The following is a 144,179-nucleotide window of genomic DNA, read 5'->3' on the forward strand; positions in this document are numbered from 1 at the left end:
GTGACGTGTAAGGTATAGCCAGGAAAGTACGAGACTTCTAGCTGTGAGAGTTGGTACCAAACCTAACAAGGAAACTCACATTCAAAATTTCCCAAAAAGCACAGGACAAGTCCATTTTTTTATGACTTATACATGTGTCAATTCATCTCAATACATCCTTGAATTCGTGTACCAAATGCTTGTCCCTTTCCAAGCATAGATTCACTGGCTTCTTTTTCCAAAACTTTCCAGCTAATCACATGTAGGCATAACATAACCTTTAAGTATTTCCAACATACATGTGACCCTTTTCATTCCATACATCCACTGTCACCATTCCCAACATCTCATAATGTTCTTTATCACCTAAAAATCTGGCTTAAAATTCCAACAACTCACAAACACAAAATGATATATGGCATAACTTTAACATATTCACATGATTTTAAAAGAAATCCATGGCCTGCATTCTAGATCCACTAAGATAGAATCAAAGTCAATTTTTACTAGAGTCCTTGCTGTATTTCTGATTCTTTGATTCCATGTCCCTTGATGCAATATCCTCACATCTCTTCATATCAAACCACCTTTTTTTTAAACAAAAACTTTGAAGGTTTATTGACACCACGAATTTTCAAACGTGGTAGGTAGGAAAGTAAATGAGATTTTATCAAATTTTTACTTATCTGAAGGCGGGGGAAGCTGATTTCATTCGATTTTCTTTTGAAAAATTATTTTCCATGCTTCGCTGCAGATGGCGCACAGCTGGCGCGTAGCTGAATGTGTGATTTTGAAGAGAGCATATCAATGAGAAGTATTAACTCTGCTCTTTAATTCAAGCCCCAACATGCCATTGACAATCGCTGATAGCGTGAAATCACTCTCTTTGGTCGAACACGCCTCTGTCCCTCGTTTTTTTTCTGCAGACCCTTCTCTGATAAGCGCCGCTTGCCAATCTCTGGTTTTTCTCCTCTTTCCCGCGAGGAAGTGGGCCCCCACACCACCTTTTGCAGCTAAAAACGCGCGTTTCCCATTTTTAATTTTCTCACTGCGCCTACCATTCCACGCATATCTTTTTCAAGTAATAACCATTTCAAAAAAAATCAACCTTCTCACACTATAGCCTTGCTAAGGTTTCCCACACCACATCAAGGTAAGCTTCATTCGGTATCCTTATTACATATACGACCTTGCCATCTAAAGCATACGATCAAGACCACAACCATTATGTACCATAAAGTCCTCTGTCTCAGTGTTAGTATCAATTCAACCATGATAGGCACGGCTTATGAGCATTTCACCATCTCATGGAATCAATAAAGCAGTCAAACCCACAAGCATAATCCAGTCCTATCAAGGCACAAGGTGTCTGCTAGCTCCAAAATTCTCCATAAGTATAAAAAAAATCCTCCACAATTCACACCACACTGTCAGAGGCTTCGAGACCTGGCTCAGCCTCAGCTCATCTTATTGAACCTTATCTACAATATGAACATATATACTCAGGCATCATATAATGACTCATCATGGCACTTAACCCCATGCATCTGGATTTGTATTTGATGGTGTCACATGCATGGTTTCACGCCATAGACGTGCCATGGAACGACAACGCGCTGTAGCGAGAGTAGGGCACGACCTAGGCAGCACCACAACCTACAGGTGCAAGGTTACCTTGACAAGTTAGATTTTGAAATCACAAAACTAGCACATTTTGATATCGTGCTAGGGAATGTAGTAAGGAAGAAGCTAATTATTGACTTCAATACACATGTATACTAGTTTGAGCGTGAAGGGAAGTGTTTACTCATCAGGCGTGAATGCTTCTTGACCAGAAGTTGGTTAACGTGACTAAGCTATTCAAACTAGAATGTAAATCTATTTATTTTTGCTATTTACTTAATTTAGATAAAAGTAGCTCTCGAGGTGGGTGAGATAGCCACAAGGATTCCAATTTTGCTACTTATGATCTAGCTAAACGAGCTCGTTCAGAATTTCACGATGTTTTTTAAATTGAACTTCCTCTTTGTTTGCCTCCACGTACAAATTTGGAGCACAGAATCGAGTTGACATAACTCAGAGAATAGAGCACACTATTGCATAGAGTTTGAAGAAAGAAAATAAGATAAAGAAGGTGATTGATGAGTATCCTTATAAGGGTTCGATATGCCCTAGTTTCTCACCATTTGCTTCTCCTATTTTGCTTGTAAAGAAAAAACATTGTACATTTTGTATGTGTGTATATTACAGGGCATTGAATAAGCTTATTATCAAGAAGCATAGGTATCCAATGCCAAGAATCGACGATCTCTTAAAAGCCTTACATGGTGCCATTATATTTAGCAAGATAGATCTAAAAAATAGCTTCCATCAAATAAGGGTAAAAGATGAGGATGTATATAAAACAGCTTTTTAGGACCCGGTTTGGTCACTCTACGAGTATCTGGTGATTCCATTTGGGCTAGCGAATGCTCTTGCTTGTTTTATGATGCTCATGGATGATGTTCTTAGGCCATTTTTGGGACAGGTGTGTTGTGGATTTCATAGATGATCTTTTGGTGTACAATAAATCTCTTTTGGAACATGAGTATCATCTTCGTACAGTTTTCCAAGCCTTAAGAGATAATTCTTTGTATGCTAAAGTAGATAAAACAATACTTTGTTTGATCAAATAGAATATTTTGGTCATATTATTTTGGTTGATGATGGAGTGAGTATGGATCCTAAGAAAGTTGCGGTCATTTTAGCATGGCCAGTACATGAAAATGTCACCACTTTATGATCTTTTTAGGTCTTTATGGATTCTATGGACAATTCATAGAGGCTTACTCCTGATGGAGTTTTGTCTTCTTCCCAAAGAGCACCATGCCAAGGAGAACAAGCTAGAGGTATAAATACCTTTTTATTGTACTTCTATGCACATGAGTCATGAGAGTTTTCATAGCCATCATGTTAGACTGAGATTTTTAAAATATAAAGTACAAGAATACTTTTGACACAAGAAAGTTGCCTACTTGGATGGTTTAATACCATTGAAGGATGGCTAAAAAATAGTGCGAATTGAAGTGTGATGAATCAAGCTTAACCCTCTCTTTTTATTTGAGCATATCAGCGGATTAGTATGCGTCTTTGTTTTGTTAATCAAGTGAAAAAAATTATCGTGTATATTGCAAGTAGTGCAGTTAAAGACCTAAACAATCTGACCTTATCTCAGTATTTTTTTCCAGGCCTAGATGACGTGGATAGGGTTCATACTACTGGGTGGGGACACTATGCTTTTAACTTTTTCCACGTAGAAGATAAGTTTGTTTTTTCTAGTGCCCTTTCAGGATAGGACCTTATTAAGATCAAAGCTTTGCATGACCTTTTGCATCGAGTCGAAACTAGTTTGCAACCATGTTTAAAGGCACACCATGTTCATTACATACCTGTCAGGGTTTTGCTTAAAGTTGCCAAATGCATCAATAAACAAACGATGGTAACTAAGCCAAATAAATCTGGCCTTTGATGCATTGGCTTGTAAAAAATATGCTTGGAAGAAGACACCTGTTATAAAGTACATGGATTATTTGGCTAAACTCTTGGAATTAGAAATCATGTTTTTATAGATGAGGTTGTAGTGATGTTTGTGGCCATCAAGTTTCATGCGTGTGAAAGCATATCACTCAATTTTGGTAGTCAAACCTTGAATTTTGTAGTTTTATTTTCTCTTGTCACTCAATCTCACACCTAATACAAAATATTGCATAGAAATCCTTAGAATCCTCCATATGAAAACAAATGTTTTGATCCAAATCATCATGAGTCAAGCTACCATGGAAATGCTTGAGCTTCATTGCATCTCAATCTCTCCTTCTTACGTTTTTGTGTTGCATGAGAAGTCTCAACCTCTTCTGTGTTTGCCTCCACTTGAGCACGAGTTCTTTTACCCACAAGAACATTTGCCTCAACTTGTTTGGTGCCTCTTGAAGCTACCTCCTCAATCGGTATGGCCCAAGACATTAGCTCATGGCATAGGAGATGGATTGGCCTTCAAGAGCTTTGGACAAAATTGCAATGCACATGGCCATGTTCTTCGCATTGTGAAAACACTCCACTTGGGCTACCCCCTTCTCTAGGTTGGGTATTTATGGGCCGTTGTTGCTACACAATAATTGAACTTAAAGGTTAGCAAACTCATTAATCAAATGATCCACTGGAGGAGCAACAATTTATGTAGGAGCTGGTTCCGAAGATGATGGAGGAGCAACAATTTATGTAGGAGCTGGTTTTGAAGATGATCGAGGGAGCCAACCACATCTTTGTCTCTTTCTCCTTGACAATCTGAATTGTATCTTGAAGAGTGGCTGGCCTTTAGCCTCAAACCTTACTTTGTAACAACACGAGGTCCAAAGCTCAATAAAGCCATTAAGGTTCACAAAGGTAATCTCAGGCCTAGGAGCGACAGGTTGGGCCATTGCTTGTTGACCTTGAGCCAATGCTCGCTCAAAACAGGAATATTTGCAATTAAACTTTGCCACACTCCTGCACATATTCTGTAGAGGAGCCTTTAGAAAAATTTGAATTTCCACCCCACAACTCTGTAGGGCTCTTAACGGGCCTAAATCTCATATAGAAAGACAACAAAATGGTTGAAGGAAGCAAGCCGAAGTAGAGGAGAGACTTAGCAGCCAACAATGATCCAATACTTTAGCAAAATGATGAATCAATTAAATGGCAAAGGCATGTTCTTATAAGCAACATAAATAGCCAAGTCGGCCAGTAGACAAAATGCACGACTGGTGGAAAACACCTATGACTAGGGAAAAGTACCTAAAAATGTGGGAAAAATAACCACGACTGAGTAAAATACACTAGATAAATATATTGAGTAAATGGTGCAATAAATGGGATAAATGCTAGAGATGAACACAGTTTAACACCTCCTCTTAGCTCTAGCACGGTGGATTGACTCCCATACGGGTCAACAGCTGATCAATTGAATCTCAAGGAAGAGGTTTAGTGAAGAGGTCAGCTAGGTTGTCCTCCTGAGAGGGAAAATACTCCAAAGAAATGATGCCGTCTGACTAGCTCACAAACAAGGTGAAAATGTACCTTGGTCTTGCCATGAAAAGATGAAGATTGAGCCAATGCCAAGACACTCTGGCTATCTATAAGAATGCAAATAGAGGAGTCCAAAAGAACATCAAGATTACTCAGCATCTGTAAGAATGCTGAGTAATCTGGCTATCTATAAGAATGCAAACAGAGGAGTCCAAAAGAACATCAAGATTACTCAGCATCTACATCAACCATAACAGATCACAACAAGTATCCAAATAGGCCCGGTACTCAACCTTAGTAGAAGAATTTGAGACTGTATTCTGCTTCTTGGATCTCCAGGAAATGAGGCCACAACCTGAAGTGAAGTAATAACTAGAAGTAGACTGCCTGATATCTTGGTCACTTGCCCAATCATCACAATATCCAATAAGCTAATAAGCTCAGTGTCTCCTCTAAAAGAGAGACCATAGTCCAAGGTACAAGATAAGTATCAAAGAACCCTGAGAGCGGGCTACCAATGAGAATGTCAAGGAGTGGAAGAGAACTGATTGAGAATGTCAAGGAGTGGAAGAGAACTGATTGAGAATGTCAAGGAGTGGAAGAGAACTGATTGAGCTACCAATGAGAATGTCAAGGAGTGGAAGAGAACTGATTGAGAACACTGACACTATAAGACATGTTAGGCCTGGTATAAGTAAATAAGAGAACCCACAAGCCTCCAGTACAGCGTACTATCCTTAGAGATGGGAGTAGAAACTTCTCGAGAAAACTTGGAGCTAGGATCCATCGGTCAAGAAAGAGGGTGGCACTCTATCATCCCAAATGTCTCCCAAGAGCTCCTATAGATATATGTACTTGCTAAGAAAAACTCCATCAGGATTCTGATGATATACCTCCATACCAAGAAAGTAGTGAAGAAGTCCTAAATAAGTCATCTGAAAAGTGAGGGCTAAATCTAACTGGAGATGTTTAATCTTGGCAAGATGAGATCTAGTGGTCTCAATAAATCATCAACATATAAAACGATCGAACATATCAAAGCATCCTGAGCAAAGATATAGAGATTGTTGTCTCTACAAAGCATCTTTGGAAAGCCAAGGGAAAGAATGAATCAATCTTATCATACCATGCCTTGGGTGCCTATTTCAAACCATAAAGGGCTTTGTGCAATCTGTACATCTTACCCTTGTGTCTATGAACCTAAAAACTTGGAGGCTATTCAACATAGACCTCCTCATACAAGCCACCAATTAAGAAAGGTAGACTTAACATCCATCTGATAAACTGGCCAGTGAGGGTGAGTAGAGAGAGCAAAAACTATCTGGATAGTAGTGTATCTGGTTGGGGTAAAAGTTTCCTTATAGTTAATACCCTCAATATGAGAATACCCATTTGCAACCAATCTCTGGCTTTGAGCTTGTCTAGAGAACCATCGGCATGAAACTTGGTTTTAAAGACCCACTTAACCCCAATGTCCTATCTATGCAAAGGCTAGTCCACAATAAGCTCCCATGTACCATTCCTTTAAATGGAATCAATCTTGGCCTCCATGGCTACCTGCCACTTACGAAGAGCAAGAGCCTCTTTAGCTATAGTAGGCTCATACGATTGCTCCACTTTACTCATCAAGGTGACGAGGTGAGGTTACATGAATGACGAAGCTACTATAATCTCTGTGCCTGCGTCAAAAGGTGCCATCGAGGAGTCAGCAAGAGTAAATTTGATGCAGAATGCAGAGCCTCTTTAGCTATAGTAGGCTCATATGATTGCTCCACTTTACTCATCAAAGCGAGGTTACATGAATGATAAAGCTACTATAATCTCTATTATCGTGTCAAATGGTGCTATACCGAGGAGTCAACAAGAGTAAATTTGATGCAGAATGCAAGGCAACCCACCAATGGGCAAAACCAAGAGCAAAGAAGGCAAGCAAGGGAGTTCCACTGCTACAATTGCGGTGGGCACAACATGTACAATTTCCCATACCCCAAGAGAGCCTAGGGGGACTATTATCCACCAAGAAGGCCTCGGCAACAAACTACCCCTCCTTAGCCTAGACCCCCACCACATCCGCTTGCACCAATACCATAGTAGCCTGTGCAAATACCATGCCAAGCACCAGCACATCATCCTCCCACCCAAGTTCCACCACGAGGAGGTGAGAGGATGGTTAACATGATTGGTTTGGAGAAGGTTTTAGGAGTAAAGGAGGATCCAAAGACTCTATTAGAGGTGCCATGCCAGTGAAGAGAACCAAAATTCAAGAGACCGAAGATATGGGCTCAGACGAGCCAGAGGAGAAGCGAAAAGGAAGAAGAGCAAAGTAAGATGGAAAAGCAAACACTAGCAAACCAAGAAAACATCATCGCTTGCAAACTCACCATCGAGGAATTTCTTTTAGGTAAGGGTCACCGACCTTACGATCTAATTTTTTATGTGGGGAATCAAGGGCCAAAACTTACATGGATGCAATTCTTACATCCGGCGCCTAAGGTGGAGAGGCAGTGGTCTAAAATGGTTAGCACTCAAAAAAGGTTACCTAGAGCACTAAACTTGATTAGAGCAGACCCGCACTGAGATGTAGTACCACTGGTAGAAGCACAAATTAAGGGGCAAAAAGTTTCAAAAGTATATGTAGATGGGGGTGCACAAATGTGCATTATGAGTGAGAAGCTAATGCACAAATTGGGATTAGAGGTGAGTGGACTGTCTTTGTACAAGGCAAGGCTAGCAAACAATACCTCAGTGAAGTGTGTGGGAGTACTCAAAGGGGGTGAGAGTGACTGTTTGTGGGATTGAAGCAGTAGTGGACATGTATGTTACACCATCCAAGGGGGAGGGCTATCCGTTAATTCTGGGGAGACCTTGGCTAATAGCAATGAAGGCAGACCAATGTTGGGAGCTTGGGAATCTAGTGTTAAAGCCAAACCATGAGGAAGGAGGAGGAAGGAAGACCACCACATGACATGAAAGTTGGTAGACAGGCAGATCTCAAGGATGAGACCGCAGTAGATGAGTTTAGTTCTAGTGAGAGTGCCTCGTCAGGGAGCAAGATGAGTAGTGAGAGTGAAGAGAGTTTGTTAGAAGTGATGGGTCTAGTCCCTAAAAGCCTATTTCTCCTAGGTGAGAGGAGGAGACTACCATGCTCGAGGTGGATGAAGCAAATCTAGAAGGGATGCTAGCCAAGAGTCTTTTCGCGTAGAAGAGAGGGAATTGAATATTAGCATGCTGAGGAAGCATCATAATTTGTTCATCAATTACACACACATCACGGGGGTATCTATAATTAAGCACCACATTGATTTGAAGGAGGAAGCAAAGCCGGTAGCACAAAAACTTAGGATATTGGGAGTAGTACATAGAGAAGCACTATTGGGAGAAGTGAAGAGATTGTTGCGTGCAGGGTTTATCTATCCAATAGAATATTCAGAATGGGTCTCAGTACTGGTAGTCACTTAAAAGAAAAATTAGAAGTGGCAGATTTGTGTTGAATATGAACCTTTGAATTTAGCTACTAAGCAGGATCACTTTTTGCTTCTATTTCAAGATGAGATTCTGAATGAGGAGGCATGTCATGAATTGTATACTATTTGTGATGGTTATTTTCAAATAATAATTGCACAAGAGGATCATAGAAGACCACTTTCATCACCCCATGGGGATGTTTTGCATACAAAGTAATGCCATGTGGTCTCACTAATGCTCTAGCCACCTTCTAGCGGTTTATGATGAATTATGTCTTTCAGCCTTATTTTGGCTCTTCTATTCGAGTCTTCATTGATGAAATATTTGTGCATTTATAGCTCAAGAATTCTACATCTGGCTAAAGTTGAGGAAGGCCTCAATAGACTTCATCAATTGGGCAGGCAGCTTAACCCTGACAAGTGTCACATTGTAGAAGAAAAGTTGGTTCTTCTGGGCCATGCCATTACAAAGGAAGGCATCGATGTACAAAAAGTTCAAGCTCTTGTAGCCCTCCCTTCACCGTCAACCACAAGAGAGTTGGTGTCTTTCATACAGAAGGTCAAGTACATGAGTAGGTTCATACATCTCCTCTCACAAGTATTATTTCCATTACAACACATTAGAGTGTTTTTACATGGGGAGAAGAGGATGAAATGCACTTCCAAGAGGTAAAAAATGTTCTCAATTCTTTTCCCACCATTCCACTGCGGCCTAGATGGGATCACACATTTTATGTTAATCCTAGTGTTGGGGTAGATACACTAGGAGTTGTGCTTATGCAAAAAGATCCCCATACCTCATTTATGAGGCCAGTGTATCTTGTTAGCCAGGTAATGACTCGAGAATGACTCTTGTTGCTGAGAAAGGGTACACATCCATAAAATAAATGGTCTTAGCCTTAATGTTTGCTTTGAAGAAGTTTCGCCCCTATCTCTTGCCCAAGCAGTTCGTGTGGTGATCAATGAGGAGCCAACTTTCCCTTATGTAATGCAGCACAGACACTTTTGCCAGGATAGCAAAGTGGTTTTATTGTTAAAGATAGCACTAGGGCATGCTTGGCTGATGTCATCACCCATAGGTGTCATGAGAAAAAGCTCACTCCAAAGCCAAAAGAGCCTCCCTTAATCATTCCACAGGCAAATTTAGAGGATGCTTGCACTCTTCATTTTCATGGAGCTTTTAGGAGGAAAACAGGTCAAGCTAATGGTGGTGTCGTAATTCATGATCCTCAAGGGGATGTCTTTCTCAAGCAAGGAGAGAAGTTCTGGAGGGGATAAAATTCAACAACGAAGTAGAGTATGCCATTCTTGTCATGGGTCTCAAATTATGCTTGGATCATGGGGTAAAAAGGTTGAATGTTAAAGGGGATGCACTACTGTTAAACAAATTCAAAGCACTTGGGCATGCAAAAATTCTAATTTAAACAATTGGCTAAGGTAGGTGAGGAAGCTCATGTAGGAATTTGATGTCATACAAGTCACTCATGTGGTCAAGGATAGCAAGGAGGTAGATGCACTAGCCAATGACATGCTAGAGACACCATTTTTGGGAGCTGTCAAATTTCAAGAACCCTTATTCTAAGGGTAGGACGACCTTCAGGAGATCATACAGTTTTTGGAGCTAGGGGAAAGCCCAACTCACATGACAAGGAAGCAAAAACGGTGGCTGGGAATGCGATCAGGTATAGGCTCATTAATGGTGAATTATATTGCAAGGGTAAAGGATTTGATTTTAACAAGGGTACCAAGTTCCAGGGAAATTAAGTCTATTTTAAGGAGTTGTCATGATGGGATATGCGGTGGCCATTTTACTCGAGAGGCAACTAGCTAGAAAATTCTTCAAGTGGGCTTCAATTGGCTCAGCCTTCACAAAGACACTTAGCACTGGTGCAAAACATGCAAGGAATGTCAAACAGGAGGCTTTCTTATGAGCCTCAAACACCCATTAGTTTTTTTGGCCCGTTTGAGAAGTGGGGCGTGGATGCAATAGGTCCTCTCCCTAGGACTAGTTCTGGCAAGGAGTACATCATCGTTGGGGTAGACTACATGACAAGATGGGCCGAAGGCGACGAGCACATCAAGAATCACAGCTCATGACGTAAGTATGTTCATTTTTAAATTCATTTGCTATAGGTTTGGAAATTCGTTGGAGATAATTTCAAACAAGGGACCGGGTTTCCGCTTCGATCTTGTGATGGACTGATGCAAAGGCTAAAAATTAAGCACAGGCACTCCACCCCATGCTACCCTCAATGTAATGGGCTAGTGGAAAAGATTAATGGAATGATTTGCAAAATCATCACTAAGTAGGCAAAAAACAAACCAAAGGAGTGGGACAAACATCTTTTAGTAGCAGCTTTGTGGGCTTATAGGACCACCTTCAAGACATTAAAAAATTTCACACCTTTCCACTTGGTATATGGCCAGGAGGCTCTCCTACCCATTGAAGTAGATCTATCAAGTCTCAGATTGAGTGTAAACAATGGTTTGGGATTAAAGACAAAGTTTTCAAGGAGGTTGCTTGATCTGGAATGATTGGCAATGGATAGAGAAGAAGCAATCACTCACTACATGAAACAAGCAGAGAAGCGGAGGCTAAAGTTCAATCAAGGTCTAGCAGACAAGGATCTAGAAAAAGGTTCATTGGTAAACCATGAAATTGAAACATGTGCATTCATGCACAAAGACACTATGAGTGGGAGTGTGGATCTCAGAGCACTTAACCATTAACTTATTTAATCACTTAATTGAACACATCATCACAAGTTTAATATAAAAAATTTAGAATGTCCAAAACCTTTTAACTTGGCACCAGCATGTGCCTCAAGATAATCTAAGACCATCAACACCATACTTGTAACCAAAACTCGGACCAAAACACTTCAAGTGCACATACAAAGTATCATAACAAAAAGGCAAAAGTTGGACAACACACTGAGCCGGAACGGCCGACCCCCGTAGGTAACTTCTTTATTACTCATCAGAAGCTATTAGAAGAAACCCAAGGTGAGGGTTCTTTCAGCACCACATTTTTCATGATTCCTGTGTGAAGCTTTCCATAAAGCTTGTAAGAAACATAATATAAGCCCTCTTCACAAACCTAAAGAGTCTCAATTTTCAGCCATCAATTCAAACCAGATGTGCCTTGTAAATCAATCCATGAAGCTTGAAGATGGCCTCAAACACAATGCCAAATCAGTCCTAGAAACAGTCCCAAATCTTCTCCACAATAGTTCAGTGCTGTGTATAGCCAACTCTAAGGACAAGAAAGAGACACAAAAGCTGTTGTATGGCATGTATATGGATGACGATCATGTTGAGATATCGAGCTCATCTAGTGAGGCGGTGGACACTGATGACCCGCCTGGGGGATAGGCCCCACACTTACACCACTAGCATGGTTGGTGAGATCATGGGTGATATGCGGCAAGTGGGATGACAGGCTATGTGACAGCCATCCTAGAGACTGGCATAGTTATAGCGCCAGCTCATTTAGTTGGGTTCACACTATAGAGAACCCTAGTATGTATTTGGCTGAGTACCTTTTCATATTGTGTGTACTCTTATCTTTATATATGGTGTGTTGAGTGTGAAGAAGAAGAGGATTTTCAGCCTCTCACCTTGTGTGTTCTCTTTTAGGGTTTTGTGAGTGTGTGTGTGCTTGCAAGAGCTCAAGCTCTCTTCTCCCCTGCATCTTTTCATGGTTTCAGAGCTTGGTTCATGCTAAGGGCTGAGCTGCTTTGCAAGTAAGAGAAGCACAGGAAGCGATACAAGGGTACGAGCTTCATCTACTCTTCCCTATTTGTGTTGGCAACTACACCCTTGTCGGGAGCTCTACGGGAGGCACCGACAAACGATCTCTGATTGAGGAGCTTTTTTGGGCGCGTTAGGACCTCCGTATTTCAGAAAGCAAGCGATTTCGAGCACTGTGGGTAAGTCATCGATTCTATGCAGAACTCTGTTTTAAGAACTGCAAGAAGACAGATTGGCTATGTAGACATTGTGTGTGCTGCAAGGAGGCCAACAGTTGCCATTGGGTGTATGTATGCACATTGAGGTCACTGGTTGTGACATTTGAGTATAGTACAGTACCGCTACAGAAAATACAGCAATTTGTGCAGGACAAACCAGAGTGCTGTTTCTGGTAAATTTGTGTGTCTGGCAAGATGTCAAATGATGGCATAAACCAGATTGTTGCTGAGAAGCTTGACAAGAACAACTTCCATGCTTGGAGGTTCAGGTTCACAAATATCCTGATGGAAAAGGGTTACTGGGACTACATAGAAGGTTAGCATGAAGAGGCACCGGAGATACCGGAGGTCAATCCGACAGCTACAGATGTGAAAGAGTTCAAAGATTAGAACCAAGGAGCCATAAAAGTTATATATTGGCTCTCTATCAGTATATAGGACACCATGATTGGGCACATACAGGATGCCAAGTCCCCCAAGGAGGCGTGGGACACCTTGGTAAAACTCTCTGAAACGAATACCAAGGCACGAAAGATACAGTTGAAGAATGAACTTCATACTGTGGAGAAAAAGAGTTTGTCTGTGAATGACTATGCATTGAAGATCAGGGTATTGTAGAATCCCTTGCATCTATTGGTGTTTCAGTATAGATGATGATAAGGTGGAAGTCTGTCTACGTGGTCTCGGGCCACAATACAAGGCGTTCAAGACGTCTATTCAGACTCGGGAAAACATTCCCAATTTCACAGATTTGGTGTCTATGTTAATTATAGAAGAGAAGAGCTTGAGTGAAGACCAACAGTCTTCACAAAACAAAAACAGTTCAGAGCAACAGGCCTTCTACACAAGTTCAAGAAGAGGACGAGGTAGAGGAGGCTGTGGACGCAGCCAAGGAGGTGGCCGAACAGGTAATCAGAATTATGGCTAGCAACAACAACAACAACAGTCCCAGAATTCACAACAACAACAACACGCAGGTGGAAGAGGCCAATTCAGAGGCAGGGGGAGTCAAAGAGGTCGTGGAAATTGGCAAAGGCAATATAGTGATACACGTGGATGCTTTTATTGTGGTAAGCCTGGACATGTACAGGCAGATTGTCATAAGAAGCAGGCTGACATGCAAAATGGGATTTGTATGTTTTGAGGGGTTAAGGGTGTGAGCTGATGACGGACACAAAGGAGAGGAAGTCTGAGTTGGTTTAGTCAGTTTGGTCAGAACAGTTAGATTTGAGTCAGTAGGGTGTCAACAGAGAGCAGCTTGTAGGAAACTGCGCACCACCCACGAACAACAACCACAAGGCACATCCAACTTGAGGTCAGGGGCTCTCTCTCCCACTCCTATCCCATGTGTCCACTCACACCAAATGTGTGTTGGAGGGATGAGAGAGCCCTAAGGGTATTTTTCCCCTTTATACGTAGTGAGTAACACCATTTTTATACATATGGGATAAAGCGCGCCACATGTTAACCGAGGAGGAAACGGTCCACCAACACCCCCTATCGTCCGACACGGCTCCCACGTAGAATTCAGACAGAGGCTGCAGTACACGAGGATGATTTGGCTTAGAGGCATGATGGCTTAGCTCAAAGGTCATGGGCGGCAATAGGCTTGGGCTCGGAGGCACGATCGGCTTGGCTCTCTGAGGCATGAATAGGCTTGGATTGGCCATACCTTGCAGCATGTACACACGGAGGGAGTACAAGAGAGGACACACATAGGCGAAAGTGGAAACCGGGCTCTGATACCATGTAGGAAATTGCACACCACCCACGAACAATAACCACAAAGGCACGACCAACCTAAGGCCGGGGGCTCTCTCTCCCACTCCTATCCCATGTGTCCACTCACACCAAAGGTGTTGGAGGGATGAGAGAGCCTTAAGGGTATTTTTCCCCTTTATATGTAGTGAGCAACACCATTTCCATACGTATGGGATAAAGCGCACCAAAGGTGTGTTGGAGGGATGAGAGAGCCTTAAGGGTATTTTTTCCCTTTATATGTAGTGAGCAACACCATTTTCATACATATGGGATAAAGCGCACCACATGTTAGCCGAGGAGGAAATGATCTGTCAACACAAGTGACTAGTTCAGAGAGGTTTTGAGGGTAAGAACTAGAGGATAGTTGATGTTGGAGGAAGGTTGGAGAGCCTTGAGGGCATTTACTTGACTGGGGACAAGAGGAAGATTTTTGAGTCAGATTTTAGTCTGTTTCTATCAGCTGAGTCTGATTCAAGTGTCAGAGCAGAAGGTCAGCAGAGGGTCAAACAAGTGTCAGTGTGGAAGGTCGATAGAGGGTCAGCAAGTATTCAGGAAGATGCTGGGGTTGTGGATTTTAGGTTAGCTAATGCTGGAGGATAATAGAGAATCTTGGAGGACTCATATTGGATTGGGGTCAGTATCAGCATTCTAATTTGGTTTACAGCAGTCAGCTGGGGAGGATTCAGGTTAGCAGACTGTTAGAGGAGGTTAGGTGGGCTATACAGGTGGTGGTTGGAAGATTAGAGGTGTTAAAGGTCAGTTTTGACTTGGGAGGATAGTTGGGCAGTTAGGGGTGTGAATAGGTGTCCAAAGGTGCGGCTGAAGGATTGAGGACCAGAGCAGAGTTAATTGGTGCCATTCGAGCTGGGATTTTAGTGTCCCTCAATTCTGGTCCCTTTACATTTGCTTCTTGTGTGTCTGTTGGTGGTGTTATAGAGGCCATCATCCACAGCTACCTCACAATGTCCTCGGGCTAGGCTAGTGTAAATACTCATCCAAAGGTAGTAACTTCAACTCCTTAATCCCATGGTGCGTCTTTCATAAACAATGATGAGCACACATGTAAAATATACAATACATGGCGGCTTTCAAGTGAATTCTGATCATTCCAATGCATGTGGCTCAAAGGAGGTGAAAATAATACAATGTCGGCATCGACACTATAGAGGTGTTTACCGAGGGTTAACGTACCCCCTTCCTGATGTAGCTTTTGTCCTCAAAATATGTCGATGAAGATACGTTGAGGTTGTATGCTAGATGTGTATTGGTGTTGGAAATGTCAGAGGTCTCGTAAGATATATAAGACAACATGGTAGAACCAGTAAAGTGCTATAGTGAAAAATAATTGAACTTTAATTACAATGCAAATACCTCATCAAGTAGTGAGGAATTTTTGTTGTAATTGGTCAATTCTTCCTAGTTAAGACAAGCGTAATATTCAAGTTGGTCCAAATTCTATCTAAACCAAAACTAAGCAAAGAATATGCCTTGGGTTATGACCCTAGTCTCTACACACTATCACTTTTGTGAAACCATCTCTAGCTATCATCTAACATCATAAATGAAACTGCTAAGTGATGTATTTACAAGCTTTTTGCCTTCTTATTCTTTTTTTTTAATAATAATAATTCTAAGATAAAAAATTAAGAGTAGGGCACCACCTTGTAGAGATCCAAGCAATGGCTTAGAGACCTCCTTTAAGAGTATTTAAGAACCGCTAAGTATCTTGCACAGATCCAAGCAATGGCCCAGAGACCTCCTTTAAGAGTATCTAAGAACCGCTAAGTACCTTGACAATGATAGTTTTTTTAGCCCTTTATTGGTACATTTTTAACCATAAGGTCCCATCCCATGAAGATCAAGGCTATGGTCCCAAGACTCTGTCCTCACTAAGAGCCAAAAGTCCTACCAAGAGTGATGGTTGTCTTCTTGGGTCCTTTTTACCTTTTTTTATTTTTCATTTTTTTGGTTTTTTTGTTTGCTATTTTTTGTTTTTTGTTTTTTGGTTTTTTTAAATACTACTTCCACTTTTACAATTCACTTAGAGGCTTTACTCTAACTAAAGAGGGCACACTAAGGAAGGTGAAGTACCTACCATATTTCTTTGTCGATCTAAGTAAAGATTGAACTAGGACCAAATCCTTAATGGTTATCCAAGTGATAGCTAGAAGAAAGATAGACAAGTCACACATAACGATACAAGAAAGCACTCAAACAAACATTGAATGAAAAATATATATAAAAGATTGAAATTGAAAACAACAGCAACATTTGAGGATGGGTTTATAATACATCTGGTTAGTTGTATGGTTGGGAAGTCAGTCTTGTAGAATTGTCTTGGACATGTCATCTCTAGCTCTCTTTTACTTCATTTTATGTCACTTTTTATCCATATATTTAATAGATAATTTTAGGAGATTTTTTCATATTTCTTAGGCTATTTTAGGCATTTTATCAATTGTGGACATTTGTCCTCCAATCCTACAGGTCGACTAGCTCTAGAGATTTGTATATAAGCATGGCCATTGTTCATTCATAATTTATTCAATACTTATTAGTTTCTGACTTAAGCGTAGGATTTTTCTTGGCTGTCTACTCTCTCTTGTTTGATCTCTACTTGCTTCTGCTTCATATCCACATATTCTCACATGGTATCAAAGATCTTGTGCTTCCACAAATCAACTAGAAGAGTTTTCAGCTTGTATTTTTGTTTTCTCCTCTACTCCCTTGGTGGCTATGCTTTGGAGATTTACTTCGAGCACAAATCAACATTTTTTTTTGCACTGATTCGAGGCTGGTTTTTGCCTCCTGGAGAGCACTTCTTTGTTGCATTTTTCCTGCAATAGTACCTTGCTACATTTTTTTTTCTCAGTCCTCCTTCTTCTTCCCTAATTTTGTATTTTGTCCTACTACAGACTAGTGGTAGCACCATGCACTTGCTCCATTAGCCTCTCCCTCCCTTACTTCATCGTGCATCGGGTGGACTCACATCTTCACCTGTGTGCCTTGATCTCCGGTAAGAGTACAACTCTACATCTTTCTTTCACATCACCTAGTGTCTAGGGAGGAGTGGATATCCCGCGGGTACCTACTTGTAGCCTTTTCACTGTAAATTGAAGGGGAGGATTCCATGGCTTCTACACCAACTATCATCTCTTCATCCATTCCTTAATTTTCCATCTTAGATGGAAGTAATTATCTTGATTAGGCACTACATATGAAGACTCTCCTTCGATATCATCAACTATGGGGTATTGTTTCTATTTTTAATGCCTCTCTTGATGCTATTTCTCCTCAAGATACGATTGATGCTTGGGTTGACAAAGATGCAAGGGCTCATGCCTTTATCTTCTTCAACATAAAACCCTCTATATTGCTCATCAATTTGCTGACAATGATGAGGAAACTCGAGAAGAATTGTGGGATACTATCTAGATCAGGTATTGCTGTGAGAACTTTTCTCAGAAGGTAGCCTTGGAGAATCAACTCTCCAACCTGAAGATTATCGATGCTGTAACACCATGGATTCTGTTAGAGAGTTCATAACCATTCAGAAGTATTAGTCTCTTTGGGGAGGAAAGCTACCAACGAGGACTTTGTCAATCGACTCCTCGCCAAATTACTCGAGACGTTCTTTGCTTTTTGTGATACTATATTAGTTCTTCCTTTTACTCATGATCGGCTAAGGGAAAAAGAAAATGGCAGTCCAAGATTTCCACAAGCAATAAAGGTGACCACAAACTTGCCAACAATCATGCTTAGCTTACTTGTCATTATTGTGGTCTCAAAGGTCACATTTAGCCTCATTGTTGCAAAGAAGAAGAGAGAAGGTGGTTGTGATAAGAAACCCCCCAATCAAACCTCTTCATCCACCAACCAAACTCAAAAATCCTCTTCCACACCAAGGCGACTGTCTTCATCGATATTGAGGAGCTTCTCTTTGACTCTCTTGTTCCTTCTATCTCATGTCTTACGGATTGGGTGGTTGATAGTGGGTGTACGACTCATATGACTCTTGATAGGACCATTCTTCACATGACATTCGTCCAGCTCTTCCACGGTGTCCATTGGTGATGCTTCCAACTTGGAGGCCTCTTCAGTTGTGGGTAATGTGCGACTTAACTCTTCCCCAGGCCAGTCTTCACCATTCAGGATGTGCTTCATGTTCCCAAGCTCTCCAGCAATCTCCTCTCAGTTTTTGGATTGAGGAGAAAGGATTTGGTGTCTCCTTCAACAATTCCATCCTCAAGATCATCAACACCAACACCTTGCATATTGTTGCCACAGGTATCCAAGAAGATGGTCTTTATCGGTTGAAGGACTTTGGATGCTCTTTGACTAAGTTCCAATATTTATCGATATTAAGGAGCTTCCCTTTGACTCTCTTATTCCTTCCACCTTACATCTTACGGATTGGGTGGTTGATAGTGGGTGTACTCACATGACTCCTAATAGGACTATTCTTCGTGACATTTGTCCCAACTCTTTGATAGTGTCCATTGTGTGATGCTTCCAACTTGGAGGCCTCTTTGGTTGGTAATGTGAGACTGAACTCATCCCTGGGCCATCCTTCTACCATTCAGGTTATGCTTCATGTTCCCAAGCTCTCTAGCAATCTCCTCTCAGTTTTTCAGACTGCGGAAAAAGGATATGATGTCCACTTTGATAGTTCTATCCTTGAGATCATCGACACCAACACCTTGCAAACTGTTGCCACACAGGTATCCGCGAAGGCGGTCTTTATCAGTTTAAGGACTTTGGTGGCTCTTTGAAGGAGTATCAATCTCATCTGCCTACAACTTCTTCATAGCTATCATGCCTACAACTTCTTCATAGCTATCATGCCTTGGTAGCTCATGTGGATACAGATTTGTGGCATGCTCACTACAAGCATCTGAATTATATTTCTCTGCAGAGCTGCTTGCTGCTGCTATCTTCTCAGTAGATGGTCGAGGGTCTTCCACCATTGAAACCCTCCCACTTCACTTGTGTGATTTGTCTTCATGGAAAGCAACACTAAGATGCCTTTCCTCATCACAAGGCTACTCAATCATTAGGCTTCTCATATTCTAGAGCTCATTCATATGGACGTGTGCAGCCTCATGTGGACTACTACCCAAGGAGGAGCGAGGTACTTTATGCTTATTATTAATGATTACTCACGAAAATTTTGGGTATATCTCTTGGTAGAAAAACCTCAAGCGTTCTCCCGCTTCTAAGAGTGGGTGATTTTGGTCGAGACTGTGACCACATAGAAGGTTCTACAAGTTTACTTTGACAATGGAAGAGAATTCATATCCAAAGCCTTCCATAATTTTTTCTCACAAGGTATAAGTCATCAATTTTCTACACCTCACACTTCTCAGTAGAATGTTGTGGTTCAATGCAAAAAAAGGACTGTTCTCAGGAGATGGCCCATACCTTGCTTTTTTATTTTGATCTTCCTTCCTCTTTCTAGGGAGGAGATGTGAGCACTGCTTACATCATCAATCGTTTTCCTATCTCATATGATTCTAGAGGAGGCTTTTACTAGAGAGAAACCTTTTGTCTCTCATTTCAGGGTTTTTGATTGTGATGCCTATGCTCATATCCATGTTTCTAACAGTTCCAAATTTTATCCCAAGTCCAAGAAGTGTAAATTCCTTAGATATAGCTCTCATTCTAAAGCTTACAGATTATGGGATTTGGAGTTGCAGTTCTTGGTGATTTCTTGAGATGCTCACTTTGTTGAACCCTCGGATGATTCTTGCTCTCATCCCAACCTTACCATCGAGGTCCCTTCTCCTTCCTTGGCCATCCCAACTCCACCATCAACTTATGTACCCCCTACCTCTCCACCCCCAGTTCCTCCTTCCCTGGCTTCTCCTCCTCCTAATGCTGCTTCTGTGCAGCAACAGAGGATTTCCCCCAAGATTGCACGATATTTGGAAACCATTATTCATGATTCTCATCTCTCTGGTATGGAACTTCATCAGCTTGCTGATTCTTTAGCAGAATCTTTGACACGTGCACGTCGATTACAACAGCTTCTTCATTCTTGTAACCTCGCCTTGATGAGTACAATGATATAGTGATATGAGCCTACTTTAACTAAAGAGTATCTTGCCCTTCCTGAGTGGTGGGCAGCCATGGAGAGGCAGAGATTAATTCCATTGAGAGGAATTATACATTGGAGCTTGTGGATCGGCCTCTGCATCGATAGGATATTGGTGTAAAGTGGGTCTTTAAGACCAAGTTTCATGCTAATGGATCTTTGGACAAACTTGGTCTTTAAGACCAAGTTTCATGCTAATGGATCTTTGAACAAACACAAAGCCACATTGGTTGTGAGGGGCACTCTCAGATTGAGGGTCTGGAGATTATGAAGAAACTTTTGCTTCTATAGCCAAATACACCACCATCCGGATAGTTCTTGCTCTTGCTACTCATGAGCACTGGCCGGTTTACCAAATGGATGTCAAATCTACCTTTCTTAATGTTGACTTACATGAGGAGGTTTATGTTGAACAACCTCAAGTCTTTTAGGTTCTCGGACATGAGGGTAAGGTGTACAGATTACACAAAGCCCTTTATGGTTTGAAATAGGCACTCAAGGCATGGTATGAGAAGATTGATGCTTTCTTTCTTTCCCTTGGATTCTAAAAGTTGCGCATAGTAATCTCTATGTATTTTCTCTGTTTTATTGTATTTTATGTTGATGATTTATTGATCATTGGTTCACATCTTGCCAAGATTGAACAACCCCGGTTAGATTTATCTCTCACCTTTGAGATGACTAATTTAGGACTACTCCACTACTTTCTTGGGATGGAGGTCTATCAATCTTCTAATGGACTGTGTCTTAGCTAGTACAGATATTTGCAGCAGCTCCTAGAGACATTTGGAATGATTGAGTGCCGTCCAATTTCTTGTTTGATGGATCCTACCTCCAAGCTCTCCCATAATGATCCCTCCCCCCTCTTCGACGAAATTACATAGTACCATAGGCTTGTTAGTTCTCTTATTTATTTGACTTACACCAAGCCTGACATTTCTTACAGTGTTAGTGTTCTCAATCAGTTTTCTTTCGCTCCTCAACATAGCAAGCTGCTTTAAGGGTTCTTCGATACTTATCCAGTACCTTGGACTATGGTCTCTCTTTTAAAGGAGGCACTAGGCTTGTTAGATACTCTAATGCTAATTGGGCAAGTGATCAAGTGATCAGGATACTTGACGATCCACTTCTAGTTATTGCTTTACTCTTGGTTCCGATCTTATTTCCTAGAGATCCAAGAAGCAAAATACAATTTCATTATCTTCTACTGAGGCTAAGTACTGTGCTTCTGGATACCTGCTGCTATGAGTTGTTATGGTTGTTTCAAATGTTTAACATATTGATGTACTCTCGGATTCCCCGAACCGTATTCTTATGGACAATACTGCCCAAGCATTGGCTTGAACTTCATCCTTCCATGGTTGGACCAAGCATATTGAGGTCCACTTTCACTTCCTCGTGAGATGTTCGCCAACGACATCATTACACTAGAGTATTGTCTTCTCAAGACAACGTTGCTAATATCTTCACCAAACCTCTTCCTCGAGATACTATTGATGAGCTCCCTACTTATATGGGGGTCGAACCCTCGTGTTGGAGTTGAGAGGAGGTGTTGGATATGTCATCTCCAGATCTCTTTAACTTCATTTTATGCCACTTTTTATCATATATTTATTTGATATTTTAAAGGATTTTTTCCATATTTCTTAGGTTATTTTAAGTATTTTTATCAGTCATGGACATTTGTCCTACAGGCCGACTAGTGCTACACATATGTATATAAGTATGGACATTATTTATTCATAATTTATTCAATACTTTTCAATTTCTCTCTTGGATCTCTCTTGGTTGTCTATACTCTCTCTTGTTTGATCTCTACTTGCTTCCACTTCATATTCACATTGAGCGGGCACCTCTCTATGATCTCGGAATGTGAAGCTCGTGCTAGTAGATTCTTGGAATCTCGTCTAACCTTGAGGAATAATAGCAACAGTTGGGGCTTGGTCCTTCGTGTAGCTAGGCATCACCACATATGTGGGATCAGTAGGGCTTATTGATGGTGTCTCCATCTCACTCAAGGTAGGGCCTCACACATTGCTTGTCCCAACTTGTGTCATGGGAAGTCCCATGGGCATGGTAATTCCTTGTCTAAGCCTCTCTTACTCTACAATAGCCTGAATATATTCCACGACCATCCGAAGTTGTTCTTCCTCATCTGTGGAAGTAGAGATAGTTTGCTTAATTTCCTCCCAGCTAACGGCATAACTAAGGTTCATACCTAGGTTCGTCAAGGTTTCTTGGGTTGCATCAAATTCTTAGATATTGGTTTGCAGTAATGTGTTAGAGAATCTTACATCTAAATCCACCTTGGATATGAATTCATGTGGTTTGGCACTCTCTACGCTATCAAACAGCTCAGCAATTAGTGAAGCTTGACTGGCTTGCCTAATTGGTGCAGTTTGGGCAGCTAATTGCCATTGGGGCTCAACCTAAGGTCTCTTCCTCTTTTGCTTCAGCTTGGATTAGGGCTTATAATTCTTGTACCTCCTCTTCGGTCCTACCATCTAGTAGTAAGGTTTAAGAGCAGGGTTTTGGTCTATAGGCATTGGGTTGTCAGTCAAGATTGGTCCCATGTGGACAGGGATTTCCACATGCATGGGGATCCTATGTAAAGTGACACTAGGTATAGCCTTGGAGTCCCTCATACCCAAATTGATATACTGCTTGGTTAGGTGCAAAGGTTGCAGTTAAAGCTTGCACCTCCTCTTCGGTCCTACCATCTGGTAGTAGGGTTTGAGCAGGGTTTTGGTCTATAGGCATTGGGTTGTCGGTCAAGATTGGTCCCATGTGGATAGGGATTTCCACATGCATGGGGCTCCTATGTAAAGTGACACTAGGTATAGCCTTGGAGTCCCTCATCCCCAAATTGATATACTGCCTGGTTAGGTGCAAAGGTTGCAGTTAAAGATGAATCCTTGTAGTAATTGGTTATGCAGCAGCTTATCGAGCTAGTGGTGGGTCTAGCGTTCATTGTTACTGAATCTCATTCCTAACGAGGGTCTTGAGATAAAGGTGGGTTGATAAGATCGATGCGGTTTCCTGTAAATCTATCTCTAAAAGGTGCCCAGATCGCAACTGCATATCATTGCACACTGTTTTAAAGGTGGGTTGATAAGGTCGATGTGGTTTCCTGTAAATCTGTCTCTTTTAAGGCTAGGGAGATGTTTCAATTAGTTTTCTTTTTTTTAGATTTTTAATTAATTAAATTTATTTATTTATTTAATTTTTCCAAACTATGTTTAAAATAGATTTTAAGTACTACCGGGCATTATCGCGAAAAGAAATAATGCACTTTTTTTCTTGCCAGACAAAGGTGTTTTCCTATAGTGGTGGGTCCCTAAACTATGGGAAATTGTAAATTTTTTGGGTCTTGTATAGATTGCACTAAAATGACAGCCTAAAACCTATACTAGGCAAGTTTGTGCACGCACTTTTCTAAAATTTTCTATCTATATATTGTTACCATATTATAGTAGTGATGTGTGTGAACACACTTAGGACCGCCGGGGCACTTTTTCCCTCACTAGGAGGTTTTTTCCCCCGTGCATTGTATATACGCCCATTATCTTCTAGGGCTTGTAATCTTTCATTTTTGGCACTCATAATACACTACTGTGTTGTGCTCAAACTTCCTCATCTTCTTGAAGTTGTGTGTGCATTCCTGCAACCCTAATTCCAACAATTGGTATCAGAGCAGGCTTCCTCCTCCCGGGCAGCATCACCGGCACCTGCCGCTTCATCTCCTCCGATTGCGACGAGGTTTCACGAGCGTTTCAGAATTTTGATCTGAAGTCATTTCGCCCTCCGTTTTTGCATTCCAAGTACTGCGCAGGCAAAATCGTCCTACTGTGCAGATTTTCTGTCAAGATTAAAATCTGCAGGACAGGTGCCCATTCGTCTGTTTTGGGCTGTGCTACATAGCACAGGTTGATTTTATACAGGTTTACCTCTTACAGACAGCATTTACATCTAGTAGTACAGTCATTGGCCATGGCTGACAACAATGATGTATTCCGCATGTTGGCTGCTGAGGATAAGTTGGATGGCACCAACTATCCATTGTGGGCATATATGATGCGACATGTATTGGTAGCAAAGGGGTTATGGAACATTGTGCAGGGTATTGATGCACGTCCTATTGTGGCTGGGAATGCTGCAAATACATCAGAAACAGGTACTGTTGATGATGGTGCAGGCACAAGTGCTGTAGCAGCTGTTCGAGAACCACCACTTTCAGCAGAGCAGATTCGTTGGGATGGTAGAGATGCGCAGGCTCATGCCTTGATTGCGCTGTCTGTCAAACGTACCATTATCCCACATATTCGCTCCTGCAGGACTTCTAAGGATGCTTGGGATGTACTTGCCACATTGTATCAGGCAAGAAATGAGGCTCGTGTTGCTTACCTCCGAAAACAGTTGGAGAGTGAGCATATGAACGAAGGTGATTCTATGGATAGCTTTTTGACAAAGATCAAGGATTTCAAAGAGCAGCTCATTTCTGCAGATGAAATCCTGTCAGACAGTTCACTTGTGCAGACTGTTTTGAATGGTCTACCAGATTCTTATCAGGGTTTTGCTTCCACTCTTCGCTTGATGATGAAAGGCAATCCCAATGCCTTATCATTTGAGGAGTTAGTTTCTGTTTTGCTGCAAGAAGACCAGTCAAGGCAAAACAGGAATATTATGCGTGTCGCAGATCAAGCTTTCGTTGCTAGTCAGAGAAGCGGGAAAGGTAAAGCTGGCTTTTCTTCTAGTAAGCAGAAATCTGCAAATGCTGCGCAACCAAAGAAGGAAGACAAAGATGAGAAGAAGGGTGACAAACAGAAGACATTTTGCAAGTACTGTAAGGGAAATGATCATGTCATCAAAGCTTGTCCTAAGCTGGCTGCGAAAGAGGCTAAGAAGAAAGAGGCTGGTATGGCTGTTTTACAGATGCCTCTCCTTCTAACAATGAATCTGCTAATGTTGTGCTAGATACAGAATGGGCATTCAATGCGCAGTGCAGTTATGACCCATCTTTGCATGACACATGTATGTCTGCAGTAGATTCAGATGTATGGTACTTTGACAGTGGTGCCACTAAGCATATCACCTCGCAGCGCAGTTTATTCACTTTCCTTGAGTCTGCTCCCACAGGGAATACTGTCACTTGTGCCAATAACTCCTCTTATCCCGTTGAAGGAGTTGGACAGATTGTGCTGAATGTTGCAAATGGCAACACCTTTACACTTTTTGATGCATTGTATGTGCCAGGGATCAAAAATAATCTGCTGTCAGTTTCCGCATTTGCCAAAACAGGTTTGGTTGTAAAATTTGTGGATGACAGATGTACTGTTCATGATCTCTCTTGTGGTGACATCATTGTAGCATCTGGTTCACTATGTCGAGGGCTGTATAAGCTCAATATGGATGGCAAATGTGTAGAGGATTCAGCATGTGCTATTATGGATACGCAGGCTATTTCAGATGCAAAACTGTGGCATGCACGTTTTGGTCATCTGAATTTTGCAAGTTTGCTGCGCCTGCAGAAATCTGAAATGGTGTCTTCTTTGCCTAAGCTTGAGGCACCTGTCAAGCATGTTTGTGAGGGCTGCATATTGGGTAAAATGCAGCGTGCTTCCTTTCCCAAAGATGGATCAGTGAGAGCTGAACGCAGATTGCAGCTTGTTCACAGTGATGTTTGTGGTCCCATGCAAACTCCATCATTTGGAAACTACCTTTACTTCGTGACTTTCATTGATGATTTTACCAGGCATGCATGGGTATATCCTTTGAAAGCAAAGTCCGAAGTGTTTTTGTGCTTCAAACAGTTTTTGGTTATGGCTGAAAATGTGTCAGAAAGTAAGATGGGCACCCTCCGTTCAGATCGAGGGGGGGAGTATATGTCTTCAGAATTTAATGCATTTCTGGCTGAGCGTGGGATAAAACACCAATGTACAGTGCCGTATACACCACAGCAAAATGGTGTGGCTGAGAGAAAAAACAGGTCTCTCATGGAAATGGCAAGATGTATGGTTAAGAGTCAAAGTCTACCACATGGTTTTTGGCTTGAGGCTGTCATGTGTGCCACTTATGTACTAAACAGGTGTCCCACCAAAGCATTACAGGTTGTCACTCCATATGAGGCTTGGCATAGCCGCAAGCCATCTGTTGGCCATTTACGTGTTTTTGGTTGCCTGGCATATGCATTAGTGCCTGTGCAACATCGCAGAAAATTGGATGACAAAGCTGTCAAATGTATTTTTGTTGGATATAGTGCTGAGAGCAAAGGCTATCGTTTGTATCATCCACAGACAAAGCGCATTTTGGTTAGCCGTGATGTTGTATTTGTGGAAGATGCAGTTCAGCCCTTGGTTTCATGTACTAAGGAGACAAATATCAGCTCACGTGATGTCTATGATACATTGTTGCCTCTTTTCAGTGGTGCACAGTCAAGTGCAATACCTCATGAGGCAGTTTTTCAGCCTATGCAGGTTTTAAATGATGGCACAGATCAGCCTATATCTGATGCAGATGTGCATGATGCACTTGAGGATGAGAGACAAGAGATTGAGGGCTCTAGGAATATGCCTAGATGGCTGGTGCAGACTTTGCGTGACAGCAAGTTGGATGCCCCTTTGTCTAGTCGCACTCGTTCTGGCTCTCATGGTGCCTCTTATGCGTCAGATTGTTATGCATTGGCTGTTTCTAGTATGTGCGATGAAAGTGAGCCTGTTTCATTTGATGAGGCACAAAGTTCAGAAAATTGGATGGCTGCTATGCAAGCAGAATACGATGCTATTATGAAGAATGGTACATGGTCTTTATGTGACTTGCCCCCTGGCAAGAAGGCCATTGGCACTAAGTGGGTATACAAATTGAAGCGTAAGCCTGATGGCACAGTGGATCGCCATAAGGCTAGGCTTGTTGCAAAAGGTTATGCTCAAGAGAAGGGCATTGATTTTGATGAAACTTTTGCTCCCACATGTCGTATGACCACTGTTCGTAGCATCTGTGCATTAGCAGCTCATAATGGTTGGAATGTACATCAGCTGGACATAAAGACTGCGTTCTTAAATGGAGATTTGCATGAGGAGGTGTATGTATCGCAGCCTCGTGGTTTTGTTCAAAGAGGGCAGGAAAACAAAGTGTGCAGGTTAAAAAAGGCTTTATATGGTTTAAAGCAAGCTCCACGAGCTTGGTATGAAAAAATACATGCATATTTGACTGCACATGGGTTTCAGAATAGTCCAACAGAAAGCACTTTGTATGTTAAACGTGTGGATGGTGTACATCTAATCATTGCTCTCTATGTCGATGACATGCTGCTCACAGGACCAAATGAGAGTCATATTGCTGATTTTAAGGCTGATTTGAATGCCTCTTTTGAGATGTCAGATTTGGGGCATTTGCATCATTATTTGGGGATACAATTTAAGCAGTGTGATGGAGGTATTGCTTTGTGTCAGACAAAGTATATTGAAACATTGTTGCGGAGATTTGGCCTTGAAGACTGCAAGCCTATTGCTACTCCAATGGAGACAGGTTTGAAGTTGAGTCTTCATGATGCTGGAGATCACTTTGATGTCACACTCTATCAGACAGCTGTTGGTTGCCTCATTTATGTATGCATTACGAGGCCAGACATTCAGTTTGCAGTCTCACAGGTGAGCAGATTTATGCATAGCCCAGGCATTAAGCATTGGCAGGCAGTGAAGCGTATCTTTCGCTATTTGAGTGGTACTCGGCATCTTGGGTTGTTTTATCCCAAGGGGGGATCATTGCCGCCAGATTTACATGCTTTTTCAGATTCTGACTGGGCTGGTTGTTATGACACACGCGTGTCCACGAGTGGTTTTTGCTTCATGCTTGGAAGCTCATGCATATCATGGTTGAGCAAGAAGCAGCCTACTGTGGCCACTTCTAGTTGTGAAGCTGAGTACAGGGCAGCTTTCACAACTACGGTTGAGTGTGTGTGGCTCAGACGCCTTATGGCTGATTTGGGTGTTGGGCAGCCATCTGCCACCACCATCTTCACTGACAGTCAGAGCGCATTGGCAGTTGCGCGGAACCCAGTGTTCCATGCTCGTACGAAGCACATTGAGGTGCACTACCATTATGTCAGGGAGAGGCTCTCTGCAGGAGAGATCAGTTTGGCTTATGTGCCAACACAGGATAACCTTGCAGACCTTTTCACAAAGGCTCTGCCTCGTGAGAAGTTCGAAGCTTTTCGCAAAGCTTTGGGCTTACTCCCTTTTGTGGATTCGTCCACATAGCTAGACACTTCCCTATACATGAGTGCTAGCTCTTGTTCACCGCATCACTCCAGGGGGGATTTGTTACCATATTATAGTAGTGATGTGTGTGAACACACTTAGGACCGCCGGGGCACTTTTTCCCTCACTAGGAGGTTTTTTCCCCCGTGCATTGTATATACGCCCATTATCTTCTAGGGCTTGTAATCTTTCATTTTTGACACTCATAATACACTACTGTGTTGTGCTCAAACTTCCTCATCTTCTTGAAGTTGTGTGTGCATTCCTGCAACCCTAATTCCAACATATATATATATATATATATATTTGTTGAGATTCAAGCTCGATGTCAGCTTGTGCCAGTTGCACTATGTGCTGGCATGTTAGGTAGTAACATGTGTGAGACATAAATGACCGCGTCTAGCTGGTCATAGCGTGTGGACATTAGCTAGGGTTAGTAGTGTGTGGACACAACACATAGTGTGTGTTCTAGATTATGGATTATGGCTTTATGCATTGTGTGAGAAGGGAGATGGCTTCCCTCTATGGTTAGGGTTTGCATAATACATTAGGGTTTGCTCCTATGTGTGTCTCCTCTCCCTCTACCTGTTTTTCATCATGGTATCAGAGCCTGGTGCTCTCTATTAGGGTTTATGAGAGTGAGAGAAGAGGGAGAAGAAGCTGTGAAGAAAAGCTGTGAAGCTTGCCATTGGTGCTGTGAAGCTTGGAGCACACCGATTTTCATCAAATCTAAACGCTTGGCCTACCGACGGGTAAGGACTACTAAACATCCTTGAGTGGATTGCAGGTGATTCAAGCACAAACAAGGCAAATCAGTGTTGCCCAAAGCAAAAGAAAATTCTGGTTTTTGCAAGCTTTCCATTGGAGCTTGAAAGTAGTGATGTATTGTGCAAATGGATGTAATCTGGCAAAGGAACATGTATGTGACAAGGATTAATGTATTGGCAACTCATGTGCAAGCCCTACACTGAGTTTGGAGCAAAGTTGATACATTTATGTGAGTGGAAAATCACTGGTTTGAAGCCTTCACAAAAACAGAGAAAAAAGATCCATTGTGGATGAAATTAGAGCTAGTTTTTTGCAAAAATCACTACATTGATGGATTGTGCACATGCCTTGGAGTGTTAGGTAACTATATATGCTCTCAAATACCACTACAAACAACCAAATCTTCCTCAGGAGTAGGCGGTGTAGACTGTCTAGAAGAAACAGAGCAAATTTTCATCTTTTTGCTAGGTGGAGACCAAAATTCAAGTCTTGTGGTTGATAAATTCCAAAATCCCCTTAGAAATTGTGTGGTACATACACTTGAAAAGGATGCTATATGATTGGTTGAAGCAATTATGCATTATGGAGCTGTTTATGAGCTGATTAAATAGGCTGTCTACTGTGATTAGTGAAACAAAGGGTGATTAATCGGCTAAACTTAAACAATACAAAGGGTGATTAATCGGCTAATTACTCTCTCAACTTAAACAATTGGTCTAATTCCTTTTACATGGAGTTAGTAGACATCAATGCTAAGATAATGAATGCCTGGTCTCTCTATTTGGACAAGGATCAAAGAAATTAGAGCAGGATTAATACTGGTTTTACTGGTTTTTCTCAAAACAAAGAAGGAGATTTGATAAATTTGGTATGTACGCACCTTGGTTGGTATTGATATGCAACATAGAGCTTGTTTAGGTGTCAATGCAAGTTATCCACACTTGATTGAACCACTACATTGCAATTTGAAGCCTTGGAAAGCGTGCCAAAACAGGGTACCTTGGACTGCGCAATTTGAATGCAATCAGTTTGATTTTTTACTTCAAAAGTGAAGTTTGTTGAGTACTTTGGAGTATCTGGAACAGTTATAAGAGTGTGGTTGAGCTGAGGAAGACTCTTTTACAGATTTGGACATGTGTGGAAGGTGCATTTGCATCATTGAGCAAATATGTCAGACAACCCAATACAGATTTGGACATGTGTGGAAGGTGCATTTGCATTGAGCAAATATGTCAGACAACCCAATACAGATTGTGGGTGAAAAGTTGGATAGAAAGAACTTCCAGGCATGGAAGTACAGGATTAAAAGCTTTTTGAAAGGAAAAGGGTTTTGGAACCTTGTCATCACAGGTGCGGAGCTAGAGCCGAAACTACCCCGAAAACCTACACAACAATAGGTTGTAGCTCATAAGCAATGTTCAAAGAGAGCATACAAAGTTTTGCATTACTTGTCTATATGTATCTCGGATGCTATACTCATACATATACATGATGCTGAGAATTCCAAGGATGTATGGGATACATTGGTAAAGCTGTTTGATATAGATACTAGTGCTCGTCGTCGTAAGTCTCAGTTGAGAAAGACAACAGATTCATAATGTGAAGCTGAAAGGAAGGAGCATCCATGATTATGTACAAGAGATAAAGAAGTATGCAGATGCATTGGCAACTATCAATGCCCCCATGCCTGATGATGATTTGGTAGACATTACCTTGCGTGGTCTTGGCAAGGAGTATAAGTCTTTTGATACATCTATCTCGGTTCGGAGTACAGGTTTACCAGATTTTGATGAGTTGGTTTCACTCTTACTTGTTGAGGAAATCAAACTCAGTGACTCTTTTCATGATGCATCTACTAGCCATGATGATAATGGCAGAAATAAGGCTTTCTATTCACAAAGAGGATTTAGAGGCAGGGGGAGATTTGCATCACGTGGCCGTGGTAATGGTCGTGGATGGCAGGACAGGTCACCACAATAGAATTTTCAGCCTTCATATGGTGCCAGAGGTGGTCGTGGATATACACCTTAGAGAGGCAGAGGTAATCCTCGTGGTAGAGGACGTTGGCAAGGCCAACAAACATTTATGCAAAATGTGGAATGCCATTACTATGGGAAATTTGGTCATATGGCACGTGATTGTTTCTGTAAACAAAATGATTTGAGAGGGGGTAGAGCACAACATGGCGGACATTATGCACATGGTGGAAATTATGCAAATGGTGGAAATTTTGCATCAAGCAGTAATGATGGTAGTGCAAATCACTTGCCATGAAACATGTTATGGGATCTATGATGACAAATGGTGACAATGATGACACTTGGTATATGGACTCTGCAGCATCGAATCATATGACTTGTCATGGCAAATGGTTTGAACATATAAAGCCTATGGACGTGAAAGGCTATGTGGAGACAGGAGATGATACCCAACATGCTATCACACATGTTGGAAGCGTACCATTGGTTATGCACAATGGTGAAACAAAGTCTATGGCAGATGTCTTGTATGTGCCTTCTATTACAAAAAGTTTGGCCTCAGTTGGTCAAATGGTGGAACAGGATTTACAGGTTTGTTTCAACCAGCATGGTTGCTTCGTTGAGTATTTCAAAAATGGATGTAGAGTCATTTTGCCAAAGGCAAGAAAGAAGGCAGGTTATTTAAGTTAGATGATGGGATTCCTGAGTTGAAATCAGCCATGTTCTCTAAAAGTTGAAATGTGGTACATGACATTGACATGTGGCATAAAAGGATTGGACATGTGAACATACAAAGGTTAAAGAACATGCAGGCAAGAGGCATTATTAGTGGGCTGCCTAGATTCAAGTATGATGGGAATATGCATATCTGTGATGCTTGCCAGTTTGGAAACCAAGCAAGGTTGCCATTTCCTAAAGAAGGCAACATGAGTAGCAGGCCACTTGAGATAGTGCATAGTGATGTATGGGGTCTTGCACAAAATCCATCCATTAAAGGCAGCTTGTATTATGTGACATTCATTGATGATTTCAGCAGAATGACTTGGATTTACTTTCTTAGAGAGAAAAGTGAAGTGTTAGGAAAGTTTATGGACTTTAAAGCTTTTGCAGAGAAGCAATATAGCTCTTGGATAAAATGTTTGAGGAAAGATGGAGGTGGTGAATATACCTCACATGCTTTTGAGAATTTCTTGAGAAAGCATGGCATAAGAAGGCAGTTAACTTGCAGGTACACACCTCAGCAAAATGATGTTGCTGAGAGGAAGAATAGAGTCATTTGTGATGTGGCCAGGGAAATGCTCAATGAAAAGAGCATGCCAGACTATTATTGGGCAGAAGCGTGTGCCACCGCGGTGTATGTACTTAATAAGACACCCACAGTAGCCATACATGGAAGTACGCCAGAGATGCGGCTTACAGGTTTTAGGCCAGACATTGGACACCTCAAAGTGTTTGGTTGCATAGCTTATGTACATGTGCCTGATGAGAGAGAAGGAGGAAGTTGGATCCTAAGGCAGAAAAGTGCGTTTTTGTTGGATATGCACAGGATCGCAAGGCATATAAATGTTACAATCCACAAACTAGGCAAGTGGTTATCTCACGAGATGTGGTGTTTGATGAACTTGCTAGTTGGTACAAGGCAAATGATGAGGGTGTCATTGATTCCGTTGATGCTGATGTGCATGTGAACTTGCCACAAGCAAGTTCTATTTCTATGTCTGGGCCAGCAGAGTCTAAGAGTAGCACTATACGTCCATGGTCAGGACGTTTGAGACATGAGAGTGTGAGCACTGGGAGTAGTGTTGTGGATAAAGGGAAAAAGAAGGTTGAAGGAATTGGCATTACAAGTTATGAGTCGTCAAGTTCAGAAAGTTTGGATGAGGAACTTGAAATACTAGTTTTACGCACACCAGGTGCAAGGCAGGATAGATATGTGCCTCCACATGCTAGAGTGACAGGTGTTCAAAGTGATCCGTATGCATTGCAGAGGTTCCAAAGGGTCAGGTATCCAGTTGACAGGTTGACATATTGTGACTTTGCTATGCATTATGCATATATGACCTCTTTGGTGAAGCATGTGGAACCTACATGCTATACAGAAGCTATTGGGAAGCATGTATGGGAGAAGGCAATGGATGTTGAGATGGACGCATTGGTTCATAATGAAACATGGGATTTGGTTGCCTTACCCCACCATAAGGCAAAAATGTCATTGGTTGCAAATGGGTTTATAAGGTGAAATGCAAATCAGATGGTTCGATTGAGCGCCATAAAGTGCGGTTGGTAGCTAAGTGTTATGCACAAACCCAAGGCTTGGACTATGATGAAACATTTAGTCCAGTTGCAAAGATGGGAACAGTGAGAGCAGTCATTGCTATGGCTGCAGCAAATGGTTGGGAAATGCATCAAATGGATGTGAAAAATGCATTTCTAAATGGTGATTTGGCATAGCCAGAAGGATATGTACACCGGAGGTATCCCACTCATGTATGCAAATTAAAGAAAGCATTATATGGTTTGAAGCAAGCACCTCGTGCTTGGAGTGATAAGATAAGTCGATATCTTATCTCCCTCGGATTTCAGGTTTCTTCAGCAGATTCTTCACTCTATGTGAAGAAGACAGATCATGGGATTGTCTAACTTGTCATCTATGTGGATGACTTGATTGTCACAGGAGATCATGCTACATATGTTATGCATGTCAAGAAGGCATTGAGTGGGCAGTTTGATATGAAAGACTTGGGTGATTTGTGATATTTTCTTGGGATTGAAGTGATCAAAGACCATGTAGGGACATGGTTAGTGCACGCCAATATGCATTGGATATGTTGGCAAAATATGGGATGACAGGGTGTAAGCCAATGAGTACACCTTTGGAGCAGAATGTGAAGCTGCGGGCTGATTTTGGTGAAGAGTTGGATGACCCATCTATGTATAGAAAGATGGTTGGCAGTCTTATTTACATGACTATCACACGCCCGGATCTCAATTACGCTGTGGGGCTAGTAAGCCAATTTATGCAAAGCCCTAGAAAATCTCATTTGGATGCAGTGAGATGCATTATGCAATATGTAAAGACCACTGCACATTATGGTCTTCTTTATGAGCATGGTAAAGGCTTGGATGTACATGGCTACAAAGACGCAGATTGGGCAGGTAGCTCGTATGACAGGAGATCTACTAGTGGTTATGCCTTTACATTTGGAAGTGCAGTGGTGAGTTGGAGTAGCAAAAAGCAACCTACTGTTGCTTTATCTAGTACAGAGGCTGAATACAGGGGTGCAGCCATTGCTACATGTGAAGGAGGATGGTTAAAGAGTCTCTTGGCTGATTTGGGTGAGCCTATTGATGGCAAGGTTGTCATTCATTGTGACAACATGAGCAGCATACAGTTGGCCAAGAATCCAATTTTTCATGCGCGGACCAAACACATAGAGGTCCACTATCATTTTGTCAGAGAGAAAGTGCTGGATGGTACAGTGGATTTGCAGTATATGAAGACTGAAGAGCAGGTGGCCGACATCTTTACAAAGCCACTTAGCAGCATGGAGAAGTTTGAGTACTTCCGTACTATGTTGAGAGTATATGGGATGAGCTTGAGGGGGAGTGTTGAGAGCTTTGATAGCCCAAGCTCATCTACATCTTCATCTATGGCAGTACATCATGAGCTTGAGAGGGGTTGTTGAGATTCAAGCTCGATGTTGAGAGCTTTGATAGCCCAAGCTCATCTACATCTTCATCTATGGCAATACATCATGAGCTTGAGAGGGGCTGTTGAGATTCAAGCTCGATGTCAGCTTGTGCCAGTTGCACTATGTGCTGGCATGTTAGGTAGTAACATGTGTGAGACATAAATGACCGCGTCCAGCTGGTCATAACGTGTGGACATTAGCTAGGGTTAGTAGTGTGTGTTGTAGATTATGAATTATGGCTTTATGCATTGTGTGAGAAGGGAGATGGCTTCCCTCTATGGTACATAATACATTAGGGTTTGCTCGTGTGTGTGTGTCTCCTCTCCCTCTACATGTTTTTCATCAATTTTGTCCACCAAGGGCAACTATTCTTTTTTTTATTTTGATTTTGATTTTGATTATTTATTATTATTGATTTTTTACTTTTTATGGTTTTGGTTTTCAGTTTCATAAATCGAAAAGGGGTGGTCAAGGTTTTTGGATTTTTCCAAGATTCCCTTTTTGACTTGGGGCTTAAAAGCTTGCATGCATTAAATGCAGCCAATTCAAAAGACTAACAACTAGTGGCCTAAATTATAGGTGGATTAAGTTAGATTAATCTATGTTATTAACACTAATGTAAAATCACAAAAAACCTATAAAATACATAAATTAATTTAGTTTGTAAAGCCTACCCCAAATCATTATTTTCAACCCAAATTCTTTGTATCATGAGTCAAAATTGGGATAAATCCTATATCTAAAAACCAATTTTAAGGTCTATTTTATCCAATTCATTAAATTTAAAGCCCAATTTACTCTTTTTTATGTGAAAAAATAAAAATTAACATAAAATATAAAAATTAACAAAAAAACTTGAATTGCAAAAATCAAAGGACACCTGGTTTTAGGGTAAGAGGAAAAACTATACACAAAATTCCTAAGATAAAAGAATGCAATGAAAACAAGTTGCAACAAAATCAAAGTTGTTTTGGGATTTCTTATCTACTCCTTTCTTGAAAAAAATAGAACTATGATCGATTTAACCATTTGCAAGCTCTCAAAATACACTTTGGCTGTGTGGTGGTGGGCTATTCCCCTGCAAAGCAATGACACCACTTATGGGAAGCCTTGGTGTTATGGAAAGAATGTAGGGAACAACCCAATATCATGGGGCTTTGCCCAACCACACTCGGGTGTGTCACTCACCTTGTGAAAGCGAGTTACCTGGGATTCTCGTAGTTTCCTTCACCTCCTCATGGGCTTTGGCCATGTTTTTGTCCTCCACTATATGGGCCACCTCTTGGAGTGTATGAAAGAACTGCTCCAACTCCACAACTCTTTGCTAACGAGATTGGCCTCAGGATCTCTATGTAGCGGGGATACTTGGAAGAAAAGCGAAGGACATCCCGAGCACAAGTAAACCATCCACCACAGGTGTGGAAGGATCCGTCAAGGGCTTTCTTGGTAGACTAGTGTTAGGTATTTCAGATAGGTATTTCAGAGTTACTTGGTGTGAACAACCATGATTAGGTTTTGGTCAAGGTTTTGATCAAAAGATAAGGCTTGATGCCTATAGAAGCATGTACTTGGGTGGTTCTAATTACATGGAATGTCATTTGAGTTGTGCAATCTTTCGTATCAAAGCCACCCTAGCTATGCTCCATATGTCTTCAATGCTGCATTTTAAAAAAAATTATGCATTTCTCATCATAGCTACCGCCATCATCATTGTGTTGCGTACTCTTTCTGAAGCTGTGCGTTTTCTTATGATGTCTGTTCCCTATATATTTTCTCATATGAACTATGTGTTTTCTCATCCTTACCAACATTCTAGTGGGGCACATGTCTCTCAGTCGTCTAAGAAATAAAGGGAGCCAAAGGCACTACATAAGTGTTGGAAATAGGGTTGCAGGAATGCACACACACAGACACACAATGGAGAAGCTCATGGCCACACTAGAACCAACCGGGGCACTTTTTTCCTCTTGAGGAGATTTTTTCCCCCATGCTAGCATACACCTATCTTGGGGTACACTTAACTTCTTTGTACATCACACATTCATTATCTATCTATCATCTCATTGTGTGCTCCTATGCTCTGTGTGTGTGTATGCACATTCCTACAACCCTATTTCCAACATTTGGTATCAGAGTACACGCTCTTCGCTCCTGCTGTTGCCTACCCTTTACCCCACAAGAAGAAAGAGGACCGTGAAGGCGTAGTACTTTGTACTACAATTTTACGGTTAGGATTTTGTTCTGGGTTCGTTTTGGGGGCCATTCGAGAAATTTTTACTTCTCTACCAGACATACCTGAGTCTTTCTTTTTTTCCTTTTCTAGCCACTTTCCTACACTCATTAATGTAGTGATCACCAAGTTTCCTACAATAGTTGCATTTGCCCTTTTTCTTTGGCTTGCCACCTTCCTTGTCTGTAGCCTTGCCCGATGACTCTAATTTTGGCTTGTAACTACACTGAGGAAATGATTTCCCTTGCCTCTTTGTTGGACTAGCAGTAAAAGCTTGATCTCCTTGTCTGTAGCCTTGCCCGATGACTCTAATTTTAGCTTGTAACTACTGAGGAAATGATTTCCCTTGCCTCTTTGTTGGACTGGCAGTAAAAGCTTGATCTCCTGTGCACATGACAGATCTAATTTGCATGAATTGCTCTTCTTGTAAGAGCATAGAAACCAACTCCTCAAACTTCAAGTCATTTGGATTGCCTTTCGTCAAAAGTCTAATGGTAGAAGCAAAACTTTGATACGAGTTTGGTAATGCATTCAAGACAGTATACTTCATCAACACTAGCCCAACTGCTCCCTTAAAATCCTTGATTTTGGTAAGGAAGCTCTCCACAGAGTCTCCATCATTCATATGCTCTGACTCAATTGCTTGCATAGATAAGAAGCACATGCTTCATTACGTACATATACAATCACGCAAGTGCATCCCAAGCTTGTTTAGTAGTCCTACATGACCAAATGTGAGGAATGATACTCCTCTTGATAAAGCAAGCAACACATGTGCCTGCGCATCTCTTCCATCCCACTTTGTTTGTTCTACGTAGGAGTTATGCTATCATGTGGTAATGCACCATGTTAAACCAAGTCCGTGCCTTCTACATCATGTTCAAAGAAACTAGGATATTTCACAACATTACATAGCCCTTTAGATACCAATACATGCCGCATCAGATAGGACTATAATGGGTAGTTGGTCCCATCAAGCTATACATCATTGTTTGTTATTTCTAATAATACCCAAGCAAATAATCATACAACCTATAAGTGCTAAGTGGTCCTTTGATATAACTAAGGTAGCTGCTAATAAGGCCACTGACAATGGAGACCAGCAATGTGTATGAAAGAAATACAAAGTAAAGTGAGTAGAAATTTTATACATATAAGTGCTAAGTGGTCCTTTGATATAACTAAGGTAGCTGCTAAAATATAAGGCCACTTACAATGGAGACCAGAAATGCTAAGATATAAGGCCACTTACAATGGTCCTTTGATATAACTAAGGTAGCTGCTAAAATATAAGGCCACTTACAATGGAGACCAGCAATGTGTATGAAAGAAATACAAAGTAAAGTGAGTAGAAATTTTATACATAAGATGTAGAGATCGATGTCACTGAAGTCAGTTTTGACCCTTTGCATAAGAATGTGTTACATATTTACATGGCTGATATTTTAACAGTGATGCCAGTAAGCACATTACTTCTCATCGCAATTTGTTCTCATCACTTGAATCTTCTCCATAGGGGAGCACTGTTATATGTGCAAACAACTCCTCATATCATGTAAAAGGAGTTGGTAAAATTGTTCTCATCACTGCTGCAAATAGTAGAACAATCACGCTCTTAAATGTATTATATGTACTAGGGATCAAGAAGAACTTGTTATCTATCTCTACCATTACTAAGGGCGGCCTAGTGGTTGAATTTGTGGATGACGGATATATTGTTCATGATCGCAGTAGTGATGGCAATACAATTGTTGCTTCTAGTACTTTGTCTCATGGCCTTTATAGGCTAGATGCATATGAAAGACAAAAGTATGCTGTATGTAGAGTTTTTGCCACAAAGGCAATGGATGATGCTAAGCTGTGGCATGCACACTTTGGTTGCTTGAGCTTTGGCAATTTGCTACATTTGCATAAGCATGACATGGTATCTAAGCTACCACATCTTGAAGTCCCTATCAAACATGTTTGTGAGGCCTATATTCTTGGAAAAATGAAACGGGCATCATTTCCCAAAGATGGTTCAGTTAGAGCTATCCAAAAATCATAACTTATACACAGTGATGTATGTGGTCCTATGAGGAAACCATCTATTGGGGGACTACCTCTATTTTGTCACATTCATTTGATGATTATTCGATACATACTTGGGTATATCCATTGAAACAGAAATCAGAGGTTTTTACATGCTTTAAGCACTTTGTTGCTATGGTTGAAAATGCTTTTACATGTAAGATTGGCCGTGGGGGGGGAGGGAGGGAGGGGAGTATATGTCTAAGGAGTTTCATGCATACATGGCTAATCATGGGATAAAACACCAATGTACTGTGCCCTGTACACTTCATCAAAATGGTGTAGGTGACATCCATACCAAATATGGCTACAAATCCCCCCTAGGCGTGATGATGTGAACAAGGGGTGAGCCAGTACTTAAAGTATAGAGATGTGCTAGGCTCTTTGGACTATGATAGGGAGCCCAAACTAATCCCCAAAGGGAAGTAAATTTCACAAAGCTTTGAACTTACTTCCCTTTGGGGATTAGTCTAGGCTCCCTCTCACAGTCCAAAGAGCGTGGCACATCTCTGTACTTTTAATACTAGCTCACTCCTTGTTCACATCATCACTCCCAAAACAAGGAGGATTTGTAGCCATATTTGGTAGTGATGTGTGTGAACACACTGGGACCAACCGCGGTACTTTTTCTCTCTTTAGGAGGCTTTTTCCCTTGTGCTAGTATACACCCATCTTGGGGTATACTTATCATCTTTGTACATCACACATTCATTATTGATCTATCATCTCATTGTGTGCTCCCTTGAGCTTCTCCACTGTGTGTGTGTGTGTGTGTGTGTGTGTGTGTGTGTGTGCGTGTGTGTGCGTGTGCATATTCTTACAACTCTGCTTCCAACAATAAAGAGGGTGACCAAATCAGCAAAGGAAAACACAACCATTCAAAGATTGACACACATCATCAAGGCATCCAAAAAATGCAGCCCATTTTCATTACAGCAAAATGCACATCAGGGATGGCTTGTAGGGTAGTAAAACCCACCCAAAAGAGGCCTAAAATTAGGTACAATCAAAGAGGCCTTGTGAATAGCCTAACTCGCAGCCAAAGGAGCTCCAAATCATCCTAAAAGTCCATAACAGTCCAAGAAGTTCCAAGTATTCTGTAGGCTAGTGGACAACAATGTAGTCATCATCCGTCTTGTGTATCCAAGGTTGATACATTGCCTCAGGCAACCCTCAACCATTCACGCAAGCTACAGAGAAGTCTATGTGTAGCCCGCAGTAGCTATGAAGCAAAACACAAGTCTAACCAGCTTGTAGAAGCATAAACACACATCACAAAGCTATTTAGTAGTAGATACCACATCAAAGGGCCAACATTTAGCCCACTACTCCCTCTCTCTACATGTTATCTAGGTCAGCAAATTCAAGGCCTTATAGCCCTAAATTTATAGGGCCTTATAGCCCTAAATTTATAGGGCTTTATAGCCCTATAAAAATTTAGGGCTTTTTTGAAATATGGAGAAAATCATCAAATTGAAGCTCCAACATCCACAAAAATTTAGGGCCTTTTCAAAATTGAGCCTTCTAAAATTTACAGAAATGATAAGAGAGAGAGAGAGAGAGAGAGAGAGAGAGAGAGAGAGAGAGAGAGAGAGAGAGAGAGAGAGAGAGAGAGAGCAACACACCCGATTAGGTCCTAACCACCCTCTTAAGGGCCCTCACCTATTTGCCAATTGTATTTGGTTAGGTATTGCAAGGTGTAAATGAAGTAAAAGATTGACTGCCCACTAAACAATTAATCTTGAAGATAGACACATTAGGGAATGTTTTGGGCTAGATGGAACCTCTGTTTTTGGGGCTGATTAGGGCACCTGTATCCATTTGCTCTTTGTATATACCTTGTTGCTGCAGCTCTATGGCCAGCTTGTGTGCTGCATTTTCTTGTTGCTGTAGGCTGCTTATGCGTTGTGCATTTTGCTTTGGAAATGGCCTTCTTGATGATGCACTCTGAAACATGCAAAAAATGATGTAACGACATTGCTATTAACGTAGTTAACATCACACTATATGGTCTACCTTCTCCACCTAAGACAATAGTTCAATATGAGATAATCAAAAGAGCAACTCGAGCAAAAGATGACAAGGAGGTGAGAGCCAAGAGAACTTGCTTTGATACCAATTATTGGAGTGGAGATTAATGTCGCGACACATACATAGATGTAGCAGGGCAAAAGGAGAGATGGAAATAACACTCAAAGTATATTGATGAGAATGAATGAAGTACAAGTTCAGTGACATGATAAGGTCACTTACACACTCATAATAGTACCTACACATATGCTCGAGGGAGAAAACCTCCTAAAGATGGAAAAAGTGGCCTAGTCCATTATTAGCCTACGTCCACACATCACTACCATATAAATGCTACAAGGTGGCAATTGTAGGTTGAAATTACGTTGATTACTTCCTTGCTAGTTGACAAGAGCAGTGCTCTCTTTGTTCTCTTGTAGCTACTCAAGAGTTGTGAACTCCACATCATCACGTGTGGAAGCTTGGTTTATCAAAGAAAGCCAAAAGATAGATGTATACTAAAGTGGAAATTAACGAATTGTAGAGTGATTCTAAGTCCTTTGTACACATGTAGGCAATGCTATTACAAAAACCAAGAAGGAACTCTAGTTGAGAAGATAAGGGGTATAAGTGGTCATACCCCTACTATTAATCCACCTTGGGCGGCCTACACCTTAATTTGTGCCTAACCTTGGAAGGCAAAGAGGAAGAGGAAGAGGTGAATTTCCCTTGGTAAGACCAATTCCTCCCCAAAAAAAAACCTAGGCGATTGAGTGTGAGGCCTTGTAGGCGTTACAATGCAAGAACACATTTTTTATATCAGAACAAAGGAGATAAAGTACAAAGATCTAGGGACTAGTGGCTCTAGATACCATGATAAGAAACATGGTATGAGAGTGGTGGTTGGAAGGGGTTGCCTAACCTTGGAAGGCAAAGAGGAAGAGGAAGAGGTGAATTTCCCCTGGTAAGACCAATTCCTCCCCAAAAAAAAACCTAGGCGATTGAGTGTGAGGCCTTGTAGGCGTTACAATGCAAGAACACATTTTTTATATCAGAACAAAGGAGATAGAGTACAAAGATCTGGGGACTAGTGGCTCTAGATACCATGATAAGAAACATGGTATGAGAGTGGTGGTTGGAAGGGGTTCAAGGAGAATAAGAAACATGATATGGGAGTGGTGGTTGGAAGGGGTTCAAGGAGGATGAAGTGCATCCATTGCACATGAGAGGAAGAAGATACACAATGATAAAGTGTGAATGAAAATGATTAATCATAATACAAAAAACTCAAGTTCTCATCATCTTCAACCAAATGCCCATTACAATATTTTATAGGCCAAATAGTGTAACTAGATCTTAATTCCAAGTATTATGTGAAACCATCAAAACTCACAACAAAATATCAAACAAATCACTTAACCATAGCTTAGACAAAATTATTTAAGTAGACAATGACAAAATCATTGGGTGTAATCTCTCCCTCCCTCCCACGTGTGTAGCTCCACTCCCCACACATGATATTTTAATCATATTCATAAAGTTATTTGACTATGGAAGAAGCCTCGCTCTGGCATGGAGAACCTTGGAGCCATAAATAACATCTTTTCCACGTTTGGGCTTTCTTTACAATATAAATAACCTTTGTCTAATGTTCTAAGGTATCAATAAAAATAATGACCTTTATCCAATAACAATGTACATGTGGGCCATCCATAATAAATGTACTTATGAACATAATGCACATTATAATAATATCAAACTATAAAAATAGGATATCAAATGAATACTCAAATGTCATCACACGATCACAAAATATTATATTTAATATCCACACCTCAATCTTCACACCACCACGCTCAATCCACCATCCATGCAACAGCCCAATCAATACCCTCACATTGTGTGACACCTCTACCCTTGCATGGCTTATTACCTAAAAATCACAAATTAGACAATCAATTGAAGTCACACCAATTAATCACAATGAATCATGAGAAATAAGCACAACACAAAAGCTCAATCCACCATCCATGCAATACATCAATCGATACCCTCACATTGTGTGACACCTCTGTCAATACCCTCACACAACTCATTACCTAAAACTTACAAATGTAATCCATTTTAGTTAGACAATCAATTGAAGTCACACTAATTAAACCCAATGAGATCATGAGAAATAAGCATAATACAATAAAAGTATAATACCAAATAACAAAAATGTCAGCATAATCACATGGGAGTCCACTCACTCATGCAAATCTATCCACCCCACTGATTATTTAGCCGGTATCAAAATTATATATATACCTATCGATATCCTAAGCTATATTGGAATCTATACTTCAGAAACAACTTACATAAAAGTTGTCCCTATCAAAACTTCCATGGAATAATATTTTCAACTCAATCTCAAGGACACAATTGACATGAGAAAAGGGTGTGTTTTAATCATGAACACATTATATATGCTTCAAGTAATGCTTTAGTGCTCAAGAGTTGTAAGGCCAATCAAGTATAACTATAAGGCCATTAGCCCACTAGAACTCGACTTTTTCTGTATTGGGCCATAAGTGTACTAAAAGTCCTCCTTCTATGTTTTAGATGGCCACATGTCAACACATGACCAAAGAATCTAAGTGAACTCTCACTATTGTATTGGAACTCTTATGAATAATTGAAAAGACTCTTGGTTTAACTTGTGTGTGTGTGTGTGTGTGTGTGTGTGTGTGTGTGTGTGTGTGTGTGAGAGAGAGAGAGAGAGAGAGAGAGAGAGAGAGAGAGAACTTATGATTAGGTTATGCATTGTGCTTTGAGATTGAGAGAGCTTAAGAGATTGTGATTAGGTTATCCATTAGGCTTTGAGAGTGAGAGCGCTTGTGAGAGAGCTTGAGAGATTGTGATGAGGTTATGCATTGTGCTTTGAGAGTGAGAGAGCAGAGTAACCACAATGAATGACACAATGGAGGAGTATGCAGAGGAGAAAAGAAATCGAACGGAAGTAGCACTTTTAGAGCTCACCCTGCGAGTAACAAGTAAGTTCCCAATAATAGTTGCATTTCTATTATAGCATAGGGTGGAGAGGTGGACACATCATGGAGAGAGGTTGATCAAGGCACACATCATGGAGAGATTGGAGTAGGGGTAAGTCAATATTCATATGTAATTTTTTTTGTTGACTTTCCACCAAATAACAAACAAAATTTGGTTAGCCAAAGTGGATAAAGCCATTATTCATTTAAAATTATAAGATTTAGTAGATATACACAATCAATTATTATTTTCTAAACATAGAACATAGTTATAAGATTTGATAGACTTATACACGATCAATCATTATTTTCTAAACAAAGAACATAGTTTCCACATGTAAGTGCTTTTTAAAATCACAACAATACTTTAAGAACTATTGCTTTTATAAATTACACTTTGCATAATGTCAGTTTAAGGAATATTTAGTACTTTTGAGTACTAAACATGATCTTGATACTCATGAGTGTAAAGAGAAGAATCATTGTTCACATCGGGGGATCAAAAGTAACCTTAGAATAATGTTGTATACGGTGTAAATGCTTCCTTAGCATAACTTTAATACATTACAATGGATCCACCACACTTTGTTAATGTATAAAGGTTTTATAAAAAACTTTATCCTTTTCTACTTTAACTAGGATAAAACCTTTTTTTATTAGTAATGGACTTAAAAACCAAGACCTATTTTAAGAGAAAAGTGATAACTTTGGAACAAGGCATGGCTTGGAAAGAGAAAAGTGATTACATATTAGATCACTAGGATAAAACCTTTTTTTATTAGTAATGGACTTAAAAACCAAGACCTATTTTAAGAGAAAAGTGATAACTTTGGAACAAGGCATGGCTTGGAAAGAGAAAAGTGATTACATATTAGATCATGGCAATAAATTTGTGGCTTGGAAAGTGTCCCTTAAACATGCTTAGTCAATAGCATTGAATTTTCAATATATTGCTATAAAAAAACTAAAGCCATTGTTGGTGTTTTTTTTTTTTAGAGATAATAATGGCCCTACCATTGGGTCACTTCAGTCTTTGCAAATTATTCATTCTCACAATTATGAAGCAAATCCTTGTTCAACAACAATCTTAGGTCATATTTCACTTACCTAAAGAAGGTCTCTTTCCATGGTAATATTATTTGATAATTTAAAATAAACACCCAAAAGATTTTCTACTTAATCAAGACTATTTAAAATGATTGAATCTATCTATGTTATATGTAGTGTGAAGAAGTGGTGATGAAAAGTCACAAAATCAAATAAATAAATAAATATATACATATACATATACATATACATATACATACATACATATATATATATATATACATATATATATATATATACATATATATATATACATATATATATATATATATATATATAGCTCTCCATTGGCTTGGCTATGACGTTAATAGATTCTCCTCTCTCTCTCTCTCTCTCTCTCCCCCCACTTTCTTTGTCACGCGCACATTCCTCATATCTTAAAGCTCTCTCTCTTCTTCTCTCTCTCACACACATACTCACTCTCTCTCTCCCTCTCTCTACACACACATACACTTAAAACTAGCATAACTTAAAGCTCTCTCTCTCTCTCTCTCTCTCTCTCTCACACACTTAAAACTAGCATTTGTAAGGGGTTCTTTTCCTAACCATGTACTAGTGCACGAGGATAAGTAGTGCTGGTCCACATGTGGAATAAGTAGTGCTGATGTCCTGGATGCAGATTTGCACGGGATATGTCGCGACTCGCCACTACTACACGAAAAAGCGAGTGGCCACGAGGTTTGATGGTGGTGGGGCCCGCAAGCACAATCCCTCCGCTTATTAATAACGTTCTTCGTCATCACTTGATTACTCACACAAGCACGTTATGGACCTCTGCTGCTCCGACATTCATCATTGTCGGATGTCTCTCTCCGTTAGTTTTCCCGTCGCTTCTAGCATGGCATGCCCCCGTCAATACGGCGACCGTGTCCGTGTGCCAGTGCCGGATTTTATAAAATCGAGCTCGCAGTTAGCTGTCTCCGCCTGCTCTCGAGCTGTGAACATGCCATGCACGAAGACTCGCCGGAGAGATGCGCCAAATAATAAGAACGCCGGTAAACCAAACCGTGGGAGGAAGTCGCAGATACACATGCTCCTTGTCGATTTCTTCAAAGAAACTTGGATGTGCCATGGAGGCAGTACCTTTGTTCTCGTCATCACCTCCCACGTCATGGATGGCCTTTACGTGGATAGCATTTGCCAGGTCATTTCTTATGCCTTCTACTTTATTTATTTTGTATCCCTCTTGCTTCCTGCACCTGTCACCACCATTTCTTTTGTCCCTTTTCCCATTTTATGCGCAATGGTCCACAAGAACGGACGCTTGTGTTAGAGTCCCCTGGCCTGTTGCCACGTTTTAAACGGAGCGTCCGAACAGGCGGCGAGTCTGGTCGTGCGACCGCGCCGCCGCTGCGGCGCGCGCAGCGCAACTATCTCGCTATCGAACAGCAGTCCTTTGCCTCTCTGTAATTACATGGAACACCCATGGAGCTTTACTCTTCGTCGCTCTCCGTCGGAGGCCGCCTCCTTCCGTCCGGCTTTCCGTCCATGGCCGCCACATCTTTCCGTTGAAATTACCGACACCATCTCCGACTGCCTCTGCCGGATCTCGACTCCTTTCCGACACCCACTTGGCAACGGAACATCCTCGCACAAGCTCTATCATGGCACAGGCAATGGATTCTGGCCCCACCGGAAAAGCACGGACGCCTTGCAACTGAAAAACAAGGCCGCCGGGAAACCCTACCTTCGTACCGAAAAATCAGACCTTATTGATCCTGCCGTCAGGTGTTGCAGCAATGATGATATTGAGACCAGTGAGGTCAGGAAGTGTGCGGCCGTGCTCAAAGCCAGAGAATGGCAGACAAACTTTGTGAACTGGTTCAGGGAAGCTTGGCCGTACATCCAAGGTCATCAAGGCAGCACATTTGTTCTAGTTATCTCTGCCGAAGTGATTGATGGCCCATTTGTCGACGGCATCTGTCAGGTAGTTATCTTAGGGTTTTATTTGCTTTTTTATGACCATTTTCTGATTATGAATTGAATGCTGCTTGTGATGGTCGTCAACCACATCAGTGTCGGTTTCTTACGCTTAAATTGGCACGTTGGACTGCCATGCGAATGTGGAACCTCACATGGATGCTAGAGGTGCAAATCTTGCGCGACAGGTTGGAGTTGCTTGGTGTTGTGTGATGGCTGTGGAGAGTGTGGATAGGGTGTATAAAGCCCTTGTGGGCCGTTGCTCTCCTGGGCCAGACGTTTAGATGGAAAGGGAGCCCAATGGCAGAGGTGGGATCTCCATGAACAAAAGTGGCCCTCCCTGCAAATGTGCCTACTATTTATCCCGCTGTTGTATGCAGAAGGTGTGCTGGCTGTTCTTGCTTTTCGAGATGGTATCCGAGCCTGGATCGGCTGATCTCAGGCGGCTCATCTCCTTGCTTGATTTTTGGTTTTTTTCGGGTTGGGGTTGCGTGTTTTGTAGTTGCTGTGGAATTATCTTAATTAGTGGTGCGAGTCCTGACTGTGTGAAAATGGCATTTTGTCCAGCCCCAAAAAGCAGATTTTTTTAATGCATTTATTAGGTTTTAGTCATGTTTTTTAGGTCTTGCTGCTGGCCGACTACCCTTTTGCTGGGCCGACCAGCAACCCTGCTTACTATATATAGCATAGCTTGACCATTCAACACTTGTACCACTTCATTGACCACATCCGCTACCACATCATCATTTGTTGCTGTTGCTACAAGCGCATGCACTACATCTGCTTCATCATCTTCGCTTGTCTGCTCCAGCACATTAGCGTTTTATATGAGTTCACGGGACATCAGCCCTCTATGCTACATAGAGCACATCAGTGTTTTACATCAGCTCATGGGACAGTAGCCCTCACTGCTACTACTGTTAAGCACATCAACGTTTTATCTTCAGTTCACACCACTGGATTTTGGAGATCCCATTCAGCTTTCAGACGTACACTTAAAAAGCTCCAATCCAAAAGAAATTTTTACCGACATGAGTTTGGTGACCAGGTCTTCTGACGTAGGTAAGAGGTTCTAAGGACAGAACCTACATCAGGAAGGGAGGGATGTTAATCCCATTTTGGATTAACAACATGATCCTCAATTGAGAACATTAATAAGTGTCATGAAATGGCACTATAAAAGTTGTACATTATGAGATATTGGCCACCCAAGGCCTCGTAAGTGAGTTTTGGGCACCCAAGTGTGAATAAGGGCCAAATGTATATAAGGCATTTTCTCATAATGAAAAGACACAATCCCCTTTGTGCTATTGAGAGCTCTCCCTTTGTGTCTTGAGAGAGATTGGACGAGTGAGAGCATTCTAGCATGGTGCCTCTTTCATGCTTGTATGAGAGAGTGAGAGAGAGAGAGTGATTGCCCTATGTGAAGGTGTGATCGACTCCACGGTGACAGTGTGGAGGTGGAGCTTGGAGTTTGGAGCTTAACGAGCGAGCTTGGAGGCCTCAAGGGACTCAAGATCGAAGCATTGGTAAGTACCCTACGATAGTTGTGATCTATTGCTCATCCATTAGGTGAATGTGTAGAGTTCCCTCTTGGAGGTGTGGTAGCCCATAACAGGGACACTGTAAGAGCAATGCTGATCACAACAATTTGGGATGCAAGGAATAAAGTGCTTTTTCAAGGGAAAGAATGGAGGCAGGTCAATCCCAAGTTCAAGGTGCAGGCACTTCTAATAGAAGCTTGCAAGCTAGACAAACAGTAGTCCTAATCAGAAAGCTATAGTAGATAGTGTACTTAGGAGGTTGGAGAGACATTAGCCCAATCATGTATAGGGCCTGATGATGTATTCTTCTCTTTGGAGTATCAATATAACTCTCTTTATGCATTTTAAAAAATATTTCAATACATAGACTAAAAGCATTTGAACATGTCACCTTGGTGTGGTGATATTCTTTACTGACCCACAGACTCTTGATAACCTTGATAATCATTTCTTTCACTAACCATGGTTTTTTTAAATTATAAGCAGATACTTGTTGGGATCAAAATGCAACACTAACATTCACAAACACAAGGATCGTAGTCACGATTGCATTATGCATGTTAATGCATCAATAGAGGGACTTTAAGTTTTTTTCAATTTGAAAATAACTTCCCTCTAAACATGTACTCCTATCTATTCCATAATACATATGACCACTCCTATATCAACACCCCAAAAAAAGGACCACTGCTATAAGGGGGTGAGTCTTGTTGACCTATTTTTGGTTGGATGTGGTACTAACTTTACGTTGTGCTCTTGCAAAGTGGAGGTACTATAATGGCATCTAATTTCATTAAAAAATGTTAGGTTGTGCTCTTGCCATTGTGTTTTTCCTTAAATTTATGATCATGATTTTATTGATTTCTAGTGAGTTTGTGACTAATAAATATATTTATTGATTATGAGGATCAAAAAAACATTTTACTAGGGAGTAATGACTAGTCAAACATAATTATTTTAAGCTCTCTTAACCATTTCTTTAATAATCTGCAATGGCTTTTCTTTTCTTTTCTTTTTGGCTTGGCTAGAAATTCCAAAGTACACTACTCACACAAACTAGATGCCATCACTTGCAAGGGGGAAATTTGAACCCATCACCTAGGGACTCTCAAACTCCTTCCTAGCCAATGCACTAACGCGCGCCCCTTGGTGGAGGGGGGAGGAAGAGTGAGCTCAACTCGAACTTGTATCTCAGAGAGGGAGGAGCTCTATGCTCCTTGCTATCGAGGTGAAAAAGAGATTTGACTATTTCCCCTCTTGTAGGTTGTGATTCTTGGAACCTTACCAGGTATATTAATCTCGTGTGGACATGGTCGCTAACATATCAGCCTTCTGTTGGAATCAATGCTCTAGCCTCCCCATTGTTACTCTGCAAGTAACTTGCTGATCTATTTTGTAATGCCTCCTTTATGAGGATTAGCCATTGTGACTTGCGTATGCCCTAACGCTTCACAATTCCCTATTTAGACACTGGGTTGGGCATAGGTGGCCAAATGGTTAAGACATGACTTACGTAGACTTGGCACTATGCCAAGTAGGATGCATGAGAGTAGGCTAATAGACTGCACGCAAGAGTAGAAGGAGATCTTCCCGAGACACCTTGTCCTCGGGTTGTGGAGCCCAAATGGGCACCTAGACATCCTTAGATTGGCCTAGAAGCTGCACCAAGACCTATAATATCTCGTTTAGTCTAATATCGTCTCCCAATCGAGTGATGTGATCGTTCAATCCATCTAGACAAGTCGTAAGGTGGCCAACTTGGGCTGACCTATGATACGACCACCCTGGGTTCTATATATAGACGGGTTTAACAGTCTTCTCTATCATATTGAGATCATTAGTTAAGACCTATCTTCACTACATTGTGCACCCTTGCTAGTGCATGACATCCTCCCTCTCAAAGTCTAACTAGATCACCCTAAACCCGAAGCACATGGGTGGGGGTGGCAAACGACATTAGTTTGTAATTAGATTTGCAACAATAATTCAGTATATGCCTCATCTCTCTTGCATTAAGTTCTTTATCTTGTGGAAGATTATATCATTTGTGTCAACACAAGAGTCGTATTTTCTTACATCTCCCACCCGTAGATTCCCATCCAAAACCATCCCCAAAGCTTGAGGTCTAGTTAGCCCTACACGGCAATAGACCTTCATGTCCCATGCCACCAAGGTCCAGGACATATCTCGTGTAGAGCTACTTCTTGCCTTGACGATCCACTCTCCTTACACACATCTCCTCCATTCAAAACCAACCCCCGAGCTTAAGGTCTAGTCCGTCCTACATGGTAATAGACCTTCATGTCCCATGCCACTAAGGTTCAAGAGACAGACCTTGCGCACAGCTACTTCTTGCCTTGAGGATCCACTCTCCTTGCACACATCTCTACATGTGGATAGCCTCCATCATCCCTACGTACTCTTTTATAGCCTCTAAGCCTAGACCTAGCTATTATTATGGCTAATATCAAAAAAGCAGCCCTATACTTAGGCTTTTGCCTTTTTAAGCCACTTGTCTACTTTGAACCTAGCCCAAGGGTATCTAGACCTCAAGCTTTCTAGTTCTAGCCTCCCATTTAGGGTCCTATCAACCGCTAAGCGCGGCTAAGTTCTAACCCTAATCTTGGATTAGCCTTCAACCCTTACCCTCAGTCTAGGTAATCTCAATTAGCACATCCCCTTAACCTTAGGCTTGGCCCACTTAAGGATGTAACAAGGCCGGGGAGTAAAGGAGTCTAGCAGCACAAGGGCTTCAAGTTCCCCCAGTCATGTGAGGGCAAAAGGACGAAAGGACCAGATGTATGAGAGATCAAAGCAAATCAACACAACATGAAATGGAAGAGTGAGTGTATATATGATGGTGAGTGAAAATATGTACAAGGGGTTCTCTGATGTGAGGAGACTCTGAGTAGAAGACCAATGCAAAAGCAAAGATGATGTGGGAGCTAAAGCACGGTCGATGAAGGCTCATGTCAATGTGATGCAAAGCCACTTCGTGAGGTGGTCGGTGTCGAAGGCTCGCGTGCGTCGGTGGATGCAAAGGCACTCCGTGAGGTGGTCGGTGTCGAAGGCTTGCGTTGGTGGATGCAAAGGCACTCTGAGGTGGTAATGGGCAACGGAAGGTGAAGTGATGCAAACTCTGGTGACAAGGGTGCTGCGGTACCTGAGTGGTGATGAAGAGCAGAGAGGGCTTCCGTCCCGAGTGGTGCAAGTGGTGCAAGCTCTGGTGACAAGGGTGTTGCAATACCTAAGTGGTGGAGAGGAGCAGAGAGGGCTACCGTCCGTCCCTAGTGGTGTGGATGGTAAAGATAAGCAGAGAGGGTTGCCATCCCGATGATGTGAGATGGTGAGCAGAAAGGGCTGTTGTCTCGAGGTGAACTATAGAAGAAAAACGATGATGTACTGTTAGCAAAGAGTGATCTGTTGTTCCACGGTAAACTGTAGAGAAAATGATGATGTACTATAGCAGAGAGAGTGGGCAGTTCCTCTGCTTTGAGCAATGCTGTTAGTTGTGTAACCTGATCTTGTAATGCGGCTTCTTTGGTCCTGGCATTGTCTTGAAAGACCTGTGTTTGTTGCGCATGCAGTGTCGTGATTTCTTTTGTGTAGTTTACTTCTTTCTGGAGTTCTTTTGCTTGTTCCAGCTTGGCGTTGAGCTCCGCACTCTCTTTGATCTTCTGTACTATTGTCTGGCTCAACACAAGGTTATTATTCTCCAGTGAGTTATACCTTTTTTCCTGCTCTTTTGTAGCCTTTAAACTCTTCAAAATGACTTCCTTGTGGGTTGACCCTGCTGCTTCTAGGTTGTCCTTTAACTTTTGCACTTGTGCTGATGAATCTTTGACTTGCTTCCACAGTGTATTGTTGCAGTCATGGAGCATATGTGTTGTTAGTAGATGGCATTGCCACACTTTCTGCTCCTGCTCCCATATTGCATTGGTCCCTAATTCTGTCTCCAATCCAGTTGGTGGTTGGTTGAGCAGCTCGTCAAGGACCTCTGCAAGAATTGTTGGTAATCGATATTTTACAGTGTTTCTTTCTTCATCTTCCAATCTCCTCCTCTTGCTTGGACTGGATGGCTCTGGAGTTCTTTGGTGCTTACTTGCCTCCATGGTTACCTTAGGTTCTAGTACTTGGGCTGGGGCTACCTCTTCTTCTCTTGTTTCTTTAGCTTGTATGAGTGTTGCTGCCTGTGGAGCTGCTTCTATGGGTGTGTCTGTTAGACTAGAATCCTTGAGAGGAGATAAGTCAGTAAATATGAGTTGAGCAGGGCTGGCTGGGGGAGTTTGCCGTTGTTGGGGTTCCTGTGTAACCTAACTGAGGAAATTTTCCTTCAGTGCCTCCTGGTAAGTCCGGATTTCGGTGGCCACTTCTTCCTCTAGTCTCTATGACTCTACTGCAACATTGGTTATTACTCCCCTCATCCTTCTATTTGTTCTCTTCTTTCGATCTTTCTTTATCTGCTTGATTACATCCTTGGTTTCCATTAAGATGGCCTGCCCTTCTTGTACATCCTCGGCTATTAATGTGGGTTGATCTTGTAGTAGGGCCAGCTACATGTGTTCCTCCGGTGGTTCAAGCTCCTTGAGAGGTGTTTTGGCGACATGATTAAGCACTTAAGTGAGAAGGTAAGGGTTAGAGATCTTAGATTGGTGGGCCTTCAAATAGTTTTTCATCTCCTTATGTAGATAGAATGCCCAATCTTCTTCCTTCTCTTCATGTATTTTGGCTATTCTATTGAGACCTACTCTGTTGTATCTGTCGATAGGCTTTATCCGCATCATTAAGGACATTGCCCTGCGTGCCTTCTGTGTAGCTTCATCTTGGATATTTTCATATTGTGCACCATTTGAATTATAGGAATTCTTCTTCAATATGTCCTTCAAGGGCATCTTGTTAATGTTGTGTAAGTGGGCTCTGACTACTGTAGCTGGGAGTTGGAGAGCTTCTCTTATTAAGTCCTCTGTGATGAGCTCTTCAGTAGTGCCTTATGCCTTGGTGATCCTCCCTCTTTTAGTTTGCTTATCATATGTCTTCAAGTACTCCGCACAGAGTTCTGTGTTAATAGTCCGGGGGAGTATTTCTGCCATTTTTCCTAGACCGACTTCATCTAATTTGGCCTTCACTTCAGCATCTTCCAGTATCTGTAGACATGCCCAAGAAATTCAGCTTTGGTTTTTGTGTCCCCTGTCGTTTTTGACTGCCTGGGGATCCAGTGGCATTGCTTGCCTGAGTGGTAGAGATATGCTTGTGGGCTTCAGACTCCGAAGCTGACATGTATCAGGCACATAAGATTAGTCGAATGTCTGGTGGGGTTGATATTATTCTCTCTTTCTTTTTTTTCTTTTTTCTTTTTTGGGTAAGTAATTCAGTGGAAATAAGTTAGTATAGTTGAAGAGAATGTTAGTGTATGAGCAATCCATTGGTTGGTTAATAGTCAGTTGATGTGTAGGCCGTGAAAGATGAGGCCATGAAGGTGCAGTAATTGTTTCGTGAAACGCTCTGGTGTGAAAGTGTTAGTCGTGAAATGCTTTGACGTGAAACGCATAGGTGTGAAAGTGTTAGTCATGAAACGCTCTAGCGTGAAACGCTCTGGTGTGAAACGCTCAAGCGTGAAGGTGTTAGTCATGAAACGCTCAGGCATGAAAGTGTTAGTCGTGAAACGCTTAGGCGTGAAAGTGCAGACAAATTATTGTGAGAGTGTAACATTATCTTCAACCATTTAATTTGGTGTATGTGGAGTCACCAATCTTTTATAAATTTTGTGATTAAATTACGTGAAACCGCTAGAGTATTTATGCCAACCTCACTGTGTTTAGATGAACACAAAATGGATACCAAAATAACTACCAAAACAAAGAAAAAAGAAAAAGGAAAAGAAAAGAAAAAACGAGTATCAAGCTCCCACTTGAAGGATTAGCCAAAAATCGTCGGAGGGGGATGGCGAGCTTAGATGATGCACAGGGGAGCTAAGGCGGCGATCACTCAAGCACTCGATGCGAAATGACAAAAAAAGGAAAAGAAAATTGATTTTATAAGGTAGTTGGACAGGGCGGCTCTCTTAATGAAGAATGCCACGTGGCGCTGTGTGATTGACTGCCAAAAAATTACCGTTTCACAGCGTGAAACTCTACAAGGTGGTTCACGGCATGAACCGCTTTTATTTTTGTGCTCAAGCAGTCAAACATGCACATGATGAGTGAATGAGGCATTGCTTACCTTGTACCCATTTGTGCATTTAGTGGATACCTTTTGTTTATCGCCATGAGAACCAAGGGGTCACCTAGGCACTTTTGGGCATTTGCTGATGCAGTCGTTTTAGTTCCATGTGGAATTTTTTGTTTATTCCTTCCACCCAATTGAACAATTTTGTTTCTGTGTCTGGTTGTGGAGGGCTTCCATCTGCATCTCCTCGTTGGATTCCTTTGTTTTTACCATTAAGTTCCCTGCCCAGTTTTGTAGCCAAAGTGGGTACTTTTGTGGCTTTGGGAGTATTCAAGCCATTTGGTTGAGGTTGTTTTTTCCTCCACACAAGGGTTGGTATGGGGCTAGCATGGCTTGGGAGTAGATGTTGCACACTTTTACCACCCTCTTTTCGATGACTTGATCTGTTTGCGGTATGGGTCACTGAGTTTTTTTTGGTTACCCATATTGTTGCATTGCCTTAGTAGTACCCTTGTGCTTGCAGTAGATCCTTTTGGACCCATTGCTCACATGCTCCTTGAGGTCTCTTTGGATTTTTGGAGTCTTGCCATTTGGTTTGAGTCCATAAAGTCTGACTTTTGAATTGTTTGTAGGCTCTTCTTGGCTTCCTTATATCATTTATAGTGTCCATCTTGTTTGTTAGTTGATTCTTGGGCACCCACTTCTGTGTACCCTTAGATGTAGGGTATTGTGTGGGTAAGCGTCGCGGAACGGTTGTTGGTCCTGTCCTCTGAGGTATTCCCATTACACTGGTTGTTTGCTCATCAATTATGATGTGCTTTTCTCTTTTTGTCGAGCTCCATAAGGGTATGGACATGACCTTCTCGCCTGTGCTTATTAATGCTGTTCGTTCTTCCCATTGGATGTTGCATCTACTAGCACAGATCTAAGACCTTCCTAGAATCATCTCTTCTTCCATGGAATCTACAGGCATGACAAACACCTTCCTCGACCAAGGAATTATTTTTTATTGAAATGTTAACATTTAAAAATCCCTCGACTTTTATGGTTACTAAGTGAATGCTATGAACTTGCGCATCAGTGGGTTCGAGGTGTGGTTTACCTAATGCTATCGCTATCCAGGTCTCATATGAGATCAAGCTATGACTTGACCCTGTATCTATTAATGCAATGCTTGTTACATGGTCTTTAGCTGAAGTAAGTCCCACCTTGAGTCGTGCTGGCTCAATGTTTAGTTTCCCTTTGTCCAAAAGGGTCACAGAAGCCATGTTGACATGTAGCAATCTTTTGTGCAGTAATTGTTTGGATTTGATCTCTCTAGCCTTAGCCTCTTCTTGTGCTTGCTGTATCTTTTCCTTTACAAAAGCTGTTTCTGTTGTTTCAGGAGATGTTCTTGCAAGAGCACCTCTTGGGTCAGTGGTCCAAAATATTTTTTTAATTTACTCCCATTGACATAACCCTCCATTTGGACGCCATCAATTGTCTCAATTCGGATAAACCATTGAGGTGTGATTTCCAATACTCGGAAAGGTCCCAGGTCTCGGTATTTAAGATTCTTTTTTTGGCGTTACCTACACCATACATGAGGATAAGGTCCCCCATTTTCAAGTTCTTTTTGCTTAAGGTTTTTGTCGAGCCAGTGTTTCCTTTGTAATTTTTCAACTGCTACTATCAGTCTCGTTTCGTCAAGCTTTTCTAAATCAATTAGCCTTTCGGCTAATGCATTCTTCGTTAGCCGCTCTTGTACGGCAATCCTTAAGTTTGGAACTAGGTATTCCATATGCATAACTGCTTCCACACCATAAGCTAGACGGAAGGGAGTGTAACCCGTCGCTACCTTATATGATGTCCGATTGGCCCATAGGGCTGCTGTTAGCTTGTGTTCCCAGTCTGTTCGACTTGCTTCCAAGGTTTTTGTCAAGATAGTACACAAAATCTTGTTTGTACTCTCCGCTTGATCATTGGCCTGTGGATAATAAAGTGATGATTTTTGATGGATCACTAAGGATCCTGCAAAAGTAAATGATCAATCACGATCACTTACTAATTCTAATGGGCAGCCGAACCTCGAGATGATTTGCCCATATAAGAATTTTGCAGTTGTTCGCATATCAGCTCTCTTTGAGGCTCTGGCTTCTGCCCACTTTGTGAAATAGTCCGTGGCCACGATTATGTATCGGGCTTGGGATGGATGTGCCGCTGGACTAATCGGTTCCACAAAATCTATCCCCCATTTCTCAAATGGTTGTCTTACAATAATAGGGGTGAGTGGCAACTTGTCCTTTTGCTGTGGGATAGTGAAGCGTTGGCATTCTTCGCATCTTTTGACAAATTCTATGGCATCCCCAAATAACGTGGGCCACCATAGTCCTGCTTAAAGCACTTTTCGAGCTGTGATTTCTCCAGCAAAATGCCCGCTCGCTATCCCTGAATGAGCCTCTTCCAATATGGTGACGAACTCATCCTCTCTAACGTACCGACTGAGCACATTATCTTTTCCCAGTCTATATAGTTCTCTCGCAATCAATTGATAAGGTGTAGCCAGCTTGATAAGCCACCGCATTTTATCTTTGTTCAAAGATATTTCTTGCGGAAAACCATAGGTTAGATACTCTAAGATTTCTTCGCTACCATGTCCAACTTAAATAAACAAGCATCAGGAAGGTCATCATCTCATCAACACCAGTTGCTGGTTCCCCATTTGGAATTCTAGACAAGTGGTCGGCCAACACATGTTGTGTTCCCTCCCTCACCGTGACTGTAAAGTCGAATTCCAACAACAATAGTAACCATCATGTGATTCTCCCCATGGTGCAAGGTTTATTTACCAGGTATAGTAAGGCTTGATGGTCCACGAAAAATATGAATTTGTTGGCCGAGGTAATGTCAATATTACTTAACGGCGTAAACTATAGACAATCCTTCTCTCTCTCTGTGTGGTGGTGTAATTCACCTCTGCATCATTCAACTGACGACTAGCGAAGCAAAGTGGATAGTCCAATTTGAACTCACCAGGCTGGGCTAGCACGCAACCAATAGCAAAATTTGATGCATCGATGTGCACGTGAAATATGAGATCCCCATTGGGGGGTCGTAGAATTGGCGCACTTGCTAATGCTTGCTTCAGACAATCATATGCTTCCTAACACTCCTCAGTCCACTCAAAGACAATAAGAAGCTTGTACAAGGGTATGGCTATCTCAACATAAAAAATTTTGAAGCATTGATAATACCCCACATGACCCATAAAGCTTTGCACTCCTTTGTAATTGGTAGGCGCGGTGGCAGCTCTAATATCAGTTTGACTTTACTATTGTCAGCGGATATACCATTCTTTGAGACAATGTGGCCCAATATCACACCATGCTTGACCCAGAATTGACACTTCAATTTGTTCAATGATATACGATATAATCGACATCGCTTGAACACTTTTCTTAAGTAGGCCAGATGATCTACCCATCGCGAGTGTGCACATAGATCAATGAATACCTCCAACCACTTTTGTAAGTAGTCCTTGAAGGCTGTGCACATCAACCATTGAAAGGTTGTTGGGGCGTTTGTGAGGCCGAAGGGCATAACCTTGTATGCAAATGTTCCCCACATCGTGTTGAAAGCTTTTGTGCTGGTCCTCTGGTGCTATGGACACCTGATTGTAGCTAGAGAATCCATCCAAGAAGCTATACGCTTCTCTCCCAACCACTCTCTCCAAAACGTGTTCTGTATAAGGCAATGGGTCATGGTCTTTCCTAGTGGCTGCATCAACCTTTTTAAGATCAGCACATACTCTAAGTTTTCTATTCTTTTTAGGTACTATTATGATTGGTGACAACCAATCCGTATGTTTGATTTCATAGATGAAATCCGCAGCAATGAGCTTGTCAATTTCCTCCTTTACAATTGCCACGTACTTAGGATTCATCTGGTATGGTTTTTGCCTGGTTGGTCTTGATCCTTCCATGATTAGAATCGTATGTTGTACCACCTCAGGTGGTACCCCCTTCATCTCCTTGTAATTCCAGGTGAAACAATCCTTAAATTCCTTGAGGAGAGAAATAAGCTCTTCTTCTTCAACTGAAGTCAAATCTTTCGCAATGTATACGGGCCGAGCTTCTTTCCCTAGTCCCGTAATATCTAGCTCCTTGACTTCTGCCGGGCCATCGTATGATGTGGATAGCCCATCCTCTTTCACCCTAGTAGCTGTCAGTCGGACCACCCTCCGGTCGTCAACAGTGTAGTTCTTGAAATGGTTGGGTACTGAAAGAATGTAGTTCTTGAAATGGTTGGGTACTGAAAGCAAGTCTGGCTTGTCCTCATTGTCACTTTTGGCTTTAGCCATGATCTTTTTAGCCTCACTTTCTGCCTCTGCTAGGGCTTTATTGCATTTTCGGTGCCCTGCTTTTGTAAGCTTGGGTGCGTCTGGCTCTTGAAGGAGGACGACTTTCTCTTTGTGTCTTCCCTCCAACGATATCTTACTCAACTCCTCGCCCCAATCCTTTGAGAACTCGTCGTGTACCTTAGCGGCCTCAAGGTGTCTTAGCCCACTGGGCGTCCGTAGGTTTTCTTCGTAATAGGGCATTTCGTCGGGCTATATACCGTTTCTGTTTTTGCCATCATCTGAGGCGCTGAGCACTGGTACGGCTTCGTGCTATAGTACCTTCTGTACTTGATGTTTTCCCTCTTGATTCCTCATCCATGATCTACCAATAACCATGCAGATAGAAGTTGTAGGGACGGTTCCAGATTCCAAATACTGGGTTTCCTTGGGATGCATTACGTCAATGGTAGCCAACACATGCATCCAGTTTTCACTGAAGTCCGGAGGAGGTAGTGACGCATACATTTTCATTTCCTCTTCATCCTTGGAATCTCCCTCTGCGGGTTGGCATATCTGTATGGAAGTGGTTCGTTTCGTTTGTGACCGAATTGTTACCAAACAACTGTCCCTCCATGGGGTGTGCTTTCCATGTTCTCAAATCAATCTTTAAGATTTGCGAATCCCTACGTACATACACATGATCCAAGGCCCAATCATGCACCAATTTGGATTCCCTCATGAAGGGTCTCCCCAATATTATGTCATATGTATCAGGTTGGTGCAGGAAGTCCATGACCATGAATGTATGATGATAGCGAAACGTAAAAAGTCTGAATTTAACATCTCTTTGGAGATAGAGGGTTCTTCCCATGATGTAGGTGTCTCTTATTCTTCCATAGGGAAGGAATGGATGGACTCCCCTAACCCATTTTCCTCAAACATTATGGACATTATGTTTGCTTGGGACTCCCTCTTCTATTCCTTTCGGAATTGGGGTTGGCACGTCCAATTCCCTATCCCGGGCTGGCTTGTTTCGTGGATAAACTATATCTCTTACCCGGTTGGCCCTCAACTTGGCTTCATGAAGCCATTGGTACTCTTCGACTAGGGCCTTGGCATCTTTGAGCTTTCTTATTTCTTCGTCGGCATTGGGATATTCACCGATCCCCTTAGGAGTTGTTGGTTGTTCTTCCTTGGTCTGATCCTCTATGATTGACCTCTTGACACCCCTCTTCCTTTGATTGGGTGGATCTGGTATCAATTGTATCTTGTGACTCGTGTGTCACCCTTACCTACTTTTTTCACTCTTTTCCTGCGGCCAGTTTTGGAAATAATCGCATCCGCTCGATTTCTTCCCTTGTCTTCTAGTTAAGCTTGAGCTCTTGTTAGGACATTGAGCGGTGTGATCTTCCCATATTGTACACTAATGGTCCGGATAGTGGCCTGATTGGCAGTAGAAGCAGAGCCACTTGCTCGATATGGACAATCCTTGATCAAATGATCAATTCCACATTTAGTACAGGTGAGAACTGGCATGCCATTGGGCGAAGCCGCCACTTGTTGTGGTTGATGAATATGACTCATATTCTTGTTTGGGCATTCGGCTACTCGATGTGGCCCTCCGCCGTAGCCAAAGCATTGTAGCGGTCCTCTTCTCAAATTTGAGTTCATGTCCTTGCCCTTCCATTGTACCGTGGTTTGAAACACAGGTACTGGCGTGTTATTCTGTAGGATGTAGTATTCCGGCGTAACCTCAGTCGTTTCCTCGTAGTACTCTCCGCTAAGTTCTATTTCTCGCACCATATCAACATCTTCTAATGGCTCCTCAATCAATACTTGATTGATCTTAGCCTGTGGTGGTTGTGGTGGTAGAACTGGTGGTGGCAAGGGTGAGGCGTCTTGTAACCGGAACATCCCCCTAGAAAGAGTTGGGTTGTCCCACAGTAGCGGTGATCTGTACAGGTGGCGTTGGTAAAGCCAATGGGGCTCTAAGTGTTGGTAGCTATGCAACATTTTGAAACCTTGGATATCTACACATTGAAGTGTCATGATTTTCTAATTTTACACAGTGAGCACAATAGAGTAATGGTCTTGCTCTTAACTGTGGACACTCGGTGTGGTGGTGTGATTTAAGCTGCACATAGAGCACCACACCAATTCCCTGTGGGGGTAAAGGTGATTATGCCCATGCCCAGATGTTTCTCTTCCCTCTTTGACTTTCAATTTTTCGAATATGGCATTACTGAGCTCATCCACCGTCATGTTTCCGACTTGCTTGCTTCGAGTTCCAATTTCTTTGTGGCTCGAGACATGTGAAGTCGTAGTTGCTGATGATGTTTTAACATCTTCTGGTTGTGGCATTTCTAACATATTATCTTCATATTCGATTGCCAGTTTGCAACATGCATCAAGAATAGCAGGTCGGGCTAGTACCAGCAGGTAATCATACATTTTATGGGCTCTAACCCCTCTCCGAAAACAAGGTAACAACTGATCATCAGTTAACCTTTCCTGAAGTTTGCACCTTGAATTTAAGTGCTTCAGATGAGAAACATAATCTCTCATTGACTCATCTTCCTTTTGTTTAATATTATGTAATTGTGCCACAGGGCTCCATCTGTCACCACTTCGGGCAAAACTGGGCACAAAAATATTCTTTAGTCTTGTGAAGTTAACCTTATCCTTAGGCTTAAGGGTTCGGAACCACTGATGAGCTTTTCCTTCCAAGGTCAGTGAGAAGGCATGTATCATTGTCACATCACTGATCGGCCCGCAGGTTTCACATGTGGATTCAAAAATCTCTACATGTTGGATAGGATCCTTGTCCCTAGAGAACTTTTGGACAAGTTTTGAAATGATATGGGGTTTCATCTGGGAAGGTCGGGATTCTAGAGCAGTGCCTAGTTCTCTGACCATCCCCCTGGCCCATCTCTGTTGCCATATTCAGCATGTCCGCCCTTGTGGCTACATTAAGGTCCATGGTTGGATCTATCCTAGGCCTTTGGGGAATTGTTCCCCCCCTTCCTAGGCCTCGTCCCCTACCTGACTCTTCTAGGTATTTCAAGTCCATGGGATGGTCCAGCCGCGGTACCTTGGAGTGACTCCCCATTAGTTACCTCCGTACGTCTTTGCAGGAGTTCCATATCTTGTAGGAACATAGGGTTATTGATCATCTGCTCAATATCCTTTTTGGTGTAGAGTTGGTTCTCTACTTCACCTGCCATGCTAGCCAGGTTACCCTCTTCTTCTATGGTTGTAAACTCTTCCTTCGTCCTGGATGCCTCGTTTATGGGTTCCAAGTTTGGAATTTGTCCCTCACTTCTACCCATAACTGTTTCTGGTTCCTTCCCTCGTGACTAGAATGGGTTAAAACTTCCCGTTTCCTTCTTCTTAGCTCTCGCTCTACAAGTGTCGAGCTCTTGTTTCCTTAAGCTCAATTCTCATAGTTGTCGTTCCACCTCACTCCGTTTGAGGTCTAACTCTACTTCCTCGATGGTGGGGAAGAATATTTGACCTATCCTAGCCGCACTTTCTATGTCTCATCTTATTCGAGGGGTGCCGATATTCGGCAGCCTAGAATTCGACGTTTGGAATGGCACTTCTTGTCGTGGACCGAGTCCAGCGCTAGTTGATGGACCCATGCCCGCAGATTGCGCTTCTTCATCATGACTGGTTTGGAGGCGGAAAAATCCCCGGGCGATATCAATGATACCATTGGACTTGGTTGGGGAGGGTGGTTTCTCCTCTTCCCCAAACCCAGCGTACCTCAACTCTTCTTCCATGGACTTGGTTGGGGAGGGTGGTTTCTCCTCTTCCCCAAACCCAGCGTACCTCAGCCCTTCTTCCATGGACTCTTCGCTACTAGTTTTAGCAGTGGTGGTCAGGTTTCCTAAAACACTCAGGTGTGTGCTTGTGGAATGTCCTGATCCCACACTTCTTTGGTAAGAAGATCCTGGGTGATTCGATGCACTATCGTCAGGCGTAAGATCGTCTTCGATGAGTTTTCCGGATCTTAAGTGCATGTATGTATGGTTTTGATAAGTTATTTGTCAACCCAATTTAATTTTGCTTTTGATTCTATCGCTCTGTTTCAGATGCCATGAAACTGCAGGAAATGGTTCACGGTGCATGAACTAACTATCCTGCACTTTCACGTCCCCAAAAATTTTTACCCTTCGGGTTAGATTCCCTCTTTTTGGTATAGGACGCTTTCCTTAACCGACCCTTGTGGCCTCGGTCTGTCCAATCATTGGTTTTGGCCTACCCGTGAATCTATAGAAAATGTTTCACGTTGTGAAACAGTAAGGGTTTCCTGCTGTGAGCGATTTCCAAGGGTTTCACGTCGTGAACCAGTAAGGGTTTCACGCTGTTAACAACTTCAGAATTATTTACGTTGTGAACGCCTTCCTCTGAACTTTCACGTGCTCAAAAATTTCGGCAAATTGTACGGTGTCAGAATAAGGTTTTCTATTTTTTGAAAAGAAATCTCGTGATTTTCGGCGTTAATTATGGCACTGATTTCGTGAGCAATTCGCGGCGTGAAACTGTAGGAAATGGTTCACGGCGTGAACAACTTTTCTGCACTTTCACATGAAACTTCTCGCGTTGAATTTTGTGATTTTGGATGCGTAATACTTATCCAATTGATACTAAATCGATTATGCCACTCCTAAGGAATGAAATGCAAGTTCTTGGCATAGTCAATGGTCCCTTATGTTTTTGATTTTTATGAATTTTTTGAAAAAGAAAGAAAACAACACACCAACCTGCTCATTTACGCTATTGGTTTTAATGATGCGAATATAAAAATTAACAAGAACAAACAGTGAAGCCTTATCTTAAAACCACTCCACCATAAACACACACAACATCACAACCAATTTCTCACAATTTTTTTTTCCTACCACGCACATCTTATCCATTCATTTTCCACACAATGCACTACCATAATGCAAGGGCAATAATGAATCCTATGTAATGGAAGAAACAAAGGTGTTTCCCCGGTAGCGGCGCCAAAAATGTTATAGGCTACCACACCGCCAAGAGGGAACTCTACACATTCACCTAATGGATGAGCAATAGATCACAACTATCGTAGGGTACTTACTAATGCTTCGATCTTGAGTCCCTTGAGGCCTCCAAGCTCGCTCGTTAAGCTCCAAACTCCAAGCTCCACCTCCACACTATCATCGTGGAGTCGCTCACACCTTCACATAGGGCAATCACTCTCTCTCACACAAGCATGAAAGAGGCACAATGCTAGAATGCTCTCACTCCTCCAATCTCTCTCAAGACACAAAGGGAGAGCTCTCAATAACACAAAGAGGATTGTGTCTTTTCATTATGAGAAAGTGCCTTATATACATTTGGCCCTTATTCACACTTGGGCGCCCAAAACTCACTTCTGCATTTCTGGCAATAATCCTTTACACCAAAGATTTTTCCAAATAGATCCTTTGTGAGAAATTTTTGATGCAAAGTCCTCCATAGTATTAGATTCAATGGAGTAGCTTTCCATACTTGCATAGTTAGTTTTTTTGCAGGTCTTGAGATCTAATCTCATACCTCTTCTGTTCCATTTTACCTTAATTTTCTCCACCCACTTTGGGTTACTTAATCTCACTTTGTGTTTACCCATGTCAAGCCTTCTATCTACTATAGTCCAATCCCTAAGTCTAGTCCAATCTTTGACCTGTAGGGGCTGTAGGCCAGTTGTCCTTAACCTTACTCAGGGTACTGACCAAGAATTGCTTTTGCATTAAGTCTCACATCCTGCTGAATTTCTTGATTGGTGATCCAATTCAAATTTTTTGTGATTCCATACATCTGCCCAAGTCTTGAAATACAACATTAATAATTTTCCACAATCAAATAACTCCACCTTAATAAATATATGCCCTCCAAGTAGTCAAATGATTAGAAGTGAACCCAAGCTATATGTTATGCCGATGCAAGGATGTACATTTATCAAATACTAAGACTATCTTTTTTATTACACCATGGCTTTTTAGAGATCCTTGCTCTTTGCTAAGCTTCTTTTGCTTTCTTATGCTCATGTTCTCTTATTAGTGGTTATAGAGTCCTTTCACATCAAGGAATTAAAGATGGCTTTACATAGTTTTCACATGACTTGCAGAAGAAGGGAAAACTTTTATCTTGAATCAATAATATTGTGTGATTGGAAGGAGCAAAAAATTGGCCCTCTCAAAGATGGAGGAACTCCTCCAGACTAGTAGTTGACTTGTATTACGGGAGGAAGAGTACTCCTTATTACCAGTTAATTTGCAAAATGAGTGCATGGATTTCTCCATGTAATTTGTGGTAGGTGGATTTACAAATGTAGCTTAGCACATTAAGTTCTCTCTCTCTCTCTCTCTCTCTCTCTCTCTCTCTCTCTCCCCCCCCTTTTATAGAAAGCTTGCACCGTTTTTTTTTCTTAAATATCAACTCAAATAATAGCAAGGAAAAAACTAAAAAAATCAAATTATACAAAATAATAAGAAATAGAAAAATAATAGACAATACAAATGAAAAATGACTAAGATTTAAAAAACCATATTAGACTCTGTTTATCTTTCCTACTTTTCCTAGTCCAATGGTCTTCTCTCTCCCCCCCCTTCATCTTCTCTTCCTCCTACTCTTTTTTTCCTTGTTCTATTTTCTTCTTCTTTCTTCGTTTCTAAATCAAAGGCGAGCGTTTTTGATTACTCTCGTTTCCTCCTCCAATGCGCTTTCTATCTCTCTCTCTCCCCCTTCTTCTTCTTCTCTTCCTCCTCTTGTTCTAGTTTTCTTGGTTAGAGAGGGTTTGCACATCACCTTCGGTGGCGGGATCATTTGGTGCAGCTTTGCAAACCATTAGATGAAATTTAACAAATGTCCATTTGCGCGCCTGCATCCTGCATAGTACGTACACCTGTCACCCCACCATTTTTGTTTGTCCGTTTTCCCATTTTATGCGCCATGGCCCAGGGGGCTGTGGCCACGTTTTAAACGGAGCGTCCGAAACGGGGCGTCTGGTCGTGCGACCGCGCCGCCGCTGCACGACAAGCGTGCGCAGCGCAGCGCAACTATCTTCACCACCACAGCAGCAACTATCTTCACCACCACAGCAGCTCTTTGCCTCTCTCTAATTACATGGAACACCCATGGAGCTTTACCCTCCGTCGCTCTCTATCGGAGGCCTCCTTCCGCCCGGCTTTCCGTCCATGGCCGCCACATCTTTCCGTTGAAATTACCGACACCATCTCCGACTGCCTCTGCCGGATCTCGACTCCTTCCCGACACCCACTTGGCAACGGAACATCCTCGCACGAGCTCTATCATGTCACAGGCAATGGATTCTGGCCCCACCGGAAAAACAAGGCCGCCGGGAAACCCTACCTCCGTACCGAAAAGTCAGACGTTATTGATCCTGCCGTCAGGTGTTGCAGCAATTATGATATCGAGACCAGTGAGTTCATCAAGTGTGCGGCCGTGCACAAAGCCAGAGAATCGCAGACAAACTTTGTGAACTGGTTCAGGGAAGCTTGGCCGTACATCCAAGGTCATCAAGGCAGCACATTTGTTCTAGTTATCTCTGCCGAAGTGATTGATGGTCCATTTGTCGACGGCATCTGTCAGGTAGTTATCTTAGGGTTTTATTTGCATTTTTATGACCATTTTCTGATTATGAATTGAATGGTAGTCAACCACATCAGTGTCGGTTTCTTATGCTGGCACGTTGGACTGCCATGCGAATGTGGAACCTCACATGGATGCCAGAGGTGTCAGAAGTGCAAATCTTGCGTGACAGGTCGGGGTTTCTTGGTGTTGTGTGATGGCTGTGGACAGTGTATTTATCCCACATGGGGATGGAGAGTGTGGATAGGGGGTATAAAGCCGTTGTGGGCGGTTGCTCTCCTGGGCCAGACCTTTAGATGGAAAGGGTGCCACTGTGGAAAGGGAGCCCAGTGGTAGAGGCGGGATCTCCATGAACAAAACTGGCCCTCCCTGCAAATGTGCCTACTATTTAACCCGCTGTTGTATGCAGTAGGTGTGCTGGCTGTTCTTGCTTTTCGAGATGGTATCAGAGCCTGGATCGGCTGATCTCAGGCAGCTCCTTTCCTTGCTTGATTTTTGTTTTTTTTTTGGGGCGTGGGGGGGGGGTGCAAATTGGCTTGAGGAGTTGGGGTTGCGTGTTTGGTAGTTGCTGTGGAATTATCTTAATTAGTGGTGCAAGTCCTAAGACCGGGGGGGACATGAAGCCCTTGTGGGCTGCTAGACTCCTTCACTCCCCCATGGGCCTTGTTATATCCCTAAATGGGCCGACCCTAAGGTTAAGGGGATGTGCTAACATTTTGATTTTCCCCAAATTTCCTTGTTCTCTCTCTTAGAGCCCTATGGAAAACCGAGCAAGACCCCCGAGTGCATGATATGTATACCCAAGAAAGGCACCCATTTACGAGATTTTTGGAGCAAGATTGGTCCAAAATTAGCTTAGCCTAGTCTTGATTATGATCTATCCCAAGTTTCTCCTCTATTTCTATCAACTTTTTTCATCATTTCTATTTACATCTACTACATAATGTTCAAGACATGTTGTTTCCTAGCCATTTCTGTTTCTCAGTTCCAAGTAGTTTCCGTTATAGAGACATCATTCGTTTTTGTTGGATGCAACTATGGTGTGAATCCCTAATGCAGATCTCTATGCAAAAACACCTTAGAATGAACTTAACGCTAGGACTAGCAATATGATGCTTTGATAACAATGTTATAAGCTAAGTGCAGATAAAAGCTAATTAAAGGTTGATTAAGTCGCTAATTAATGCTAAACACCAGGCTGAATCGATCTAATCTACTGCACATTGCATGAATGAATAGATACAATGGATACATTGCAGATCTATAAGAGATCTATTTACATCCTACTGTGTGTTAATGCTAGAGACGCACATTGCATGAATGAATATGTGCAATGGATACACTGTAGATATATAAGAGATCCATTTACATCCTACTTTGTGTTAATGCTAGAGATGCATAAACGGCTTAACCTGCCCAAAAGCATGCCAACCATATCCATGTAGCTCTCACGTAAGTGATGCAGGTGACAATAGTGACTTTGTGATGAAAGAACGTGGAACCGCACAGTATTACGTTCAGAGTGGAGGCGTAGCACGCGGATGGAGGCCAACAATTGGCCGGGTCCCTCCCACCCGAAGATCCCGTGAACCGCCACAAAGGTAGGGGATGAGGGGAGACCAAGGGCTATTTAGTCCTATATAGAGGAGTCAATCAGATCCCAACCCACCATGTGGGATATTACACTACCACATGGCAACCTGAGGAGGAGGAGGGCAAGAATTTATTCCCACCTCCCCCCCCCCCAGGCGGATGTGGAGCCTGATGCCGATCAGGAGCCGATGAGGCTCTGATACCATTAAAGAATGCGGAACCGTAGAGTGCTACGCACATAGTGGAGGCACAACACGCGGACGAAAGCCAACAACCAGCCGGGTCTCCCCCCACCCGAAGATCCTGTGAACCATCATAAAGGTGGGGGATGAGGGGACACCAAGGGCTATTTAGCCCTTTATAGAGGAGTCAATTAGACCCCAACCCACTATGTGGGATATTACACTGCCACATGGCAGCGTGAGGAGCAGGAGGGCGAGAATTCATTCCAACATGTGATGCATTAGTTAAGGTACCCTTAAAGGCTAGTGATCCTCGAGGTGTAGACTAGGTCACGCGGAGGAATCTAAATCCTTGATTGTGTTTCAATATGTCCTATTGGCTATGACCATGGACATGAGATAGGTGAGATATAAACTTTTAAGTGGAGTGTAAGTTAATGCACGTGTTACATCCTCGAGATCCACTAGCACTTTTGTGACATAATGGAAGCCTTCTTGCCTTAATCACAACCCTTAAGTACCTTGCCTGTAGGAACGTAAAGGCAAAATGCATCACATACAAATCCATCACATGTAATCATTGTTAGACCCTTATCATTAGGATCCTCAACCTGCAAATAAGCAGCCTCATTATCCTCATCACATTGAGGAATGTCATGCACAAGGTGAGATGCATCCAAGGATTCTCCTGGGCTTTCTTGGCCAATTTCGGCCTCCTCTTTCTCTTTGTGGATGTGGATGTAGTCATCCACATCAACCAACGCTGCACGGTCAATATAAGAATCAAACAAAACATACTTTTACTTGTTCTAATAGTTTCTTCACAAAAATTACATGTTTTTCTCTTTTCCCCATTTTTTCCCTTCTCCAGCTACTTCACTTGAGGATCAGTTTCGGGAGCTATTTTGTATTTGTGGACTCTCTTTTGTGACAGATTTTGGAGGAGAGTAGTGATCTTTTCAGAGATCCGGAGTTGTCTGAGCCTGTGATCTTTGCAGTGTTTGTAGAGAAAGGAGGGTGTTTTGCATGTGAGGAGTGATCCTTTCACATGGATCACTTGTTTGTTGCTGATTCTACTTATGGAAGAGTCTTTTGCTATTAGTGATGCTCTTGAGGACTTCGTTACCAGTGCAATTTATATTCCTACTTCCCTTCCTCATTGTGAGGAGTCTACCTCTGCCTCTCTTTGTGATGCTTTTGAGGATGCCCCTCCCCTTGCCACTGCTGCATTGGGTTTGATGCGGTGTGCAGGTTTGTTGTTTTGGAGGATGGACTTTTGGACCCGCTGGGATGCTTTGGATCTGTGGTTTCTAACATGCCTGGGGCACAGTGGTACTTCCAGAGTTTTATGGATTTGGATCAGAATCAGGTTGGGCTTGTACCAGTCCGATGACATCATTTTTCAGAGGGGGATATGGAGTCCTTTCATCTGGTGATGCCCACCTCAGTGGAGTGTGCTTGTGTACAACATTGGGCAACTCATGGTACAGAGTTTGAGCAGATGGACCCCATTTTTTCTTCAGAGTCTTTACATCTTTTTTTTTTTCCGAGAAAAGATCCTTTCATTAGTTATATAAAAACGCCCGTAGGGCTACAAAAGATCTCTCCTGCTCCTAAGAGAGATAGAGCAGCGAATACATCATGGCAGCCTGGGAGACTCTCCCTAGGTGCTGCAGAATACAAGCATCAGTACAAAGAACTGAGCGGCTAAATCATACAATAGGGGGGGGGAAAAGCCAAACAGGTGGCCTGTAGTGCCAGCGGGGGGATCCCGTGTGTAAGGTGTAGAAAGGGCCACAGCGCCAAGTGGTGTGAAAGGCCTGGCGCCGTAAGATCGCCTCATCCGAGTCTCCCCGGATGCGGTCGTACTGTCCTCGCAGGGTGTGAATCAACTCCTGCCAAATCCCCCGTACAGTCTCTGCTGGTGGCTCCAATCTCCCCTCAAAGGCTGTAAAGCACCGGGCCCTCCAGGTGAACCAGATGGTGAGGCTGCTGAGGAGCTCCCATCGTAAATCCCTCTCCTGTGTCCAGCTGGCAGACGAGAAATCCGGTGCCGGAACCAGGCGAGGCTGGCCCCTAATAAATCTGATGGCCTGACTGCCCTGCTCCATCTCATAACCCATAGCAGGCCCTGACGAAGTCGACCAAGCAGCGGCACCCCACGTAAACATACCCTCTGGAGAGAGGGGGGCCAGAATACGCAGCATCCGCAGCCAAATCTGCTGTGCCTGAGGGCAGTCCCAAAGGCAATGTCTCTGTGTCTCCATAGGGTGGCCGCATCGGACGCAGGCCGCCGAAAGACCGCTGTAAACAAGCCAAGTGCCAACTGCTGAGCCCCTGTGGGCGACCAGCCACTGAAAAGCCGAGATCCTGCGGGCCTGCCGACTAGCCCAGAGCCGAGCCCAGAAATCCTCAAGGAACTCCTGTGAGAGTCCCTGTAGTTGCCAATGCCCCGCTGCCGCTGGAGAAACCGTCCTCCTCGCCGTCAAAATATGCCGCCCCAGCCGAACAGTATACTGGAAAAAGGTGATCTCTGTGGCCTCAAGGGATGCATAAGGATCATGCCACTCGTACTCCCGGGGGTCCCACTGTAGCCGGGCCAAGGGGCGCGCTGCATATGCCCATATGCGCCAATCCGGGAGCACATCAGCAGGGTCGGGGTCAATATGCCACTTCCGAGAAGCGGCGGCCACTACCCGAATCCTCTAAAAGGTGCACTCTGCAACCAAAGGCGACTCCACCTCCACTCTCTGGAGTCTGCCCTCATCCTGGATCTCATAGTAGAGGCATCTGCCATCCTCAGTGCTAGCTCTGACAGCAATCAGGATCTCCAACTGTGTAAAGGCTCCCATCCACCGTGTGGCCACTGGCTCGAGAGGCGTGAACCACTCCTCTGTGAGTGCCTCCTGTATATCATCCCTCATAATCAAACCCCCTCTGAAGTGACTTAGCCTCTCCACTTGGATCTCCTCTGGTAGACTGCAGAAAGCCTGCCAGTCTCCAAAACTACGAGCTGGGCCTGCCGCTAAAGGTCCCCAGGCTAGACGAGGCCGAGAACCCAGCATATGACCCTGCTCCGTGCGAACCGCTGGGCTCCAGATGAGCGGCTGTCGGGCCCGCTCCTCAACACAAGAAGGAGGCCGCTGAGAGAGCCCCGGTCTCAGCAGCTCCCAAGCTCTCAGGATGCTCAAAGCAAATCTGTCCTCCCATCCTCTACTGAGGCCTGTCCTCCTCATCTCTATGAAGATCCAGCGAATCTCTGGTGCCCAAGTACCCCCTGCTGGGGGCGCCCGAGCCTGTAGTCGCTGCAAGAGAAGCTCTTTCCAAGGCTCAGCGCCTGGAAGCAACCCCCGAACAATAAGCTTCCCCAATAAGGCTCTACTCTGATCGACTGGATCTATAATGCCTAAACCGCCCTGAGCCAGCGGAAGTGTAATAACTGCCCATGCAACCTTTGCTCGAGCTGGCTGACCGTCCCTCCCGGACCACAGAAAGTTCCTGATCAGCCTCTGTACCTGGCTGATGCAAGAGCTCGAGAAAATCTAGCAAGACGTAATGTACCACATGGTCGCTAATAGCACCTGATTTGCCACCACCACCCTCCCAGCCAAGGATAGTCGAGCTGTACTCCAATACAATAGCTTCTTCCGAATGCTCAGAAGAAGCGGGGCAATTTGCTGCTCAGGTGACAAATCAAGGCCAATCTGGCATCCCAAATACCGCACTGCTGTGCCTGGAGGAATCCATCTAAAACCGGGGTCCGGGCTCCATGCCGGAGTGGGAGCACTACTGATCCAAAAGGCCACTGTCTTGCGCCAATTGATCAGTGCTCCCGAAGCTGCACTAAAAACCTGGAGCGACTGCTCAGCCCGAATAAGATTGGCCTCATGGCCATGCAAAAATAAGCCCGTGTCGTCTGCAAACTCAGCATCAAGCAGGTCCTCCCCCCGGACTGGGAGCTGCAGTCCTCTCAAACCAACCTCTTCTGCCGTCAAATACATACTCATAGCCTCCGCAAAGAAGAGAAAAAGGAAAGGGGCGAGAGGACACCCCCGACGGACTGATCTGGTCAGCTCAAAACTCGGCCCCCGTCCTCCTGCAATCAGCACCTGGCTGCGAGCTGTGGAATACAGAGCTGCCACCCCTCTGATCCATCCTGGCTCAAAGCCCAGGCGAAGCATAGTGCCCTCTTAGAACCCCCAATCAACTCTATCGTATGCCTTCTCAAAATCGAGAAGCATCACGACCAAGTCCTCGCCAAGAAATCTAGCTCAGGCCGTCGCCTCCCAGAAAGTAAAGATGTTGTCAAGGATACTGCGCTCCTTGACAAATCCTGTCTGAGTAGCATGAATCAACTCCCCCAAGAAGGGCTGGATCCTCAAACTCAAGGCCTTTGCCAAGACCTTGTAGACAGTGTTGAGGATCGTAATAGGCCTCCAATGCCGAATGTCATCTGATACTCCCTCCCCCTTGGGGATAAGATAGATCAAGCCCTCTGAAAAGCTCTGCGGCATCACCCCAGTGTCCAAAACATGTTGAAAGCCCCTGGGGAGGCCTGGCCCCAAAAGGTCCCAATAGCGCATAAAAAAGGCCGGCGTCAGTCCGTCCTCCCCTGGGCAACTATGTCGCGGCAGGACCCTCAAGGCCTCGGCAAGCTCAATCTCTGACAGAGGCGCACCTAAAACTGTACGCATATGGTCTGTGACCCTCCTCTGCACATGGGCCCACACAGTCTGTCGGCAAACATCTCGATCCTCAGTGGCTGGCTCCGCTGAAAGCAGGTCACTATAAAATGCAGTAGCAATGGCTCTGATCTCCCCGAGCTCAGTAGCTACCGATCCATCCGGTCTACCCAGCTGGCGGACTCCTGCTCGCGCATGACGGGGTCCAGTGATCTCAAAAAACTCTCCAGTCACTCTATCACCAAGCTGCGTCCACTGAGAGGCCTGACGACGATAGTAAAACTCATGTCTCTGCTCCTCTACCTCTCTAACCTCCTAGCGTGCCTGGCTCAGCTGGGACGCCACCCATTCACATGCAGGCTGCTGCTCCTGAAGGCGCTGTAGCGAAGCAAGGCTGCGTCTCAGCCGTTGCTCCCGCTCGCGAATCTCTCCCAGTCGTGTCAAAGCTGCAGCGTGTAGAAAAGAGCTAAGATCAATGAGTCCCTGGGCACACTGGCCCGCTGCATCCTGGTCAGAGCACTGACTATCATGCCAGATCCTCTCAATGTCCTCAGCGAGACTGGGATCTGTAAGTACCCTCTCTGGGATCCTCAACTGCAAGCTGGGCTCCCGGGTCCCCTCCTCCAATGCCAATATAACTGGCGCATGATCTGAAAATGAGGTGCCAGCGAGAATGCGGACGAGCCCTCTCGCTCCCCTTACCAGTCGCCCACATAAAAGCGATCAATCCGTGATAGATTAGTCCCTCCCTGCCGGCGATCTGACCGAGAGAAACTAAGACTGTCCTGAGACCGGGAGAAAGCCCCATGCTGCCATGCATCAGTGATCCTCAGTGACATGCAAAACCGGTCCCAAGCTGCAAGCTCCGTGCCGTGCACTGTAACATGACTGCCTCCCACCCTATCTGCCGGGTCCTCAAGCATGTTGAAGTCTCCCCCAACACACCAATGTGCGGCCTCTGGCAATGCATCTGTAACCTGAGTCCAGAACTCTGCTCTGGCACTAGCATGATTGGGCGCATAGATGTTGAGCACACCCAATAGCTCATCATGCATCCTCAGAATGACATACTGTGCTCTACCAGGCACAATGATCCCTCGATCCACAATGGCCTGCTGCCATACATCTGCAATAACCATGCATACTCCTCCCTGTCCACCCAAAGGACCAAACCCTGCAGACCAAAAAGTGTCCCATCTACCAGGCATCACCGAACCATATCTCCGGATCCTGCTCTCACCCAAGTGGTGCTCCTGCATCATCAAAATATCAATGCTGCCACCAACCAGGCATCTCTGAAGCTCCTGCCTCAAGCAGCCTCGATAGCGTATAAAGTGTGCTCCGCCAAGGCCCTGTACATTCCATGAGATGATCCTCATGGATGCCCTGCTGAGGTGGATGCTGTCTCAGCCGTACGGCGGGCCTTCGCAAGCGGCTTGGATGGAGAGTAGTCCCCATCCGAACGGCTGCGAATCTGCCCACCCGGTGTACTGCAAGAATCCCGGATCAGGCGCCAGTGGCTGTGGCCCATGGCGACTGCCTCCTGCTCTGACAGAGCAACCTCGTGTATACTAACATATCCAGGGTCGCGTGCCAAGTCTGCCACTATGCGCACGACCAAATGACGAATCTCTGAGGTATCCACACTCCCGGGATCCAAGAAAAAATGAGCCAACTCCCAAAGTCGGCCTATCACATCTGTCACCTCCAGATCGCTCATGTGGTGCGAAAACTCAACTGCCTGAGTCTTCAAAGTGCTGAGAGCGAGCTCTAGAGTCCACTCCCGGTCACAAGGTCCCCAAAGAGGGAACGAGAAGGCCACCGCTGAGTCTAGTGCCTCCTCCCCGCGGGCCGGAGGTATCACTACATGAACGCGAATGGGTGCTGGCTCATGGGGGCCCTCTGCTCCAAAAAGCCGTGTGAAAGTATAATCAAAGGCCTCCGAGCGTTGTCTAATGCCAAGGCGACTCAGCCGACTGCGGATAGATGAAATCCGTGAGGCCCTAATCGGCATAGGTCTCCTCTGTGATGCTCGAGCGAGGTCAGTGCTCAGCGCTCTCCGGACTGCAGGTGAGTGCCAGGGAACTGCCAGGGCCTCCCGGGAAGGTGAGGCGGGCGGAGGGGGAGGAGGGGGAGGCGAGTGTCACGTGCATCCCGCACTTGGATGCCACGTGGACATTCTGTACAGTAGGTGCAGGACCTGGGATGGTGAACTGGTCCCATGTGAGCCCAGTCCGGGACGAGTCAGCCAGGGATCCATCTCAGTCGTCCGAGGTCAGGTGTGCATTGTCCTGCACATGAGTCCAAGGTCAGGTGTGCATTGTCCTGCACATGAAGCAGTGCCAGTCCGCGCTGTGAGTCTCCCTCTGGAATGATGTCGGATGTGCTGTGTATCTGGTTTGCAACTGGATGCCAGACATCTGTAGGCATGTAGTTTGCATGTAGAGATGGGGTCAGCCCATAGGGCTACCCCAGGACAAGGGTTTGCATGTGCATACTTAGATGGGCATGGGGGAGGTGTAGAACCACCCCCAAGGGGCCAGGAGGGCCCAAGACTTTGCCCACCAGCCAAGGCAAGGGCTGGAGGGGCAGTCAGCCAGCTCCAGAGCCTCTGGACAGGCAGCCGACAGAGGGTAAAAACCCTAGAACAGAAGGCGGCCAGGTGTGGGGGGCAGTCCCACACCTCTGCGTTGAATGCCCAGCAGCCAGGGTGCTGTCCCAGGAGGCTGCGCAGGCTGGACAGAAGTGTGAACACAAAGTGCAGGCTGGACAGAAAGTAAGTATAGTGTGAAAACATTTATTTATTATAACTCAGTCGTGGGGCTGTTATGAGCAGGCCGACTGGATGATAGGAGGGGTATAAAAGCCCAAGCCAAGATCTCAATGGGATCATCTCACAATTCACCAAGAGCCTCAAGCATTCAAGGGCCAGGACAGCCAAGGGTTTGCTAAAGCTAAGGGGTGAAGGACTGAAGGTCAAGGGCAGGTTTTCCAGCCAAGAAAAGGTCAAGTACTTTGTATTTGTTCCAGATTTACATCATTCTAATAAAGCAAATACACCATCCGTGGTGGGGGCCCTACAGAGGGTAATTGGGACCCAATACTGTGTCCTTCTCCATCTCCCCCTTCTCTCTCTATTTTTCTGCACATCGTCTTTCAGTTGTGCGTTAATTCCGTCGCGAAAAGAGTGCTGTTTTCTGAGTTTTGAAGTACCGATCCTTCTCCGAAGCTTCCGCATATTACAGTGGTATCAGAGCCTACTTCAAAGACGAAGATTCAGCAAAGAAAACCAGAAAATTTTTTCGCTCGTGTGGTTGGTTTTTAGACGCCGGTGGACTACCCCTTTCGGAGTGACTCCTGTCCCTCGAAGGACGGTTGGTTTTTAGCCTCCGGAAGCCTCCGGAAGTCTCCCACACAGATAGTGGATGGTCAGATTGCGTTCCGGAAAGGAACTGCATTTTCCCGCTATGGCGAACTTTGGCGACGAGAGAGAACCAGAACCATGGGACCAGAGTGCACCAGGCAGCCCAGTTAGGGCACCCGGCTTGAGTGTACAAGACATGTTCCAGCAGATGATGCGAGCAATCGCAGACCAGACAACCAAGTTGGACGAGCAGAAGGCGCGGATTTTGGCTCTGGAGGAGCGTTCTCGCTCTCCAGCGTCGCGTTTTCCATCTCCTCCTCCCTCTCCTTCCGTACCCCAGATACCAGATCCTCGTCACAGGGACCCTCTCGAGGGGTCACAGCCGCAGTCAAGCTCCTTGCTTGAGAGGCAGATACGGGCATTGGAGATTCGACAACGAGAAGACGAAGCCATACGACGAGTGGAACACGAGCGTTACCTCCGAGCTTTGGATGCCAGATTGACACCGGCGGCGCCCTCGAATCATTTTCCCGAGAAAATGAACTTCAGTAAGTATAATGGTAAACTCGATCCCACTACTCTGTATTCATGGTTACATCAATTTGAAGCTTACTTTGCCGCAGTTAGGAAATCAGATATTGACAAAGTGATCTTAGCCAGTTGGTATTTGGAAGGTGAGGCCATTCCTTGGTGGACTCAGTGGGCTCATGCCCACACCAGATCAGGTATGGCAGCTTATGGGTGGGACGAGTTCGTCCGTGACCTTAAGCAGCGGTTTTTACCGCCCCACTACCTTGAGCGACTCGAAGACGAGTTCAGGGGTGCGCGTCAGAATGCGCAACCAGTCCTTCAGTTTGCCAATAGAATTTCGACCTTGTGTCTACAATTAGGCTTATCTGATGCGGACAAGAAAGGGCAGTTTTTGTATGGCCTGGACACGCACATCCAATGGGAGGTGCGTATGTTTAGACCAGCCACCTTTGAGGACGCACTCTCGCTTGCGCAGAGTGCAGAAATGAAACACAATGGTGGCAAGCCCAAGACTTCCCAGCCGGCTTCTCCCAAGGCTAACACCTCGGGGGGCAAAAGCCAGAACCAGACGGGGTCTTCCCCAGGACAGAGCCCGGGAGCCTCTGGCTCCAAGAACTCGAACAATGCGTCTAAGCTTACTCCAGACCAGAAAGCGGAGGCAGGCAAGACAGGTGGCAAGTTGAGTGCTGAGGAGCTTGCTCAGTACAGGAAGGAGGGTAGATGTTACTTTTGTCACACAAAAGGACATACTTCTCGGGATTGTCCGAAGAAGCCTCCAAAGCCCGCCGCCGCCTCCACAGCTTCCGTGGTGAGCACAGCTCCCACACAGACCCCAGTGGCTACCCCTAGTTCTTCAACCCCCGGTGCTTCAATTGGAGCAATTATTAGCCGGGAGCTCGAAGATAAGCAGAAGGGCGCCCATGACCAGGAGTATGAGCGCAACGAATTGCTCAAGTCCTTTGGCTACATAGGTGGCCAGAGAGTCGTTGTCTTGTTTGACAGCGGCAGTACGGAGGATGTGATCACGGAAGAGGCCGCTAGGCGTGCCCGTTTCGAGCTGACTCCGGTGGACAAACAAGTTGAGGGATTTAGCACAGGTATGACAACGAGCGTCAAGTATGAAGCTCTAGGTGCTAAGTTAGTCATTCAGGGCATAGAGTTTGTGCGTGACTTTATGGTTGCCCCTCTTGTAGGAGCAGACATAATTTTGGGTATCCAGTGGTTTCACAAGTTCCTTCCTGATGTCAAGTGGGACAAGCACACGTTCCAGATTGATCGGAATGTGTCAAACACCCCTGTGACCATTAAGTGTGAGCCAGGTATTCCAAACTTTCCGCTCATAAGCCACTTGCAGGCTAAGCGAGCAGTCAGGAAAGGCGCACAATGTGCGATGATTTACGTCCAGACAGCCCAGACGGTGGCCAGTGCTTCCGAGAAGTACTCGGTTCTCCATGAAAAGTTCCAGAAGATTTTTCTTCGGGACAGTCTCCCTCCCCAGCTTCCCCCGTCCAGACCGGAGGATCACAAAATTGATCTCCTCCCAGGCTCGGAACCCCCGAGCAAGTTTCCGTATCGCCTTTCTAAGGCAATGGAATCGGAGTTGGACCGCCAACTCCAAGAATTGTTGCAAGCTGGCTTCATCCGCCCCAGCGTGTCGCCATTTGCAGCACCGATCTTATTTGTCAAGAAGAAAGATGGGTCTTCTCGGTTGTGTGTCGACTATCGTGCACTCAACAAGCTGACTATCAAGAGCCGATTCCCGATGCCTCGAATTGACTACATTCTCGAGAGGCTGAATGGAGCTAAGGTGTTCTCTAAATTGGATTTAAAGAGTGGGTACCACCAGGTTCGGATTGTTGAGGGGGACATCCCCAAGACAGCTTTTCGTACAGAACGGGCCCACTATGAATTTGTGGTCATGCCATTTGGTTTGACGAACGCCCCAGCTACATTTAACCGCATGATGATGCGTATTTTCCGGGAGTTGATTGGAGTGTGTGTGTTCATATTTCTGGACGACATACTCATATTTTCAGCTACAGTTGAGCAGCATGACATTGATGTGGAGAAAGTCCTTAAGTTGCTGGAAAGCAACGAGCTCTATATCAATGAAAAGAAGTCAGAATTTTATCTGTTCCAGGTACATTACTTGGGATATATAATCAGTGCCGAAGGCATTCGACTTGATCCGGCTAAAGTGGCCGAGATTGTTAACTGGGAAGTACCTCAGACTGCTTATGACATTAGATCATTTGTGGGTATATGCCAGGCATATTCCACCCACATTGACAAGTTTTCTGATCTCTCGGCAGACCTCACCGATCTGCTAAAGGGAGTGAAAACAAGGAGGCAAAAGATTCGAATGACTCCACGAGCGTTGGAGGCATTCCAGAACCTCAAGGTGGCTTTATCAGAAGCGCCTTGTCTAGCCCTTGCCTCGTGGGACGAACCATTTCAGGTGATCACCGATGCGAGTAACATCGCAATTGGAGGTGTATTGCAACAGAATGGTCATCCAGTAGCTTATATGTCTCGTAAGTTACTGCCCGCCGAAAAGAATTACTCAGTCTACGATCGTGAACTCCTAGCAGTTATACAGGCCTTGAAACATTGGAAACATTTCCTGTATGGCCGTGACTTCGAGGTTCGCACTGACCATCAGGCATTGCGCTGGATTCAGACGATGCCAAGTGCACAGTGGAGTGATCGACAACACCGCTGGAGTCAGATATTCCAGCAGTTCGGTGGTATGATTGAGTACGTTCCAGGAAAGGCCAATCCAGTGGCCGATGCTTTGAGCAGGAAGGGACAAGTATCTGCGATTCAGACCACTAGACTTGACCTTGTTGGTACAGGACTAGAAGACATGAAGCACACGTACGCGGATTCCGAGGAATTCGGTACGCAGTGGGAACAGGCATTGGATGCCACAGGACCATGCCATTTTCTGATACGCGATGGTTGGCTTTACTACAAAGGCCGACTGTGTGTCATGAAATCATTCCGGGCAGCTCTTCTCCATGATGCCCATGACGCCATTACAGGTGGTCATAGGGGCATGAATTCGACTCTGGAGAAGTTAGAACGGCAATACTATTGGCCAAAGATGAGGCGTGATGTGTTTACTTATGTACAACGCTGTGACATTTGTCAAAAGGTGAAAGCTCCTCGTGGAAAGAAGATAGGGTTGTTACAGCCTTTGCCAATTCCTGAGGGTCCTTTCCAAGACATTTCTATGGACTTTGTCACAAATCTGCCTCCCAGTCCGAGTAAGCGTAATACACAGTGTTTGACTATTGTTGACAGGTTCAGCAAATTTGTGATGCTTATTCCTTGCAGGGCCAATGTAACCGCCGAGGATGTTGCCCAGCTATTCATTCGGCATTGGTACCCAATTGGTGGGATTCCTAGGACCATAGTGTCAGACCGAGATGCCAAGTTTACCAGTCATTTTTGGAGGGCATTGTTTGATAATTTTGGTACTAAGTTGAATTTTTCCAGTGCATTCCACCCACAGACAGATGGCCAGACAGAGATATACAACCAGTTGGCCTTTGATGTGCTGAAGTGTTATGTCCACGATCAGCAAGGTAAGTGGGAATCGTTTTTGTCTTTAGTTCAAGCTGTTCTGAATGACTCTTTTTCTTCAGCTATTGGCAGGACTCCATATGAGGCAGCGTTTGGAAGACCTTTCCAGTCGTTGTTAACCAGGATTTCGTCTTCAGTACCGGAGGCGAACAGAGTGACGGAGTCTTACCAGGAGATCCTAGAGTCCGTTAAAGACAGATTGGCTAAAGCGCAAGAGGCCTACACTCGACAGGCCAATAAAGACCGAAGGGATATGAAGTTTTCGGAAGGAGATTGGGTGTATCTTCAGATTATGAAGCAAAGATTGAAGCAGGTGGGCAAGCGATGCCCAAAGTTGTCTTTCAGGAGCTTCGGACCATTCCCCATCCGGAAAAAGATTAATGAGGTGTCTATGCAGTTAAAGCTACCTCCGAGTTGGACTATGCACGATGTATTTCATGTCAGTTGGTTAAAGCCATATGCAGGTCCACCCCCTTCAGAGGTCAAAGACGAAGCGGAACCAGACATCATTGATGAAGCTGAAGTAATGGTTCCAGAACAGATCCTTCTGCACCGTTTCAAGCATGGCTCAGGCCGAAGACTACGACAGTTCCTCACGAAGTTTCAAGACCGAGGAACTCATGAAGCGGTATGGCTCGACAAGGAATTTTTCGAAGACTATCCGGCTTTATTGACGGATTATTTGGAGGCTATGCAGCTTCCGTCAAGTTAAGCAGAAGGGGATGTCACGTGCATCCCGCACTTGGATGCCACGTGGACATTCTGTACAGTAGGTGCAGGACCTGGGATGGTGAACTGGTCCCATGTGAGCCCAGTCCGGGACGAGTCAGCCAGGGATCCATCTCAGTCGTCCGAGGTCAGGTGTGCATTGTCCTGCACATGAGTCCAAGGTCAGGTGTGCATTGTCCTGCACATGAAGCAGTGCCAGTCCGCGCTGTGAGTCTCCCTCTGGAATGATGTCGGATGTGCTGTGTATCTGGTTTGCAACTGGATGCCAGACATCTGTAGGCATGTAGTTTGCATGTAGAGATGGGGTCAGCCCATAGGGCTACCCCAGGACAAGGGTTTGCATGTGCATACTTAGATGGGCATGGGGGAGGTGTAGAACCACCCCCAAGGGGCCAGGAGGGCCCAAGACTTTGCCCACCAGCCAAGGCAAGGGCTGGAGGGGCAGTCAGCCAGCTCCAGAGCCTCTGGACAGGCAGCCGACAGAGGGTAAAAACCCTAGAACAGAAGGCGGCCAGGTGTGGGGGGCAGTCCCACACCTCTGCGTTGAATGCCCAGCAGCCAGGGTGCTGTCCCAGGAGGCTGCGCAGGCTGGACAGAAGTGTGAACACAAAGTGCAGGCTGGACAGAAAGTAAGTATAGTGTGAAAACATTTATTTATTATAACTCAGTCGTGGGGCTGTTATGAGCAGGCCGACTGGATGATAGGAGGGGTATAAAAGCCCAAGCCAAGATCTCAATGGGATCATCTCACAATTCACCAAGAGCCTCAAGCATTCAAGGGCCAGGACAGCCAAGGGTTTGCTAAAGCTAAGGGGTGAAGGACTGAAGGTCAAGGGCAGGTTTTCCAGCCAAGAAAAGGTCAAGTACTTTGTATTTGTTCCAGATTTACATCATTCTAATAAAGCAAATACACCATCCGTGGTGGGGGCCCTACAGAGGGTAATTGGGACCCAATACTGTGTCCTTCTCCATCTCCCCCTTCTCTCTCTATTTTTCTGCACATCGTCTTTCAGTTGTGCGTTAATTCCGTCGCGAAAAGAGTGCTGTTTTCTGAGTTTTGAAGTACCGATCCTTCTCCGAAGCTTCCGCATATTACAGCGAGGGAGGTGGAGAGGGAGCCGCTGCCGAAGCCGGAGCGGAGGCGGGAGGAGGCGATGGTGGAAGCGAGGCGGAGGGAGGGGACGGGGGTGGGGGAGGTGAAGGAGGGGGAGCTGGCATCTCCTGGTCCTCAGTCGCTGCAGGGGTCTCCTCCTGTAGGGGAGCAAAGCTGTTCCTCACGGGAACCCAGTGAGGCTGAGACTGTGGCTGCTGCTGCAGCGGTCTCTGGGCGTGCTGCTGTGGCTGTCTCCCTCGGCGGCGCCCCTGTCCAGGCTGCCACTCCGAGGTCTCTGTGGCCTGAGCAGGTGTCCCGGAGGCAGCCTGCCGAGCCGAATCTGTGGGCGGGCCATCAGTAGCCTGCTGCTGTGGTGCGGGTCGAGGTCTCCTGCGAGGGCAGTCCTTGGCCAGATGACCGACCTGCCTGCAAATGAAGCACTGGTTCGGGAGCCACGAGAACTCCACTCTCTGATCTATCCACCCCCCCCTATCCTAGGTAGCTGAATGACCTTAGGAAGGGAGGAGATGTCAGACACCAACACTCTGACCGAAGGTAGCCCCGCTGCTCTGGCCACCACTGAAGCAGCTGAGGGGCCCGTCTCTAGTATCGAGCCCACCAATGCTCCGAGCCTGGAGAGGAGCGGAAGATACTCCCGGCGGAGACCAGGGAAACAAACTGTAACATGGAAGAGGCGCTCTCCCTGCTCCGCCGCTGCTGGGTCAAATCCATGCTGCCAAGGTCTGAAGAAAGCCCGAGCACCCCTGATGTCAAGGGGACTCATGGCAAGGACCTTGGCAACGCTCTGGGCGGCCTCGAACTCGATCTGATAATGTCCCCGGCCCAGAAGCTGTACATCCAGGATCTTGCCCACATCTGCAAGAAGGCGGGCCTGAAGAAGATCCTTGATCTCCCCTCTGCTGGGGCGAGTGCCGACTATACGGCAGATGGTGGAGTGAGCCTGGAGGCGTTCCACCTCTGCGGTGAGGCTCGCTTCCTCTTCCGGCGAAAGAGAAAGCCTGATGGGGGTGACCTCGAGGGCGGGCGAGGGGGCTGCGGATGAGTCCCTTCTGAGGCGGGGCGGGAGGAGCCTCCATCAGAGTCTGAAGCTGCGGCGAAGGCGAGGCGAAGGCGGAAACCTGCTGGAAACGAACTGCACACAGAGAGGCGGGATACGGAGCGAAAAAGAGAAACAAAACCCCAAGGGGGGGCGGAAGCTAGAAGGAGAAGGCGAATGATAAAAAAGAAAAAAAAAACCCCAAAAAAGGGGAAGGCGGGTGCTGCGCGCAACTGGGAAATGGAGGAAGCGAGCGGATGGGGGAGGATGAGGCGCAGCAGAGTGGGGGCGCGAAGACAAGGGGGAGGCGCGAGGAGAGGAAGCGAAGCGGAGCAGAAAAAAAACGGGGGGGGGGGGGGGGGGGGGGGGGGGCGACAGCGGAAGCAGGCGAGGGGGGCTAGAGAAAACCCCGCGGCGGGCAATGAAGGCGGAGGGGGGGAAGGAACGATGGGCAAGCGGGAGGGCGAGCAGGTAGGCGGGGGCGACAAGCGCAATGCAGAACCACGGGCAGGGGCGACGGGAGCTTCAGCGAGCTGCCCAGAGTCTTTACATCTTGCAATGCCAACCTTTCCAAAGGATGCTTCCTTTCAGCATTTGGCAACTCTTGTTATAGAGTTTGATTAGATAGACTCAGAGGGTTCTAGTGAGGAGCAGCGTGCTTCTCCTAGGATTGATTATCTATAGGATCTGATCTTGGTTGGTTTTGAGGTTTTTAATACCTTCTCTAGGCTAGATACATGACATTTGACTTCGGGGAGTGTTCTTACACTTGGGTTTGGAACCATTATTTGGAGTAGCACATCGTAGCCTACATGGTTGTTTTCTTCCAAAGGAGCGGTGTACTTGGCAGCTTGTTCTATTGCTTTTGTAGGTGAGTTGCTGAGGAGATTGCTTGTGGAGCTTTCCTGGTACCTGTTTCTGCAGTCTTTTATCTTTGATTGAGAACGGCATCTCTGGCTTCTTGGAGTTCACTCAACATCCGGTACTGAGAGGGGGTGTTAGACATCATCTCCTTGCTGCTGACTTCCTGTGCGGTGTCCTTTTTAGCCTTTAGGGCTGACCATGTTAGCTAGAGGGGTTGGTCACTCCTCACTTATTTTACCCATATTTTATCCCCATTTTATGGAGTCTTGGACACTTTTTATCCTAGTCGTGAGCTGGTCGGCTGCCTACTTCTGGGCATATATATAGCCGGCATATTCTCACTCCTTATTCATTGCTTAGCATTGTTTGCTGCAGTCCCTCACATACGAGGTCTTCTTCCTCTCTTGCTCGGGACATGTATTCTTGGTTGATGATATTGAGAGCAGGTCTATACCTGTGTTTCCTCTCCATCTCTCTCTCTCTCTCTCTCTCTCTCTCTCTCTCACTCTCTCTCCTGTGTTTCCACTTCCCCTTCTTCTGTTGTGCATTCTATCAATATGAAGAAATGAGAGATAATGAATGGAAAGATATCATACTTGAATCATCTTGAGAGGTCAAGTGGAAGGGAAGAAAGTGTCCATCAAAAAGCATTAGAAAAATCCATCAATAAAAACACAATTGCATTGTTTAATGACTTATGTTGCTTATAGAGACTATAGCCCAAAAAATATGCAGAATTAAAACTTGATTTCTGAAGAGAAGTTGTTGTAGATTAGGTTGAGAGCTATAACTGTCTTTTACATCATAGTAATCTATGCATGTGACATCCCCTCCTGCTCACCTTGATTTGACGAGAATCCAACTTTTTTTGTCTTTGACTTTGGATGACTATCATCATCCCTTGATTGCTTTGGGATTCCAACTTTGCCATACTTCTTTTGTAAGCCCAATGGGGCGTGCAGTGATAGACTCAACCATGTGTCCGAGAGATAAAAATATAAAGAGAGGGGAGAGAGAAAAGGGAATGGGGATCTTGCACAGTACACCACATTGAGCGGGGAACAGGCCCCACCCCCTTTCAGGAATTTATTCAGGAACAATCCATGAGCATGCTGGCTAGGGACAATACAATCAATGAATACAAAACAAACAAATATGCCGATGTAGGATATCCAAGTTGATGTCGATGTCGACGGACTAGATTTTTGATGTCGAGCACACCACGGGGATGACCCACAAGTATCTCTCACTGGGCTAGTACCAAATCCAAATATCCAAATCTAAATCCAATGAACCCAAATCCAAATCCAAGTCGAAGTCGAAGTCCAAGTCCAGATCCAAGTCCAAGTCCAAGTTCCATAACCAAGTTCCATGTGCTTCATGCCCAACCTATATGTCCAAGTTCCATGTTTATGTCCAAGCTTCATGTTCCATGTCCAAGCTCTATGTCCAAGTTCTCCATGTCCAAGCTATATGTCCAAGTCCAAGAAACACTCGCTCATCCCAACGAGTAATCACCACAACTCCTATAGCCTTGTCCATGAAGAAGACCATGTAAAAGCTCTTTCTCGCAAGAAAACTGATATAAATCTTGTTTTAATGGTTTTTGGGCGATTAAAACATCCAAAAAGCAGTTTTTAGGGTGTATAAAATTTTTGGGGTTTTTGAAATTTATGTCTGTACATGTCCATACATGCTCGTACAGCTCCGTACATGCGTCCGTATTGCCCATGCATATGCCCATACAAGTCTAGGGTTGACCGTACATCTGAAAAGCATGTTGAAGAAGGTGTTGATGGCGAAGAAGAAGCTCTTCATGATCATAATGATGTCCACACATACTCCACGATCTCCTTCACTCTTCAATGATCTTGTTCATGGTACTACAAGAGAAGTCCAATCCTTTTTATACTTGTAAGAGGCCCTGCTTCTTTGCCAAAAAGCCTTCATGCTTTTCCTTTGCCATTTTAAGCTTTGCTTTTCTCTTTTTACTTTTATTAATAAAATATTACTCAACTTTTGGTGCTTTGCTTTTCTGGCTTTAAGGCCTTGCTTTTTGGTCTTAGAGCTGCTTTTTGAGAAAGCGCCTTTTAGCTTTTCGGTTCGGCTCAGTCTCCTCTTTCCAATGGTGCCCTTGGCTCACGGTCAACCCTGTTTGACTTTTTGCTTTTTCCTTGCTTTTTGACCAAGAATGGTGCTTTTTCTTAATCAATCCTTATGGACCCTGTCCCCCATGTCTTCTTCCACCTGTCTGGTATCCAGGCATGGATTTCATTATGTGAAATAGAGCTAGGAGGGCCAAATAGTTACATTCCCTCCCTCTTACATGGCAGTTGTCCTTAACTGCGGACTACAAGCGTTCCAAGTATGTCCATATCTTCCAAGTATATCCGTGTGTTCCAAGTACATGAAGTACTTCCATATGTTTGAAAGTACATCATGTACATCCATCAAGTACATCCATATGTTGCAAGGTACTAGCCCCATCTGGTGAGCTTGTGCATCTTGTCTTTTCCCATATCTGTGGTGTCATCTGCTCATTTGGCAACATCTCAATGCCTTTTCTTTGACCGATGTCCTTGTTTTGGATGGTACATGTTCATGGCTTGTCACATGTGTTAGATAAAATAAATGCATACTTACCTCCTGCAAAAACTAGACACAAGCTAGTCAACAAACAAGTATGCATCATTCGCGTCTACTAGGTATTCCAGATACTGGCTAGGTAGTCTGGAGCCCAGTGGACTATCATATGCCATCAATTCAAGCATTGTCCACACATCAAAAACAGCACAAAAAATCAAAGAAATTCAAACATACATCAGTATGCAATGCACAAGTAATGATCCTCCTGTTCATGGATTGTCCTGTCTGGTTTCATCATTAGGGCAGCCTGTAACGGTGTTAGAGGCTAGTGTGCAACAAGAGAGTCTCCTTTAATGAAGAAAGGGCTCCAATTTATAGATTTGGGGCTCCCATTAGTGAAAAAGGAAAGAGAAGGCTATGATGACAAGTGGAGAGCCCACAAAAGTTGAAGTGACAAGTTTGAGGCCACTTGTCTCACTTTGATCCACTTTCTAACAAGTGTCAAGCCATTTGTCTCACTTTGGTCCACTTTCGTGCCACATGTCCCAATCTAAGAGATGGCATAAACTTTATCTCTAAAAATATCCCAAGTGGTAGCCCATTTGTCATAGGTACTTTGGCAACTCTTGGTATTTGTTCAATTCCAGACGTAATGATGCGAACGGAATTTCCATCAGAGTCGGGCCAAAAATAGCAACTCTCCTAGATTTTAGGAGTGTGATCCTTTGTATTCAGGATAATCTCCCATTCCCAAAGCTTGTACTTTACAAATATTTAGACGTCCTAGAGTCCAGCAGACCCCTTTCATACGGGAAATGTCCAGGCTGGTGGCAATACGCATAGCATCACACTTCTTACCAATCTCTGACGGAGATACCCATGTCTGGTGTATGTGTAGCCCGAGTAGATCTAACTGGATGATCTGGTTGATCTCTTGTCGTGAGAGATCAAGGTAGGGGGAATCCAGGCTATACTGAAACGGGGGGAGAGAGTCCATCTATATGCCATGTGCATGACACCACTCAACTACCTCAGAGTACCATGCATGTGCCGGTACTGGTTGTGGTTGTGTCGCTAAGGAGGAGGGCAGTCGATCTCGTCTCAATTGCTTCCTCTCTTTGTCGCAGCATAATTGCATAGAGGACTCTAGTGCTAGTCGTGGGAAGCGATCTTTGTCAAGCGTGTATACATGCTGAATATAAGTGACAGTTTGAAAAAGGGCATCTGTAACTAGTGGGGGGCCACCCCAAACTCTGCATGTAGAATGTCATGTGGTATAGATGGCTTACTCCTGATCATGCGTGACAACATCGTCGCATGTAGCCTCTCTATGCTCCTCTAGTGATCCTTCCCTAGACCTGGCCCCAAAAGGTATAATGTATTATGTACATAAAAAAAGGTTACATAGGCCATAGGCCTTCCCAAAAGAGCTACTCACTACTTCTGTTGCCTATACATGACCCAACTCCAAGATGGAGAGATGAAATGATGCAAAAGATGGTACTTCTATATATATACGTAGGGGAATCCAGGAACATGCCCAAATTCACCTTTTAGGACTGTGCATGATCCTTGTCAAGAAGCAGGTAAACGAGCTGTTTGGTTCAACCAAGCTCTTTCCCATATTGTTCACCCGTCCTCTTGGTTCAAAAGAAGGATGGATCCTTTCGTATGTGTGTGGATTACAGAGCTTTGAATAAGCTCACCATTAAGAATGGGTTTTCGATTCCACGCATAGACGACATCCTTGACAAGTTGGATGGATCGGCATACTTTAGCCGAATTGATCTCAAGAGTGGGTATCATCAAGTGTGTGTGGTGCCTGAGGATGTACACAACTACTTTCACGACAGCATTTGGGCTTTATATATATCTTGTTATGCCTTTTGGTCTTACGATTGCCTCGGCTACATTCAATAGAATGATCGATCGCATATTCCGTGGGTACAAGAAATTTACAGGTGTCTTCTTGGATGACATCCTAGTCTTCTCGAAGACCGAAGAAGAGCATAGAGCTCATTTGGCTATTGTTTTTGAAGAACTCTGTAAGCATAAACTCTTCATAAATGCAAAGAAGAGTGAGTTCTTCTTGTTAGAGATATATTGTCTTGGGCATATTGTGTCCAAAGATAGGGTGTGGATGGATCCTGCAAAGATTGATGCAATTCGGAATTGGCCCGAATTGAGTTCGGTGCATGAGATCCGTAGGTTTCTTGGATTATGCTCTTATTACCGTAGGTTCATTCGGCACTTTGCATGGATTGCTTCTCCTTTGCATGATTTGACAAAGAAGAAGGCTACATTTAAATGGACTAATGTAGAGGGAGATGCATTTCTCAAATTGAAAGATGCAACTACTCATGGTCCAGTGTTGATCATTTTGGATTTGCAAAAGCCTTTTAGTGTGGAATGTGATGCATCTGGAAATTGCATTGGAGCTGTCCTAAATCAAGAGGGACATGCCATGGCTTATGAGAGCCGTAGATTGCATGATGCAGAGCTCTCTCTTGGCATTTATGAGAAAGAGCTCTTGGTTGTAATTCATGCACTTACCATATGGAAACAGAGGCTGATATCAGGGCACCATCTTCCCCTCTTATTGTAGCCATTGTCAGAGCATGAAGAAGCATGAGATCTTTTTTGCGACAAAGGCTTTCTAGGTCTTTGGATGAGGCTGACCGACAACCTATTATGTGGAACGAGCTCATCAGGGATAGGCTGGTCGGCCACTTGGTGCATCTCGTTATATGCAGTGGTCAGGATGGGAGAGATGTGCATACACAGTTCTTGCTTGGAAGACCTTTAAGAGTCTTCCGGAGGATTGGAGAGCTGCATCCATTCAGCATCTTAGGGGCTCTCGCATTCGTATTGATCAGATTGATGTAGCTATTCCGCATGAGTGCTTTCTGGGACCTTTCATGGAGACTATCATCCGAGTTGGCTGGGAGTTTTTTCGAGGATAGGCATACCTCTGCAGGTAATTGTTCTCCCGGGCCACGAGGCTACAGATTGCATCATTTACTCTATCATACCTGGAGGGAGATTGAGGAGACGTAGTATGGAGGAGATACTAGGCTTAGTTCAGTGAGGATTGTTGGTCGTTCAGGGAAGCATTGACCCTTCTCCTTAGATAGTGACTCATGGCTCTTGGTGTTTGTGGTTATATGGTGGCAGTCCTATCAAATATCTTCAGTGGGATCGAGGAGAGTGGGAGTAGATTGATGTCTTCGATCCTTTGAAAAGCCTTCCTTTTTTCAATTTCATTGTCTGGAATGCCAGGCTTCTCCTCACTTGACAGATGCATAGGATCCCTACTCTCAGGCCTCATTGGGAGAGCTATGATATTTCTCTAGTGATACAGTGTAGATATTGGCATAGACTTTGGCACTCATACAGAAGGAGCCAGATCTCTCATTTCTTTTGGTTATTCTTACATGGTGGTCTCCCCACCAATCAGTGGAGATCGGTTTTCGGTGTAGCACCTTCCTGTCCTAGGTGTGCGGCAGATTCTGAGACTGTACAACATTGTTTATGGGGATGCGGCACTGCACAACAGATTTGGGGTTTTGTAGCCTAACTTATGGGCAAATTTAGTGGCTGAGCCATGCATGTGACTTGGGGGGCAGTTGCTTGGCTCTCCGGTCTGCAGCTTTTTTATGAGGGCAGTGGTGCAGATTCTGCTATTTCCATTCGTAGAGGTATTGCCTAGTATGGTTTATTACAGGATGTTCCTCACTTTGATTATACACCCCCCAGACAGAGGATTAACACCAGTTGGGAGATTGTTGCCATATTACAGCATGGTAGATCTACAGAGCTACATGCACGGAGGCTATTGAGGGTGTCCAGATTTTTGGGTCTCAGTGCAGGGTGATATCATACATACTCTTATGGCTACTTGGACTCACATTCAGGGGTCCCCTCGTTCTGCGCAGGCGAAGCATGTGATATTTATGCGGGAGTGGGACCATGGAATCTTCTTTTCCTCTAGTACCGTAGGTCTTACATGGCATCATGATGCTCCTCAGTGGTTGAAATCACCTTACATATTGGGGTGATTCTATTCTTTTCCGGCTTATAGCTGTGATTTTTGTATGTTTTTTTCATACTTAATAGAAGTCTCTTTTTGAAAAAAAAAACATAACCTTTTTGGGGTTGATTTCACTGTGAAGACAGATCACCAGAGTTTGAGGTATTTTCTTACCCAAACTAAATTGTCAGAGAAGGATATGAGGATGGTCAATTTCCTCTCTATGTTTCATTTTCAGATCTTACACACCCCAGGAAAGAAGAATGTAGTGGCAGATGCATTGTCACGAAAGCCGTATGTAGCAGCTATCTCGGTTATCTCTCATGGGGACTTATCTGCCATGCGTGATTTGTATCATATGGATGCTTATTTTGCCACTATTTGGGCTGATTTGATGGCTGGTCATGCACATGTCTCATATGTGTTCAAAGAGGGTTATCTTATGAAAGATAATTGCCTATGTGTGGTATCTGACATGAGGCAAAAGGTTTTGGACGAGTGTCACAATCCTCCTTATGTTGGTCATAGAGGCATAATGCCTACTACGCACATGATTGAGTGGTATTTCTTTTGGCGAAGTATACCGAAGGACATAGAGGCACATGTACGTGCATGTATCACCTGCCAAAAGGTGAAATTTGATAGGCAAAAGGCACTAGGTTTGCTTCAGCCATATTCCCACGTAGCCATGGGAAAGTGTTACAATGGATGTCATTATGGACTTGCCATGGATCCAACAGGGTAATGATGCTATTTGGATAGGTTTAGTAAGCAAGCTCACTTCTTGCCAGTCAAAAAGACCATCAAAGCTGAGCATATGGTTAAAATATATCTTGCACAAGTGTTCAAGCATCATGGAATGGCGAAGTCCATTGTGGGGGATAGACATTGTAGGACTACAAGTCTCTTTTGGCAGGCCTTATTTGCTAACATGGGCACCAAATTGGACTTCTCATCAGCTTATCACTCTCAAACGATGGGCAAACTGAGGCTGCAAATTCAGTCGTATTGGATCTCTTGAAATGTTATGTGGCAGCTTATAAGTCTTCTTGGGAGAAGTACTTACCGCTTGTAGATTTTGCATACAACAACACGGTGCATGCATCTACGGGAAATTCCCCGTTTGAGATTCTTTATGGTAAGGTGGTTCTGCCACCTATCCTTCGCACAAAGGATGAGATATTTGTAGCTGATGAGTATGTAAGAGACTTGGAGATTGCTTTTGCTCAGGTGCGCATGTTTATGTGGCATGTGACAGGTGGTAAGTATTGGTCATAAACCTAGCCTTAGGAATTAGAACTAATTTATAAGTAAGTGTGTACATACTTCATTAAGTTTTGGTCAAGGTGGAAAGGTACGTAGTGTATGGCACGCTATCAGTACGTACGGAACGTACTTTTGTACGGAACAAATTTTAAGGTACGTAAACAGTACGTACCATTTGTAAGCAGTCCTAGAAACCTGAATATTTTGTAGACATAGCAACCAAAATACTTAAAATAAAGACTGAACCTCATTACTTAAAGTTTAAATCAATTATCAGTTACCAAGCCCATTACACAATACCTCATGTCAACAGTCATAGTGATATAAGCAAGAACCATGAAAGTCATAGATGATAAAAGAGAGTACAAATATCATGTCTACAGCACATGTCCTGGTCCACAAGTGCAAAAAGCAAAACAATGAAACACTACAGTTGTCTAGACTCTGGAGCATAGTCACAAGGGACGGGGGACGGTGACGGGGGACGGGGACGGGGACGGGACGGGGGACGGCCATACGTAGGGAACGGGGACGGGGGAGGGAACGGCACTCAAAAAATACTCTCTCTAAATTTCTGCCGCCGGGGGGATCCAAGGGGGGCCGAAGCTTGAAACGAACTCAAAATCGTCTCTCGTACTGTCTCTCTTAGTGCTGTCCCCGTCCGTCCCCGTCCCTGCGCCGTCCCGACGTTCCAAGCCTCCGTCCCCTCCGTCCCCTGTGACTATGCTCTAGAGTCTAGACGCAAGAGTCTCAAATCTCATCATTAGATGAAGATGATGAGTCTTCTGAAGAGAGCCACACGCCACACATTTTTTATTTTTTTTAAATGATTCCGTACGGATCCATACCGTACGGTACCGTACCGTACCGTACCGTACGGCTATACCGTACTGTACGGATCCGTACGTACGTACGGCAGCAACCTTGGTTTTGGTTGACCAAAACTCACTTCTAAATTGTAACCAGCCCGGTGTTCACACACACACTGATGTCCCGAGGTGGAAAAAACCCAATGTCCATCGCCTAGACCTTATCCCCTTTGTACAAATGGAGTAACCAACCATGTGTCCGTTCTAGCTTGCACCACAAAGCAGCTACCTGACACCTAGAGTGGACAACTCACCACCTCACTCTTCCCTCTCTCTCTAGAAGCAGGCGTCTCCTTCATGAGGCCTCTTTGGCTGTATTTTCTACACTTTCTCCTTCCCAACTTAATATGCAAGCTTGCTAGGGTGTTTTCCAACTTCCAAGAGTGTTTCCAGGTGCGATATAGTCTCCTACACACTCCCAATGACTGAAATTCAGCAAAACAGCTCTCATTTTTGCTGTAATTTTTGGACTTTTTGCTGAAAATTCTAATTTCAACCTTCCTTTCTCAAGTTGAACCATAGGGGAAGCTTTCCCAGGGTTCCCTTCATCCTCTTGAAGACTTTTGTCGCGAAGGATTATGACAAAACGAAGATTTCAACACTTCATGCACTTCCATCGCGAAGACTTCTGCTGTGATCGACTCTACTTGCAATTGGTAAGCTTTTATGCTTAAATATGGAAGCAAGTAGCAGGAGGGAGGAACTTGATTACAAGATCACATACCTTGTGTAGTGTTCTCTTGTCCTACGTGCTCTCTCGCAAATTGTTGCTACCATGTGTTGTAGGATCAATAGAGAGCAGATGGTAGGGAACATGGGCACTTGAGAGGGTAGTGTGAGTTGCAAGTCTACACCGACAACCACATTGTTTGCAATACTATATTCATATGCATTGGTATGGAAATCTGGTCAGAAATGCCCATGACACTATGTACTTGATTCTCCCAAGATCAATATACTTTATTTTAGGGAGGGACTGGCCGTTCCGGCTCATTGTGCATCTCTTGTCGATTCAGCAAATTACTTCTTGTATTGAGCATGTTGTCCATTAAATCTTGGTGTATGTAAGTGTATTGATTAGCATTGTTTTCAACCAAGTTACAGACGGTCTGTTTCCTAGCTGTTTCCGTTTCTTAGTTTCAAGTGGTTTCTGTTGCAAAGACTTCATCCGTTTCCATTGCATGCAAAGTGAAGCCCTAATGTAGACCTCTTTGCAAAAACGCCTCGGAATGAAGGACTAGCAATATGATGCTTTGATACCAATATTATAAGCTAAGTGGAGATGGAAGCTAATTAAAGGTTGATTAGGTTTCTAATCAATTATCACGTGAATTGTGACACGAAACACAAGGCTGAATCAATCTAATCTGCTTCACATTGCATGAATGAATATATACAATGGATACATTGCAGATCTATAAGAGATCCATTTACATCCTACTCTGTGTTAATGCTAGAGATGCATAAACAAAAGGATATTGATGCTCCAATGCTGTCCAAGGTTGGAATCGATTGTGCAATGGCTGCAAACTGGTGATCTAGACACTTTCATTGTTGCTCTTGACTTTGACTTAGCTCTAGCACTGAATGCTCTCATTTGACCCTCAACCGCGTATTTATATGCATCTATAGGGCTGGTCAACTGGTTGTTGGCTCCCAATTCTCTTCTTTGATGAAACAAAAATTAGAGATCCATCAAATGGTAAAAGACCAGTGGTTTTTTTTTTTAATAAAATGCACCAAAAGACCAAAGATCTCAATAAAATAAAATGCACCAGTGGTTTTTTTTTTAAATAAAATGCACCAAAAGACCAAAGATCTCAATTATGGGTTTTTTGCAATGTTTGAACCCCCTTTGTAAACCATTTGACATATCCTAGAATGGAGGTGGAGCTTAGCTTTCCTTAGGAATTGTTAAAGAAGATGACTATAGTAAGTATAGTGCAAAATAAGGATTCTAAAAATAGTAGGCATTTGTTTTTTCAAAAATTGGAGTGCACGGATATGCCCTTTCAGCTGGTTGATGAGAGGCTTGTATTGATTTTGAGGCTTTGTTAGCTTGCATGCTCGATGTGCCTCTTTACACTAAGGTTGATGGGTGTCCTTTTTTTGTGCAGGATCTCTCTCTTCTTCATGGGCTTGGTATCAAACTTGTCATCATACCTGGAACACACATACAGATTGATAGACTCCTACATGAAAAAGGTTGAAGAGCACTTTTTATGAACTTGAGATTTTATTCAAAACATCATATCTTTTGTAGGGTCTAAAAGAGAAAGAAAGATTGTATTAATGTCTATTGAAAGCCAAAGGGTATATGAGACCACGGTCGTATATATGATCCATGTATGAATTGAAGTGATAGAACATGGAAAAGAAAGAAGTCCTATCTTTGTAAAGAAATATTAGTAAAATGAAACAACTAGGTACTATCATGTGTCATCCTCTCTTACGACTGCAGACATAGACTCAATGTTTACCCCTTGTATCGGTGTCGCTCTATGGCATTGGATGATGTCCTGGATGTGAAACCACGGAGAGGAGAGGGTCACTAGAACTGGGCATTCTTTGTCCTTCTGACGGGCTCCATAGCATGGATATGACACCTCATGGCAGGGGACTTACGTCTACGGCTAGGGTCATGTGGACTGGCATCTCATGGTAAGGCACTTTATGTCTACACCAAGGGTCTGTAGATTGGATTTGCTAGGCTCGTCATGTGCACAGTGTGTATCTACCGTGTGCTACACGCACGCAAGACTGGTTTCGAGGCTTGGGGAAGCTTGGAGCTAGGCAGGCTGATTGACGAGCTGAGTTAGGGATATACTAACAGGCGGGCACCCAAGTATGGACGGGCGGGCACCCAAGTGTGGACGCCCGATGACCGGCCAAGAGCCTATAAAAGGGTGGCCAAGGTTAGTTATTGGGATAGAGAGTCTCGCGAGTTTGTGAGAGCTCTATGGTCTTGGAGCCTGGATCTAGTGCAGACGTGCACTTGCTTTACGCAGCCGAGGCTGGCAGCAATCTCGAGGCCCGCGAGAGCAGCTTCGTGGCGGTATGGGACGTCGCGAGGAGGAGATTGGTCGGTACGTCAACCTAGTTAGCTCAGCTCGTGGCTCGGTGGGGACAGCCAAGACTGGGCTTGCCTACGGCTGTCATGGTTGGGAGGTGAGTCAGGCCTGCACCCCCTTGTTGTTTGTTCGTTCGTTTGTTTGCAGGATTCGAGTCTAGTACCAGGAACGATCACGAGGAGATCCGGTGGGGATTTGACAGTGGTATCAGAGCATACCTCGTGAACGAGCAAGTCGGTAGGTGGAGAAGATGAGGTCGAAGAAAGGTATGTGTTAAAAAAGCTTGCTGTTTTTTCTGTGCATACTGCTGTTTTCAGATTCAGTATGTGTTTTTCTTCATCAAAGAAACCCATGTTGATGGGAGGTGGTAGTCTAAGAAGGGTTGTTTGCTTTGCAAAGAAGAGGCATGATTTGTTTGTGCAGTCGCATGAACGTAGAGAGAAAACAGAAACAAAAAAGCAGGTTTGCTTTTCGTTGAACGAGTGAGAGAGAGAGCACGCGTGTGAGAAGGTGGACATGCTGGCGGGTGTTGGAGTGGGCTACCGGCAGCTACAGGCGGGCAAGCGCCTAGGGCTATCTAGCCAGGCGGCCAGGTCTACCCAGGCGGCCAGCAGACTGGCGGGTGCCTAGGCTTACGTAGCCTACGCAGCCTAGTGCAGGCGCCCCAGCCAGGCCAGGCAGGCGCCCAGGCCACGTGGCCTTGTGGCCAGGCCTACACGGGGCTGTCGCAGGCGTAGGCTGGCGAGAATGCATCGGCTGAAGCGCAAGTGATGACAGCAGCCGACGAGACGGGCGAGGTGACGCCGGCAAGAAGACTGGCGCAGGCAGCTGGAGATTGACGTCAGCAATGCAGCAGCCGGCAGCTAATCCAGGAGGGATGAGGAAAAAAAAAAGAAGGAAAGCACTCGTTTTTTTTGGGCTTTCGTTTTTTTTAGTTTATTTTTTTAAAAAAAAAGTTAAAAAACCCCCCTCCAAGGTTTAAAGGTGTTTATTTTTTTTAAGAAAACAGAATGTATATATCCATATATATATATATATATATATATATATATATTCGATCTCCGAAATTATCCCCTAGATACTGTGGACCATTTCGTATTACACGACGGATTGGTTCGGTTGCATATGAATTGGATTTGCCTTCTCATGTGAAAGTTCATCCTGTATTTCATGTCAGTAGACTTAAGGAAGTACTGGGTGGAACAGATCAGTTAGTTACTTCTCAAGAAATTATAGATGTCGAGGACATGACATTTGTTCCGCACGAACCTGAAAAGATTCTTGGATTTCGTGAAAGAAGATTGCATAATACGCTTATCACGGGGAGTACAAGATCAAGTGGAAGGATCGTGTTGAGGAGGACACTACATGGGAGACATTGACTACTCTTAAGAGAGATTATCCTGGCTTTTTAGTGAGCTCAGGAGTGAGCTCTTAGAGGAAGGGGAGTATGTCATGTGCACAGTGTGTATCTACCGTGTGCTACACGCACGCAAGACTGGTTTCGAGGCTTGGGAAAGCTTGGAGCCAGGCAGGCTGATTGACGAGCTGAGTTAGGGATATACTAACGGGCGGGCACCCAAGTATGGACGGGCGGGCACCCAAGTGTGGACGCGCGATGACCGGCCAAGAGCCTATAAAAGGGTGGCCAAGGTTAGTTATTGGGATAGAGAGTCTCGCGAGTTTGTGAGAGCTCTATGGTCTTGGAGCCTGCATCTAGTGTAGACGTGCACCTGCTTTACGCAGTCGAGGCCGGCAGCAATCTCGAGGCCCGCGAGGGCAGCTTCGTGGCGGTATGGGACGTCGCGAGGAGGAGATTGGTCGGTATGTCAACCTAGTTAGCTCAGCTCGTGGCTCGGTGGTGGGGACAGCCAAGACTGTGGGCTTGCCCACGGCTGTCATGGTTAAGAGGTGAGTGAGGCCTGCACCCCCTTGTTGTTTGTTTGTTCGTTTGTTTGCAGGATTCGAGTCTAGTACCAGGAACGATCACGAGGAGATTCGGTGGGGATTTGACAGCTCTGGACTTTGGTTTGCACTCGGATTCAGAGTATAGCATTCTAGTTGGCTTGGTGTCGCCATTTAGACATTGTCTGTGCTTCTGATCTCTAGACAAGCTTTGGACCTATGGACAAGCTCCATAGTGGACACGACACATTATGGCATGGGACTTGTGTTTACGCCAAAATTCATGTGGACTGGGACCTCATAATAGGAGACTTATGTCTACATCGAGGGCTAGATATGTGAGGTTGGGGATTTAGGTCCACGTCCATATTTTGAGTATGGTATTTCAGTTGGCTTGGGGACGTAATGTCTATGCCGGGAATGACTGTCCGCTACAAGCTAAATGAAAGGGAGCTTTTCCAGCACATTCTTATGCATGGCATACTTGTATGCCTTGAAAAGTTTTCACGTGAACTTTTTTATTGCTTGCAAAATCTAGGGACGCCCTCTCGTGAACCGTGCCGTAAATCTGTGTTCTAACCTCGCTTGTGAGCTGTAGATAGGTGGTAGGTGCGACTCTACACTCTTTGTTTTTAAAGCTTACTAGAGTTATAGTTCACTTTGCTGTTTTGCAGGTCCACACTTCATTAGAGTATGGCCGAACAACTTATAAGTGACTTTGGGCATTTGCACTTCACCAAGCATTTCGTCCCAACGGAAAGCCAAGTCTACAGTATCACATGAGTGGCATCAATCCCCGACATAAACAACTGCCATGGACACCAGTCCAATGTACATACATGATAAGAAAGCACGGGTGGAGCAATTGGGTGGCCAAATGGTGACATCCTTCCTGGCTTCTAAACAGTTGTCCGCAATTGAAAAGCATCCAAATATGTCTGAAGCACATGCGGGCAATCTTTGAAGAACTGTTCATCTACCCATTTAGTATCAATGGGAAGATAGTTCCTAAACTTCACAAGGTAACGCCTCACAACTTTGCCTGCTGTAAGCTTGCGTTTCTTGTGATACACATCTGCTCTGGCTGCAAGATCTCCTCAAGCTCATCCACTTCTGGTGGATCCTCAATGACCATTTCATTGGGCTCCGGCCCTACATACTTGCGAAGGAGACTCACATGAAAAGCATTGTGTATGTGCTAATGGCTAGGTAATGCCAATCTGAAAGCCACTTCATTGATCTTCTCGATCACTCGAAAAGGCCCATAGTACTCGGTTGCAAGCCAAGGATATGCACCCTCTTTGCCAGGCCTCTTTGCAAGTCTTGCTTTCTCAAATTTCAGCAATACCCAATTATTCTCTTTAACATCCAATTGCCTTCTATGCTTGTCGGCAGTCTTTTTATGCTTGTCTTGTGACCTTGCAATGGCTGTCCGCACCTGAGCAAAAGCAATATCCAATTCTCTTACATACTCATCAGCTGCAAATGTCTCATCCTTTGTGCGAAGGATGGGTGGCAAAACCACCTTACCATAAACAATTTCAAACGGGGCCTTTCCCGTAGATGCATGCACCGTGTTGTTGTATGCAAATTCCACAAGCGGTAAGTACTTCTCCCAAGAAGACTTCTGATCTACCACATAATATTTCAAGAGATCCAACACCGCTGAATTTGTAGTCTCACTTTGTCCATCCGTTTTAGGGTGATAAGCTGATAAGAATTCCAATTTGGTGTCCATATTATCAAATAAGGCCCGCCAAAAGAGACTTGTAGTCGTGGGATCTCTATCCCCCACAATGGACTTCGGCATTCCATGATGTTTGAACACTTGTGCAAGATATATTTTAACCATATGCTCAGCTTTGATGGTCTTTTTGACCGGCAAGAAATGAGCTTGCTTGCTAAACCTGTCCACAATTGTCCAAATTGCATCATTACCCTGTTGGGTACGTGGCAAGTCCATAATGAAATCCATTGTAATACTTTCCCATGGCTGCGTGGGAATAGGCAATGGCTGAAGCAAACCTGGTGCCTTTTGCCTATCAAATTTGACTTTTTGACGGGTGATACATGCACGTACATGTGCTTCTATGTCCTTCCGCATACCTGGCCAAAAGAAATACCGCTCAATCATGTGCCTGGTAGGCATTATGCCTCTATGACCAGCATATGGAGGAGCATGGCACTCATCCAAAACCTTTTGTCTCATGTCAGGCACCACACATAGGCAATTATCTTTCATGAGATAACCCTCTTTGATCACATATGAGGTATGTGCATGACCAGCCATCATATCAGCCCAAATAGTGGCAAAATTAGCATCCGTATGATACAAATCACGCATGGTAGACAAGTCCCCATGAGAGGAATGCATCTCTCTCTACATTAGTCCATTTGAACATGGCCTTCTTCTTTGTCAAATCATGTAAAGGAGAAGCAATCCATGCAAAGTGCCGAATGAACCTGCGGTAGTAAGAGCATAATCCAAGAAAACTACGGATCTCATGCACTGAACTCAATTCGGGTCAATTCCGAATTGCATCAATCTTTGCAGGATCCATCCGCACCCCATCTTTGGACACAATATGCCCAAGATAATGTATCTCTGACAAGAACTCACTCTTCTTTGCATTTATGAAGAGTTTATGCTTATGGAGCTCTTCAAAAACAATAGCCAAATGAGCTTTATGCTCTTCTTCGGTCTTCGAGAAGAATAGGATGTCATCAAAGAAGACACCTGTAAATTTCCTGTACCCACGGAATATGCGATCCATCATTCTATTGAATGTAGCCGGGGCATTTGTAAGACCAAAAGGCATAACAAGATACTCATAAAGCCCAAATGCTGTCCTGAAAGCATTTTTGTGTACATCTTTAGACACTACACACACTTGATGATACCCACTCTTGAGATCAATCCGGCTAAAGCATGCCGATCCATCCAACTTGTCAAGGATGTCGTCTATGCGTGGAATTGGAAACCGATTCTTGATGGTAAGCTTATTCAAAGCTCTATAATCCACACACATATGAAAGGATCCATCCTTCTTTTGAACCAAGAGGACGGGTGAACAATATGGGGAAGAGGTTGGCTGAACCAAACCCTTCTCAAGAAGCTCATTCACTTGCTTCATGATCTCCTCTTTTTGGGATGCACTTACACGATAGGCTGGCCTATTAGGTGGTGAGCTACCCGGCACAAGATCAATGCGATGATCTTCCGGTCGTACAGGTGGTAACTCATTTGGTAACTCATCAGCAAAACAATCGTTGTGCTCTTGCAAAAATTTCAGCCTATCGTTACTAAGAGTGTTTACATGTATATTATTTTTCTCAACATGATCTCGTACAAAAATCAAGTATGCAAAAACACTCTTTTTCATTACTTTCTTAATGTGTACATGAGATACAAGGGGAATGGTATCACCCTCTTCACCAGCATCAATTACATGTTCTTTGCCTTTGTGCATGAAGGTGGTCCTGTTAGTCTTGTAAGCCTTGCACGGATCAATACGTGTATGCCAAGGCTTTCCAAGCAATACATCACAGCCATTCCAAGGCGCCACAAGAAAATCCTCATGATCCACATAGCCTTGAATGTGTATGCGCAACTTGCCAAAAATAGGCATGACCTGCACTTCTCTACCAACAAAGGCAGCCCCTGCTTCAATTTGAGGACCCATGTCCTCCACTTCAATACCCAAAGCAGCTGCCATCTGTGTGGATATGAAATTTTCAGATGCACAATCATCAAACATGAACAAAGCGGGCTGATCTTTGAGCTGTCCCCAAGCTTTACATACAACCCTATCTTTGTCATGTGAAGTGTTGCCCTGCACATCCGGAACCATACGCACATTAGGCTTTGATGCATTTGCATTATCACGCTTCTTCTTGTTTGGACATGCCTTTGCAATATGCTCGGTGCTACCACGAGTAAAGTATTTCCCCTCGCTCATATATTACTTTTTCTGTTCCGGAGTGAGACCATAGTCTCTCAGTTTGAAGGGACGCTTCTTGGTAGTGTTATTTTGAGCCTTTGTACCATTTTTATCTTGGTTTTGGTCCTTTTTAGGTGGCTGTCCATCATTTTGCAGGTTTTGGACAGCCCTCTCTTTGCCTTGAAATGAGGGTCTAGCCTTATTGGATCGACTCAATTTGAGTTCCAATTGCTTGGTGGTGGTGGCAGCTGCGATTAATTGGTGTAAGTTATGACCAAGATACATTTGTAGTCCCGCTTTGTACACAGGTTGCAATCCTGATTGAAACCTTCTCTTCCTTTCCGCCTCGGTGACATGCATAAATGGAGACACCTCCAAAAGCACTTTCCAAAACTTTTGTACATATGCATTTACCGATTCCCCCTCATTTTCCCACTTCATTGTTATCTCATTCAATGCATTGGGAGGCAAGAATTGAGCATAGAACCTCTCCTTGAACTCTTCCCATGATCTAACAGGATTCGGTGAGAGCTTCTCCGTGAGCCACCAATGGACAACAGTGCCTTTCATGAACATGCTTATATGCCGGATCATGGATTTCTGAGTGAAATCCTCATCACACTGAAAGCAATATCAAACTAGGCAATAAAAGCAAGTGTCTTTGATGCATCATATTCTCCATGATATGTGTCAAACTTCACAGATTTGTCTCCGGCTTTGAAGTCACGAAACTTTGATGCATGTGTGTGCATCTCAACATGTTTTCCCCCATGTTTGTCCATTGGGACAGCCCCTGTGAACTGGCATCATTTTTGGACCAAAAGGTGATGCATAAGGCATAGATACATGTGCCCTGTAAGCATGAGGCATGGTTGGTCCCTCAACATGCATTGATACATTTTCAGCCATAACTTCTCCCTCACGAGCACACTCGAAGACATGAGTGGTATGAGAGATACGCGGAATACCTGCACCAATAGAAAATTGCAGCCTATGATGCTGTCAAAGTTGACAATGCGGAAGCAGTATTGCGTTAGTGAGAAAACGCTAAGGGAGAGAGGATGAGAAAAAACGCTGCGGAGAAAGGGAGAGAGAGGGTACACAAACGCTAGAGAGAGAGAGAGAGAGAGAGAGAGAGAGAGAGAGAGAGAGTATTCGAACCAACACAACAGCAATGAATTAGATGAATTATTACAATGGAGCTAGGGTGCTTATATATCCACACATGGACTTGGCCGACCTCACTTGAGATGCATGCAAAAAATTTTAACACCCTCTCTGCAGCTCATAGTGGACATAAGTAGGAATACCAAGTCGATAAAGAAGCTACCATGGACACCCTAGCAGTGACCAACCACTAGGTACACCTCGGATTTGCAACCACTATCTTGTCACCACCAAAAATGCCATCCTGAGCACCAACTGCCTCAAAGAACATTGAACTGTAGACCACACTACGTCCAAGAATCCCCATTCATGAACTGTGAACACATCACGTCCATAAAACTCCACAAGATAATGAACTTTGGTACACACCCTGTCCATAATCCCGAAAACAACAATGAATGACTGCAGCACATCCATAGTGTTTTATACGCCATGTTGGTTCCTTGCCAGATGCCTAGTGCTTTGAATTCCGACACACGGATCCAAACACCCAGAGATTGAACTCCGACACATGGGTCCAAGTCGTCAAAACGGGAGCACAGACTGCCCCTCTCTGCCACTCACATGCCTTCTCTGGCTGAAGCACGTGATAGCATCCATCCACCAAGCTAGAATACTGGAGCATGTGCCAGTGTAGTCCTCGCCACACCGGCGGAAGCCGTATCATCCCTGGTAGTATCACTGTCACTGTCATCCTCTTCAGCTTTGCCTTTGCCTTTGTCATTCGTCGAGCCTTGAGCTTTAGCTTTGGATTTGCAATCCCGAGCCAAATGCCCTCGCTTTCCGCACTTATAACAATGGCTCCTAGACTTCTTATTGGATTCCAATGTAGCATGTGCCGATTCTACATCCTTCGGAACTCGAATCTTGCCTTGGGAAATGAGCACTGCTTCCACCTCAATGAGAAAAGAGCTGAGATCATCAAATTCTAGCTTTTCCTTCGTGACTTGTAAGCGTAATGCCCTCGAGACCATCTCGTACTCCTCAGGCAACTTCGTAAGAACCAAGGCAGCTAACTGGGTACTAGTTAACGCACTATTCATAGCCGATAACCGATCATGGATAACCTTTGCCTTCATTAGAAATGACTGCATAGAGGTCCGGGCTTCAAACTTGATGGAAAACAACTGGCCGAGAAGGGTTACTGCTCGCATTGTTGAGTTTCGATCAAACATTCCTGCAAGCTTTGACCACATTTCCTTGGCAGTCTTCAAAGTCTGTATGGCAGGGGAAATTCCCTTGGTGAGAGATTTTGCCATCGCCGACATCGCCTTCGCATTGTGAGCATCCCAATCCACAAGAGATTTGAGAAACTCCTCCTCCTAAAGACGTGTGAACCGATTGCTATCCCTTCGGGGACGTTCCTCCGAGCCATCAACAATGTCCCATAAGCCTTTTTTGCTAAACCATAGCCTCATGATCAAGTTCCAATGCGCATAATTGTCGCCATTCAGTTTGTCGTCCTTGCTCGAACACGGGAGATCCATCTCCTTCGTCAATCCGATCCACCTCTCCAAAAAAACGTAGCCCAAATCTCGTCCAACTTCATGCTGAAAATCAGCAGCACTCCTCCGGCTGAAAAACGCAGATTTGAAGGGGTTCTCCGCGATGAAAACGCTGCTAGATCCGATCAGCCCCCCTCTTATAGCAAAAACGCCGGTCCAAGGGTGCTTCTTGCGATGAAAACGCAGCAAATCAATCACTCTCCTGCCGGCTGAAAAACGCAGCCGAGATCTGCCTTCTCCTCGCGCTCGGGTCCCCTAGGCGTTGACGTGCCTTGGCTCTGATACCATGTCAAAGTTGACAGTGCGGAAGCAGTATTGCGTTAGTGAGAAAACGCTAAGGGAGGGAGGATGAGAGAAAACGCTGCGGAGAAAGGGAGAGAGAGGGTACACAAACGCTAGAGAGAGGTAGAGAGAGAGAGAGAGAGTATTCGAACCAACACAACAGCAATGAATTGGATGAATTATTACAATGGAGCTAGGGTGCTTATATATCCACAAACGGACTTGGCCGACCTCACTTGAGATGCATGCAAAAAATTTTAACAGATGCATGCATGCAAAAAATTTTAACAGATGCATGTGTTGTGCATGCACATTTTCAGCTGGCAATGGCATTTGACATACATTTTGACCACTGCCATAAACATTGTATCCTTCACGGGCTACATAAGGTATTCCTGCATGGCGTGAAGTCATTGATTGTTCCTCTCCCATAGCATGGAGATTCATCCTCTTAGACATAAGTTCTTGTTCGGGCACTTGTGGGGATTCCAAGACATGTGGGATGGTTGCCTTTTTTGCATAGGCATCCTCGGTACGAGCCAAGTATGCACGTGCTGCATCCCTCGGTTGCATGTGCAACTCTTGAGCAATCATTGCTATTGCATGATCCATATAAGATTCAGCTTTCTTGGCCTTCAAACGGTCATGTACCAATGGATCCTCGCGGCGGTAGAGATTCAATTCTTCTTGTTGTGCATGGAGAAGAGCCTGCATACGAGTAAGTTCAGCCCTCAAGACTATGGACTCTTCTTCCTGCATCTTCTCTTTGCCACGGGACGGCTGTCCCACATATTCATGTTTCCTATTGTGCACCACATGTGTTTGCTCATCCTGTAAAGCATTGGAGGCATGCATTGGAGGCATGCATTTCATTGTCCCTACCTCTTGTATTAGCATCTCCAGCATTCATTATATGGCTGTCCATAATGTTCTAAGTGTAGAGATAGCTAGTGTTCACGGTGATCGTCTCTCACGATAGAAGTGAAAGAGAACCGTATGCTCTGATACCAATGTAACTTGGTTGAACACAATGCTAATCAATACACTTAAATACACTAAGATTTGATGGACACTTGTTCAAATACAAGAAGTAAATTGCTGAATTGACAAGAGACACACAATGAGTCGGAACGGCCGACCCCTCCCTCAAATAAAGTATATTGATCTTGGGAGAATCAAGTACATAGTGTCATGGGCATTTCTGACCAGATTTCCATACCAATGCATATGAATACAGTATTGCAAACAAGTGGTTGTTGATGTAGACTTGCAACCCACACTACCCTCTCAAGTGCCCATGTTCCCTACCATTTGCTCTCTATTGTTCCACCAACACATGGTAGCAACAATCTGCAAGAGAGCACGTAGGACAAGAGAACACTACACAGGGTATGTGATCTTGTAATCCGGTTCCTCCCTCCTGCTACTTGCTCCCATATTTAAGCATAAAAGCTTACCAATAGCAAGTAGAGTCGATGACAACGGAAGTCTTCGCGATGGAAGTCCTTGGAGTGTTGAGATCTTTGATTTGTCGCCTTTCTTCGCGACAAAAGTCTTCAAGAGGATGAAGGGAACCTTGGGAAAGCTTCCCCTATGGTTCAACTTGAGAAAGGAAGGCTGAAATTAGGGTTTTCAGCAAAAGGCCAAAAATTACAGCAAAAATGAGAGCTGTTTTGCTGAATTTCAGTCATTGGGAGTGAGTAGGAGAGTGATTAGCACTTGGAAACACTCTTGGAAGCTTGGAACACACTCTAGCAAGTTGGATATTGCTATGGAGAGCTTGGAAATGGAGAGAAATGGTGGAAAAACAGAGTTTTCAGCCTCCAAAAATCTTCATGAAGAGAAAACACGAATTTTCTCTTAATAAGTAAGTGAATTGGGGTCCAATCAGGTGAAGGGACATGAGGAGATGCCCATTTATGAGTAAAAGGGGAGGATTAGGTCCTGGACATTGAGTATTGTCCGCCTCGGGACTTCAGTGAGTGTGAACTTGGAAGCGGTTATAATTTATAAGTGACTTTAGGACGCCCAAACTTTAATGAAGTGGGAACGCACTCACTTATAAATATTGGCTAAGTCCTAAGGGCTATTTGAGCCTAGATTGGGTAATACTTACCACTTGTTAACATGCCACACAACCATGTCAGCAGACAGTTTCACACGCACGGTTCACGGGCAGGCATCACCTTACTCGGAACTACACATTGGTCAAGCAAGCATGAAAACAGCATGCAATTTCAATTGCATGCAAGCACATAAAGATGCTATGCAATGCAGCATTGGTATGGACAATCTCCGTTCATGAGACTATACCAAAATAGACGTGCTATAAGCAAGTACACGAGGTACCGGACCCAATGGAACACCAATCCACCAAGCATTTCCGGGCATGTACACGGAGGCACAAGTCCCAACGGAAAGCCAAGTCTACAGTATCACATGAGTGGCATCAATCCCCGGCATAAACAACTGCCATGGACACCAGTCCAATGTACATACATGATAAGAAAGCACGGGTGGACCAATTGGGTGGCCAAATGGTGACAGAAAGAAAGAGGGGGGGGGGGGGGGGGGAGGCATGGGTTGAGGCGGAAGGGGAAGGCACACTTTGAAGGTGGGGGTGTAGGGGGAGGCACAGAGGGGAGAAACAAGAGTGGGGGGGGGGGGGGGGGGGCGAGGCGAGGCAAGGGGGGCTACGCACAGGCGAAGGAGGAGGAGGAGGGGAAGGCAGGAGCAGTCGCATGGGGGGGGCTTCAATTTTGCTCGATCCGTTACTTTTACATATAAGGTAGTTGAGGGTTACCTCTCGGGGATTCATACCTAAGTCCTTCGGCATAGAATCCATAGTGTGTGCCACCCTTAGACTCGGCCTTTGTGGCCTCCATAAGCTTGTGAACCTATGGATTGTTGGGGATGCAATCCACACTCTAGAGAACCAACTCACGTGGTGAGACTAGGTTTGAATCTTGGGAAGTTGAGGTTTCTACAAATTGGATAACCGGAGGTCACCTAACACCTTAAGGTTTTGGGGTCTGGATGGCTAGACCAATTTGTGGAACACCTCAGTTAAGCACGCTTGCGAAGGAACACAACTGGGATGGGTGACCTCCCGGGAAGTGGGAGGATCCATGTTTTCAACATGGTATTAGAGCCGAGGTTGTGATGCTAGAAGCTAAGGGTTGAGGTTGTGATATTGGAAGCTAAGACCTCAACCAAAGTGTGGCTTGAGGGGGGGTGTTGGGGATGCAATCCACACTTCTAGAGAGAACCAGCTCACGTGGTGAGATTGGGTTTGAATCTTGGCAAGTTGATGTTTCTACAAATTGGATAACCGGAGATCACCAAACACCTTAAGGTTTTGGGGTCTAGATGACTAGACCAAGTTGTGGAACACCTCAGTTAAGCACGCTTGCGTAAGAACAAAACTGGGATGGGTGACCTCCCGTGAAGTGGGAGGATCCATGTTTTCAACATGGATTATCATAGAGCATCTTGAGTTGTTCTTCCCTAGCATACAACTGCCTTTTGACATGCTCAATCTTTGCTTTCAATACATTTGGGTCTATATAACCTGCATGCATATGCTTATTGCACAAAGCTTCAGAAGCATGAGGACCACTTGCTTGGCCATGAGAACTATCCCCTTGACCACTTTGTGCATGGCTATCCATAGTGTTTGACGGCTGTCCACACGGAGCCCAATGCCCAAATGACCATTTTCCCACTAAAAAGAGGGAAACAACTGTGCTCTACCACTGTAACTACATCAGCTAGGTGTGAACGTCCTTGGGCACCATCTCGTGAACAATACACACGTCACACTTAATATGTAAAAGCCACATTGCACATAACAACTGAATGATAACATCATTGCACAAGATAATCTGCAAAAGAGACAAGCACTACATAGCACACCACCACTGGGGCCGTGAATGGGCGGAAAGCTTCAGAAGCATGAGGACCACTTGCTTGCCCAATGCCCAAATTACCCATTTCCCACTAAAAAGAGGAAAACAACTGTGCTCTACCACTGTAACTACACCAGCTAGGTGTGAACGTCCTTGGGCACCATCTCGTGAACAATACACACATCACACTTAATATGTAAAAGCCACATTGCACATAATAACTGAATGATAGATCATTGCACAAGATAATCTGCAAAAGAGACACCAAGCACTGCACAGTACACCACCACTGGCCGACCCCCCTCCCCCTCAATATACTGAAGTGTACTATTGGAGCATTTAAATCTGTACAAAGTTCCAAGGGCTTGCCAGCCAGGTAATCCAATGCAAGTATGAAGACAAGTTACCCAAACAGAAGTGTGTTGAAGTAGTTTGTGGATGTTGGACTCGTCGAATGAGTCTAAATAGGCTAGCCACCAGTCTTATACACGTGGAGGAAAGTGAACATGAAACTGTCGTTCTTCCGAGACTACGCACAAACTGGTGCTCTTGTACTAGAGCCTGGCTCACACCCTTTGAAAGACCCTGGCTCAAGCCTCCCTAGTACGAGCACACAAACGGGTACAGGTATTGGTATGCGGTGTCAATAGCAGGTACTCAAACAGGTACACTTGGTGCCAGTTCACAGCATGTACATCTAGTACTGTATATGTAGGATGATATTCAGTAGTTACTTGCAGGTACAGTAGGGTTTTCAGCATGTACTTGCCGGTACAGTAGGGTTTTCAGCATGTACTTGCAGATACAATTAGGGTTTCAGCTTGTACTTGCAAGTACAGTTAGGGTTTCAGCATGTACTTGCAGGTACTGAAGACGTCTACAGTAGGTGCACAGTCAGGTACGGCATGTACAGTAGGTACAATATAGGTGCAACATGTACACAGTCAGGTACAAGAAGTACATGGGGTAGCACTGTACTGCAGCAGAGAGAAACGCACTGGAGTTAGTCGACTTGCAGATAGAGAGGTTGGGAGAGATGCGCCGACTGCCAATTGTGAGATAGGAGAGGAGAGAGCAATCGTGGGAGAGGTTGGAGGAAGAGATGGGAAGGAGTCCATTCACCTTGTGCCATGTGGCATATCACTTTGCACTAGTGCACTCCATTTGCGCAGCTCTGTTCTCTAGAAGCTAAGGTTGCTCATGTTTTTGTAATATCATATTACAATCGCTTCATGGAGGAATTGCATTTTGTTTTGGGGAATCTGCTGCATGTTCGCTTGTTTGTGTGAGGGTGTAGGCTCTTGTTTGACATCTTAGGAGTTTCAGTTGGATTAGAAGAGTAATGCCGTAAAATTACTTTACCTTTGGGAACTTGATGTTTTGCAGGTCACAAGCCTAAATATGTGGGATCGTACAGAATTACAGATGATGCGGCCTTGGAGGCCTCTATGGAGGTAGCTGGAAAATTTCGACTAGCTATAGAAGCAAAACTCTCTTCTCAACCTTCTATCCCAGTGTTACGTCGGCATGGTGACAATGATAGGTGGCATGTTGGGGTTGGTGTTGCGAGTGGCAACTTTGTTGCTGCAAAGGTCCACAGCTTACCTTAGCTTTGCCTTCTCTTTTTCTATACTAGTCAGGGATGCCCCCATTGTTTTTAAATAGAAGTAGTTTTTCTTCGGTCGTGGAGCAAAATTACAAAACCACACACTGTGTAACTGAGTGTTAAAATTATAAGTAGCATAACAATTGTTCCAGTGACTCCAAAATAACGAGTCTTAAGGTGTAGGTAGCCGTAACACATATGAGGATGTTTAATGAATAAGAGAGGTGCACATTACAACTTCATTCAACTTCCTTATGTGAGAGCTTTTGTCCTAGGTAACCTTAGGCTAAAAGGCTGCCCTTATTTTTATAGCCACTTGTGCCTTCTTTCCGTTCATTTTGCATACACTTTTTTTTCTTTCACAAGAAAAGATCCATGTAGTCGTAGAAATCAGAATGTCTGCTTGCAAGTGGGCTCCAAATCTCTATTAAGGTAAAACGTAGGAAGTAGTAAAAAGAAAGAGGGAGGCAGGGAGGGGGGGTCCACACTAGGGACTTGTAATGCCAAGTGATGGCGCCTTCCCTTTGCGGTGGTGAATGAGGTCTGTTGAGATAGAGCACAGGGTCTCTGTTGGCGAGGTGAGTGCACTCTCCATTGTAGAATGAACTTCATGTTTTGACATTCATTTTGGCCAGACTGATGGGAGAGGTCTACATTGGATTTAGCAAGGCTGAGATTCTCTATAGTCACTGAGAGGTTTAAATTGCAAGCAACTTCAATGGTTTAACTTTGGGGTTGAGCTTGTCCTTTGATGGTTTGTTTTGAAATAATGGCCACTTGTGCTTATGATGTATGATACAAGTTGCACTCATTTATGGGTTTGCCCATGAAAACTTTAAGATGATATGCTGAATTGAAGCTTTATGAGGCTTTGATTTCCTTCCTGAAACATTTTTCATCCTAGAGTGCGAAATGCAGTGCTGACTATGTCTTCTCCATTGAATTTATCAGGCTTGTTTAACATATTTCTTTGTAGAGTTGCAGTTATATCTTTCAACAATGTTGAATCGGAAATAAGATGGATTTTTATTGGTCCATTCAACAGCGAAGAGGTGTCGTTGACGGGGTTGACTATGGAGCAACTGGAGAAGTGAAGAGGCTGGACATTGCTCGTATAAAGAAGAGGCTAGAGGACAACTGTATCGTTATTTTGTCCAACCTTGGCTATTCAAGTTCTGGAGAGGTTCTCAATTGCAAGTATGTGCTCTATACACCGCTGGAATTTTTACAAATTAGAAAGAAAAAAGTGTTTAGGTGCAGGCTCATACAAGAGATGGCTATTCTGTGTGCATTGTGTTTGATTCCATTGCTATCCCTTCTCTCTATACTCTCAAAACCCAGCACGTAGGCACAAGGGCTTTGGTGTCATGCCTAACCTTGCTTTAGCTAGATTTGCACGCAAGTGGTTCTGTAGTGCAGGTGGTGACGTCAACCGGTGGGATATGTGGACACTATACGGCTGAGAACCATTGCAAGTTTAGCTTGAAAGCTTAGGACTAGCCTAAGGAATTGACAACCTTTTTTTTTCTAGAACTTGTGTGTGTTGATTGCTTGAATACAGTAGAGCCCCTAGCTTCCATGAGTGCACAAGGTCAGGTTTGGGGAAGTCTTTATTTGCGTTCTCTCGTTGATCACTGGCTATTTGTCATGGATGCAATGGCACGTATGGAAGCGCTTGTCTGTGCACAGGATCGGTCCTCTGCTCAAATGAAAGAGTGTTTTGCCTAAATGAATGTGCTTTTTGCTGCTTGCAGCAATGGTTGGGCAAGGATTGTGCGAACCAAGCCTCATAGAGGCTGCAGCGGGGTAAGGCAGGCACATCCAGAGGATTCTTCACAGCCCTCGAAGGGTTGGTCAAAGCAAGATGTGGTTTCTTCACATATGGTATCACACGAGGACAAGTCAAGTGGAGGTGGTGCCAAAAAATGAGGTTTCATTGGAGACTTGATGGTAGCTAGTAGCTGGTCAAACAAAAGGACGGAATGTTTTCTTTGGTGTATCATAGGGTGTATTATTTGGAGTATGTTCCACATGGAGGTGTCCACAGCAGGGAGGACCAAGCATTGGCACCCAACAGGCAAGGGGATGTTGGTCTAAGCATACTAGTGCCCGGAGGTACAGGTGATTACATTGTTCATGTGTCAACTTTGCGAAGCCGTGGGTTTCTGTTTGATCCATTCCTCGGCAGGCATATGTCGGGCCATATGCGGAGTTTCATAGGTGGCTAGATTTTAGATTGGGAGTGTTCTCTACAGAGGCAGTTTTGCTAGATCTTGTAGAGGAGGATGCTTTACACTAGTAACACTTTTTTCTGAGGACTTGGATCAGGTGGTGATTGACATTGAGATTTGTTGAGAAGTTGCTTTGTAGGTTTTGGTGCTAATAAGCGTGACCGGAATGTTAGCTTTTGGAGCAGCTGCATGATGGTGATTTCTCAAATATCAGGACAATCGGTTGCGTTTCTTGGGCAGACACTTTACATGGTTATCTCATAGCCGAGACAACTGTTGGAAGTCGGAGTCTTTTGGTGTGAACCACCTCTTAGTAAGGGTCAGAAGATCAGGCCTTAGTGCGTTGTACATAAAGAGAATTATCATTCGTAATACAATCATTGTGTTCATGTGCAATCTGTCTCACTTGAGTTCTATTGCATCTCTCTCTCTCTTTAATGTCTATGCACCTACTCACCATGGTTTGAGCTTCCATCTCCACTCTCCTCACTCTGTGGTTCTGAATGATTTGGACTGGCTACCTGCCATTGATGCAGAGCAGCATGGGAGTCCCAGTGATATTGTCTCTTGGATTGCCCAACTGTTTAGGAGTCCCTGCGATATTGTCTCTAGGATTCCCCAGCAGTGTAGCAGTTCTTGGAGAGGAGTTTGCACCTTTTCACTGAGGACCACTAAAGTGAGCACTCCATCACGTGAGGCATGGTTGCTCTGGTGTTGGAGAGTGGTCCAAAATCCCGCCACATAGAAGATGGTAAGCACTCACTCTGACTTATCAGTGGATGACGTCATGGTGTCCAGCCAGGTGCTTGAGGTACAGTGGGACGCTTCTTTTGCATGTGACATCCATTGGGAGATGATCAGGAGCCTCACATCTTGGCAATTCTGGTGGGCTTGCTGCGGCGAGACCATAGATTCGTCTACCACCCGGGAGTTTTCTCCTCTGTTTTGAAACTTCACAAGTAGAGCTTTTGATAAACCAAGCACCAAATGCCTCTGTTTTTGTAGATGATAGCAATGAGCATGCAGCAAAACTCTTGTTTGCCTTAGTAAGTACAATTAAGGATGGTGCTAAAGAAAGGATGACAAAAGACACAATATACTTGAAATTTCAATGTCATATATACACTATTGCTAACCTGATTTTTACTTGATTTCCAGCACGTATGAGGTGGCAACTGCATGTGCAAGAGAACTTCAGGCAGACAAGCTTATAAGTTTTCTCGATGGTCCATTGCTGGATGAGAATGGGCGACTTATTAGATTCATGACACTTCAAGGTGCAGATGAGCTTATCAGGAAGTGGGCAGAACAAAGTGAAACAGCTGCAAATTATGTGAAGGCAGTTGCTGGTATCAACTATGTGAAGAGTCTGGGTTTAAAAAAATTAAGAAATTCAAAGGAAATCAGTCCTGTCAATGGTAGAGTGAACAGTTCCATCAAAGACAATGGAAGCATGACGATTAATGGAAATGGGGACGTTTCACAGAGAGGGCAGGGACTGGCTATTGGTGGGGAGGAAAGGCTTTCAAGAGAGTACGGCTATCTATCCGAGCTGACAGCTGCAGTCTTTGTTTGCAGGGTAATGGAAGCCCTTTGCCTTCTGTACCTTGTAACTAATCTTTGAGCTCTCTAACATGGTTCATCAAAATTATTCCAGATGGACATCCTTATCATATTATAGTGTTTCTTTTAGGGTGGTGTGCGGCGAGTGCATCTGTTGGATGCCACGATTGAGGGTGTATTACTCCTGGAACTGTATACGAGAGATGGCATTGGCACAATGGTTTCCAGGCAAGCTCATGAGGCTATACTACAAAGAAATTTGCGTTCTCAAACTTTCTGAAAGTGGTTTCAGTGGTGGTGTATTATACCTTGCTTACAGCACATGGATTTTTTCTTCCTGAACAGTGATCGATATGAAGGCACAAGAGCAGCTGAAGTGAGTGACGTGCCTAGGATTGAAGAACTACTTCGTCCTCTGGAGGAAAGTGGGGTTCTTATAAAGAGGACTCGTGAACAGGTAAAAAACTCCCATCTGATGTCTTATAGCTTTGAAGAGCCATTAAGGCTCTCTTAAAGATTTTAGAGTACTGGTTTTGCAACACCTTAAAGAGGTCGGAAAGTGGGGTTCTTATAAAGAGGACTCGTGAACAGGTAAGAGACTCCCATCTGATGTCTTATAGCTTGGAGGAGCCAGTAAGGCTGTGACAGCTCCAGTCTAAGCTTTCATGCAATTTTTTTGTTGTGTATGTGCAGCTATTGAAAGAAGTTGGGTTCTTTATAGTGGTGGAAAGGGATGCCTCTATAATTGCATGTGCAGCTCTTTTTCCCTTCAATGAGGAAAAATGTGCAGAAGTTGCTGCTCTTGCCGTTTCCTCTGAATGCCGTGGCCACGGTCAGGGGGATAAGCTGCTTGGTAAATGTGGCTTCTGTTGTTGATCCTAGCCATAGATAAGCGTTGGTTTGAGAAGAGAGTTTTATTGTTATCTTTTTGGGTAGATTACATGGAAAACAAGGCAGTAAAAATGGGGCTGGAGAAACTGTTCCTACTGACCACTAGAACTGCTGACTGGTATTATTATCCTTCTCTGATTGATGTCGAAACCATAGACAAAGGGGGTGCCATGTTTTCTTACTCGAGATTTTCTTTTTCTGCCAGGTTTGTAAGGCGAGGGTTTTCCCAATGCACCTTCGACTGCATTCCAGAGCAAAGGCGGGCCAGAATAGATCTTGCACGTGGATCAAAATACTATATCAAAGAGCTGGTGTCCAATGATCAGGACTGAAGGCTCGACCTAAACTTTAAGTTTAAGGCTTAGATAGACCTCATCCTTCAATTTTGTAAAAAACTTGCTAAAGGTGGTGTCCCCTGAGACCCATCTTTAAAATTGGGTTCCTTTGGACCTTAGATTTGTGTCTTTTGTGCTTTCTATCCAAAGAGGCCATAATTACAGCAGAGATGAATGCAATGCAAGCAGCAGTAATGTGTGCTTGCATTATTGCACCAGAAATGATGAAGAATCGATTTTAATGAATATTCTGGCTGAAGGCTTAAAGAGCCAGTAGGCTGCACGCCATTATATTCAAGCTTTGGCAGATGGGCCTGTTACCAAAGCACTGATGAGGCTCTGTCACCAAAGCTCCTAGGTTTAAAGGTGGGATTATGGAACCCTTGGGGTTTTACTTTTGGTGTTGTAATTGGTGTATGCATATCCATGGCAACATGCAAGAACTACAGTGCAATGATTTTCACCTTCCCAAGCTTGTTTACAGTTAACTTTCCAATTTGGGCAATTTTTACTGCTCTCTCATTCAAGGTACATTCTTGAATGACAGGTATTTTTTGCAAGCCTTGTTAGCTTGTGCTTTTTTACACTCTTCTATTCAGGTGGAAATAAAAAAACTCAGCTCTCTGCTGAATTTTTGGACATCAAAAGCTGGTCCGATTAATTTGAGAGAGAAACAGATATGACAGTATGCTGGGATGGAGGGCTCACGGAGAACACATTACTTACAGATGCAGATATATTAGTGGACCTAGAACACACATGGATAAATGAATGAATTGTGTGAGAGCTTCACTTTGTAAGGTGAGACTTAGCTTAACTAAAAGAGTACACGAAAGACCATGGAGTTCCTTTGATTACATTTGTTGTATTACATGCAAAGAGAACTACACTTTTTCGAACTTTGCAAACCATCTGTAATATTGAAAGCTCTCTTTCAATGCTGTCTTTGGTTATTGTACTCATTACCTTTGACTTGTTTGTCTATGAACATTGTGAAACACAGCTACTCCGCAAGGCATTCAAGACTTTGTAATATAGTCTAAACTAGTAAAAAACATGTGCTATGCATACGCATGATCGTATATGCATGGTCGAATGCACACATACATGATCATATGTGCATTGTTCATGCACATGCTTGAATGTGTGTGTGTGTATATGAGAGAGAGAGAGAGAGAGAGAGAGAGAGAGAGAGAAGGCAAAACAGGTTGTGCCACCTTATGTTCACTTTGTCGATATAAACTCATATGTCCGACTTTAGCAGTTGTACCGACCAAAATGCTCCTCAGTCGTTAATAATAGCTATTGTCCATGGCTTTTCACCTAGCCTCAAAACCTTGCTCAGCAAAGATATGTTGACATATCCTTCTACAACAGAGAGAGCATTGTGTCAGTGTACACAGGGTTTAGCTAAGGTCTCTCAATGGCTCCCTCTTCCATGAAAGTCTCTTTTCAGAAACTTCCTGTTAGTGAGGGGGCGGTAAGGGGAACAAGCACACTGGAGAGTACAGTTTTTTATGATGCGTTCATCATGGTCTTGGGTCTTGGGAACATAAATCCCAGCCATCAAATCAGCAAGCTTTTGTTAGAATGCACCATAGGATATTGACACATCAACAGTGGGAATTTTACTAAGGAAAGCAAATGAGTTGATGATACACAAGCAAAGAGAATGTTAAAAAATAGAAGGCCAATAAAACCTTGACACGTCAGCACATAGAATGTTCAAAGAGGTAATAAAAATTTGCCACATCAACAAGGAGAATGTAAAAAAATTGTTCCACTCGCCAAGACCATGATGGTCGGGAAAGGCCATGGGTTGGCCCCTTTCCCTACGAAAATGAGTCACTGGCTAGCGCCAGCTCCCCATTTTCCTCTAAGGAAAGGCCTCCCCATGGCCTTTCCTTACATTGGAAAAGAACATACCCTTCTCAAACAAGAGAGAGAGCGAGTGAGCCACCTAAAATGTGTCTTATTTATTACTGATCTGTTCTCTCAAAAAGAGGGTTGACTCTTCATCGTTAAATAGTTGTTTTTTAATTGAGAGAGAGGGAGGAGGGGAGAGGGGGGATCAAGTAGAGGGTTGACTCTTCATCATTAAATAGTTGTTTTTTAATTGAGAGAGAGAGAGAGAGAGAGAGAGAGAGAGAGAGAGAGCTAAAATGATTTATCTTATTTATTGTTAAAGCTGGGGTTCTCCTGCCTGACTCTTGATCGTTAATGTAAATTTTAATAAAGAAATTGTGAGGCAGTGTATTGAAATTAAAAGTAGATTTGAACCAAATATTTCTCAATAGAGGCAACGATAATAGCATTACACTGCTGTATACTCCTGTCTACTACGTGAGCTCAAATTAAAAATACGTTGTCCTCGTCATCCTTATATATTTCTATGCAGCTTTTCTTTCCATGGATAATTGCTTCCGTGTGATCTACCTTGTGGCAAATGGAAAGTTCAGCATTAGCTTTTCAGAGACATGGTATGGGGGGGATACTAACTGGACATCTCCTCTTCTACAATCAATTTTGATGGGCTGAAAGGCTGCACTTTACACATTAATCTCGTCTCCCTAATCAATTTTGATCGGCTAAAAGGGTGCACTTTATTTAATTATACACTAATCCCCTCTCCTTTGCTCTTCTAGTGGCCCATCTAGTACATCCTATTCTAAAACGTTAAACCCTTTAAGTAGTAAAAAGGTTATCATTACAAACAAAGAGGAGTTTTATCACATCAAAATTAAGTTATCTCACAAGCTCTAGTCTGAGTGGTAATTGTGGACATACTGGTCTTGGACTAATAAGTATAGAAGAATAATAAATTATTAAGCTCTCCCAAACAAACATTGAAGTTATTATTTTGGTTCCCTTATCCTATTGTTTTCCTTGAAATCCCTCCACAACTCTCGTTGATCATAGCTACCCCCATTGTTTTCAAGTGATGAAAATGAGTGAACGAAGTTTTTAATCCCTCTCTTTAAAAAAGAACTGAAGCAACTAACTATTCTTTACACTAAAAATAATTTATAATAATTGAAAGTTTGTTTGGGCTTCTTTCGGACACCTGACTCCCCTTTTTTTACAAGTTCTTCAACACCCAACATTGGCAGATAACTAGTAGCTTAGGAGGAACAAGAACACTTAGTGGACTACCTTAGGCCTTGTGCAAACACCATTGTAAAAGCACATCCATGCCTAGTGCCACTAAACCTAGAGAAAGACATTTGTGTTCGCATAACAATAAAGGTATTGGCACATAATATAGGAGATTAGAGGAGACATTAGAACGAGTGCCTAGTGCCACTAAACCTAGAGAAAGACATTTGTGTTCGCATAACAATCAAGTTATTGGCACATAATATAGGAGATTAGAGAAGATATTAGAAAGAGTGACAAGTGCCAGTAGGAAAACTTGTGCTTAATAGAATATATTGAAGAGAAGACCAATAAATTGATGTAACCCGCAATCCACACACTCAAGGTGGTACATTCATGGAGAAGGAACCATCATTTGAGTCCAAATCCACACACTCAAGGTGGTACACTCATGGCGAAGGAACCATATTTGAGTCCAAATCCAGCATTGTAGATTTTAAGGCCCAATGTGCTGACCATAATGTAAATATGATTGCCCACCACGAGTGTTTTGCTCTCTCAACAAAAAGATGGAGACTCCCATAACACTTCAGGCACCCAACGACAAATCATAAGTTCCTTGACACCCATGAAGATGTTAACACTATATTAAACACAACTTACAACTTCTTCTCCACATTGCCAAACGAGAGGGAGAAAATCAATGCAGTCTTTTTGCATATTTGACAACTTTAACAATTGTCATCCTTGACTGCCCAGTATATATGCATGCTATATAGCAATGCATCAACAGTTTTATAACTGTCTTGTAACTATCATCGTCATATAATTGCTATTGACTACAATATAGCAATACTATGCATGCTCTATGCTTGTCTTGTAATAGGAGGGTAGGCAAAGAGTATAGAAGTGCCTATTATGACAAAGTAGAAAGATTTGCTACAGTTGAAGGGGGAGGAAGAGGATGATGTGCCTCTTGAATCTATGCTAACCAAGATGAAAAGGGGCTAGAAACACAAACTGGAGACAAGCAATATATTTTGATATATTACCATTTGTGTACATATATTTTGATATATATGCACAAATATGGTAGAATATATTTTGATAAATTCTACCATTTGTGTATATACCTACTTCACAGTCTAAAGCTCTTTGTGTGTTTTGAAGATGAAAATCAAGTTTCACAAAGAACATATTAAGGCCAATGGTGAAGTGTTATGATTGAGTGCTGCTCTGGATATTAGTGGAAATACTACTGAGATTGGTCAATTAGCACAGCCATGGTGATACTACACATGAAAAAGACAAGTCTTCTAAGCATGCACATGTAGAAGGTCATCATCAATTCAATGGGGTGGGCTCACCACCATTAGGAATTTATGACATGTGACATGCTAAAACATGTTATGATCCCTTTCTGACGACTGTAAAGTCAAATACTAGAAGTAAAAGCAGCCATAGTGTAATTCTTCCCATGGTGCAAGGATTGTTGTTGACACAAGGTATAACAACACCTCGTGCTCAAAGACCACAAAATTTGCTGGCCAATAAATAATGTTTGCAACTTTTCATAGCACATACCATGGCCAACCCTTCTCTTTCACTTTGTTGCATAGTTCATCTTTGCGCCATTGAGTTACCTACTAGAAAAACAATTAGGGTAATCTAGCTTGTATTCCCCTGCTTGCATGTGCCAACAAACATCCAATGGAAAAGTTTGAAGCATAAATAGGCACATGAAAGATTAATTCCCAGTTGGGTGGTCTCAAGATGGGGGCACTTTTGCCAAGGCACTCTTCAATTAGGAGGTCTCAAGATGGCACACTTTTGTTAAGGCACTCTTCAGTTCATCATGATTCCCTTGGCACTTTTCAGTTCATTCAAAGACTATCAAAGTCTATACAATGGTTTAGCAATTTTCTCATAAAATACAATAAACCATCAATAGTACCCAATGTGTCCCATAAAATGTTGTACCTCCCTGTAGTTTGTGGGTGGAGGCAGTTCCAAAATCAGATTTTTGGACACATTGTGTTCTAATATATCTCCATGTTTTACCCAAAATTGGCATTTCAATGGGTTTAAGGATATTCGATACAATTGACACCTTAGAACACCTTTCTTAAAGCACCTAAGATGGTCTTTCTATTTGGAATAACACATAAGTTATCTATGAACACTTTCAACCATTTTTGTAGATAATCCTAGAAGGACATACAATTCAAGTACTAAAATATTGTTGGAGCAGGGAAAAATGTGCCTCTCCCATGGTCGTAAATGCGGTCTTGTGTTGATCTTTAGGCACTTGGTTGTAACCTGCAAAACCTTTGGTGAATCTTTCCAATGTATGTAAGGTAAGGAGTAGTGGTTCATGATAAGGCCATCTTGAGGATCTGGCATCATGGTCCCTTTCTCATTGACAATGATGGTGAGCCCACTTGGCACTATAGATCACTTGTGTGGTTGTCCCCCCACTCCCCTCCGACCTGACCCCCATATTATGAGATAGCCTTCTCCTCCCAGAGTTGCTAGCCGGAGGATAAGAGCATCCTTCCCCTTTTTTAGTTTCTTAATTCTCTCTCCCTTTATCGAGCTGAGTTTGTATTTATCCATTATGCTATTTTTCTCAGTAACTAATAGAAAGATCTATTTCTTAAAAAAAGAAAAAAGAAAAAAAGAAAAAGGGGTAGTGGTCCTTGTGCATGGCTGCATTGATATTCTTTAAGTCCACACTACCCTTAGCCTCCCATTGATATTCTTTAAGTCCACACTACCCTTAGCCTCCCATTCTTCTTGGGCGTGATGACAATGGTTGATACCTAATCAGTATGCTTAATTTCATAGCTGAACCTTGTCGCCAATAAGTTTTTGCTATACTTCTTTTACTTATGCAGGGCCATCATAAGACATTCCTTCATTTCCTTCCTTTGGAGCATGGGCTCTAAGAAGGCAAACGATTGTCATGCTGCCAATGTTATAGGATTTAAAATGCTCAAGGACTGGCCACATGTTTTCACTTGTCATGATCTTCTTCTTCGTTTTGGGCCTCTTTCCCTCATAGCTTCCATTTTTTCTTCTTCAGCTAAGGCTCTAATTCTTCAAGAGGAATCATATGCCTTTCTTGGTGTAAGGATTCTCTAGTAGATGTGAGACACATGTTGTTAGTTAGCCAAACACTAGGCTATTGCATATAATGTCCCAAGGTAGGACTCTCTACTTGGATACGTGTACCATACTTTGGAAAGATGTATTTTATTGTATATAGGGGGTGGGGCCCCTTGTAGAGGTGAGAGGGATGCTGGTGTCCTTGTTTCTTTTCTCTCGAGTCATCATAAAAGATCCTACTTCTCTATTGTTTCCTTCTCATCTATTTCCTTCCATGCTTTAGTATTTGTGGCAGTGCTAGTCTTCACTTTCACTTGACAGACTACTATGATTTTGTTATTGAGCATAAGATGTAACAATCAAAGGAGGCGTATTAAGGATGTTACCATATTATAGTAGTGATGTGTGTGAACACACTTAGGACCGCCGGGGCACTTTTTCCCTCACTAGGAGGTTTTTTCCCCCGTGCATTGTATATACGCCCATTATCTTCTAGGGCTTGTTATCTTTCATTTTTGGCACTCATAATACACTACTGTGTTGTGCTCAAGCTTCCTCATCTTCTTGAAGTTGTGTGTGCATTCCTGCAACCCTAATTCCAACAATTGGTATCAGAGCAGGCTTCCTCCTCCCGGGCAGCATCACCGGCACCTGCCGCTTCATCTCCTCCGATTGCGACAAGGTTTCACGAGCGTCTGCAGGTTAGTATTCCAAGTACTGCGCAGGCAAAATCGTCCTACTGTGCAGATTTTCTGTCAAGATTAAAATCTGCAGGACAGGTGCCCATTCGTCTGTTTTGGGCTGTGCTACATAGCACAGGTCAATTTTATACAGGTTTACCTCTTACAGACAGCATTTACATCTAGTAGTATAGTCATTGGCCATGGCTGACAACAATGATGTATTCCGCATGTTGGCTGCTGAGGATAAGTTGGATGGCACCAACTATCCATTGTGGGCATATATGATGCGACATGTATTGGTAGCAAAGGGGTTATGGAACATTGTGCAGGGTATTGATGCACGTCCTATTGTGGCTGGGAATGCTGCAAACACATCAGAAACAGGTACTGTTGATGATGGTGCAGGCACAAGTGCTGTAGCAGCTGTTCGAGAACCACCACTTTCAGCAGAGCAGATTCGTTGGGATGGTAGAGATGCGCAGGCTCATGTCTTGATTGCGCTGTCTGTCAAACGTACCATTATCCCACATATACGCTCCTGCAGGACTTCTAAGGATGCTTGGGATGTACTTGCCACATTGTATCAGGCAAGAAATGAGGCTCGTGTTGCTTACCTCCGAAAACAGTTGGAGAGTGAGCATATGAACGAAGGTGATTCTATGGATAGCTTTTTGACAAAGATCAAGGATTTCAAAGAGCAGCTCATTTCTGCAGATGAAATCCTGTCAGACAGTTCACTTGTGCAGACTGTTTTGAATGGTCTACCAGATTCTTATCAGGGTTTTGCTTCCACTCTTCGCTTGATGATGAAAGGCAATCCCAATGCCTTATCATTTGAGGAGTTAGTTTCTGTTTTGCTGCAAGAAGACCAGTCAAGGCAAAACAGGAATATTATGCGTGTCGCAGATCAAGCTTTCGTTGCTAGTCAGAGAAGCGGGAAAGGTAAAGCTGGCTTTTCTTCTAGTAAGCAGAAATCTGCAAATGCTGCGCAACCAAAGAAGGAAGACAAAGATGAGAAGAAGGGTGACAAACAGAAGACATTTTGCAAGTACTGTAAGGGAAATGATCATGTCATCAAAGCGTGTCCTAAGCTGGCTGCGAAAGAGGCTAAGAAGAAAGAGGCTGGTATGGCTGTTGCAGATGCCTCTCCTTCTAACAATGAATCTGCTAATGTTGTTCAAGATACAGAATGGGCATTCAATGCGCAGTGCAGTTATGACCCATCTTTGCATGACACATGTATGTCTGCAGTAGATTCAGATGTATGGTACTTTGACAGTGGTGCCACTAAGCATATCACCTCGCAGCGCAGTTTATTCACTTTCCTTGAGTCTGCTCCCACAGGGAATACTGTCACTTGTGCCAATAACTCCTCTTATCCCGTTAAAGGAGTTGGACAGATTGTGCTGAATGCTGCAAATTGCAACACCTTTACACTTTTTGATGCATTGTATGTGCCAGGGATCAAAAAGAATCTGCTGTCAGTCTCCGCATTTGCCAAAACAGGTTTGGTTGTAAAATTTGTGGATGACAGATGTACTGTTCATGATCTCTCTTGTGGTGACATCATTGTAGCATCTGGTTCACTATGTCGAGGGCTGTATAAGCTCAATATGGATGGCAAATGTGTAGAGGATTCAGCATGTGCTATTATGGATACGCAGGCTATTTCAAATGCAAAACTGTGGCATGCACGTTTTGGTCATCTGAATTTTGCAAGTTTGCTGCGCCTGCAGAAATCTGAAATGGTGTCTTCTTTGCCTAAGCTTGAGGCACCTGTCAAGCATGTTTGTGAGGGCTGCATATTGGGTAAAATGCAGCGTGCTTCCTTTCCCAAAGATGGATCAGTGAGAGCTGAACGCAGATTGCAGCTTGTTCACAGTGATGTTTGTGGTCCCATGCAAACTCCATCATTTGGAAACTACCTTTACTTCGTGACTTTCATTGATGATTTTACCAGGCATGCATGGGTATATCCTTTGAAGGCAAAGTCCGAAGTGTTTTTGTGCTTCAAACAGTTTTTGGTTATGGCTGAAAATGTGTCAGAAAGTAAGATGGGCACCCTCCGTTCAGATCGAGGGGGGGAGTATATGTCTTCAGAATTTAATGCATTTCTGGCTGAGCGTGGGATAAAACACCAATGTACAGTGCCGTATACACCACAGCAAAATGGTGTGGCTGAGAGAAAAAACAGGTCTCTCATGGAAATGGCAAGATGTATGGTTAAGAGTCAAAGTCTACCACATGGTTTTTGGCTTGAGGCTGTCATGTGTGCCACTTATGTACTAAACGTGTTTTTGGTTGCCTGGCATATGCATTAGTGCCTGTGCAACATCGCAGAAAATTGGATGACAAAGCTGTCAAATGTATTTTTGTTGGATATAGTGCTGAGAGCAAAGGCTATCGTTTGTATCATCCACAGACAAAGCGCATTTTGGTTAGCCGTGATGTTGTATTTGTGGAAGATGCAGTTCAGCCCTTGGTTTCATGTACTAAGGAGACAGATATCAGCTCACGTGATGTCTATGATACATTGTTGCCTCTTTTCAGTGGTGCACAGTCAAGTGCAATACCTCATGAGGCAGTTTTTCAGCCTATGCAGGTTTTAAATGATGGCACAGATCAGCCTATATCTGATGCAGATGTGCATGATGCACTTGAGGATGAGAGACAAGAGATTGAGGGCTCTAGGAACATGCCTAGATGGCTGGTGCAGACTTTGCGTGACAGCAAGTTGGATGCCCCTTTGTCTAGTCGCACTCGTTCTGGCTCTCATGGTGCCTCTTATGCGTCAGATTGTTATGCATTGGCTGTTTCTAGTATGTGCGATGAAAGTGAGCCTGTTTCATTTGATGAGGCACAAAGTTCAGAAAATTGGATGGCTGCTATGCAAGCAGAATACGATGCTATTATGAAGAATAGTACATGGTCTTTATGTGACTTGCCCCCTGGCAAGAAGGCCATTGGCACTAAGTGGGTATACAAATTGAAGCGTAAGCCTGATGGCACAGTGGATCGCCATAAGGCTAGGCTTGTTGCAAAAGGTTATGCTCAAGAGAAGGGCATTGATTTTGATGAGACTTTTGCTCCCACATGTCGTATGACCACTGTTCGTAGCATCTGTGCATTAGCAGCTCATAATGGTTGGAATGTACATCAGCTGGACATAAAGACTGCGTTCTTAAATGGAGATTTGCATGAGGAGGTGTATGTATCGCAGCCTCGTGGTTTTGTTCAAAGAGGGCAGGAAAACAAAGTGTGCAGGTTAAAAAAGGCTTTATATGGTTTAAAGCAAGCTCCACGAGCTTGGTATGAAAAAATACATGCATATTTGACTGCACATGGGTTTCAAAATAGTCCAACAGAAAGCACTTTGTATGTTAAACGTGTGGATGGTGTACATCTAATCATTGCTCTCTATGTCGATGACATGCTGCTCACAGGACCAAATGAGAGTCATATTGCTGATTTTAAGGCTGATTTGAATGCCTCTTTTGAGATGTCAGATTTGGGGCATTTGCATCATTATTTGGGGATACAATTTAAGCAGTGTGATGGAGGTATTGCTTTGTGTCAGACAAAGTATATTGAAACATTGTTGCGGAGATTTGGCCTTGAAGACTGCAAGCCTATTGCTACTCCAATGGAGACAGGTTTGAAGTTGAGTCTTCATGATGCTGGAGATCACTTTGATGTCACACTCTATCAGACAGCTGTTGGTTGCCTCATTTATGTATGCATTACGAGGCCAGACATTCAGTTTGCAGTCTCACAGGTGAGCAGATTTATGCATAGCCCAGGCATTAAGCATTGGCAGGCAGTGAAGCGTATCTTTCGCTATTTGAGTGGTACTCGGCATCTTGGGTTGTTTTATCCCAAGGGGGGATCATTGCCGCCAGATTTACATGTTTTTTCAGATTCTGACTGGGCTGGTTGTTATGACACACGCGTGTCCACGAGTGGTTTTTGCTTCATGCTTGGAAGCTCATGCATATCATGGTTGAGCAAGAAGCAGCCTACTGTGGCCACTTCTAGTTGTGAAGCTAAGTACAGGGCAGCTTTCACAGCTACGGTTGAGTGTGTGTGGCTCAGACGCCTTATGGCTGATTTGGGTGTTGGGCAGCCATCTGCCACCACCATCTTCACTGACAGTCAGAGCGCATTGGCAGTTGCGCGGAACCCAGTGTTCCATGCTCGTACGAAGCACATTGAGGTGCACTACCATTATGTCAGGGAGAGACTCTCTGCAGGAGAGATCAGTTTGGCTTATGTGCCAACACAGGATAACCTTGCAGACCTTTTCACAAAGGCTCTGCCTCGTGAGAAGTTCGAAGCTTTTCGCAAAGCTTTGGGCTTACTCCCTTTTGTGGATTCGTCCACATAGCTAGACACTTCCCTATACATGAGTGCTAGCTCTTGTTCACCGCATCACTCCAGGGGGGATTTGTTACCATATTATAGTAGTGATGTGTGTGAACACACTTAGGACCGCCGGGGCACTTTTTCCCTCACTAGGAGGTTTTTTCCCCCGTGCATTGTATATACGCCCATTATCTTCTAGGGCTTGTTATCTTTCATTTTTGGCACTCATAATACACTACTGTGTTGTGCTCAAGCTTCCTCATCTTCTTGAAGTTGTGTGTGCATTCCTGCAACCCTAATTCCAACAAAGGAGGTATATTTTGGTGAGGCTTGTAGGAAAACCCTATATAGCTAGAGCAGTCTTTGTTTTTTAATGCGAACTAGGGTTAAAGGTTCTTCATCTCTGCCCAACAGAGTTAATTATAAAGAAGGGTAGCCCATGACATTGGTTTCCCCTCATCTACGCATGGAGGAAAAGACCCATGGCTCTCTTGGACATCTAAGTTGTTTTTTGGGTCAACATCATCAATTAAGTGAGAAATCTGAAATGAAGAATGTTCATCAAATTGGGGGGTGACTACCTATCTTGTACTCCTTATAGCACTAAAGTACCTCTCCATCTTTTCGAAAAAAGAAGGTATCTCTGTGCCCTTGTTTGGCAGATGATGAAAGATTTAAGAAATAGAATCAAGCTTGACCATAAACAATCCATGGTTACAACCCCACTCTTTTGCACGCGTACCAACTAAACAATTGTATATTAACATTGTTCATTGTAGTGTCCCATGTGAGTAGTAATAATACTAGATCACCTACATCAAACTTGGAGTTTCAATTCACAACAAGGAGCACTAAAGTATCTCTCCATATTTTCCTTGAAAGCAGAAGGTATCTTTGTGCCCTTCTTTGGCAGGGATAATTAAAGATTTTCAAAATAGAATCAAGGTTGACCATAAACAATCCATGGTTACCGCCCCACTCTTTTGCATGGTTATAAACTAAGCAGTTGTATATTAACATTATTCATTGTAGTTCCCCATGTGAGCAGTAACACTAGATCACCTGCATCAAACTTGGAGTTTTGATTCACAAGGAGCTTCCGACACCCCCTAGATATGACATTAGCTATCCTGACACATCAAAATTGCTTCCGACACCCCCTAGATATGACATTAGCTATCCTGACACATCAAAATTGCTTCTCTCATCTAATGACATCAATTGATTAAACCCATGCTTTACTAACTCCTCTAGAGAGAAAGCTTATTCTTTAATAAATCCTCTAGAGAAAAATCTTATACTTTACTAACTCCTTTGGAGAAAGCCTAAGCCTATGCTTTACTAACCCCTCTAGAGAGAGCCTGGCAAAAACCACCTTCAGACTTGGAACACAACAAACTTCATAGTAGGGACCACTGGCTCCAGACAATAAACCAAAAGAAAAAGGAGTATCATCAGTGGCGACCTTGTAAGCTATTTGGAATGCCTATAGAGAGAAGAGTGCAGCTTATCATCCCGACTAGTTCAATTTTTGTTAACAACCTTCTTCATGATCCACTCTGCAACCACTTGATTTAGTAGACTGTGCTGCTTGTTGTGCGGATACCAATAGACTTCTTGTGAATAATCATGAGTGGCTTCATCAAAATTTAGATCAATTCATTAAGAAAATATCAACCTTGATCACTCATAACAACAACTTAATTGGATAACAAACAGGGTCATTGATCAATTCATACATAGATATTGATCAATTGGATAACTAAACAGGGTCATTGATCAATTCATATAAATATTTTGATACAGAAATAGCTTGTTATCTTGGAGAGAATTTGCCTCTACCTAATTTACCACATATGTATCAGGATCCTCCTTCTTGCCCCCCAGTCGACTTCACTATATCAACAATCACCTCATTGATGTCCTCCCCACCCTCATCGTGATGTTCCTCATTTGCCACTGTTGTTGAAAGCTAGTAAAGATCACATGGTAGTCACATAGAAGAACCTGTCTCACTCACAAGTGATCAGAGCTTAATCGTCTTGTTTTGATAGAAGAAAAAGGTCAACCGTTGTAAGCAAAGCACTAGGTGGACATGCCATAAAAAGACCGCCGCAAAGTAATAATAGAAATGGCTAGAAAACATCAAAGGGAGTCTAACCACTAGGTCATATCAGGAGGAACCATAGAGTGTGACAAACTCAATGCACTATCAACCACACACCAAAAAGAGGCTGACAAAATGGTGACATTTATGCAAACAAGTAAAGAGGCTACAAAATGGCGAGAATTATGTAGACAAGCAAAGGTCATGCTAACAAAAACATTGGGATTAGAGCCCATACCTAGAGTAATCAAACATCGAGGATCGCCGGTATGGTTGTTGCCAATGGCCCGCTAATAAATAGGTTGCTCCCCCATGAGGTCATGCAGCATGATTGGATTAGCTTTGGGAAGTAGTGGCCTTCTGCCCCCAATAAATAGGTTTCTCCCCCCATGAGGTCATGCATGATTGGATTAGCTTTGGGAAGTAGTGGCCTTCTGTATCGCTGTGATCCTTTTTGCGATACATGTGCCCTTGACCATCGATTGAAAATTTCCTCTAGATAACCCTTGATTAGGTAGAGGTCCACACACGATATGTGATCCTATTAAGATTTGGGTTGGGATTTTGCTTGTGCTCTAGGATCCAAATTGCTTAGTTGATATCGAGGGCATCCAGTGGGTCCAACCAAGTCAGGGGAAACATCTATTTATTCTCCCCACCACTGATTGGGGGTGCTGGGATCTTGCCTTCTTCCAATCCTTCCAAGGATGATGCTGTTGCTTGTGGGGTAAGAGGGTGGCGGGCGAGGTGGAGGCCTTTCTGAGCATAGTTGGCACCCTAGAGGGGTAACCATGCCCAAGAGAGAGATGTCATCCACGTTACCCCATCCTTGTTGTTTTGGTAGGACCTCCGATAACATCCTTGACCATTCCTTGTGCACCACTAACCTTATGATATGGATTTGTTGCTCTTGGCAGGTGTAGGGATTTCTCAGACATCACCTAGAGTGAGGGCCAGGCGATCTTGCGAGGTCGATCTTGCAATGCCTATGGCATCTCAGACAATGCCTGTGTAGAGATGGGTGTCGTATGAGGATATGAACCTGAAATAAGTGCTAAGGTCTATCCCCCATGTGTGGGAAGAGAAGCCAGACTATTGAGACCTAGTCTCTCCATGTGTGCCATAACCTCAAGCCTCTTTGCTACTTGGTAGCACTCTTGGGTGTGGTAGGTGAGATTGTCCTCCCACCCTATTCTTTGATTGGATTCGGATGTGTATCATATGCATACTGACTTATTTGAGTAGCTCCACTCCAAGTGGGGAGAAGTCAGTGGCTTTGTAGCATATGCTTGCCGTAACTTCTCTGAGCAGCTCCACTCCAAGTGGGGACAAGTTGGTAGTAGAGCCACCTGGTACTTCAAGAGCTTAAGGACCTAGGTGGCCTTCCTCTTCTTCATGGGTGTGAGTAGAAGAGTTTCAAATGATTTGTCTGAGGCACTTGCTTCCGTTGCCATGATGGCGGTTTGTGAGAGGAATTGACAAAGTATTGAAGGGGGTTGTGAAGGTGTGGGTGATTTTTGGCAAAATTTGCAAGAGTTTGGATAGCAAGAGAGTGAATAGTAAAAAAATGAGAGGAGGGGCCTAGCTTATATAGTATTTGAGTCGGGACATACGTATGTAGGTCAAAAAGTAGAAGCGGTGCACGTGCATGTGCAACTCTATACATACACGCGCATCTTTTGATAGACCTATGAACGTGCATGCACATGTGGGTACCTACACATCTAGGAATGTGCATGCACAGATTGGGAACGTGTATGCACATCTAGGAACGTGCATGCACAACTTGAAACATACGTGCACAACTTGGAACGTGCATGCACAACTTCATATAAACATGAGAATGTGTGTTCATAGCTAGAAACGTCCGTGCACAGTGAGGAAAGTGCATGCACAGCTAGGAATGTGCGTGCACAACTTGGAACATGCGTGCACATCTTCATACTAACATGGAAATGTGTGTGCACAATTACTAGGAACATGCATGCACAACTTGGAATGTGCATGTGTAGCTTCAAATTAACATGTGTGCACACAACTAGGAATGTGCATACACAACTTAAGCATGTAACTTTTTTGAGATTTGTATGCATTTAGACATGGTGATTTGGGTGCTAGTCAGGCATGTGTGCTTGATCTTTTCATGTAAGAAGACCGTGATTAAATATGAAGGTGTGGTGTTAGCCCATGCGTGTGGAAGTGCATCTTATTAGTGGTCTTTTGATCTTTAGTGATCCGGGCGATGGGCCCTACCATGGACCAAGTTTTCACCCACCATGTCTCCCCCATCTTGAGATGTACCTAGAAAGCTAATGATTGGAGGACCACTTACGTGATTAATATATGCTTCCACGGGAACTCTCCTTCACATTTCTCCTACTTTCTTCTATTTCTTCTTTCCTCCTTGCTACATTGTCACTGTTTTATTTGACTCTTTGTGTTGCTTTCTTTGACATTTAATTATTAGGAGGTTTGATGGGTACCCTTGTTATCTTACAAGGCTGTGGTACTTGTGTTTGGCCCATCTAGCTAGGTTGGGGAGTGATGTCAGCTCTATGGTAGGATAATTAGTAGTTCCTTGCTTTCTCGATAGAGTAACTAGTGGTGGGGCCTTGGTGGGGTGTTATAGTGTAGCATAAGCTTCTATAGTGGATGCAAAGGGAATCTCTTGTTTAGAGTGGGTTTGACTATATGGTCTTAGGGTTCCATGCATTCCTCAAAGTTTTCCTTACCCTTTGCTAAGGTTGAGCATGAGGTTCCAACTTCATTGGTAGCCTTTTTTTCCTTGCCACTTTGGGGCGGTTTTTTCCTAATGAAGGATAGGCCTCTTTTTCAGTGGCATGGTTGAAGTAAGGGTTCCATTTGGTGGCTCAATTAGCTTTAGCACTTCTTTACTTGGAGAATGGGTATTCTATGTTGAGGCTTTGCTAGGCATGAGCTCTTCTTTTGTCATTAGAACGGTACCTATCCTGAGGCTAGTTGTTGCAAGGTAGTGGTTCTTGAGACCCAATTGATTTGGTATCAATTATGCCCCATCCATCCTCATCCAAGAAGTGTTTCTTTGTGCATGGTACTTGCACACATGACATAAAACTTCCCTTCCAAGGGGTTATTCCCAATGTGAAACATGGCAGTGAAAGCTCCTATGCATGTGGTTTGTTTAACAAGTTTACTCCTTCCACCCGTGCTTTTGTGGGGTCAATGATGGTTGTTGTAGTGTGCACCAAGTCTCATGTGACATTAGGTTATGGCTAGCTCCCGTGTATTCTATGTTGAGGCTTTGCTAGACATGGGCTCTTCTTCTTTCCACCATCAAAACATTTACCTCTCTTGAAGGTAGCGATTCTTGAGTCCCAGCTGATTTGGCATCGATTATGCCCCATCTATCCTTGTCCAAAAAATACTTCTTCTCACATGTGCCTACAAGCATGACATAAAACTTCCCTTCCAAGGGGTTATTCCCAATGTGAAACATGGGAGTGAAAGCTCCTAGTCATGTGGTTTGTAAGGAGTTCACTCCTTCCTCCCACACTTTCGTGGGGGAGGAAGGAAGTGAAACTTCATAAAACTTCCCTTCCAAGGGATTATTCCCAATGTGAAACATGGTAGTGAAAGCTCCTAGGCATGTGGTTTGTAAGGAGTTCACTCCTTCCTGCCCATTAGGAAAAATTTGAACATATTTTGGGCCTTTTGCTAATGAAAGTAATTAGCAACGGACCAATAGGAATAGAGGATTGTGCACATTTGGTCTCCTTTGAATATAGGGAGGGAGACTAGGTTGTAGGGAGGGGGACTAGGCTTTCACTTCTACTAATAATTACACTTGTCCCCCCAAAACTCACTTTTCCACCCAAAAACCCATCTCAAATTTCATTGTAGTCAAAAATTTCATTTTCAAGTCCGCTTTTCCTCTTGAGCGTCCAAATTAAACTCTTCCTCCCTTCCTCTTCCATCTCTATCTCATTTGCCGGACCCTAATGAAACCATCAAGCCCAAAACCCTAATCTGTAGCATCTTCGCGTTTTCTTTCTCTCATCTCATTTGCCCAACCCTAATCTTACTACTATAGCTTCACAATTGATATAGCTGCACCACGAAGAAGACCAAAAGATGAGATTGAGGAGATCTCACTGTATAATAAAAGGGACGATGATGGTGCTTGGGTGAGAGAGGCATTTCGCAAGGGTGCTTGGATTTTCCTGCAGCCTACTGCTATTGGTCCCCGCACCGAGTTCGACGACGAGATGCGATGAAGCTTCATTGGAAGGGTCATTTAGAGGGATTTAAAAAATCGAGCAATGGAGACTTGGTGGCCATTGTACAACATGTGTACACGGCACGAGACATACATCTTCGTAAACAAACTCGATTCCCATACAACTGTAAGTATCATAGGGAAGGAAGGAGGCTTGTGATATTACGATAACTACATCTTTCATGTTTAATGATCTTATTTTTGGGTTGTAGATATTTTTCCTTCCAACTTGGCAGAGGAGCAACCATTACGAAGCCTTACTAGAACATTTCAAGCACTCCATGTAGACATTGGTGAGGCATTTCTTGTAAAACCAGTGCAGACCTTCTTAACGAAAATATCTTCTTTTACCGGCACTCCTATGTGGTGCCAATGCATGACGGTGGGTTTGGTAAGCTAGAGATCATCACATCTCCTCTCCTCTCTTCTGTTGAATGGCCAACTCCTGATGCTTGGATGGTTATGGTTATGAAATCAAAGATGCTTTGTACATACAAGGATCTTTGAAGTTTACAAAGCCATCTCGATCTGTTGGTCTCAGTTGGGTATGTTCAATTCATCTTTTTGTTAAGATGTTCAATCAATTTACTTTCTCACAAACACTTACCATGTTTGTGTGTGCAAGAAAGTACTAGGTGATGACATGGTTGCCTTGCTTGGAAAAGCAGTGGGACATTGTAGAGGGGAAGCATAAGGATGATACATTCAAGTGCAAAATAGTAGAGTCCAGTGTTACATTTCGGTATCTTAAAGCTCGTGCTACCTTATACATTCACTTTTATTATTATTATTTACAAACGGTGGATGAAAAAAATAGTAGTTGGGTCCCATTGCAAGTAGATGAACAAGTTTTTTTACCTCTTGACATATACGTTAGGTTGCCCAATGGTGTGGTGGAAATTGTAAGTGCAAGCATGCATTGGAGGCTACTAAATATTAGGGAGCACCTCAATATCATGGGAAGTGAAGATATAGGTGGGGCATAATTCAAGGTGAAGAATAGAACGATTCAAATACGAATGGAGTCGAAGACCTTGGTAGATGATGATTGGAAATATGATTGTATAAGCATGACTTAATAAGAAAGCTTGGAGTTTTTTATGAAGTCTATTTACTCTTTGGATTTTGTAAATTTATGTATGTAATTCATCAATGAAAAGTTTTGTCTTGTAATAGTTGTGTCTTTGTAATTGCTATCTTTTAGAATCACAATATTCAGAGCTCTTTTTATGAATCCCTTTAAGAGTTCTAATATTTTACTTTTAGAGATGTACTCGTCACACGAGATGACAATTATGGCACAATATCTCAAAACCATTACAAACTCAAGTACAAATGTGTTTTGAGTAAAAACCATCACAACATGAGAAGAGAATTTACATGCAAGATTATAAAAATAGAAGGAAATTTACAACTATTTACAATGATAAATAGGGAGGAGAATGAAGTTTTCTATTTTGTCTCCATCTCCTTTGGTTTTGTCTCCATGTCTCCCTTTGTCTTCTCTGGTTTTGTGGCCTCCTTTGTAAACTTGAACGTGAGTTCCTTCTTAGCTTTCTTGCCAACACCCTTCTTGGCACCTACTTGAGGACCACTTTTCTTTGAGGTATTTCCTATTTTAGTGCCTTTGGTTTCTTTATGTGTGCCTTGTTGAGGAGCACCCTTGGTTTCTTTTTGTGCAGTTTCTTGCTTAAACATAAAATGCTTTAAAGGTGAATGTATAGGCATTTTCTTCTTCTTCTTCTTAGAGGGAGAGGCTTGCCTTGGGGGTGGTGGTGGAGAATCTGGATCATTTGGAGTAATTGAATTATTCAAAATTAGAAAGTGCCAACCTTAGGCACCAGAGATGTGAGTTCCATTTGGAGTTGACATGTCATCCATGAAAACCTCTAGGAACTCCTTAAGGTATTCCTTGCACATGAGCCTTTAGAAAGTGACCGAGGTATTGGGTAGACAAAATGGCATAACTCTATACACATAAGTGTCCCATTCCGTGGCAAATATTGATCATTTAGGTCTATATCCACTTGATTATAGCTTGAAAAACCATCAAGGAAGATATAGGCCTCTTTGCTAATGCTATGCATTCCATCACACATGCTTAGTGAACGGAAATAGATAATGATCTTTTATCGTGGTTGCATTAAACTTTTTAACATTAACAAAAACTCAAATTTTCCCGTTATTCTTAGGCACTATGACATCTACTAGGGATAGATATTCCGTATGCTCTATCTTATAAAACGAATCCAACTTTGATGAGGCCAATTTTGTCCTTGACCATCCTAGAGTATTTTGGGTTCATATGTGTGCCTTAATGGCTTTACTCCTTCAACAATAGGAATAGTGTGCTTAAGCACTTCCGGAGGTACACCCTTCATGTCAGTGTTTTTTTTTTGGAGATCTTTGTACTCATGTGCATGTGTGCTTTTTCATGCCGCCGTCAACAGCTAGCAGGTTTTGAACCTAGCACCTCATGCATGGGACTTCAACACCCTACCACTAGTAGAGGCGGTGCCTCCATTGGCTCATGTCAGTGTATTTCTAAGCGAAGTAGTTTTGGAACTCTTTGAGTAGGTCAAATAGGTCCTTTCTTCCTCTAGACTTAGGTCTTTTCTGTTGAGATATCGAGCTCTAGTGAGGCGGTGGACACTGATGACCCGCCTGGGGGATAGGCCCCACTCTTACACCACTGGCATGGTTGGTGAGATCTTGGGTGATATGCGGCCAGTGGGATGACAGGCTGTGTGACAGCCATTCTAGAGACTGGCATAGTTATAGCGCCAGCTCATTTAGTCGGGTTCACACTATAGAGAACCCGTGTATGTATTGGTTGAGTACCTTTCATATTGTGTGTACTCTTATTCTTGTATATGGTGTGTTGAGTGTTGAGTAGAGAAGAAGAAGATTTCAGTCTCTCACCTTGTGTGTTCTCTATTAGGGTTTTGTGAGTGTGTGTGTGTGCTTGCAAGAGCTCAAGCTCTCTTCCCCCTACATCTTTTTATGGTATCAGAGCCTGGTTCGTGCTAAGGGCTGAGCTGCAAGCAAGAGAACCACAGGAAGTGGTACGAGGGTAAGAGCTGCAACTACTCTTCCCTATTTGTGTTGGTGACTACATCCTTGTCGGGAGCTCTACGGGAGGCACCAGCAAATGGTCTCTGATTGAGGAGCTTTCTTCGTGGGAGTAAAGATATAGGGCAACTATACAGTCCTTTGGCCTGAGTCCTTTGGCCTGAAATTTTCGGGCCGAAAACGCATTTCGGGCGCGTCTGGACCTCCGTTTTTCAGAAAGCAGGCGATTTCGAGCACTGCGGGTAAGTCATCGATTCTCTGCAGAACTCTGTTTTAAGTACTGCAGGAAGACAGATTGACTGTGCAGACACTGTGGGTGCTGCAAAGAGGCCTACAGTTGCCATTGGGTGTATGTATGCACATTGAGGTCACTGGTTGTGACATTTGAGTGGACTGCAGTACCGCTGTGCAGAAAATACAGCAGTTGTGCAAGAAAAACCAGAGTGCAGTTTCTGGTAAAATTGTGTGTTTGGCAAGATGTCTAATAATGGCATAACACAGATTGTGGCTGAGAAGCTGGATAAGAATAACTTCCATGCTTGGAGATTCACGTTGACTAATTTCCTGATGGGAAAAGGCTATTGGGACTACATAGAAGGTGAACATGAAGAGGCACTGGAGATACCGGACATAAATCCTACTGCTGCAGATGTGAAAGAGTTTAAAGACTGGAACCAAGGAGCCAGGAAAGTAATGTATTGGCTTTCCATTAGTATACAGGACACCATGATTGGTCACATTCAGGATGCCAAGTCCCCTAAGGAGGCGTGGGACACCTTGGTAAAGCTTTATGAAACAAATACCAAGGCACGTAAGATACAGTTGAAGAATGAACTTCATACTGTGGAGAAAAAGAGCATGTTTGTGAATGACTATGCGTTGAAGATAAAGGGTATTGTGGAATCCCTTGCATCTATTAGTGTGTCAGTAGATGATGATGACAAGGTGGAAGTCTGTCTACGTGGTCTCGGGCCATAATACAAGGCATTTAAGACGTCTATTCAGAATCGGGAAAACATTCCCAACTTTACAGATTTGGTGTCTATGCTGATTATCGAAGAAAAGAACTTGGGTGAAGACCAACAGTCTTCACAAAGCAAAAACAGTTCAGAGCAACATGCCTTCTACACGAGTTCAGGAAGAGGACGAGGTAGAGGAGGCCGTGGACGCGGTCAAGGAGGTGGCCGAACAGGTAATCAAAATTACAACTTGATTAGAATCTCATAAATATTGAGCTCTTTTTCCAATTGGTGGCAAAAGTCCACATGGCAGTCTATGAGTCTATGGCCTTAATGTATCGAAAGCCAATGGTCTTCGTTCCTTGTTGGAAGAGATATAAATCTTCTCTTTTTGAGCATTTTGGGTCCAAAGTTTCCACCTTTTCGTATGAATATGCCTTTAAATTTGGGCGTACATTGTATTGCTATATGTAGCACACTCAACATATAGAGAGAAACAATTCCCTTGCCATCCATTGTGGCATATCTTGTGTATGTTCTAGTTTTAGGAGGATGTTCGTGGTGGTTGTAAGGATGTGCATCCAATTCAGAGAATGTTCTTGGCTTTAGTAGTAGCGAAGAAAACTCTTCTCTCACACTTCTCGTAATGTTTTATGACATGTGAGGCACATGTTTAGTTCTACGGTGTTTCAGACTCATGATGTTCTTAGGTTTACCTTTAGGGTTAAATCATTCCTTTCCCATATATAGATATGTATCTGTCCTAGTCATGAACCATTCTGGCCTCTCTCATAAAGGGTCTGCCTAGGATGCAATCATAAGAGTTGGGTTGTTGAGAAAAGTTCATTACCATAAAAGAGTGGCGAAAACTTAGGCCAAAAGCCCCATGGGTTTTTCTATGGCCTTGTTTTAGTAAGATTAATTGTTAGGCTAGTAATGTCAAGTGAAGGTTTCCCCCACTTCTCCTCCTCTAGCATTGCTTGGTAATAATGTTGATTCCAACCCCTTCATCTAGGATGGCTGTGACTTGATTGTCCTTATATTTTACTAGAAGGCTGACATTCATGTCATCACTCTCGAGGTAGTGACCTAATTTATTCATCGGTAGTACTATTGGAAAAGCTTGGTGAACTGCCTCTTCCCCAGCGGGCTCATCATCATCATTAGACTCATTTGAGGAGTCTTAAGGTGGTTGTTCTTCTATGACCACTCTTAGTCTTCATTCCTTCCAATCCTTTAGGTCCTTCTTCCATAGACTTGGGATTCCTTCGTAGTTAAGGAGTAGCAAGGAGCCAACATAAATTTGGACTTAGGAGGAGAGGAAGGTGGTGTCATGTTAGTTGTGCTATGTTTCACATTGGGGAAGGAGAAGAAGGCGCAGTGAATCCTGCTATGTTCTGTAGGTGTGTCCATTATCACTTACATAGATATCAGGACCAGTAAAGTTATATGGAATGTGTACACGCCCTTTCTAGTGTGGAACTCTTTTATCATCTCCCAAGATTTTGGAGGTAATGGCTTCAAAGCTTTTGTCCACTTTTCCTTGTTTTGAGTCTCTTCGCGTTATGGAACAAACTGGTTCTTTTCCCAATCTTCTCTTAAGCAAAGTGAAACTGGCATCTGCATTAGCTTTTCCACTTTGATAGTGGGAACTGCTCAAGGTTCCCCCTCCAATTGCGTTTGGCATCCTCTTACTCTACCAATTCTTGAGTTGCTTTTATCCTCAATTGGGTTAGGATATCTGCCAACTTTTTAGGTGGGTTGCTAGGGTCTACTTGGTCCATGGTAGGTTGAGGATTCAATTCCTCCTCAGAAGAGGATGAAGAGACATTAGAAGCTATATCCTCACCTCCTAAAGCCTCTTGAACTGTCTTACAGTCTTCCCCCCTTGTCCTATCTTCTTGGACCTTTGTCTTTTGATACCAAGGGGGTGACTTTAGAATATTCTAAGACTTCAGCGATTGTTGGTTGTTGGGGTCTCTATGCCCCCGGACCTGAAGCTTCTCGAGGTTTGTGGACAGTGGCTCTCCTCCTATTTTGCATTCTCATCTCAACATCATTAAGAGGAATGGTTTGTACTAACCCATCTCTGACACTTAGCAAGTTAATGCTTGTAGTCACCTTATGCTCTTGGGTTGGGGACCTAGGGTAGATACTCTCAATGGGAAATCCTTATAGAGATAAACCCTACTGCAAATACCATGAGTGCACAGAAATCAAGCCCAAGACTCAGTTCCACACCCAAGATATGAATGGATATTTCACTATATCTAGGCACATGGTATAGTGGCCAATTAACGAGTTCCAGTTGGGGCAACAACTTGTCGATCTATGTGATCAATAGCATAACTAGAGAGGTGCTAGTGGGTTGGTTTGTGCATGCTGCCATAGCCTTCTAAATGGGACGCTCTTCCACCCAGTGAGGTCCCTTCTTGTAGTGATAGCACTATAGTAGGCATGTGGGATCCTAAGGCATTGATGTCTCTCCCTATACTAGATTGCACTGTGTGACTCACTTAAGCTAGCGTCTTCGCTATATCGCTTGAATACTCAGTTACTAGGGTTTCTTGACTCTTGTTAGGCACTCTAGTGGGGGGATTGAGTCCGAAAATCCTTCCTAATCTTGTGCACATGTAAGGGTGATCATCTTAGAGCACACCTTGCTCAAATATACAAGTCATAAGGTGGCTCTAGAAATTCTAGATTTTGTGGATTTTTAAGTTTTTTTGTTCGTGTGTGACTTGCGAATGTGCGTTCCCACTTATATATGTGCATGGTTAGATGACATAGGGACGTACGTGGCCATGTCCTTGTTTGACTTGCGAACATGTGTTTACAAGTTAGGGAACATGCATGGCGATGTGCGAACGTGTGTGGCCAAGTCCCTGATTGACTTATGAACGTATGCTCATAAGTCAGGGAACATGCATTCACAAGCTAGGAAACGTATGGGAACGTGTGTGGCCAAGTCCCTAATTGACTTGTAAACATATCTCATAAGTCAAGGAATGTGCATTCACAAGTTAGGAAACATGCATGGTGATGTGCAAACATGGGTGACTAGATCCCTGTTTGACTTGCAAATGTGTATTCACAAAGTCAGGGAACATGCATGGCAATGTGTAAAAAAGGGTGGCTAGATGACATGGGAATGTGCGTGGCTATATTTTGCTGAGTACATATGTATGTCAACCTCATAGTTTTGTCAATTATAGTGGTGGGATTTTGGGCGCATGGGTTCAAATTTTAGTCCTTTTTAGCATTATGGCAATTTATAGAAGAAATATTTTCTCACCTTTCCTTACTGAGGATATTGTCCATATTCCCCCTATTAGACGTAGGGACATGCATTCCTACTTATGAACATGCATTCCTGGGCTCTATTAAGCACATACATAGGCAAACTAGGGAGCTATTTTCACACTTTGACCAAAAAATCTAGGTTTAGCCCCTCTAATCCTTGCTTAATGATGCATTTTTTGGGATTTTTGATTTGATATAAAGATTAATGCACTGTTAATCTACCTAATGACATGCTCAATGTAGCCTAATGGTGTCTCAAGTCCATTTAATGGTGAGATTAATGCCAAGAATGAACCAAACCCAAAAACTTAGTGAATGCAAGAAGATAGAGCTTGAATCAAAGGAAATTGAACTACACACATGCAACTTTAGCTTGAAGGGTTGCTCCATGCTCCATTGCACCAAGGTAGTCAATTAAACAACAAAACATAAGTTAAGCAATACCAACTGGTGGATTTGCACTCCAATCGGGCTATGCATGGTCCTTATATCCTTGTGGATGCACCATGTAGACCTCCTCCTTCCTATAAATAGCCATATAACAAAGAATTCTTTACATCCATGTAACAATTCTTTCTTCATATCCATTTGCTATAAAGACCATCTCGTAGAGCTCCAACCTTAGCAAACTGCTCTCACTATTTCCATCCTAGAAACTGGGCTTAAATTATCCTCATACTCATTGCCATAGGTATGTGCATATCCGAAGGCAACAATCTTGCTTTCATAGACGTATCTGAATTCCGTGCATCTGCATCATGAAACTAATATTATGCTACATCACAAAAAGCTATTTACTGCTATCTTTGGCTTGCTTGCGTGAGGCATAGTTTCCTTGTGCTGCAACTTTCCACTTTTAATGCCATTCTACTTTTTATATATAACCTACTTTCCTTGTGCTTAGGTATCGATGCATCCTGTATATGATCAATTAATGCTAGTAGACAACCATTACACAACTTTGTTGGCTTTCTCATGCTAATCCTTAAAGGTCTACGCCTATTGAGGAGTGACATTTTCTTCTATAATCTCCGCATCCTTCTTGCCATTTGAAACAAACTTCTAATATCCATTTCCCCATGAGGAAGTTTCTCATCCTGAACTTCCATACTTAGTTGTTCATGTCTAGCTTCTTGCTCATGATCTAGGATAGATTGTTAGACATGATTATCAACTTACCAAAAAGTGCTTGCAAAAACTTTTGCAGGTATAAAAATGTACATCCACTCATAACCTACAAATCTCATATTCTCTTTATATATGACCTAGTTTCCTAGTGCTTAGGTATCGATGCATCCTATATCTGATCAATTATAGCATCCAAAATGCTAGTTGACAACCAATACACAACTTTGCTGGCTTTCTCATGCTAATTCTTAAAGGTTTGTGACTATTGAGGAGTGACATTTTCTTCTATAATCTTCGCATCCTTATCGCCATTTGAAACAAACTTCTAATATCCATTTCCCATGAGTAAGTTTCTCATCCTAAACTTTCATGCTTAGAAGTTGTTTATGTCTAGCTTGTTGCTCTCATGATCTAGGATAGATTGTTAGACATGATTACCTATTACAAATTACCAAAAAGTGCTTGCAAAAATTTTTGCACGTATAAAAACTTACATCCGCTCATAACCTACAAATTTCATATTCTCTTTATAGAATGTCCCTTTGCAACTAAATTTCTACCACACAACTATGCACCAAAGCAAAAATTGGGCATACACAGTCAAATTCAACACTTTCACAGAGTGCTTACACAAAACTTGTAGAACCAAAACTTGGCCCACACAATATAATGTTCCTTTGCTTTATCGCAAAGGATGCCTCAAGCTATAACATTGCACCTTATTGTTGTGCCTATTGTTGGTGCCTACTACTCTTGACTAGCAGCTACCTAGAGATTTGCTTCCAAATCAAATGGAAAGGGATGGAGTTACCCTTACTCATGTGCTACTTTATCTCCTTGCCTCTTGAGCTCTTCATGCAAACTGGAAATACCATGAGACAAATGTAGAGGAGAAGGAGAGCTCTTTACGCACACATCGGTGTGATACCATGAGAAAAATGTGGGGGTGAGGGTGAGCTTGAGATCCTTGCAAGAAAACACACACAACAAGAGTAGACAAGCACACTCAAGAGAGATGGATGGTTAAATTTTCTTTTATTCTATTCTTTTCTCTACAACCATAACATAAAGATAAGTGTACATGCTATAAGGGAAAGTACTATCCTACTAAAACATACAAGGTTCTCCATTAGCTGGCACTATAAGGGAAAATACTCTCCTATTAAAACATACAAGGTCGGTCCATAGTGTGAACCCAACTACATGAGCTAGCACTATAACTATGTCATACCTCTAGTGAACCAAAGTGGCTATCACACAACCTATAAACCACTGGGGGCATATCACCCATAATGTCACCAATCATGCCAGTGGCATAAGTGTGGAGATTTCATCCTGGCATATCATTCTATTGGTTATCCTCCTCGTGAAAATTGCTAAGAGCTTTGGGTACCTCTTTGGTTGGCCTACGAGGACATATTTACACTCCTTTGCAAACTAGTTAGCTGCATGGAAGGCTTGGGCTTCTTTGGCTTTAGTTTTCTTGAATTCACCTAGGAGCTGGTCCCTTTGGGATTCATGTGCATGTTCTTTGTATTGATTTGAATATGAAAGTGGATAAGATGGAAGCCATTGAATACTTGAAGGAGGCCAAAGATGTTGCAAATATGGAAAGAATCATGTGCATTGAATAGAGAAAAAGGTTGGTAGACAAAGAAAAGAAATATGCATGACAACAAGATGTGAAATGGTGGGAAGAGATCTTTGATGATCAAGAGTAAATTCTTGCTGAAACCTGTGAAGATAATTTGAATCTTTAAACCTATTTCTGTGGCCAATTTCGAGTTAAAAACATTTGTTTCACACAAATAGACGATTGAGAACATCCTTTGCACTAACTCTAGAGGGAGATATACCTAGGGTATAGAAGAGCCAAAATAAGAAAGAAAAAACTTTAAGAATTATAGAGTGGAGATCCCCAAGACATCCAAGGAGGATACGCTCATGTCTACCTTGGCAAAAGAGGATGAACTTGGCCATCCCTTTTGAATTGGCAAAGTGATTAAGATTGCAAAAGAAGATAATAGGAACAAAATGATGTCTCTCAAGTTCACTCGTATAGAAAGAACAAACATGAAAATGCCTTTTTGGGAAATGTAGCTTAGAAATAAAGAGTCTCACACTCAATGAAGACGAAAAAGGAAAAAGAAGCAAGAATACCCCTAGCACAAGTCCCCTAAATATTGATGAGGTAGGTATACTTTTCTATCACTTTAGTCTTGTAAATTTAGGATATCATTGGAGG

The 144,179-nt window shown here is 43.5% G+C and overlaps 1 protein-coding gene across 8 annotated transcripts; it reads left to right on the forward strand.

Moving 5' to 3' along the window:
• Positions 1-46,204: 46,204 nt before the first annotated feature.
• LOC147634775 (putative amino-acid acetyltransferase NAGS1, chloroplastic) lies at positions 46,205-116,803 on the forward strand. Of its 8 annotated transcripts, none has more exons than XR_015266796.1 (11): positions 46,206-47,382; positions 95,574-95,661; positions 110,622-110,827; positions 111,887-112,038; positions 114,231-114,651; positions 114,766-114,863; positions 114,981-115,092; positions 115,329-115,488; positions 115,572-115,644; positions 115,732-116,227; positions 116,409-116,803. XR_015266796.1 is itself a non-coding variant. In XM_086803961.1 (10 exons), the coding sequence occupies exons 1-10, from the start codon at positions 46,870-46,872 to the stop codon at positions 115,856-115,858; spliced, it is 1,950 nt and encodes a 649-aa protein (XP_086660087.1). In that variant the 5' UTR covers positions 46,205-46,869; the 3' UTR covers positions 115,859-116,803. The 8 variants fall into 8 exon arrangements, 4 of the variants coding, with proteins under 4 accessions (XP_086660087.1, XP_086660090.1, XP_086660089.1 ...); XR_015266799.1 differs by having other exon boundaries at positions 46,211-46,599; XR_015266797.1 differs by lacking the exon at positions 46,206-47,382 and adding an exon at positions 66,095-67,022.
• Positions 116,804-144,179: the final 27,376 nt, after the last annotated feature.

Source organism: Cibotium barometz, chromosome 10 (genome assembly GCF_041138505.1).
Source record: "Cibotium barometz isolate CiBa-2024 chromosome 10, ASM4113850v1, whole genome shotgun sequence".
Lineage (NCBI taxonomy): Eukaryota > Viridiplantae > Streptophyta > Polypodiopsida > Cyatheales > Cibotiaceae > Cibotium > Cibotium barometz.

What these genes read in the sequence shown, in the direction of transcription:
- LOC147634775 (XM_086803961.1), top strand. Translation starts at nt 46,870, where the DNA reads ATGGAACACCCATGGAGCTTTACTCTTCGTCGCTCTCCGTCGGAGGCC. An exon ending in TTGTCGACGGCATCTGTCAG is followed by an intron (nt 47,383 to 95,573) that starts GTAGTTATCTTA and finishes TTTTTTGTGCAG; the next exon opens with GATCTCTCTCTTCTTCATGG. An exon ending in ACCACTAGAACTGCTGACTG is followed by an intron (nt 115,645 to 115,731) that starts GTATTATTATCC and finishes TTTTTCTGCCAG; the next exon opens with GTTTGTAAGGCGAGGGTTTT.